The 144,179-nt window shown below is 39.9% G+C and overlaps 4 protein-coding genes and 1 long non-coding RNA gene across 11 annotated transcripts; 3 read left to right on the forward strand and 2 right to left on the reverse strand.

Moving 5' to 3' along the window:
• Positions 1-223: 223 nt before the first annotated feature.
• LOC129762724 (DNA polymerase eta) lies at positions 224-104,949 on the forward strand. 5 transcript variants are annotated; one of them, XR_008740702.1, is made up of 7 exons: positions 224-465; positions 528-631; positions 687-2,343; positions 2,420-2,950; positions 100,366-103,257; positions 103,639-104,148; positions 104,237-104,375. XR_008740702.1 is itself a non-coding variant. In XM_055761242.1 (6 exons), exons 1-6 carry the CDS (start codon positions 409-411, stop codon positions 104,702-104,704), a joined length of 2,754 nt encoding a protein of 917 aa, XP_055617217.1. In that variant the 5' UTR covers positions 403-408; the 3' UTR covers positions 104,705-104,949. The 5 variants fall into 5 exon arrangements, 4 of the variants coding, with proteins under 4 accessions (XP_055617215.1, XP_055617216.1, XP_055617214.1 ...); XM_055761242.1 differs by lacking the exons at positions 100,366-103,257; positions 103,639-104,148 and adding an exon at positions 104,497-104,949 and having other exon boundaries at positions 403-465; positions 104,237-104,433; XM_055761240.1 differs by lacking the exons at positions 100,366-103,257; positions 103,639-104,148; positions 104,237-104,375 and adding an exon at positions 67,519-67,557.
• LOC129762728 (uncharacterized) lies at positions 99,817-102,214 on the reverse strand. Of its 2 annotated transcripts, none has more exons than XM_055761245.1 (2): positions 102,117-102,214; positions 99,817-101,820 (listed from the first exon to the last, which is right to left on the reverse strand). In XM_055761245.1, the coding sequence occupies exon 2, from the start codon at positions 101,714-101,716 to the stop codon at positions 100,835-100,837; it is 882 nt and encodes a 293-aa protein (XP_055617220.1). In that variant the 5' UTR covers positions 101,717-101,820; positions 102,117-102,214; the 3' UTR covers positions 99,817-100,834. The 2 variants fall into 2 exon arrangements, with proteins under 2 accessions (XP_055617220.1, XP_055617221.1); XM_055761246.1 differs by lacking the exon at positions 102,117-102,214 and adding an exon at positions 101,997-102,102.
• Positions 104,950-105,455: 506 nt separating the features above from the next.
• On the forward strand, positions 105,456-107,937 carry LOC129762731 (uncharacterized). Of its 2 annotated transcripts, XR_008740704.1 has the most exons (5): positions 105,456-105,812; positions 105,881-105,947; positions 106,249-106,951; positions 107,063-107,237; positions 107,363-107,937. It is a non-coding gene; the product is annotated as an uncharacterized LOC129762731 (long non-coding RNA). The 2 variants fall into 2 exon arrangements; XR_008740703.1 differs by having other exon boundaries at positions 106,249-107,237.
• Positions 107,938-117,094: 9,157 nt separating this feature from the next.
• Positions 117,095-126,274, reverse strand: LOC129761146 (uncharacterized). Its single transcript, XM_055758854.1, has 2 exons — positions 126,074-126,274; positions 117,095-118,872 (listed from the first exon to the last, which is right to left on the reverse strand). The coding sequence occupies exon 2, from the start codon at positions 118,868-118,870 to the stop codon at positions 117,095-117,097; it is 1,776 nt and encodes a 591-aa protein (XP_055614829.1). The 5' UTR covers positions 118,871-118,872; positions 126,074-126,274.
• An 11,911-nt stretch (positions 126,275-138,185) lies between these two features.
• On the forward strand, positions 138,186-139,233 carry LOC129762730 (mpv17-like protein 2). The gene has a single exon (XM_055761249.1). It carries the CDS (start codon positions 138,302-138,304, stop codon positions 138,872-138,874), a length of 573 nt encoding a protein of 190 aa, XP_055617224.1. The 5' UTR covers positions 138,186-138,301; the 3' UTR covers positions 138,875-139,233.
• The last annotated feature ends 4,946 nt before the right edge of the window (positions 139,234-144,179 follow it).

The raw sequence follows: 144,179 nt of genomic DNA on the forward strand, positions 1-144,179 counted from the left end.
AAGTCTACTGTGTTTTGTTGGTAAACAAAGCACAATACGCCTGTGCCCAAGCTCACTCATGATCAGTCTGTCTCTTTCACGCTTCAAGCAAATAATTCCCCTTCTGCTTTCTTCCGTACTGTTTTCATATACCGCTCCCCTACCAACTTAGTGACGAAACGGCCTCACCTAGTACCATAGATCCATCTTGGGTTCTGCTTGACATACGTGTTTATTAGTACGGTCGAAAATGACTATAGATTGGTATTATTTACCAAAAAATTCGTTATATTTACTAAATATTTCTCTCAGTGTTTGTTTTGAAATTAGATTTGATGTTGCGCGCAATTTTTTCGGAAGATTTAAATTGTTAAGATTCCTGTTAACATTCAGTATCAAAGCTAGTTTTTATTGCTGAAAATCTCAGATATGTCGTCGAAACAATTCATAAATATCAAAAATAAATATGAGCGAATAATAGTTTTGGTAAATTGACGAATTATTAAACATGGAAAATAGTGGTTTAACGTATTTTTTCTTAATCTCAGGTGGACATGGACTGCTTCTATTGCCAAGTCGAAGAAAAAATGAATCCTGAGATCCGAGGCAAACCAATTGCCGTTGTGCAGTATAACCCATGGCAAGGAGGAGGGTAAATTAATGAAATGAATTCACTAGAAATTTGTTGTACTGTTATTTTACACCAGAATTATAGCTGTCAATTACCCTGCACGAGCCAAAGGCGTTACAAGACACATGCGAGGGGACGAAGCAAGACAACACTGTCCCGATATTATATTGCCTCAGGTACCTCAAGTTCGCGGGAAGGCAGACATCTCGAAGTATCGCGATGCTGGCAAGGAAGTGGCTGCTGTTTTGCAATCATTCACACCTCTTCTAGAGCGAGCCAGCGTGGACGAAGCGTACCTGGATATCACAGAGAGAGTACTTGTTAGACTTCGAGAGATGAATGAGGGCAAGTTTCAACTTCAGCCAGACAAACTTGCAAATACATTTGCTGTTGGATATAACAATGTACAGGAATTTGTGCAAAAAATATCTGGTGATCTCGAAGGAGAACGTGAATCCCAAAATCATGATTTTGATACTGAGGAAGACCATATGACGTACAAGAAAAGCGATATAAAATTACTCATTGGAGCTTCGATTGTTAACGAGATACGTGATGCAGTGAAGGATAAAACAGGATATGAATGTTCGGCTGGAATAGCTCACAACAAGATTCTGGCCAAACTGACCGCCGGATTTCATAAACCAAACAAACAAACCATCCTACCGCTCAAGAGTATTCCAGTGATGTATCAAAAGTTACAGATTAAAAAGGTGAAGGGGCTTGGAGGCAAGTTGGGTGAACAGGTCTGTGAGTTATTGAAGATTCAATTCATGTCTGAGCTGTGTAATTTTTCGGAGAAAATATTGCAAACCCATTTCGATGAACGAATGGGTTCCTGGATGTATCTAATAGCAAGAGGAATTGATCTTGAAGCAGTTACCCCTAAATTCAACTCTAAAAGTATTGGTTGTTGCAAACGATTTCCGGGCAAAAATGCTCTAAGTGGTTTTGCATCATTGAAGCATTGGCTACAAGAATTATCGATTGAGATACAAGAGCGATTGAAAAAAGATATAGAAGAAAACAATCGATCAGCGAAACAAATAACTGTGAGTTATACCCAACAAATTGGCGAAAATGAAGTAGCCAGTACCAGAAGTGTGCCACTTGTTTCCTATGAAGCAGACAAAATTGCCGCTGATGCATTAGAGGCCATCAAGCGAAATACTGCTGTATTTCTGAAAACTGGTACTTCCGGTGCCCTCAACAATCCAATTAAATTTTTGGGTTTAGCTGCCGGAAAATTCGAAGAACATTCTTCTAAGAACAACAGTTTGAAAGAAATGTTCTCCATTATTGCTAGCAAAGCATCAAAAATAGAAGCACGTTCCTATGAAATTGAGATGGATAGTAAGGATAGAAATAGTTTCTTTCAATCACACTCCACTAAATCCGAAACATGTGGACAATCTAATTATGATAACAGACTTCAAAATTACTTCAAAGTATCTTACTCGAAGGATAACGAGAACACTACAACAAGTTCAATGAATGAAGAAATTGAAGAAAAATGTTTAATGAATGAAGAAATAGCGTTGAAAAATGACAGTGCTGTTGAAGGTCAAAATGATAGAGATGCCCTTTCTAATCCAGACGTTTTTTTGAACTCAACTATGTCATTGGAAGATACCGCACAGGGAATAATTACAAATGCTCAAGCTATCGATGTTGCTGAGTTAAATGCTGATTTCCCAGATAGTGAATCAGACAATCAAACAGTGGATCAAAAGGTAATTTTTCTTATCTGTAGTGTTGAAAACTGCAAGCTGTAATATACGCCCCAAATTTGTTTTATATACCCCACAGCTGGATCGTACATATGATAACAATCATTCTACTAAAAACTACCGTGAAACGTATGTCGAATACTACCGTCATACAGCGACTCCGCAAGTACCCCAGAAACAGTGCCCAAATTGCAATAAAACCGTATCAGAAAGCGAATATCAGTGTCACCTCGATTTTCACTTGGCACTTGAAGTCAGCCAAAAGCAACGTGAAGATTATCGTAGCACTATAAAAAACAAGTTTAAATCACTTGTACCCAAACCAAAACCAAAAGAAGAAAAGCAAATTTCTCAGATAGATAAGTTCCTGACAACAACGCCAGTAGAGACACTAGACTCACAAACAAGTAGATGTCCAGAATGTGGCAAATCTGTACCGTCAGCACAAATGCATGAGCATAATGACTACCATATTGCTAGAAAGTTGCAAATTGAATTCAACCGAATTGAAATGAGCACGGCAAGTTCGAGTACTGCCAGTATAAAAACTGAAAATTCCACTAGAAATAAAAGGAAACGCCCAAGTGATGATAAAAACAAACCAGTCAAAGTGAGTAATTTGTCAACATACTTTACAAAACTGTGATTCGAATTGGAACACAAAGATAAATGCAATAAATTAAAACCACCAGATTTAACAATGAATGAATTTTTTTTATCGCGATAATGCGATTGTTGTACAGTAACATCTAGATTATATCACGGTCAAAAAATCGCCTGATATAATGGAAACGTAATATATTTGAAACAGATTTTTTTTTCTCCAATATGTATGATTTGAACATTATTATTAGTGCAACATGCAAAAATTATGAAAAAAAACCGTTATTACAATATCTATCACATGGACACGTAAAACATACACAAAGAAACGTGGTATAAATAATATTTAAAGATGAATTCTTGTGAACAAATGATACAACTAGGGGGTCTTTTTTTTTGCAGATTTATCTCACTTCTTAACTAGGCGAACCTAGCCAGAATTTTCACCTGCCCCCGGGCTTCTGAATGCCAAAGGGGGACTAGGCTCTGCGGAATGCACGTATCTGCATGCTCGTGCTGTTTCAGTCCTGACCGAGAAATTGTCGGACAATCGCGCAGGTGCTAAGGATGACCGACTTTTGGATGCCGGCCAATTCCTTCTCCATATTCAACACCTTTAGCGCTTCCAGAAGTGTCTTCGGGACAATTCCAGTTCCAGAGAGAACGACTGGAACAATTCTTGGGACCTCCCTTAGCCCCCACAGTTCCTTGAGCTCCACGGCCAATGGTCGGTACTTGCAGATTTTGCGACCGTGGGTCTCCTCCAGATTCTGGTTCAGTGGAATAGCGACATCGATGATGGTGACTTTGCGGTCGCTCTTGTCGTAAACCATTATATCTGGGCGGTTGTGGTGAATCGAGAGGTCGGTCAGAACAGTGCGATCCCAGTACAGCTTGAAACGGTCATTTTCCAGGACAGGTGCAGGCAAGTACCGGTAGTTTGGTACGTTGTCTTCCAGTAGAGCACATTGGAGCGCCAGTTGTCGATGAACAATACGGGCCACGTTGTTGTGGCGCTCGGTGTAGGCTGCGTTGGCCAAAACGGGACAGCCTCCCATAATGTGCTCTATGTTTTCACCTGGTTGATGGCACATCCGGCAAATGTCATCAACGTCTTGATGCCAGACGTACCGCCTGCAGTTTCTCGTCGGCATTATCCTGTCCTGGATGGCTATCATGTCGGTTTCTACTACGGAAGAGAGTTCACCACGCGTTAGCCACAGATTAGATGCGGCCTTGTCGACGTGTGGCCGGTCCAGTTGATGGGGGTGGGCACCATGCACTGCCTTCTGCTTCCAAGCTGCAATCTTCTCCACTGTCTGCAGATTGCAGTTGAGTTGGTACTCCGCTTGCGCCAAGTGCAGAGCGCTGTATCCTCTGTCGGCGGCGCAGACAGCCCGGTATAGCGCGTTTTGGTTGGCGCGTTCTGCGAAGTACTCGCGCAGTTGTCGTACCTGGGCAACACACAGTGCAGAAATGTCGACGATTCCAAGTCCCCCTTCTTTGCGTGGTAGTGAAACTCTCTCCAGTGCCGATTGAGGATGGTGCATTCCGGCCTCTTTGAATGCTTTCCTCATCCTCCTCTCAAGGTCCTCTAAGTCAGTTTTGCTCCATTTGACTACACCAAAACTGAAGGTCAGCAGGGGAACCGCGAATGTGTTGATCGCGCGTACCTTGTTCCCCGCGTTGAGGAAAGTCCTCAGGACACAGTTCACTCGACTCAAGAACTTGTCTCGCAGCTCCGTCTTGATGTCGGAGTGGCGAATCCCGGTGAGCTGTCGGAATCCAAGCTATTTATAGGATTCGCCACGCACCATGTCTCTTATAAACTCGCCGTCATAGACCTCGTAACTTCCGAATTCGGTAAGCTGCCCTTTCAGCAGATGGACACAGCGGCACTTGTCGAGGCCGAACTCCATGCAGATGTCCCTGCTTATGTCTTCGACAACCCGGATAGCTACACCTAGACGCTGACGTGAATCAGCGTAGACCTTGAGATCATCCATGTAGAAGGTATGGGTCACTTCTTCGTGGGCGCCGTCGCCATACCTTATTTTATAGCCATGACCGTTTCTATTGAGCGTCCTACTGAGGGGGTTCAGTGCCAGACAAAACCAAAGCGGGCTGAAAGAGTCGCCTTGGAATATCCCCCTCTTTATCTGCAGCGTTCTAGACTGCAACACATTTTCCCCATCACTGAGGTGCAGAGACGTACTCCACTGCCTCATCGTGTAGTATGATTTCCAAACCCCATTTCCAAATCTCATATTAAATCCCATATTTCATATTTCATATTCCATATATCATTCCATGAACCATTTTAAATCCATCTTCAAAACCCATCCACATAAGCAGTTTCATAATGTTTCTTAATGACTCATGCGCATATACTTCGATTTACGATTCCCATGAAAGCGCAACTGCATAATTTCGTTAATTGCCTTTCCCCCACACTCAGCCATAAAAACTAGCAACGCGCGCTAACGATATGAATGCATTCTTACATCATGTCGTGCGCAGCTAGAGGCAATAAACTAAAATCAAAACAAGACTATTCCTAGACAAGACTATAGAATTCTATTCCGTTGAAATACGCGATGAGGTTTCCCATGAAACCGATATGCGCGCTTACGAGCGCAGTAAGCATTTTTATTCTCGACCCCAATCCCATCGAACACTGCATTCGATTGATTGGCAATTTCTCTATGACTTGGTTTCTTCCAATGCATTCTTAAGGAACTATAAACAAAAACTATTATATATAGAGATACTTCGACTTAGAAGCGAGAGGCAGTAAAAGTTGAGTCGAGTATGATGAGTACAGTCAGTATGTTCGTGAAGTTCAAGTTAAACAGCAACTGTTAATAAAATGGTTAAAATAAAACTTATTAAATAGTTCTAATCCCCGCTTATTATTTGATGGCGACCGTGCAGCCTCACCAATAGGGTGAGAGAGTTATTGGTGTGATACGGTTCTACTGTTTTAGTGATTGTGGTGAAAAAACACCTGCAGGCAAAACTTGGACAAAAATGGAAAAATGACGCGTCGCGAATGGAAGACCGAAATCAACGTGTTTTAGCAGCGTGACTAGAAGCGTCACTGGTAGCAACAATGTGAAGACCGAAATCAAAGTGTAGAAAGAACAAAAGTGAAAAAAAAGGGACTGTTTCAGCCGAGAAAAAAAAAAGAGAAAATAACTGATCCCACTAGTGAAAGAATAAGTGTATGAACAACGACGAACAATAAAAAAAAAAAGAATTGATTTGCACTGAAATATTGTGTGTGCTTAAAAATGAACTGATTCCCACTGAAGTATGGTGTGTGCTTAAAATGAACTGATTTGCACTGAAGTATTATGTGTGCTTAAAAAAAAAAAAAAAAAAATGAACTAATTTGCACCGAAATATTGTGTGTGCTTAAAAATGAACTGATTTAAACTGATACGAGCTGGGGTATTGTGTGCGTTTAAAACGAAGCTTTCCTGAAATAAACTGAAGACGAAATTATGAAAAAACAAAAGCAGTATTCTAGTGTGAGCAGTGAAAGCAGAGTTCCGGCGTGCAATTAATGCAAACAACCGTCACCGACCAGGAAAATCAAGGTGGTTCGAGCAGCGTGAGTAGCAACCAGCGCGAGCAGCAGGTAGCGTCAGAAGCGGATTAAGCGACGGCGGCCCAAAGAAAAGTTTGCAAGTAAATTATTTAATTAGTTTTTTTGTTGTTGTAGATTATATACGAGGCAAGAGCAAAGAGCTCCCAAGAAAAAAAAAAACTTCTTATAATTACATAAAAATGATATGGAGAAGCTTTAATGAATTAAATACAAGTAAATTATATGCAAGTAAATGATTTTCGTCAATTAAATGACAGAAATAATTAAGGAATACAAATATTAATGAAACTGAATACGAACTGAATATGAATTTGAATACGAACCAAAATGGGATTATTTAGTTCTAAAAAGGTAACGAATACTGGAGATCCACAGGTCACAGTTTTAAATTACCTTGAGCAGCATTCTCAATTTCACAAAACTAACGAAGTCGTATTGTGTGTGATTTTAATCATTACACTATTGCTTGCGATTAATAAAATTTATAAAAAGTATAAAAATTGTACGCGGACAGAAGCTTTGAGAGCCGCACGAACTATCGCTGGTCTACAGGAGACAGCATAAAAACACTTATACATATATATATATTTTTTTTATTCAATAATTCAACTTCAATAATTAAACTAACTTCCAAGATGATGTTGGAAGATGAGCTAAAAGAATTCTTAGAATTCTTAGATGAAGTGGGAAAAGGAAAAGGTACGGGACCATTTGCACCGTTGCAACCAAGCGAAGTTTTCAACTCTTGGGAAGAATTATTAGCTAAAATTCGCGAATTGCCTGGAGATGATCCAATTACTTGGACAGACTATGAAACTGGCAAGAGGTTACATCAACAAACTGATAAATAGTTTGTACAAAATAAATCAACAAATTTGCTTTGATGGATCGACTTAGAGAAATCGAATTCCATTTAAAGAAAGAATTCCAAAACCTAAACAAAAATAAACTTAGACCTAGGACTTTACAAAATATTGAAACAAAAAGGCAGCAAATACAAGAAAACTTGGAGGAATATAGAATAGTTTTAAAAACATTTGAATTCAGAATCAATGCATCTAAGTGGAATGAAGAAGTAGAAACTTACGGAGCATTGAAGGTAATATACCAAAAGTGTATAAAATTACTTGATAATTCTCAGGTTATTCAAAGAGAATACGACAGTGAGCCGGAAACAAGCGAAAAACATCCTGGCTTACTGCAATATTTGAAACCAGACACTGAAGACTCATTGTTAAGAGTCAGAAGTGAAATAAATCTGGTCAAGAGAAAATTTAAACTCAAAGTAATAGCAAAAATTGTAGTTTGGTATCTGAGGGCACACTATAAAAACAAAATGGCTCTAGATATTAAAACAGCTGCTGAACTAGCAACTCTAATTCCCGCTTATGATGGAAATACTAGCGGAGTAAAATCATTTATTGACGCAGTTAATTTGGCAAAAACGATCGTACCAAATGAAAGTAAAGCTGCAGCCATTCAAATTATTTTGACAAGATTGAGTGGGAAAGCGAGAAATTTATTCTCCGTCACACCAACTGAATATGACGAAATCACAACTCGGATTAAGTCGAATTGTGAAGAAAAACTAAGTTCTGATTTAGCGTTAGCTAATCTGTCAAATCTAAAATTAAAATCTGTGAACGAGATCGAGAGTTTTACTAAACAACTCGATACTCTGACAGACAAACTAAAGGATACATATATCAGAGAAAAAATTCCTGATGATGTAGCAAAGAAGATGTCCCAAAAAGTGGCTATTCAAACCATTATCAAAGAAACATCATGCAAAGAGACTAAAATGATGTTAAGAATTGGTAAATTCGACAGTCTCCAAGAAGCTATCAATATCTTGGTAGAAAATGAGAAAGTCAACAACAAAGACACAAATGCAGTCATCCTGCATTCTATCAAAAATAATCGTCAACCGCACAACAACAATCAAATAAATTACAGATACGATAATCGTAATTTCACCAACAGAAACCCAATAAGAAATGACAGAATAAACCAAAGGTCATTTTATCAACCTCGATATCAACCGAGATACCCAAATAATGACAATAGAAATTTTAACCAACAGGTACAACAATTTCCAACTAACAGAAATTATAACCAAAATTTCAATAGAAGTACAAATAGTAATTTTAATAGAAACAACAACTCAGCCAGAACGTATCTAGCAAATCAGCAAGACATTCCTCAATTACAAAGACCAATAACTGACAATCAGTATTACCTGCAAAACCAACCGAACAATATTAATCAATTACTGGTACCAGAGACTCAGCCCGTACCAGTTAATAACAATATTACAAATAACCCTACCTATCCACCAACACAAGCAGGAACCTCGAATCCTAATTATTTTTTAGCCAGCCAGTAACAATTGAAAACAGATGTCGACTAACTGGACAATTGTTACGGCCTGGAATACCTATTTTGACAATCAATCTAAATGCTTCAAATTTCATCCAGGTCAGAGTGCACATGACTGGGGATACAATTTGCAATTTAATCATTGATACCGGTGCTGATATTTCGTTGTTTAAAGCACGTAATATCCTCTCGAATCATTATGTAAATACCAATAAGAAAATTAAATTAACAGGAATAACTGAAAATAGTATTAAAACCTTAGGAACAGTTAATACAAAACTATGTCTTAATAACAATATATTTTTAAATCATGAATTTCATTTAGTTACTGCCGACCTACCGATAGTGGCAGATGGTATTTTAGGTCGATATTTTTTGATAAACTATAAGTGTCTGATAGATTACGAATACTGGATACTTACATTTAATATAGGAAATGTACATATATCAATACCTATAGAAGATAATTTGAAAGAAGGCTTCATGATACCAGGGCGTAGTGAAGTCATCAGAAGAATACCATATTTAAATATTTCAGAGGACATGGTAGTCCATTCCGAAGAAATTTTTCCAGGTGTTTTCTGTGGTAACACAATAATCTCACCATGGAAACCCTACGTAAAATTTGTAAATACCAATAATGAACCTTTATACATTGCCTACTCCCAATTTAAACCTACTTTGTGTCATGCAAAGGATTATACTATACTGAGATTAAATAAAAACATACATGACACATATAGACGTACAGAAATTCATAAAAATTTAAATACTGAACAAATTCCCTTGTATGCTAGGGATAAATTCAAAAACTTAATTGATAATTATCAAGACATATTTTGTCTACCGGAAGAAGAGGTAACCCAAAATAATTTTTACTCACAAAATATTGTCCTTAATGACAATGTCCCTGTATATATTCCCAATTATAAAGCTATACATACCCAACATGAAGAAATAAATAGACAAGTGAATAAGATGTTAGAGAGTAATATAATTGAACCCTCAGTTTCATCATATAACTCTCCAATTCTTCTTGTACCCAAAAAATCCAATGATATAAATAAAAAATGGCGTTTAGTGGTTGATTTCAGACAGCTAAATAAAAAAATTTTAGCTGACAAATTCCCGCTACCAAGAATCGACGACATTTTAGACCAACTTGGAAGAGCGAAATATTTTACAACACTAGATCTCATGTCAGGATTTCATCAAATACCCCTAGACAAGGAATCTAGAAAATTTACAGCATTTTCAACACAAAACGGACATTATCAGTATACTAGATTACCATTCGGATTAAACATAAGCCCGAATAGTTTTCAACGCATGATGACTATCGCAATGGCAGGTTTAACTCCAGAATTAGCATTCATCTATATTGACGATATAATAGTTATAGGATGCTCAGTTAATCACCATCTTTCAAATTTAACTACAGTGTTTGAACGATTAAGATTCTATAATCTAAAACTTAATGCTCAAAAATGTAAATTTTTCAGTACAGAGGTTACTTTTCTGGGTCATAAAGTAACAGAACACGGCATGTTGCCAGACGACTCCAAATTTAGCGCTATCGCAAATTACCCAATACTAAAAAACTCCGATGAGGTAAGAAGATTTGTGGCATTCTGCAATTATTACAGAAAATTCGTACCAAATTTCGCAACATTAGCACATCCCCTTAACCAACTTCTTAAGAAGAACACGAACTTTATTTGGACATACAATTGTCAAATAGCTTTTGACACATTACGAAATTTACTAATGTCACCAAAGTTACTTCAGTATCCAGATTTTTCAAAAGAATTTATATTAACAACTGATGCTTCAGATATAGGATGCGGAGCAGTACTCTCACAAGAAACACGCAAAGGAAATTTACCAATAGCTTTTGCGAGCAAAACATTCACCCAGGGTGAAAAGAATAAACCAATTATTCTAAAAGAACTAACAGCGATACACTTGGCCGTTAACTATTTCAAACCTTATTTGTATGGTAAAAAGTTTATAGTTCGAACAGATCATAGACCATTGGTTTATCTGTTCGGAATAAAAAATCCTAACTCTAAGTTAACAAGAATACGTCTAGATTTAGAAGAATACGAGTTTACAATTGAGTACATAACAGGAAAGTCGAATGTAGGTCCTGATGCGTTGTCACGAATAGTAACAACAAGTGACGATTTAAAACAAATAAAAGTGCTGAAAGTTAATACGAGATCTATGACTCGAAAACCACATATTAACCCAAATAACGAGAATATGGAACAACAGCATGTATCTAGAGAAATTGATCACCTCTCTACATATATGACAAATAATCCATCTGAAACGAATAAACTACTTAAAATTGAAACCATTGTAGACAGAAACGAATTGAAATTTACAGTGAAAAAGAATAATAAAATTATTGCCCAGATTAATCAACAAGTGGTGAATGGAAGTTCTTCTAAAATTGGAAGAATTATTGACGAAAATGAATCAAAGTAAAATAGCGATATCAAGCAATGACGAAATATTTAAGAAAATATCTATGGAAAACTTTAAAAATATTGCAAATACACAAGTGTATTCTATACAAATTATTATATACAAACCACCAACCTTTGTAACTAAACTATCAGAAATTCAAAAAATATTATATAACTATCATAATACCCCTACAGGAGGACATATAGGTCAGCATAGATTATACCTTCAAATAAGAGAAAGGTATAAGTGGAATAATATGAAAAAATCAATCGCTGAATTTGTAAAAGCTTGTGAATCATGTAAACGAAATAAAGTAATAAAACACACTAAGGAAAAACAGATTGTAACTACTACTCCATCAGCTCCATTTGAAATTATATCTATAGATACAATAGGCCCCTTACCTAAAAGTAATAATAACAATAGATATGCGGTTAGCATTCAATGTGATTTAACAAAATATATTGTATTAATTTCAGTACCAACAAAAGAAGCGAATGTTATTGCTAAAGCACTTGTTAATGAATTCATACTTACCTATGGAACTTTTCTAGTATTACGTTCTGATCAGGGAACAGAATATAATAATGAAATTTTCGAACAAATATGTAAAATGTTGAAAATAAAACAAAAATTCAGTACTGCTTATCACCCTCAAACAATTGGCTCGTTAGAAAGAAATCATAGGTGTTTAAACGAATACCTAAGATCTTTTGTTAACGAACATCAATCTGATTGGGATGATTGGCTAAACTTTTATGCATTTAATTATAATACAACACCACATTCAGATCATGGATTCACTCCACATGAGTTGATATTTGGAAACAAAGCAAGGTTGTCTCAAGAAATTTTTGAATTCGGAGTAGAACCAGTATATAATTTTGAACAATACAATAAAGAATAAAAATTTAAATTGCAAAAATCAAATGAAATCACAAGGAATAAATTAATTGAGCAGAAGATAAAAAGAACTATTGCAGCAGAAAACAATGTCAATCCAATTCAATTGAAAATAAATGAATCAGTCTATTTAAAAATAGAAAACAGACGAAAATTAGATCCATTTTACGAAGGACCCTATTTAGTAGAAGAATTGTTAGATCCAAACTGTAAAATAAAAAACCCGAGAACAAATCATTCAATGATAGTTCACAAAAACAGACTAATCAAAATTCAACAAGATAATTCTCAACAACCTATCAAAAGTTAGTAAATAAGTTATTGAAACCGCAGACCATTGTTACAATATACCAACAGTTTTGGAAAATATAATTTTATAAACCTATATAAAGTCTATACAATATTTGTAACATTGAAAGAAGCCAAGGAATAATCAATCCATAATTTGAATACTAAGAATGATTTCATTTTATTACATCATTCTCCCGAAGAGGGATGGTGTAGTATGATTTCCAAACCCCATTTCCAAATCTCATATTAAATCCCATATTTCATATTTCATATTCCATATATCATTCCATGAACCATTTTAAATCCATCTCCAAAACCCATCCTCATAAGCAGTTTCATAATGTTTCTTAATGACTCATGCGCATATACTTCGATTTACGATTCCCATGAAACATTCTCCAAGCGCAACTGCATAATTTCGTTAATTGCCTTTCCCCCACACTCAGCCATAAAAACTAGCAACGCGCGCTAACGATATGAATGCATTCTTACATCATGTCGTGCGCAGCTAGAGGCAATAAACTAAAATCAAAACAAGACCTAATTCTATTCCGTTGAAATACGCGATGAGGTTTCCCATGAAACCGATATGCGCGCTTACGAGCGCAGTAAGCATTTTTATTCTCGACCCCAATCCCATCGAACACTGCATTCGATTGATTGGCAATTTCTCTATGACTTGGTTTCTTCCAATGCATTCTTAAGGAACTATAAACAAAAACTATTATATATAGAGATACTTCGACTTAGAAGCGAGAGGCAGTAAAAGTTGAGTCGAGTATGATGAGTACAGTCAGTATGTTCGTGAAGTTCAAGTTAAACAGCAACTGTTAATAAAATGGTTAAAATAAAACTTATTAAATAGTTCTAATCCCCGCTTATTATTTGAATCGCATGCTGCAGGAACCTAACGACGACGGGATCAATTTTGTAGAGCTCCAATACCCGGACGAGAAACGAGTGAGGTATGGAGTCATAAGCCTTCCTGTAATCGATGTAGGCCATACTTAGGTTCCGCTGGTTATATACCGCCTGGCCGACTATGGCTGCGTCGATGATGGCCTGGTCTTTGCAGCCATGCGTATCTTTCCTGCATCCTTTCTGCTCTTCTGCGATGATGTGATGCTGTTCGCAGTGAGCAGAAACTTTGGCGGTAATTATGCTGCTCAGTATTTTGTACAGACTCGATAGGCACGTTATCGGTCTGTACTTTGATGGGTTCAATGTGTTGCTGTCTTTCGGGAGGAGGAAGGTGACGCCACGGGTGGCGAATTCAGGAAGGTTGTGTGGGTCACGTAGCACCTTGTTGAAGCACTCAGCTATCTTTGGATGTGCGACGGTCAGCTTCTTGTGCCAAAAGTTCTGGACACCATCGGGGCCCGGTGCTGCCCAGTTCCTCAGGTACCGCGAGGCTTCGCGGACATCGTTCTCTCCGACGATGATAGCTGGCATCTCTCCAATTTCACCACAACTCTCCTCCTCCCGTCTTAACCACATTTGCCCGTCGCGATGTTCTACTGGGGTCACCCAAATACCAGCCCAGAAGTTCGTCACATCGCTAATATCTGGCAAACCTTCGCGGTAGTCGGGCTTCTCGTCGCTAATGTGGTCGTAGAACGCTTTTTCGTTATCTCTGAACATCCGATTTTGTTCCTGGCGCTTTGCAGAGTCAGAGTAACGTTTCAGCAGTTTAGTTAGGACGCTCAATTGCTGTACCAGTGTGTCGAGTTTTTCCGTGTCGAGTTTTTCCGTGAGCTCCCAGCTGGCGAAGTTCAGTAGGCCGCACGGTGCCCACGATCACAGCAACTTGGCGACATAATTTCGCCGATCTGCTGCCTCTTTTGTACGCCATCAGTCTTCCAATTGCGGCGCGCTTGTTTAGGATCCATTGCTCCAATCTCCTTCGCCATGGAGGCTCACGCCTTTCACGGAGATGTTGGAGCAGTCCACCTCTTGGCCTAATACGGTATCCTAAACTTTTGGCGGTCGCCACAGCAGCACAGTAAACTTTCTGTTGCAGCTCCTCCATGTTCTCAGCATCAACCAAGTGCAGCGGAAGAACGTGCTCGTTCATGAGCTTTACTGCGTTTGTCAGCCTGCGGGAATGCTGCAACTTCGGGATCCTGGGGCGCGACAAAGGGTCCGTGTCGCGGAACTGTGAGATCGCCTCGTCGTAATGGAAGACCAGATCGCGTAGTAGTTGTTGATCTGGCTGTGGATCTTCCGGCTCGGGGGGTTGTTGTACTGTGGCCTCCACTGGTGCTGATTCGCGTGCCCCACTCGCGAATGAATTGCTCAGCCGTACTGAACTTCGTCTCGACACATCGTTTGCTCTGCTTGTTCTGGAGCTTAGTTCTCTCTGCACCTGCTGCTTGATCTCGTCGACTTGCGTTTGGGAGAGCATATTGTTGCGTACAATCGCTCTACGCCTCGCGTTCATCGCGTTTTGGTCAAGCCTCCCGACGAACTCTGGATACGCTTCCTCGAACATTGCGAGTATTCGAGGGCGACCGCTCATGTCCGTCTCCAAAGCAGTGCAGATGTAATAGGCGCGGATCACGAATTCGTTCATTTCGTGTGTCCACATGATCCGTCGCCTAGTAGTACCCACAAGTGTGGACGACTGTCGTCTGACAGTCGCAACACGCCTCGTAGGCGCAGCGTTTCGTTGGTGATGTCGATGGCTGCTGTTTCCGTGTGGCAGTAGCTCTTCGGGTTGAACCCGGCTGGTGGCCCGCTCTTGCACATCGCCCTCCAGCCGCTGGCCGCTCGCTCTCACGCCCGTTCCAGGACCAGCTCCAGTTCGGGGACCCTCCTCGGGTGATCGCATTCGTAGTATTCGTCTTGACCTTAGCTCCATTGTCTGGGTGTATCTCCTTTGCCCGGGAGACAGCGGGTTGGCAAGGCCTCCATGACTCGGGAGGCCTTCCCCGGGAGAGATATAGCGCTCTGACTCGCTCGCACCCCCTCACTTAGCCACTTTCGACACCCGTTCTCGGAGCCAAGACCAGGTGTGTGTTTCCAGTTCACCCCCGATCTAAAAATGTCGTCATATGATCTTCGTGGAGGCGTGAGATAGGAACATTTGAGACCAACAGGCAGGCTCCTACCCTATTTTTTTTTTTTCCCAAAATATATTTTTTATTAAGGCACATGTGGCGTTAGCCTGACGGGGCGACTAAGTAAAAGTTTATCGATCGCTAGGAGGGATATGAAACGGGGACACAACGAAGGAAACATCATTAAACGTTGACATTGGCGTTTCTGAGGAACAGGTATAGTAAAGCAGAAGATCAGGATCCCGGCTACCTAAGATCCTATCCTACCCTATGTTGATCCCCATTTGAGAATTTTTTTTTATGTTAACGGTTTTTATTTCAATTTTAAACATCAGATACATTGTACAATTTGTTTACGTTTCACAATTTTTTTTCTCCTTTTCTTTATACCGCTACCTAATTCTATATGTTACAGGATGCCGTTTTCCCGCGGCCGTCTCGGGGTTAAAATGTTAATCGTTAGTTGGGAAGGGATCTTAGTCTACACTAACCTAACTTAATCTAAACTATACCGATTACCCGCGGTATTCTCGGGATTAACCTACAGCACACTGACATTTCCTCACTCACACAACCATACGCTCATCCAGTCATCCATTACAACACATTCACCCGATCACCAAACTCTTTTTTATTAAATATTCCTAAATTCCTTCTTTTATCGTATAACAGTTTCTGAAAATTTGCCACATTCCCTTCAGAAAAATTTCTGATGTTGTATTCGACAGCTACTGTTACTAACCACAAACAGGTTTTACTCTGGAAACTTTTAGAGTGTATATCTTTTGTTATTATTTCTCCAGGATCACTAATATTCACATTTGCATTCGATGTTTAACCGAATCTATCAGACCACATGTTGCACATAAATTATTATCAATTCCTCTAATATTGTGTTTAAACATTTTCTCTTTGGTTGGAACAATGTCATTGAACATTAAAAATAGAGCTTCTTTGGTATTCGAATCGATATATGATTTGTTCAAATTTCCCCACATCATCTCCCAAGGATTGTTTGGGAATTTTGTTTGAATATTTGGGACAGTATTTTTACTGCTACGAAGAAAGGAATATATCGATTTAGTTGATATCCCATCCTGCTCGGCCACTTCAAGAGAATTTGCAACCCATTCTAGTGCATTTCTTGTCACTGTTCGGTTCTTTTGAGCTAACATAAAATTATCTTTTCCTCTGTTTTGATGCGAAAGAATGTTTCTTATAAATAGTGCTTTTGTTTTGCTTTCTACATCTACCAAGGACAGACCACCTCGAGCAACATCTAAATATAGTTGATTCATTTCTACTTTATATAACCCCAGACCTTTGAAGATGAATTTACGGCAAATTATTTTAATTTCCGCAATGTGACAGTTATTTGGAGGATAGATTTGCGACAAATACCACAATTTCGAAAGAATCAGATTATTCAATATCCAAGCTTTCTGAAAAATGTTTAAGTTTCGTTTCTGATGAATCACAATAAGATATTTTATTGTTTGAATAATCTAAGAGTGGTTATGATCGACAGTATCTTTGAAACTATCATGTATGTCTATTCCTAGAATTTTCAAAGATAAGACCTCTTTGAGAACATGTGGACCTGAAAAACAGTTGTTTATTCTCATATATGCGGATTTTCTTGTATTCAACTTAATTCTAGCATATATGCTAAAATAGTTGATCAGCTCCAGGACCTTATCGAATTCGTGGTTGTTTCGAATAACTATGTTAATATCGTCTGCATAGGCAATAACCTTGACAAAGCTATTGTCTATGAGCACTCCTTGCACGTTGTCATATAGTATTCGAATCAGGGCTTCAATATAAAGTACGAATAAAGCCATGCTAAGGGGACAACCCTGTCGTACGGATGAGCTAACTGGAATATTGCTGGTCAAAAACCCGTTAAATAAAATTTTTGACGAAGAATATTTGTAAAGATTACGGATACACGTCACAAAAACTTGAGGTAAACCAAATCTTGCGAGTACCAGCCATAAAACATTATGATCAACTCGATCAAAAGCTTTATCTAAATCTAAGCTCACAAGAAGCATTTTGAACCTTTTTGACTGTTTTGCTTTGATTGTCAGATTTCTAAGTATTTTGATGTTAGAAACACAAGATTTCCCTGGTAAACAAGCTGCTTGGCCTGGTCCGATTAATTTAGGCAGCAAAGACTGAAGTCGGTTCATCAGAATTTTAGTGAAAAGCTTGTAATCGCAGTTCAACATACTAATTGGTCTTCTGTCAGATAACTCAAATGATTTTCCCTTTTTCGGTATTAAAGTAATAATACCTTCAACAAAACTAGGTGGAGGTGATGCACCCGACAGATACAAATTGAATAAATTGAGCAGGTCATATTTAATTTCTTCAAAAAACAAGGAATAAAATTCATACGTAAGTCCATCTGGACCTGGACTTTTTTTCCTGCTAGTTTGCTGTAGGACATGGGACAACTCATCTAACTCAATTGGTCTACACATCTCCAGATTTTCCTCCATGGTAATATGAGTGTTGATGAAACTCAAAACATTTTCTACGGCAGGATGAAAGGTATTATCATTTTTGAAAAGTTTTGAAAAATACTCCTCTCAAAATGGTTTGAGTTTACTGGGCTTTGATGTAATTTCTCCATCAACTGCAAGTTTCATTGTGTTTTTACCATAGTTATTAACAATCTTCTTTGATATATTTTTTTTTATCTTCGCTTATTTTTCGTCGGCCTATTTCCGCCACTTCAGTGCCAATCACCGACATCAGGGAGGCGACTCCACCTGTTCCTACCTATCAGACTCAACAACTCATGAGCCGGGCCAACTTCTTTTACTTCCCCTCCGAAGGAAGACGTAACCAGAGATTTTTCGCCTCAGAAAATTCCAACGACGCCAGCTGGGATTGAACCCAGGCCGATCGGATTGTGAGGCTGTTACGCTAACCACACAACCACTGGCGCCGTCATCTTCTTTGATATTTGAAAAAGACTAATTTTTTCATCATTCAATATTGAGTCACTTGATACTTTAAGTTTGAGATTGTTGGTACGATATTAATTAACCTTACCCTGATAAATGAAAGTTCCCCAGAGACATCCCTCCCATTCTTATGCTCTTCTGATATTTCCTTCAGACAGCCATACAGAAAACTTTTGGATGATTCTATCTGTCGGTTTATTTCAAAGGATTTTGCCTTAAAAAAGGATTTGACTTTTGGTTTGAAATGTTCATTCCACCACCTAGAAAAGTTTTCTAAATACACAGTTCTGTTTCTCAAATCGCGAATCACGGGTAAAAACTCATCGTAAATGGTCTCATCACATAGAGTCGAGGGATTTATCTTCCAGGACCCTCTCCCAATAGGTGTCACTTCTGAATTGGAATCAACTTTATATTTTAATAACAATGCGTGATGGTCAGAAAAACTCGTAGCATTGGATTCTATAGTATCAACACAATTAAGAAAATCTTCTTGTGCATATATTCTGTCCAGTCTCGACATGGAATCACCTCTATAAAAGGTATAAACAGTTTTTTTCATTCTAATCTTTGTCGATGTCAATGTCGACAAGATCAAGCTCATTTATCAATGTTTTCAATCCATAGCATATATTTTTCACCACCCCATTGGAATCACTCTTCAAAATAATGCAATTGAAATCTCCTAAAATTATGTTCGGTTGTTCAGTTGAGAGATGTGGTATTATTTCTTCTGAAAATAAAGCATCGCGTTCTTTACGATATTTCGAGCCAGAATGAGCATATATATTAATGAAGTTCAATCCTTCTATTGATACAGACAGTATTCTCCCACTAGGATGCATCAAAACATTAGAAAATTCAATTTTTTTTCGGATAAGAATTGCTGTTCCATTACATTCATCACTCGAATTGACAATGGAAAGATGGCTAGGCAGGAAAGCAAAGTTCTCAAATGCAACTTCTTGCAAAAAAACAAAATCAATGTCATTGTTCCAAACAAAGTCTTTCAATAAACCACGCTTAACGGCGGACGTAATTGCGTTGATATTAATGGTAGCTATTTTCCTTGAAAACATGTCTGTCTAATAAAATAGGAACAGCAAGAAAACTTACTATTTACTTTGTCTTCTTTGCTTCTTGCAGTTCACTATCTTCTCGACGGTGTGACCTTTCTGCTGACCTTCGGTCGCCAAATTTTTTGTTGTCCTGCTTCTTCTCCGTTGTGCTACGGTCGTCGTCGCTGCCCGATTTTACCTTCGCTCGCTTCAGCTTCGTTTGTCGATCCGTTTCGGAAATATTCTCGTTCATGTGTTCGTTCGATTCATCGGAAATTGTATTGACTGCTTTCTCATTGATGTCGTTTACGGCTATCTGCGTTGCTGTGATGGGTGTATTACGGGTGGTTGACGGGGTGGCCGGGATGGCCAACGTAGACGCTTGAGATGGTAGTGGTGAGTTTGACCTTGACGATGCTTTGTTACTGTCGGTCATTGCACCGCTTCCATTCTTTTGACCTAGCGGAGTCATTGTAAGCGAAAGGGGTTCGCTGTTATCAATGATCGGTTTTCTTCGTGACACTCCAGTGGGTTGATATCCATCAGCTTTCTCACTGTTTTTCGAGATGGCCGCCAGTTTTGGACATTTCGATTTTACATGACCTTCTTCCCTGCAGAAAAAGCATTTGTTTTTCAGCCCGTCGTAGAATATACGGGCTCGAAAATGACCGATGTAAATATGCGCTTGGATTTCTTTCGACACCTCCATGTGGACTCCTCTGATTCCCGTGAAAATGTTAACCTTCATCTCATTGGGGAACTTTTCTCGCACGTGTTGTCGGATTGTCCCATATTGTCCCAGTACGTACTGGATCTCACGATCATCAATCTCCGGAGGAAGATTAAAGATTCGCACGTACCTGAAGATCCGCGAAGCCTGGTCAATCGAAACTTGTGCCGTGGTTTTGTCCTCGTACCAGAACACGTAATGTTCTTCCGTTTCCGCCATGAACTCCGTAAATGTATTTTCGTCTACAAATTTAATGTAGAACTGGCCACCATTCTCATCCTTGTAGATGCTGTGGATGCTCGCTGCCGAAATTCGAAAATTATCCATTGAAAATCTCAACACTTCCAAATACGAAGGTGTCTTGCTTCCCGGTCCGAAATTAAGTTTCACCGTGTTCTTTCGCACGCTATTTGCCATTTTCACTCTTCCTTAGTAGAAAGATTCCGCTTAAAAAAATTATCACTATCGCAAAAAACAATAGCCACCGAAGGCTATTGTTTAAAGTTTAAAGATCGCACTTTGTTGGACACACTCTATAAATACGTCTGTATCGCGCGAGCTCACGTCCGCGAATGAACAAATGATACAACTAGGGGGTCTTCGTAGCCACATTGATTGCGCGTTCGCTTACTAAGTTCAAATCGTGAGTTCAAAACTCAAGGCCCTCAATTAACCGTCTTTGTGTGGTCATAGAGCAGGGATTGCCAAACGGTAGTCCGCGGTCTACCGGTCACCCGCGTAGGTATTCCAAGGCGCCCGCCAGCTGGTCTAGGATTGTGTCACCTCCAAACGCAGTGAATTAAATATCCCTCCATTTTTTGCCGTGATCATTTCATAAAGTGTTAATGCTTAATGAAGATTGCGAATACGAGTTTTAATGAATTATTGTTATTTTTATTTCAAAACTATGATTAGTAACGTAAATAATTTTGCAGATTTCTTTCAAGGAATATAGTCATGAATAGAACAACAGTGATGAATATTGGACACATATGTAATTCTAGTTGAACCGATCTTTGCTCGTTAGCTCTATTTTACTGTTATATATAGTCGAGTGAAAGTTATCGGCATAATTTTTTAGCTGTATGATTTGCTTGTTGCATTCCTGATATTTTCCTTTGGGAAACATTTCGGCAACGTTTCAAAACATGCAATTTGCAACATACCGTTCTGAATCATATTTCGGACGCTTAAGGCATATGATGCAGAAAATAGATCTAAACTTTATGCACAGGTTCGTTAGTTCGTTAGTTCGATATGCTTTTAAGCTTTCTACTTTGGTACCTATTTGATTGAAAACGTAAAAAACTCATCGAATAAAATGCTTTTCGAATCAAGCGAATAAGAATCAAACTTCGGACACCATTTATAAAAAAAATCAAATTTCGCACAGATTGAATTCAAATTTCGGACACTTTATTTTGTAATTTTTTGAACGAAAATTACATTACACTTGGTTATATTTTATAGTCAACTGCGAAACACTTACCAAGCAATCACAGTAACCTGATAACGATGATGAGAAATGATGAAACACGAGAGTAATTTAAATATTGGTGAAGGGGTAAATTCTACGTGCTCACGATAAGCAAACGTCAAACACAAACGAGAATGAGTGAATTTTGGATCTTGGATGGATTTTTTTCTTCATGTAATAATTCAAATGTAATTCTCAAATGAAGTGATAGTGAAACCAAGGGATTACTCTAAAGAAGCAATTGTGATATTAATTTTATAGTTATATAATCAGTGCATCAAGTATTTCAAGATATTAGAACAAAGTGTCCGAAATATGATGTTGTCCGAAATATGATTCATAACGGTATGACGTTCGAGAAAGAACTCGATTCTATCAATTTACAAAATTTGAAAATTTACTCGGGGTGATTGTTCTAGGGATCGAATTGACCGTTCGATTCGATTTACATAATAAGTACAAATATTTCCGATAGATAGTTCTTATTAATGAAACGGATAGCAGTTTGTCCGGATACCGGATACCAGACATCCAGTAAGCTTTGAGGTCAGATTGCCTAATATTCGGCTCTTTATTTGCAAATATGAAGCTGCAGAGCTAAAAATTGTTTACATTTTATAGAGCAATAAACGCAATCTTACAAAAAAAAAAAATGAACTGTGATTAAAGAAATATTGAACAGATTTATTTTTTCTGTTAAGTATTTTCTCTTAAAATTACGAAATTTTTGTGGATATATTGAAATAATTTTAATACTAGTCGAGTAACAGTAAGTACTACGAATTCAAATAAGCAAAGAACATCAATCAATTATTTTTATTCATGATTACAAAACCTGAAACTGTCTTCAGGGACGATAATCTGATAGAAGTACGAGGGTAGTCCGATAAGTACTAAGCCTACAAAAAAACAAAAAATTTGGAAAAGTGATGATTTATTTCTCAACATAGTCTCTTTTTAGCTCGATACACTTGACCCAGCGATGCTCCAACTTCTTATTCCATCTGAAAATACGTTTTCTCGAGGTCTGCAAAGTAGGCCTCCGTGGCGTCGTTGACCTCCTCATTCGACTGAAATTTCTGCCCGGCGAGTAACTTTTTAAAGTTTGGGAACAAAAAAAAAGTCGCACGGGACTAAATCTGGAGAATACGAAGGATGGGACAGCAGTTCCTAGTGCAATTTGACCAATTTGGCCGTGACGATGGCGGAATTTACACTTTTCTAATATCCGCGGACACGCCCGATTCCACACATGGTCAAAATAAAACAACGAGTCCAATTCGGCGGAAATTTTGGCAGTAGCCGTTTACGAGAATGTACTACACGATAAGTGTGTCGCATAGTTGCAAAACCGGCCAACTTCACAAGTTTGAGAAATTCGTTTTTTTCGTTTTTTTAAACCTTAGATACATTTTTCCAGTAGTGAGAAACAGCACCAATATCGTTCAATTCCCTATAAAAACATGCGTTTGAAAATCATGCAAATCATTGCAACTAGGCGACACAAGTAATCTCTCTTGCGATACTGACACCACCGGGTGATGAGGCTAAGTACTTATCGGACCGCCCTCGTACACTTACTTCACCACAAAGCAAAAAGGATGAAACTGAATTAAACCTTACACGTGAAGCTCATGGCACCTTTTGGAACAGTTTCAATGAAATGGCAAATGAAAATTATATTCAGTTTCCATTTAAAGCAAATCCATTACTAATGAAATCGCCTGTTATGTGAAAACATTTCGAATCGATCGCAATCACATTTCTTATGTTTGGTGGTCACCAAACTCTAACTGGTACCCCCAATTGACAAGGTTGAAAAATCGAAAGAATGTTCTCTGAAGCTGGCCTGGTGTACGAAGCAAAGCGTAATCGGCCGGTGTAAAAAAATATAATAAAAGTAATAGTGATAATAAATCAATGTTATGAATGAATATTAACTTAATTTAAAAAAAAGTATGTTTGATTTTGTGTTAATTAGATATTATTGATTTTTCTTCTAATATCTGTTATCCGGTTGGATAGTATGACCTAGAGATGGGTGAAACGATTCATTTCAGTGAAGGACTCAGATCCATGCGCTCAATGAAAAGAGCCGGCTCATTTGAGCGGCTCGATGGTTCTTTACAAGAAATGCTTCATTCAGATATGTAAAGAAGAAGTGCAGAGAATAGTAAAAATATTACTTTACTGAAGATTTTCTCTGATATATTTCCATCACAACAATCTTCTTTGCTTTTTTATTTATCAACATTATCTTTTCAATGTTATATGATGAAAGTCTACTACATCTTAAGCTGCAAACTTGTCCTGCTTTCGGAAAACCTCGCTCACATGGTACTGAAGTCGCCGTAAAACATAATATTTTCAAAAGAAAAAGTAGAGTAGCGGAGAGATAGATTTCCTTTCATTACACCAATGCAAGGGTCGTTTATTCTCAGCAAACGTGATTCCGCTAAATATTTATCTACAATAGATATTGCAGCAGCTTTTGGATCATGTGAGGATCGAAGATGCATCAAACTCCTCCCATACAGATGACCGCCCTTCATAACCAACGATTTATGATAGTCTCGTAGGCGTGTATTCTATTGATGTCATTTTTAGCGTCCTTATCAACGACTGGTGTGCATAGTAGGACTTTCTGTTATCCCCCAAAACCTTGCTGCTTGGAACGAGTATCTAGCAGTATTGGTTAGGCTACTAATTCATCTGACTCTAGATTTGCATTGGGCTCGCAGCAAACAGTCTTTGTGATTGTGGCGATGGCTACCACGACATCGAGCATGTTGTCTGGTCGTGTATCCGGTTCCATACTGCCCGCTCTCAGCTTTCCAGAGCATTGAGCGCACTAGGCAGACAATCGATTATCCCCGTCCGGGATATCTTAGGTAGCCGCGATCCTGATCTTCTGCTTCAGAAACGCCGATTTTTTTTTTATCCAAAATATATATTTTTATTAAGGCTCATGTGGCGTCAACCTGACGGGGCCAGGAGTTCAATATTTCGACAATGTTTGCCTTATAACTATGTTAGTAATATGTAACCGATTACTCGCGGTTGGCTCAAGGTTAGTATTACAAGTGTTTTCGTAATTGTGATGTTGCTGTCTCCAATGCTCTGTACCTGTGCCCGACACGGGATACTTCCTATTGGGAAAACGCCGGTGTCAACGTTTAATGATGTTTCCTCCGTTGTATCCGTATCATATCCCTCCTATCCGATCGATAAACTTCTCCTTAGTCGTGGCAATACATATACATACTCTTTACAGATACACAGGTCGAAGGTTGTGCAGGCCACTGAACATTCAACAAGAGCCAAAGGTTGTACCGCTCATGACAACTCTGCACGAGCTGAAGATTGTACCGCCCAGTGACTATTCTACCCTGGATTCCTCGAGTCAAGAGAGATGCACCACGATTGATATAAGGTACAGACTAGGGGGGCGTCGCTGATTAATGGTCAGTTGCACCCCAATAGGAAGTATCCCGTGTCGACCACACACACATAGTACTGGAGACTGCAATATCCCAATTATGAGAATCTTTGTAATACTAACTTCGAGCCAACCGCGAGTAATCGGTTACATACTACTAACATAGTTGTAAAACAAAAATTGTCAAAATATTGAACTCCCGGCCCCGTCAGGCTAACGCCATTTGTACCTTAATAAAATATATATTTTGAAAAAAAAAAGATTTTCAATCGAAATCAATTCATTACAGAGAACCGGCTCAAATGAGCGGCTCGTGAGCGCTCGCCCATCTCTAGTATGACCTATGATTTTCCTCTAATTAACCCCCGTATACTCGAGCATACGGTCTCACTGACCGAGAATCAATCATTTTGTTTTGAGAAGGCTGAATTAATTTTTTTTATTCTTTATTTGAGAGGTTTTCAGCCTCCTGGGCTGGTTCGCCTCTTTATCGACGGCATTGCCGCAAGGTTTCGTTGGGAACAGATTGCACATAAAATTATCACATAAAAATTGGACGTAAAAATTAAACACATATAAATCCTTTTGCGAGACATGACTTAACAAAGAACTTGTTGTTTGCTTGTTGGACCAGATGGCATGGATGTCCTCGGACCATGGCTTCAGGCCGTGGAGAGGAAGCCGTGCCGTTGAAGATGCCGACGTGTTCTTATTCCCCTTCATCGTGGAGGGGAAGGAACAAGGATCTTCTTGACTGATCCATTGTTCAGACGCTAGATCTTAAAAAATAGTTCGGCATCTTTTAGGTAGCAGACAAGCGCTGCTACTCTTGCTGGGTCGTCCTTCAAGATGTCTCTTACACTCCCGCTGATTCCATGCAGGTTTCGCAGATCATCGAATTTCGGGCAACCACACAAGAAGTGCTCGACGGAGTTGTGGATTTGGCAGAGGTCGCAGAGTAGATGGAAGGGTCCTCTATTGAATCCGTGTGAGACCGAGCAGTGACCGGTCCTCAATCTGGACAGGATTCGTTGTTCTCTCTTTCCTTTAACATCGTCAAACTTGACAATCGTGCCCTTGACTTTTCTGAGGAATTGCCCCCTCTCTGCAAACCACCTTTGCGGAAAGGTGCGGAAAAAGTTGGTGATCCACAACTTCACATCATCAAGCGGCACATCCCGAGTGAAGAACAGTCTGGTGTGACCGATTCCGGCAAATTGGTCGGCCGCTTCATTCCCTGCGATGCCGTTGTGTCCGGGGACCCACATGAGCACAGTGTCGGGCAATATGTTCTTCCTGATGGCCTATACCCATGGATGTTTGGACCTGGTCGCACCGATGGCATCAATGGCGCTTGCCGAATTGGAGACGACCAACAACGGCTTGTAAGATGAAGTTGTAGTTTCCTCGAAGATGCCGGCCACTTCGGCCGAGAAGACCTGGCAGATGTCCGCGAGTTTCTTGCTGGAAATCAAACTATTATTATTATCGCTTACCCCAAATCCAACTCCCGATGGTCCTTTTGAGCCGTCCGAGTATCTGATCTCGTGGAGACGGTATTTTTCTGCTATGATGGCCTTGAAATATTCTAGCAGAACGATCGAGCTCGCCCTGGCTCGAAAGTTGTCCTTAATACCGTTCTTGACGAGAACAGTTGGGAACCTCCAGTCGTTCGCACCAAACCAGGATTGTTTTGCCACTGGGGGGAGGTTGGCGTGCGCCACCCGCCGCAGGATCGTGTTGCTAAGGGCGGTCAGGTGGGTCTCCCCTCTACCGCTGGTTTTCGACAAGAAACTGGCAGTCCTGGCTACGATCGCCGAGTCTATGATCAGATCGAAAGGAGGTTCTCCAATTTCGGCGCAGACAGAGGCAGCTGGTGTTGATGGTAGGAGACCGGAGACAGTCCGTAGTGCTTTGTTGTAGGTCGGTGCCAGAGATTTTGGGAGCTTGTCTCCAGCCAAACACGTCAGTTCAAGGCCATAGGTGAGGCGGCTGCTGATGATGGCTTTGGCCACCCGTAGCCGAATATTTCTGTTGTTGCTCCGGTGCGGTTTGGAAATGGTTTTCAGAAGGTTCAACCGGGTGGCACAGCTCTTCTTAACTTCCTCGAAATGGCGGAGGAAGTTAAGTTTTTGGTCAACAAACACTCCAAGGATATTTAGCGTTTTTCGGCGGGGAATGTTGTTTTTGTATAGCTGGACCCTGGAGTTGGGACCCTGATGTCTATCGCTGCAAATCACCATATGGCCGCTCTTCTGCGCTGAATGTCTAAATCCTCTCTCGGCCGCCCACCGGCCGATGGCATTGGTAGCTGCCTGTATCCTGATGCGTGGAATCCTATGGGTGTCACCCACTGCCATCAGAAGAATGTCGTCCGCGTAGACAAACACGAAGACTCCCCCAGACAGGACCTGGAACAGGCTATTCATGGCGACGAGAAAGAGGGTGACGGCAAGAACAGAACCTTGAGGTACTCCTGTTTCCTCGTGGAAAGCTCGGGAACTGATGTTACCAATTTTGACCTCAAAGGTTCGGCGTGTGGCGAAGTTCTTGATGAAGTGCAGTAATTTCCCGTCAACGCCCCAATCTGCCAGAGTTTTCAGCACTAACGGGATCCATGTTCTGTTGTATGCCTTTTCTAGGTCCAGTGCTACCATCTCCATGTGCTGACGGTTCCTGTTGGCTTCGGCTATCACGTCTCCGAGGGTCACGAAGTAATTGTTGGTGCCCATACCCGGTCGGAAGGCGAACTGTCGATAGTCCAATTACGGTTAGAAAGGTGACCAGGGTCTATTCGCCATTCTTTCCAGGATCTTGGATGAACAGGAGGTTAAGGAAATCGGACGGTAGCCTTTCACGTTGTTGCTGCTTTGACCGACCTTAGGTATGGGTATTACTAGGGTGTGTCTCCAACCCTCGGGAAATTCGTGTGTATTCCACAGGTCGTTAAAGATGCTGAGAAGGGTGGACTGTCCGAGCTGAGACAACTATTTCAGCATCTTATAGCCGATACCGTCAGGGCCAGTTGACTCACCTTTTGCGGAACGTTGGGAAACAGAAAGTTCCTCGATGGTGAAGTTCCGGTTGAGAGGATTATTAGAACGACTCATAGGGACCACAAAGTTGCTGACTGAAGTGATACCCGCTCCCTGTCGACGGATGAAATCGGGCTCATATTCGGAGATCGAGGACAATCCCGCGAAATATTCGCCGAGCGTGTTCGAAGTATCTACCGGATCGCTGAAGGTTATACCATCCACTTGAAGAATGGGATTGTGTGGCCTTCTCTTCCCATTTAGTGCATTTACTCTGCGCCAAAGATCCGCAGAGGACTGGTTTTCGTTGATAGACTCCAGAAAATCAGTCCAACTGTCTAACTTCGCCTTCCGGATTAACCGCCTGTTAGCGCATAAACCGGGCTAACTGCGGTTGGAATGGTTCTGGCTAAGCACACTGTGGAAGTTAAAAACACAAGAGGTTATAGTCCAAATTTTCTCTTTATTTCACTAATTACGCATCACTTGGTAAGTCACTTCCACGTTGATGGTAAGGAAAAAACTGGCCAAGATGGATGATCTGTTCTGCGTTCCCTTTGCATTTGTCAGAAAGTTGGTGGGGTTTTTGTCCTGTCGGCTTCGCTCAGCTCGATCGGGTGCTGTTCGTTGTTATGTTGCTGCTACATTCATCTCGCTCTCGCACGTGACTAGGTGATGCGATGGAATGGAATGGAGAGCAATTGCTTCGGGTAGTGAATGGAAAACTTGTGTTGCTGACAAAATGGAGGATTTCAATTTATTTGTCCTGACATGTCAGAACACGTAAGCGCTCGCTACACGTGGCGCGAACATTCTCCCGGGGCGAAATGTGACTATTCCTTCGCTTCAATTATTCTTAACTGTTCGTTGTCTTGAATAGGAAGAGGAACCAATTTGCTTGTGGCACGACGATACACTCCAGAAGCAGTTTTTACATCTGCTACTCTAACTATTGTGTCGTTACCTGGGTGTACAGCTACGATTTTTCCAAGCTTCCATGTTTGGGCAGGTGTGTTGTCTTCAGCCATGATGACTATCATGTTCGGCTGTATGTTCGGACGTTTCTTTGACCATTTTACACGAGTTTGTAGCGTGGACAAATATTCCTTGGACCATCGTTTCCAAAACTGGTCCCGTAACAGGTTGAGATACTGCCAACGAGATAAACGATTTGATTGGACGTCTAAATAAGAAGGTCTTGGTACTGGTTCTAACGGTTTTCCTAGCTGAAGATGAGCTGGAGTTATCGGCAGCGGGTCATTTGGATCATCTGAATGTGCATATAATGGACGAGAATTCAGTATAGCTTCAATATGAGTTAGCACAGTGTAAAACTCTTCAAATGTTAAAACAGCGGTCTGAAGAGTTCGTTTCAGGTGATTTTTCACACTTTTTATTCCGACTTCCCATAGTCCGCCGAAATTCGGTGCTCTTGGCGGAATAAAACTCCATTCGATTTCCTTTGGATGAAGAAATTCGACAATTCTTGATTGCGTTGATTCGTCCTTGAGAAATGAATACAAGAGATGCAATTCACGAGCGGCTCCTGTGAAATTCGTTGCATTATCGGAAAAAATAGTTTTCACCAAACCTCTTCGATTTACGAAACGATCCAAGGAGGCTAAGAACGCATCAGTGCTCAGATCTGTCACCAGTTCTAGATGGATATTCTTTGTTGTAAGACATACGAATAGCGCGATGTAAGCCTTCACGTGTTTTGGCTTATGTTTCCCTTCCTTCACAGTGATTGGACCAGCGTAGTCAACACCAGTTAATTCAAAAGGCAAAGCTGGAACCACACGATTTTTCGGCAAACTGCCCATCAATTGCTGAACGCCTTTCGGATTTATTTTAAAACAGGATACACAGCTGCGGACGATCCCTTTAACTACTGACCTTGCCTTTGTCAACCAAAATTTCTGGCGAACCGTAGCTAGAAGTCCTGATGACCCGATGTGGAGATTTTCGATATGTAATGCGCGAAGTAGTGATTCGGTAACTGGATGACCATGCGGTAAAAGTAATTGATGCTTTGCATCATAAGGTAGAGTCGAGTTTTGAAGACGACCACCAACTCGTAACAATCCTTTTTCATCTATGATCGGACATAGTGAAGATAATTTGTTTGGTGTCTCGCCATTGATTATACTATTCACCTCAAATGAAAATTCGATTCCTTGAATCACCTTCACGATGCATTCCAAGGACTGTCTCATTTCGGAAACCATAACAAACGGGGTTTTGATTCTTTCCGATGGTTTTGATCGTAAATTTCGAATAAAACGTTGAACATAAGCGATGACTCTTTGTAATTTCCGGAAATTGCTGAATTTTTCAAACACTGGTAAATATTGAGTGGAGATAGATGTAACAACTATAACATGTTCTTTAATTCCAGGAAGACCTTCATCAGGAATGTCAGGCACTGCTTCAACATCATAGTTCCTAAGGTGCAAGAAGTCTGGTCCTTCCCACCACAATTGATTCTTCTTTAGATCAACAGGATACTGACCTCGCGAAACAATATCAGCTGGGTTGAATTCAGTGCGAACGTATCTCCATTCGCAATTATTTGATGAGCGATTAATTTCGATAACTCTGTTGCGTTGGAAAACCTCTAATTTATGAGTCGACTTCTTCAGCCAGCACAACACAATTTGACTATCTGACCACAGATAGATATCGTCAATGGATAATTTCATTGCGGCAGAAACCTCTACCAATCGAGCCAGAAGTAATGCAGCACATAATTCTTTCCTGGGAATAGTCATCTCGGTTATCGGAGCAATTTTCGATTTGCTGCACAGTAAATTAACTGTTATGGATCCATCCTTCTTAAAACATCGCAGGTAGATACACGCCCCATATGCCTTATTGGAAGCATCGGCAAATCCATGTATTTCTATACGAGTGGAGTTTGGCTCAACCACGCATCTAGGCATGCGCAGTTCAGCAATCTCAGGCAATGAGTCTCTAAAGATAATCCATTCTCGGAGCAAGTCAGAATCCAACGTGTCGTCCCAATCAATTTTGGAGATCCAAATACGCTGCATCAGTATTTTAGCAAGTACCAGTACAGGAGAAACCAGTCCTAAAGGATCAAACAATCTAGCGATTTCTGAGAAAACATACCTCTTAGTGACAAGTTTGTCAAGTACGGCATCACGGACTTCAAATCGGAAGCTATCAGGAATTGGATCCCACAATATTCCAAGCGTTTTTACTGATCCGTACACAGAAGGTTCCTCGAATGTAGTGCAGATTTCTCGATCTTCCATTGGAACATTTTTCAAAACTTCAGGTGAATTGGAGCACCACTTGCGCAAAGGAAAACCACCTTTCGCCAACAGTTTCTGCAGTTCTCCTTGTAAACGGACTGCTTCTTCGATAGTTTCAGCTCCAGATAACACGTCATCAACATAAAAGTCGTTTATCACTATCTCGGAAGCGAATGGAAAAGCATCTATCTCACATTGTGCCAATTGCTTCAAAGATCGAGTCGCCAAGTATGCAGCTGATGCGGTCCCATAAGTAACGGTAGTGAGCTCTAATACCTTTAATGGTTCTGAAGGAGATTTTCGCCAGAATATGCGTTGAAAGCGAGATTGATTTTCATCGATGTTAATTTGTCGATACATTTTGCTGATGTCAGCGATAAATGCATAACGATGTTTTCGGAATCTCAGTATTATAGAAAAAATATCACTCTGTACCGTGGGGCCTTCCTTCAGTACATCGTTTAAAGAATATTGAGATGACTTTGCTGTTCCATCAAACACAACTCGCAGCTTAGTTGTTGTACTAGAAGGTTTAAGAACAGCATGATGAGGAAGATAATAGGCTTGAGTATTCGGTGGATCCTTCATTTCATCGATTTCCTTGCAATGACCAAGATTGAGATATTCATCAATGAAACGGCAGTACTGATGCTTAATTTTCGGTTGGCGAATAAGTCTTTTTTCTAGTAACATAAACCTCCTTAAGGCTAGAGCTCGGTTGCTGCTCAGATCACTTACGGTCTCTCTAAATGGAAGCTGCACAATGAATCTCCCGGTTTCATCACGACGGTGCGTTCGCTGGAAGTGCTCTTCAACTTCTTCCTTTTCGGTTGTGCATAATGGGTTGAATCCGACATCCTCTATCTCCCAGAAACGTTGAATGCTTTGCACAAGATCTTCAGTTGTTGCCACATTCGAATGTATTCCATGTTGTTGTTGCTCGTAGGTACCTGTGACCACCCATCCAAATACAGTCTCTTGTAGTAATGGTAGGTCATCGCGAAGACGAAGTTTGCCCTGCATTAATATATCGAAGAAGAGTTCAGCTCCGATTAATAAATCTATTCTATCAGGAGTATGAAAGCTTGGATCAGCTAGTTGTAATCCAGATGGAATGCGCCAGTTGGTAACATTGATCTTTGTAGATGGCACCGATCCAGTCACGCGAGTTGCAATAAGACATTCCATTTCTGTATTGAAGTTGCTGTAATTAGATTTAACTATCACGCACGTCCTTTTGTTAATGACCGTTTTAGATCCCCCAATACCAACAACAGGAATATTAGTAGGATACACAGTTAGATCCAGAGTTCTCGCTACAGATTCGGTCAAGAAATTGACCTGCGAACCAGAATCCAATAGAGCTCTATACGCATGCGGGTTGCCATATCTGTCGATAATGTTTACAGTAGCCGTCAAAAGTAAAACTTGCTTTGTCACCTTCGAGATACTGGAACAGGAAGTATTCACTGAGTTTTCGAGAAACTGTGATCGCGGTTCTGATGATACGTCATTATATTCATTATATGAGATTGATTGCTCGGCACTGCACACAGTTAGGTTCGGAGAAATGGGCTGGTCCAGGTGAAGTAAGGTATGGTGTTTTTTAGAACATTTGCTGCACGTTCGTTCGGATGGACATGTATTAACGCGATGGCCTTTGCGCAGGCAATTGTAGCAAGCATTTGTCGATTTTACTTTTGCACTCCTCTCATGGATGCTCATATTTCTAAACACTGGGCATATATGGTTGAGATGCCTTTCAGAGCAAAAATCACATACGACTTCAAATGACGATGTAATTGCATTAGACGATCTTATGTTCGATAATTTTGTTAATTTCTGCTGCATTGGCTTACCAATGGACACGACAGATGTTGCTTCACATCTTTCCAATATTAAATGATGGTTCTGTAAGAAATCAATGGTATTTTTATAGGTAGGCAGATCCTCTTTGGTTAATGTTTTCTCCCAGCTTTCACGCGTATCTCTATCAAGAGCGGAGGTCAGAATATTAACAACAAGAAGTTCTGAGACACCGAGAAGTTCCTGACCCATGAAGCGCAGACCTTCGACATGACGTGTACATTGGTCGATGAGATCTCGCAATTCCTTGGATGATTTCCTCGTCATCTGTTTCAGATTTTTGATACCCTGGATGTGTGTATCTATTATAAGACGTTTATTATCGAACCTATTTTCTAGAATGCGCCACGCATGCTCATAATTATTATCTCTGATGGTGGACGCATCGATGACACCACTGGCATCACCAATCAGAGCCTTTTCCAGGTGGTACAGCTTTATAGCGTTAGAGTCTGTGGAGGTGCTCATAAGGTCCTGAAACATAGCCTTGAATTTAGGCCAATTTCGGTATTGGCCATCAAATGTTGGCAAGGGCACACGGAGTGCTTGTTGATGAACTATGATTGGAGATTGATTCCTACCTGCTGGATTGCTATGGGCACCACCTGCATCTGTGACATGAACTTGCAGTAGTTCCTCGATAGTGGTTGACACTGAATTGTAGCGGTTTTCAAAATCACTGTAGATTTCCTCTTGAAATTGAATTGCTTCATCGGGAATAATCGCCATCACCTCGCTGTGGAAACCGTTGAACTCCGAGTATGCCGCATCAATATTTTTAGTGAACGTTTTCAACTGCGCCATACTGACTTGATTCCTTGCAGCTATAAGCGCATTCTGCACACGAACAATCTTTTGATTCACTTGCTCACGTTGCCGAAATACAGACGCCAATTGCTTTTGGCTGCCAGAATCGATAGCAAGCTCCCATTCAGCAAAACCTTTAAAACTTGCAGATTCATCTGCGCGCTGTGTACCTGACGGAACTATTTTAGAGCCTTCAGCACTGGTGGTTTTAACAGGGCTATGTTGTGTCGTCATTTTTCTCGAATATCTATAGTCCTCACGTTAATAAACCACAACTGTTCTTTTTCGCAAAAAACTCACGTTGTCTAAGCCACGAGAGACGCTTACTGGTATGATGCTTATCACAAATTCACAAAAAACTGATTGCAGAAGGATATCGATCAATTGCTACGCAATGTTCTTTCGACACCTTTGTTTCCAAATGAAGGGATTTATCGACGTTTGGCAGTTTCACGCAGAAACACTACCACAAGATATTTCCACATAAGTTGATCAATTGCTACTCAATGTTTTTTCAACTTATTCACTTCACTTGAAACGCTTGTTCATGAAATTTATTTCAATTCCACAGGATAGCAGAACCCAATCCGGTTCGAAGGACCAAATGTTAGCGCATAAACCGGGCTAACTGCGGTTGGAATGGTTCTGGCTAAGCACACTGTGGAAGTTAAAAACACAAGAGGTTATAGTCCAAATTTTCTCTTTATTTCACTAATTACGCATCACTTGGTAAGTCACTTCCACGTTGATGGTAAGGAAAAAACTGGCCAAGATGGATGATCTGTTCTGCGTTCCCTTTGCATTTGTCAGAAAGTTGGTGGGGTTTTTGTCCTGTCGGCTTCGCTCGGCTCGATCGGGTGCTGTTCGTTGTTATGTTGCTGCTACATTCATCTCGCTCTCGCACGTGACTAGGTGATGCGATGGAATGGAATGGAGAGCAATTGCTTCGGGTAGTGAATGGAAAACTTGTGTTGCTGACAAAATGGAGGATTTCAATTTATTTGTCCTGACATGTCAGAACACGTAAGCGCTCGCTACACGTGGCGCGAACACCGCCGTACTCTGATGTGTTGCGCTCGATACCTGTTCATGGCAGCTTCCTTCATTGGATCTCCTACTGGTAGTCGTTTGGCCGTACGCAGAAACTTTCTCCGCTTCTTGACCTCCCACTTTATGTCCTCGGACCACCAATGCAGCGCTTTTTTCCCCGGAGTGGTTTTCGTTCTTGGGATGTTGGCTTCGGCTGCCTCCATAATGGTTTTGTTGAAAGTGGCAATGGTGGTTGGGTTGTCTCTAGATATCAAGAAGTCGGAGGATGTTTGAAAGGCTGTCCAGTCAGCTCTTTCGAAGATCCATCTTGGTCTGCGAGTAGTGAGCGGCGGCGGGCCGTTAAAGCTGATGGTTATCGGGTGATGATCGCTGCCATGAAGGTCGTCGGCTTTGTTCCACCCTAACCTATCCACCAAGTTGAGACTAGCTGCTGAAATATCAATGGCTGTGTTGCTCGTACCTCTACGGAAAGTGTCAGTGCCGTCATTTAAGACCGAGAGCTCCATCACCTCCAAGAGGTCGGCGATGATATTCCCTCTGACGTCTGGTGTTTGCATTCCCCAGTTGCGGTGATGAGCATTGAAGTCCCCCAAGATGATTTTTGGGTCCTCCAAGCCTGCTACCGCTTCAAGCAGCTTCCGTCGTAGTTCCGGTATTACGCCACACGGCAGGTATATACAAATGATGGTCACCGGAATCGGGGCCTCGATTCGGACTGCTATTATTGGCAGGTCAGTGGATATTTGTTTTCGCAAATGGGGAATGTTTCTCCGGACACCCAAAGCAACGGAGTGTTGCAAAACAGAGCCCCGCTTAGTGTACCAGTGGAATCTACCCCCGACAATTTTCTGTATGTTTGTTGTGGAAATTCGATTTATCTCTTGGAGTGCGATGACGGACGGACATAGCTCTCGGTCAAGAATCTCCAGTTCTCCCAAGTTGTTGTGCAGTCCATTGATGTTCCATTGCAGAGCGAGGTTGGTGGATGTGTTGGTGGACATACTTTCCTGGTGGTGGGCGGTGTGGTGAGGTATCAGAGGTGTAGTGGTACTGAATGTGACGATTCCCGATGGAACTCCACCGACGATAACAGGTTGGGCAGCCATTCCATTCGGAAGCAGCCGAGGAAAGGTGGTGAGGTTCGTTGGGGAGCTGGAACTCCCGGCCATAGCTTGCGTGAGATCTCCTCGGCTACGTCTCCATGCATCATAGATATTGGCATCGGACCTCGCTTCGGCTGGCATAGGCGAAACAGGCCTGTCATGAGTTTCCAGTGGAGTGGTTGTGGCGGCCGGCTTAGCCCTGGCGGCGAGACGAGCGGATCTTCGGCGGATTGGGACATTAACTGTGGATGGTGTTGTGTCGGCAGCTGGAAGGATCGCAGTGGCAACGATACGCGGTGTTGTCGAACAAGACAGCGGTGCGCGGCGACTGGGAGTAGAACTCTCAGGCAAGGGGCAAATTGAAACGCATATAGCGCGAGTAACTTGGCGCGATATAGCGCCTGTTTTTGTAGCTAATGAAAACAGATAGAACGGCGCAAATTGGCCAGATGACGCGAGATGGTGGAGCGCTCGTCAGACACGACTCGCGCGACGCTGTGGCTGAACCACAGTTTTCGTGCTGGTCATGCCGGTTGTGGTAGTTGTGTTTTTTTTCCCCCAAAATATATATTTTATTAAGGCACATGTGGCGTTAGCCTGATGGGGCCGGGAGTCCAATATTTTGACAATTTTTGTCTTACAACTATGTTAGTAATATGTAACCGATTACTCGCGGTTGGCTCGAGGTTAGTATTACAAGTGTTCTCATAATTGGTATGTTGCAGTCTTCGATGCTCTGTACGTGTGCCCGACACGGGATACTTCCTATTGGGATGCAACTGACCATTAATCAGCAACGCCCCCCTAGTCTGTACCTCATATCTAGCGTGGTGCGTCTTTCTCGACTCGAGGAATCCAGGATAGAATGGCCACTAGCCGGCGCAATCATCAGTTCGTGTAGAGTTGTCATGAGCGGTACAACCTTTGGCTCTTGTTGAATGATCAGTGGACTGCACAACCTTCGGCCCGTGTATCTGTAAAGAGTGTGTGTATGTATTGCCGCGACTAAGTAAAAGTTTATCGATCGGATAGGAGGGATATGAAACGGGGACACAACGAAGGAAACATCATTAAACGTTGACATCGGCGTTTCTGAGGAACAGGTATAGATGAAGCAGAAGATCAGGATCCCGGCTACCTAAGATATCCCGGACGGGGATATCCGATTGTCTGCCTTGTGCTCTCAGTGCTCTAGAGAGCTGAGAGCGAGCAGCATGGAACCGGATACACGACCAGACAATATGCTCGATGTCGTGGTAGCCATCGCCACAATCACAAAGATTGTTTGCTGCGAGCCCAATGCGATAGAGATGCGCGTTTAGGTTGTAGTGATTGGACATAAGCCGAGATATCACGCGAACGAAATCACGACCTACATTCAATCCCTTGAACCATGCACTCGTCGAGACCTTAGGGATAATCGTGTGTAACCAACGACCGAACTCATCACCACTCCACATGCGCTGCCAACTTACGAGCGTATACTGACGAGGAATGTGGAAAAATTCATTATAAGCAATTTGCCTTTCAAAAAGTGTGCCTTCTAAAGCGCCCACCTTAGCTAGCGAGTCCGCTTTCTCATTCCCCGGAATCGAGCAATGAGAGGGATCTCATGCTAAGGTAATCTTGAATAATTTTTCGACCAAAACACTCAATAGTTGTCTTATTCTTGTTAGGAAATAAGATGAGCGTTTATCAACTTTCATTGAGCGGATTGCCTCTATTGAGCTGAGACTGTCTGAAAAAATAAAATAGTGGTCGATGGGCAATGTTTCAATGATCCCTAATGCGTAATATATCGCACCCAGTTCAGCGACATACAAGGATCTTTGAGTTTGAAAGAGGCATGAATGAATGAACCGTCAGTAAAGAACATTTTATCAGATCCAGCTTTCCCATATTCTGCCGAAAATATCGGCGGAATAGAATCGGAGCGTAGGTGATCTGGGATTCCATGGATTTTTTGTCGCATGGACAGATCAAAAATGACAGAGGAATTGCAAAAGTATGGGAAGCAAACTTGGTTGGAGATGCCTGGTGAAGGGTGCACGTCGTGGGTAAGGTACTCATGGTATAAAGACATAAAACTTGACTGAGGAATCAGTTGGAGTAGATTTTCGAAGTTATCAATCACCAATGGATTCATGATCTTGCAACGGATGAGAAATCTGTAGGATAATTCTGTGAACCGAAGAGTAAGCGGGGGTACTCCTGCCAAAACTTCGAGACTCATCGTATGTGTCAAATGCAAACACCCCATGGCTATACGCAAGCAACGATATTGTATTCTCTCCAGCTTGAGAATATGAATCCTGGCAGCTGATCGGAAGCAAAAACTGCCATATTCTAACACTGATAATATCGTTGTTTTGTACAACTGAATGAGGTCTCCTGGATGGGCACCCCACCATGTTCCGGTAATTGTTTGGAGAAAATTGATTCTTTGCTGGCATTTCTGTTTCAAATACGCAATGTGTCTCCCCCAGGTACACTTAGAATCAAAATGTACACCCAGGTAATTGAAAAACATAGAGTGTTGGATCGTTTTGCCGGATAGGTGAAGCTGGAATTGGGCGGGTTCGTGCTTCCTAGAAAAAACGACCATTTCAGTTTTCTCCGTAGAGAATTCGATACCCAGCTTGAGGGCCCACGTGAACAGATTGTTCAGGGTATCTTGCAACGACTTTTGCAGAACGACGGGATTAGTACCCGTGATGGAAATAACTCCATCGTCTGCAAGTTGTCTCAGCGTGCAGTCTCTAGTTAGACAATCTTCCATATCATTGACGTAAAAACTGTACAAGAGGGGGCTTAGGCAAGAGCCTTGTGGTAGGCCCATAAAACTGTAACGAGAAGATTTCGAGCTGCCATGAGAGAAAATCATGTGCTTTTCTGACAGTAAATTGTACAGGAAATGGTTGAGAATTGGTGAAAGTCCACGATTATGAAGCTTCTCTGAGAGAATTTCCATGGAAACTGAATCAAATGCCCCTTTGATATCGAGAAAAACGGAAGCCATTTGTTCTTTGCGAACAAATGCGATTTGGATTTCAGAAGATAGCAGCGCGAGACAATCATTTGTCCCTTTACCTCGGCGGAAGCCAAACTGCGTATTTGACAGCAAATTGTTCGTTTCGACCCACTTGTCCAAACGAAGTAGAATCATTTTCTCTAACAATTTACGAATACAGGATAACATTGCAATCGGTCTATACGAGTTGTGATCGCAAGCCGGCTTGTTGGGTTTCCGTATGGCTATCACTCTCACTTGTCTCCAGTCATGCGGGACAATATTGAGCTCCAGAAACTTGTTGAACAAGTTCACCAAACGCTGTTTTGCCAAGTCGGGAAGATTCTTCAACAAGTTGAATTTAATCTTGTCCGACCCCGGAGCTGAATTGTTGCATGAGAGAAGGGCAATTGAAAATTCCACCATCGAAAAATTCTTATAATCGCTTTGAAGTGGAATGTCGCGTACGACGTTTTGTGCAGGAACGGTGTCGGGGCAAACCTTCCTTGCAAAGTTAAAAATCCAACGGTCAGAGTATTCCTCACTTTCGTTTGTATGGTTCCAGCCACGCATTTTCCTAGCCGTATTCCAAAGAGTGCTCATAGCGGTCTCCCTTGACAAACCATTGACGAACTTCCGCCAATATCCACGCTTTTTTGCTTTAATCAAACCTTTTAGTTTGGCTTCTAGAGCTTGGTACTTTAGAAACCATTCCACTAATCCAGTTTTCCTGAATTTTTTGAAGGCAGATGATTTTTCAAGGTAGACCTTTGAACATTCCTTGTCCCACCAAAGTGATGGAGGACGACGTCGGAAAGTGGTAGCCGGTACACGTTTCTTTTGAGCTTGAAGTGCGCTTTCGTAAATCAAACTCGATATAAAATTATACTCTTCGAGTGGAGGAAGTTCATGCATTGAAACAATTGCTTCAGATATGATGGAAAAGTAGTAATTTTCCTTTTCCTGATGGCACCCTGCGATGTACCAGAACTTCCCGCGTTGGGAGCGTCAGCGACAGGCTCTTCGTTCTGCAGGAGGGAGTAAGGATAGTCCTGCGTCGTTGGCACGGAATTCTTAAGCATTTCTGCATAAGTCCGTTTTGAAAATTCCTTTAAGGAACGCTTGATTTTTTCCCCTCTTTGTATGTACACCGGGCATTGAGAAAGATCATGGGTGGCCCGGTCGCAATGAAGACACTTGCGCTCTTTTGCGCAAGAAGTCCCATCATGACTCTCTCCACAATCTGCGCAACGCTTTTTGTTGCAACAGTAGACGGCCGTGTGACCAAGTTGCTTGTAGTTGTTGCAACTCATTACCCGGGGTACAAACAATCGAACAGGTAATCGTAGCGCATCTTTCGAAACGAAGTTTGGAAGGGCGGAGCCCTCAAAGGTTACTCGAAAAGAATTTGTCGAACTGAGAACTCTCTTATTATTTATAATAGATACGGATTTCAGTTGGTCGCATGCAAGAATCTTCACAGTTTTAAGCGAAGAGTTCTTGAAGCGACCGACTCTATCCTTGAGTATATCATTTCGGGTCAAACCCTTTTCGGTGATTACGCCGTCGATTTCTACGTTACGACAGGGCACGTATACGCGATACTCAATCGCAAAGAGATCGCAACGGGTTATATCATTTGCTTGGGTCCGGCTGGAGACGACAACTCGTAATTTGTCTGGCCCCATCCGAGTAATCTCGGTAACATCTGAAAAGTTTTTTGTCAGCTCTTTAGATATGCGAATAACATTGAGGGGTTTGGATTTTCGCCTAAAGTACACAATGAATGGGCCTTTGGAGCCCTCGGGGTATACTTTTTGACGAAAATCCAGTTTTTCTTCATCCTCCTCATCATCAGAAATTACGTTTTCTATTTCCTTTCTTCTTCCAATTTCTCCTTCCGGTTCTTCAGGGGGTTCCGTATCAGAGATATACGTTGGCGTCGTTGCGGGATCCTCCCCGCCTTCAGCCATAGTAATAAATTTCGTCAACTGTTCGATATGAACAGAATTTATTGGTAATAAAAAAAATTAAAAAATAAATATAATAAGATAAACTTCTATTTTAGTTACAGTAGAAAATTATAGTTATTCAAACTAATTTTTATTAAATTAAATTCAAAAATGAAAAAAGTTCCAACAAATGTTCAAGTGCAATATATATGAAGATGGTCACCCTAATGCCAACGCTTGATGATTACGTAAACACCAAGCGAAACAATGGTATTTGTTATGCACAGAAAGTGGAAGAAATGATAGAAAGGAGAAAAAAAAGAAATAAACTTCTACTTGCCGCTGCGGTGTGACGTATGTGATCTGTTGAATGGATCCTCAGTGTCTCGATCGTACACCACTTATTTGGTTGAGATTCACCACGCTTGCAAGCGCGCCGGATGAAAAAAAAAACACAGTAGAATCGATGTGAAAAAAACACCTCTTTCGGATCGACTGAAGAATGCGTCCAATAAGCTTGCAAGTGAGCGTTTTTTGTTCAAGATGTTGTTGTGTTGGTGAACAATCATATAGCGCCGTGGGTTTGACACTGTATGGCTGTACTGGTCCGGTGATTGCGTTAGTAAATAAATATATCGCGCAACTCTGTGTTAATCAGTCATTGTATGCGAGTGACATGTTATTTACACCAAACTGCGACTCAATATGCGCTCTACCACGCTACGTTTGTGGCACGTATGAGTCGTGTTGGTAGTCTCGCGTTCGCTTACGAGCGCTATACGCTTCTCAATTTGCGCCTAGCCTTAACCAGCGTTCGTTCACTTGACCCGACGACGGGAAAAAACGGTTCGGCGTCACTGCAATCCTCTGCGCTTTGTGATTTGGCGGTGGATACTTCGGTGATAATTGCACAGGGTAGCGGAAGTTGCACAATGTCGGCAGAAGAAACTCCAGTGAGATCGATCGGGGAACGAGTGATTCCACCCTTGTGCGTCCCGAGATCTGATGCAGTTCCCACGCAGTCCTTCGGGGAATAGACGTTACCGCCCTTGTGCGTCCCGATTTCTGGTGCTGGTCCCACGTGGTCCTTCGGGGAACAGGTGTTGCCACCCTTGTGCGTCCCGAGTTCAGGTACAATTCCCACGTAGTTCGTCGGGGAATAGGTGTTGCCACCCTTGTGCGTCCCGAAAGCTGGATCGTAAAATACTGCATCTCCCTGGCGCCGGGGGTAGACCGTCAGTACCGGTGGGGGTATAACGTCCGCACTGACGGGGCCTCGACTACCTGGGAATATCGCTGGGTTTCGTTCTTCATCGACGTTGGTTTGTTTCTTCGTCCACAGGCTACAGAGGCTGACCAGCAGTTCCGGTGGGGGTGTAACGTCCGCACTGCTGGGGCCCTGCATACCTGGGGCTCTGCTGCTTCGGTCAGCGACAGTTCGCGGCGAGGGATGCCGGAGGTTGTCCGTCGATTCCGGTGGGGCTGTAGCGTCCGCATCTACGGGGCCCCGACTATCCCTACCGGAGAGCTGATTGGTGGAGTAGTGGTTGGCGACAGGTGAGGTAAGAGTTGGACGAAACACTATTTGGGCTGACGGTCCTTACCGCTAGTCAGCGGTGGGTATGGAGAGTCTGATCGCTGATTAGATCGAGGGTTATATGGAGGCAAGGCGGGTTGCTTGCCTACTGTTGACGATCTCTGACGGATGTCCTTCGGTGGTTGTGTAAGCGGGGATTCAGGTTTTCTTTTATTCGAGGACGTTGCATTTGTAGTTCGATCTCCAGACTGGGCGGTAAGAAGTACTGGTGTTGACGGAGATGGCGTTTGGAAGGCGCCCTCGATTTTCTTAACACAGCTCTCAATAGGTTTACGAATGAGGAAAGGTGCGGGGGGAGGTCCTTATCTTTACCGTCATCCCAACACCAGTAATGCGCAGTACAATAAGCTCACCGTGTTCACCATCCGGATCCATATGTTCTGGTAACGTTGCTCCCGAATAACTGCCTTGAATATTGCGGTAGTTCCCACCGCCTTTATGGCCCCACACCGTGGGTGACATCCGCCATGGCGGCGGCCCAGCGGATACTCAATCACTGCCAAACACCACTAAAATGTTTTTTGTTATCACGCACTACGGGGGAGGCCCAGCCCTTACCCGACAACCGGTATGTCCACAAACAGCACGAAAATTATTTGTTTTGTACAATTAAAAAGTGTTACAAATTATACACCAAACAGGATAACACAAACGATATGTCCAAAAACTTGTGTACGGCGCTGTAACCGCACCAGCGCTAGCTACTCAACAAACGTAAACAATTGTTCACAATACTACTGGTACACACGATATTCGCGGCGGATAAACAGGCGGTACGGACACAAACTAACGACGGTAAAACTCACTTCCACGGCCTGCGTGATGCCCCGTGAAATTTACACGTACAATTATATATAATGTTAGACAAAATAAACATAAACAACGATTATTCGCAGCGGGAGAAAAAACTATGTCTACTCGCTTGCGATATAACAATGGCTGAGGCTGAATTAAATGACTATTGGATGAAACTGAAGAAAAAATATTTTCTGGAGTTTTTTCATTCAATTATATTATTCTTTACCTTAAATAAATACCAGTAACGCCTAAAAATACACAATATCAAAATTACAGAGACAAGCACCGTGCTCGAGTATACGGATTATGATTTTGTGCGCTAATACGGGATAGTTAAAACTTAGTTTTATCGTCCAGTGATATAAACATAGTTTTTATTCTGAAATATTTTATTTCGTGTCTGCACCTCATTTTTAGTTCATTCTCGCGTTATCCGCGATTTTCGATTTTCGAACTTGCCAGACCATTTCGCGGATAATCTGAGTTCTACTGTACTAACAAGTCTATCTATCTATAACAAGTCTAAGTCTATATCAAGGCGCCTAGAAGTATATCCTAAGGTGGGCCAACTTGCTAAAATTACTCTTCAGCCATCTTGGAAGTCTACTGTGTTTTGTTTGTAAACAAAACACAATACGCTAGTGCCGACACCACAGTGGTTTCGCACGGAAACTAGCGCCTGACTGCCGGCGACACCACAGTGGTTACGTGCGCATAGTATCTCAGTGGTCGGCGACAGCACTTTAGTATCGTTTGCATTCTGTTGGGGTTTTGTTTAGGCAACAATAACTTACACACGCTATCAAGTTTTATGTTTTCATAAGTAGGGGGATGGGGAAAAATGGACATATTAAGAAGAACTTTAATTAATTATATCTTTCGAAACTCATGTTTTTCCAAACTTAAATGCCGTTTCTTGCATTTCAATATGAAATGCAAAAAATTTTTCGAATTTTTCGAATTAATCGGCCGAATATTTTTCAATGTTTTTACTAAAATTAAAACAGACCGAAAAGTAGAACATTTTATCGATGATTACCCGCATGGACATATAGTGGAGGAAATATGGACAGGTTTGTAATATTTACGTATGTATATCTTCGCAAATACATGAAACAGGGGAACAGGGTTAAGAACTTATGAAAATTGACGATAAGATTAGTAAAACTTAACAATTTCTAATTTCCCGATAATTTCAAGAGCAGGCGGCGACAAGCCAAGTAATCCGAGTTAGCGCTGCCGGCGCCAAGCGCATATCTTTTTACGAACCGTGCGGACGTCAAAGTGTTAATTAAGAGCAATTCCACGCCAAATCTGCCAGGCGTTAACCCGATTTTAATAAATTTTAACTTACTTATTATTACTATCCTCGACATGGTACTTATAATGGAAAAAATCATAATTTTCAATGTCATATGTCAATGTCATTTCAATTACGAATGATTTTATAAAAGGGAGTATTTAAAATCATTGATCTTTCTTACAAAAAATCTTAATTCATAATCCAGATGTCTGAATAAAACATGATTTTTTACAAAGTTGTTGGAAAATCAATGAACTTTTTAAGAATAACACTGTTAAAAACTTAAATTATTACTTAAATAATTATAAACTTAAATAATTACTTAAAAATTAAATTTAAAATTAAAAACTTTTATATCTCAAAGCACCCGCCCATATTTTTTCTGTATATTTTATTGGAAAATACTTCTAATCTAACAAAGTATTGTATTGCTGTATTGGTGGTCCGAGGACATCAAAGGGGAGGTTCCAACTAATGCAGGTGTCTTTTTGAAACCTCAGGTATACAACAGCAGCGAAGCCGGTTTCACCGCATCGGCGAATGTATGTAGTTGGATGTCATCGTGCTCGTCTGTAGAAGTTTTTGTTCGATAGCAGCGAGGGATCTGAAGCGTCGTTATTCCGTGGAGAGACGCACACCACGCAGACCACTTTTCGAAATGCGAGTCGTTGATCGAATGATCCCAGCCGATTGACGAGCGCCATATCTTTTGGAGAAGCGTCTTGAGGATCATCAGAAAATGTCCGATAAGCCCTAGCGGGTCAAAACCATCATAAGAGTCCGCAAGACATCTCGTTTTGTAGGTCGACGGCCACCAGACAACAGCAGCACATCTATACGATCAGAAATTTTAAACGTAATGTTATCTGTAGAAGTGTCCCACCACATCCGAGGATTTTCTCAACTGAACCACTTAGCCTTTTTAGTACTGCGGGGAACTCGTCTGGCGCCTTCCCGCAGATGCACTTGAATTGAATTTGAGTTTTCCTCACCTCTCTCGTTAGCTTTATTGCTTCTTTATTGCATATCGTCGACGTAATGGCGTTCCACGATTACTTCAACAGCTGTAGGATAGTTCTGTTCGCAGTACTGGCGAGCAACAGGCTCCAAACGTCATGACTTGTATGACGTGGGTGTTCGGATTGATTCCACTTTTAATATAGAAGAATAACTGGTACGGTTGATCTTCTTCTTCTTGAATGGCGTTAACGTTCTCTGTGGAACTTTTGCCGTCTCAACGAATGCATTAACTAGCGTCATTTATTAATACTTAGTTGAGATTTTTTAAGCCAAATAACACGCCTTCAATGTATTCCGAGGGGCAAGCTCTAGAATACGCGTGACCACAGTGCAAGTCGAAGGAAATTTCTCTGACGAAAAATCCTCCGGCCAGAACGGGAATCTAACCCGAACACCCGGCATGATAATGTGAGACGCTAACCACTCGGCCACGGGTGCACTTGGTACGGTTGATCCTTTTTCCGAATTGATACCTGCTGATACATCTCCCGGATATCTCCGGATACTGCAATACGGTATTCGCAAAACTGTATCTGTACAGATAACAGCGACGTTCAAAGATCCGGGCCCTTCAATAGCACGGAATTCAGAGAAACTCCGTGAGTTGTGGCTGCATACCACGCGAGCCTTATTTTTCCGGATTTGTTTGGATTTACCACTGGAAACATCGGGAGATACCAGATATTAGGGTAGGCTTGAACCTCTTCACCGGTTAGCTTGCGTATGTAACCCTTCTCGATGTGGTCTTCGATCTTCGCGTTCACTGTTTCTGATCCAAACATTGCCACCTCTTCAGCGCCATCTCTTTGTTGTTTGGCAGACGCACATTGTCGTACTTAAACAGTAGTCCCGTTTCATACCTTCCATCTGGAAATATTGTTAGGGATTCCAGAAGCATCAGGGCACGCTGGTCATCCTGAGACTGTAAGGGTCTTTCGGGCTTAGTAATTCCAATGCTCTCTAACGAAAAAAAGCTTTTAACTGTTTTATTGAGAACCTCATCGTTGTATTGGTTGGATTGACAGATCTGCAAGGAGTGGTAGTTAACGGAATGTTCAGCAGCGTATTCTGACACACAGCTTCCATAGACGGTCAACTCAAGACGCGTTTTGACGCCTATCGGTTCTTGTGGTTGTCCTTCCCCTTCACTGTACACTTCAGTGGATGTCCGAGATTGAGGTTAACAAGACCTATCATTATACGAGGACAGGCGTTCTCGTACGAATGAATGGGAAGCCTGACAAGATGTTGGTACTGCTTCTGAATCGCAGAATAGAGTAGGGTTTGCGGTCTTATTTGTAGACTCTGTACGGTATGTACGGAACAAAGTTCGTACTTTTTTGCCTGACTGAAGCAATTTGAAATTTGCTGACTTACAATCTGTGACGACTTTTCTAAACGCTGCGTCTCCTGTCCATTTCAGACATAGATTTCTTGGGACTTTTCAGACCTAACTCTTCGGCCAACCTTTGATCCATTAACGAGAGTTCCGAATCATCATCGATAAACGCGAAGGCTTGTACTGTTTTCGAGGGTTCATAGAGACGAACTGGTAGTATTCGAAACAAAGATTTCGATTGAGCTTGGTGAATATTACAGCTCTGCTGAGATGTCCCTTCTGATAGCATAGCAGTGATGCTCCATTTGACGAACTATTGTTTTGTTGTTTCCCATTGTGGAGAAAAGGGTGGTGTAAATAAGTACAACCACTTATTCCGCATTGCTTCTGTTGCCTGCATGATCCGTTGTGCTTCCGTAAGCACTTTCGACAGAGTTTACACACTCGCACTGCTGCCCATCTCGAGTCATAACTGAACTCGGCTAATCGTTTGCACTTTGGAACGCTCTGGCACCCGCCCCTACATATGGGACAATGCTTTTCTTGGGGGGTCTTCGTAAACTAATTGGTTGCGTGTCCGCTACTAAGCGAACGATCATGAGCTCATAACTCATGGCCCCTCAACTGAACATCTTAGTGTGTTATTCTAGCTACTATGTCCACGCAACAATCATCATGTGTCGGTAATCCCAGTCCCTTACCGCTCACATTTTCGGTCTGCGGCACCGGTAATTGGCACTATTAATAACGCAACAAAGGAAACCTCATATCAACAGTCCCACTGTGAACAGCCTAACTGTGAACATTCAAACAATAGCAATATTCTTACGCCGAAAACGTGTGTTGTGCATCGATAGAATAGGAATTCTTTTGCGCCTAAACGGCTACTGTGTTATAGATAAAACAAATGTTTATCGATAGATAGCGATACTCTTACGCCTCAAAATGGTAACAGTGTAATATACAACAAAAGTTATCTTAAGATAAAAAATGTACTCGAATGAATTCGGCTCTGTTACAGCTGAATTGCTAAATGAGCCTAATAAAATAAACTATTGGGATAAAAAAAAAATGCTTCTCAAACCCACTGAAAGAAGTTGGTTTTACTTTCGATGGTGACATGTACGATCTGTTATTTCCCGACCCGGTTTCTGAATGTATATTCAAAAATCCATCCTTCTTAACCCTCTACCGCCCAAATTTTTATTGATTTAAAAAATTATAAGAGGTTGTGTCCAAGATACGACCGCATTGTTGACGTAGAACTACGCTGTTATTTTATATAAGTCGCTTGTTTGTACCTTCGGATATTATTCTATAATGCTGTGAAATTTTAGAAACAACTGCTTAGTAGAATAATCTCTGGAATGGTTTTTTCATTGTAGAATCAGTTGACGATAATTGATTGATGATTCATTCTTGCTCTCGCAAAACAATACACTAGCTGATCACAATTTATTTCATGTCAATGCATTGAAAATTTACCTCGAACGCTATTCCGGTGGCCTTTTTTGCAATTGACATAGACTCGGCTACAATCGATTATATACATGTTGCACCAGTACCATTATTCCACATCTCATAACTACATAAATATATCGTTGGCACCGCATGGAAACAACAACAATGATAACACTTGCAAGTGTCAAATATCATGCTACATGTTATTTAGTATTGCCTCAAAGGAATTGTACCTCTAGGCATCGTTCGAACAACGTAAACCAAGCGCCAAACAAGCGTTCGCCATAGCATGCATACAGAGCCATACATTGGTGGCTTGAAACTACTAGGAATATAACCACTTCTCATCATTTTGCGCTATTCTCAAAAGAAACACTTTTGTTAATATTACTAGCCTCGAAAAAAGTTGCATTACTTTCTCATGCTTGAGAGAAGCGCAGCTGTCACCCTTAGTGGAGGAAGTTTTGCTACTGGCAAGCGAAACCTAATCACATATAAAATTCCAGAACGACATTTACTTTCTTAGTGACTAAACAAGCGAGATGAACTATTTTTGTTAATATCAACAACCTCGAAAACAGTAGTACTGCTTCATTATGATCAATATTAGCTCAAATGCAATCCTAGTTGAAGACAGTTTTGCGACTGGCACGCGAGCCCAAATGACTTATAACATTTCAGTAAGACATTCAAGATTCTTGATATTCCCCAAATAATTTTTTGGCGCACAACGCCTGCTTCGCCATAACGTCAGTTCAATGCGTTGATGCATTCTCAAAGACACCAACGAAACCCTTATGATGACGGAAAACAAACAATGTTAACTGCTTGGAAAAAGACTGAATTATGCCACACAGCTTGTACTCTGCTGTAACACCCATCGATGCGAATTCGCTGATGAGTTTGTCAAGAGCGACCGCCTTCACACCAGCAGGGGGAGCTTGATTTTGATTGCTGCCTGGGTAACGGTGTTTACATTTTCGACCGACGCGCCGAAATCACCTACTTCGCTGTTGTTTGATGCGGTGTCACACTCGCGAAGGCTCGGTTCAGTGCGAGCGCTTTTTACTGCACCAACATCGCGTGCATCATTAGATGACGCTTGCCTCGAAATGTTATTGCCCCTGGCAATGCGTTCGTTTTTTGCAGGGCTCGAGCCTGCCTTCCACTTCTTCTTACTCATCACACACTACGCGAAGCGTCCAATTTATGACGCGGAAAGAAAAACACACGATACGAATAATGCGTAAAACGAACAGAAAAACCAAACGACGATATCCAAGTTGGATTACCACTGGTGGGGTCCAATCTTAGATCGAAGCGCAGCGAAAGCAAAGTGAACTGGATTGCTCAACAGTCCGATGCCGAATGAAAGTTTGCCTCAGCGAGATCCACTGTTTATACTCTAGGCATTCCCCTCCATTCTTCTACTTTTCCTTTGTTCACGGAGACTTTAAATCCTATGATTTCCCCTTCGTTGGTCGTCGATAAGTTGCTCGTTCTTGACAGATCTGTTCGGGAAAGCACACAAATGGACAGAACAAATGTGTGGGAAAATGGAATCGCTTAAAGTTTTCATGAATTTTCACCATTTACAAACCAAGGGATTCTTATGTATAGAATATTAAACGAATCTTAGAGAATTTCCGATTCGTTTAGTATGTAAATCGCCAAAATCCGTTCGCGGCAACAAAAGTTATTAACGTTAACTTTATTTCATAAAAACGTGACCTGTTTTCTGATTTGGCACCCTTCATGAAAGACGTAGTTCTACGTCAAAAAACCTACTCCACTTTTATCACGAATTTCAGACTTTCAACATAAAATACGCCTAGCGAAAAGCTGCCAGCATAAACAATGTGTATGTGTGATAGATGAAAATATTCTAAAGTCGTTCTAGTGGGGGTGAACATTGAAAATAATGTCTGAATAATATGAAAAGAGAATCCGCGAAGCCCGTCTAAAGGCGGGCTTGGGCTGTAGAGGGTTAATGGAACGAGGCGACGAGATTAGTTTCCCAATAAAACTTATCATTATAATATCAAATTATCTTCAGATGAAATTTTTATATGAGATTATTATATCACATGAAGAAAACAAAGTTTTACACTCACATTGAATACCAGTTTGATACGTAGAAGTTAATTTTCATTAATGATTTTTTTATTTAAAAAGTGCTCATTCTGCCTGAAAACTCATTATTATCTTCGACACTTCACTAACTCGTAAAACGTAGTTCAATGGCGTGCCGTTTATTTCGTTTCCACCGCGCTTGCATCCTCTGCTGTTGAATACAGCCACGAGCTGAAGTCGAGCAAATTTGGATTGCGCTTATCCCTAGAGTGTTTGGCCCAATCAAGATTCAACGTCGAAGGTAACCGTTCCACCAGTTCGTATCGTAAAGAAGCATTATAGACGAAATCGTGCACTTCACATGCTTGGATTGTTGCGACCAAGTTCTCTACGGTGAGCGCGAAGTAGAAGACCGTCTCTAGCCTATCGATGTTAGGCGATGGTAACGATCGGACCTTTTTACAATTGCTTGTACAATCGCCTGACTGCTTCTAGAGCTCTCCCTTTGAGGCACTTTCGAAGCCGCAACCTATTTTCTTTGTTGGAGAACCCGCATATCTGAGTGGAGTTGCTGAAGTTCGAGAAGAAGAGAGGCCAATCCTCTGGGTTGCCACTGAATTCCGGAAGATCTTTCGAAACCGCTTGTCGTGCGGCTAGCTGACTCCTGTTTAGAATACATACACGGGTTAACACGATGAATAAAAGAAACTTCTGAAGACACTGGATGTTGTTGTGGATTTCTGGGTTGCACGGTGCCTTGTTCAAAATTCGGAGCAGTATGCTCTGCAGGCCCAGCCAGTTGCCTTGGCAAAGGTTCTTCCATCTCCTCAGGCTCTAAACCGGAGTCAACTTGTTTATCGCAACGTTCAGTATCGGCCATCCATTCCTCGATTTGAGATATTTTCTCCGTCTAGTTGACACTTATCTTCCGTACTCAAGAAGCACGTCGTATTTCTTCATCAGGTATTTCTGTTCAAGTTTTTTCTCTTCTTCGATTTTCAGCAAGTGCAGCTTCCTTCTTCTCCTTGCCTCACTTTGTGTACTCATTACAACGCTCTTCGCCGTCTGCGACTGAGCAGGCAATGTTTGATTCTGAGTAGGTACGGAGGGAGCCGTACGTTGTTGATTACTCACAGTGGGACAGTCGGCGCAACTCCAGCTCACATTTTGAACGTCCTGCGTTACCTTCACGCACCGAAAACGGAACCACCCAATGGCCGATGATGGCAACAGCAATGGCCGAACAGCAATTTTGACATTGCGGTCCACCTATAGTACAACGCCTTGGTCTGACTCCGGAATAACCGCTGCACTTGCGGCGCCACTAGATTTACCGGTTTGCTTTTCTCCAGCTATACGCTTCTCAGGGGCTGTTCCAGTCCCGGCCTGATCGATACTAACTACTATTATCTGGCCGCTAGTAGAGGGAACAGCAACGGTATTTGTTGAACAGGATGTAGCGTTCGTCGCGGCTCTGTGACTTGCTGATTGTTCATCATGACCGTTTTACTCGCCTTTTTCGCGGTTTCGGCTTTGGAATGCTTCGACGACATCTTTCGGCTCGGTTAAAATAATTTATAAAATGTTGGAACAATAGTCGCGGTCGTCGCCAGAATTAACCGAATTCGTGAACTTTATTACTGAGAGTATATCGTGTTATAAATTCCTACGGGAATGATAGATACAATAAGTATTTAAATATATCATCTCGAATCTAATTCAATTACTTTTAGTAATTCAATAATAAAGTCAATATTTCTAATTTGTCCTATATTGTAAATGAAAACGAAGCAAACATTCTCTTTAGTATCTAGTATATAGTACATCTTAGTAGTCCATACTTGGCTCCTGAATTGTTTTTTTTTTCATTCCAAACCCAACTGTCATCGAATAAAGACGTTCTCCAAACTAAACTTATAAAAGGTTATGGGCTCCACGGCGAATACTGTGTGCGGAATTCCGCAATTCAACGGCGGACCGGATTTTCAGCACTGGAGCTTTAGAATGAAGATACATCTGGATTCGGTCGGCGTTTTGAAGAATTTGACGGAGAATGCACCGGAAGCGGAAGCGAAGAAAAAGAAGTTCGATGAGTCGGATCGTAAGGCCAAGGCTCTAATCGTAAGTTTTCTGGCCAACGAGTGCTTGGAAGTAGTCAGGGAGAAGTCGACTGCCAAGGCAATGTGGACGGCACTTGAAGCTAAGTTTGCAACCAAATCGATCGGATCTCAATACCTGATAAGGAAGCAGCTCAATCGGCTGAAGCTGAAAGAAGGCGAACCGATGAGACCGCATCTGATGGTATTCGACGACTTGATACGGCAAATGAAGACGGCTGGCGCGAAGGTTGATGATGTTGACCTGATGGTGCTGCTGTTCCAGACATTACCTGATTCGTACGACCCTCTGGTAACCGCCCTAGAAAATGTTCCTGAACAGGATCTCAAGATCGAAGTTGTGAAGCAACGTCTGTTAGCTGAAGACTCGAAGCGTCGGGAACGAAATGAGGAATGTGGCGAAGCGAAAGGTGCGGTTTTCTCCGGTGATAAAACGAAGAAGACTTCAAGTTTCAAGGAAAGTGCCATAAATGTGGCAAACGCGGTCATCTGAAGAAAGACTGTAAGCAGAAATCTGGTGGTGAAGCTAATTCGGCTGAAACGCAGAGGAAAGCAGTAAGTTTCATGGTGAACCGGGACTACGCGCAGCAGAAGAACAAAAAACTCGTGTTCAATCTCGACTCCGGGTCCAGCGACCACCTGGTAATGACAGCAAGGTGTTCCGGATCGTTCAGAAGCTGAAACAGCCGATTGTGATCAATGTGGCAAAAGATGGTCAATCATTACTTGCAAAGACCGTTGGAGAGATCTATGGGAACAGCAATAAACTGTATCCGCTCCATATGAAGGATGTGCTGTATATTCCGGAGCTACGCGACAATTTAATGTCAGTGAAGAAGCTAGTGATGGCTGGAGTACAGGTAATCTTTGTCGGAAAAGAAGCAGTGTTGAAGAGAGACGGCGAAACCATCGCTACTGCCCATCTGAGAGGCGGACTCTACGAACTGGAGATAAATCTGGAGAAATCGTCAGCAAACTTGTGCAAGAAGGAAACGGATAAGTTATGGCATCGACGGCTCGGGCATTTAAGTGAGGACGGCATGAAAAAGATGGTAAGCAACGATCTGATGACGGGGGCTGAGTTTCGTGGTACCAAGCTGAGTTTCTGTGACGCCTGTGTACAAGGGAAACAATGCCGTGACCCGTTTAGTGGAACTCGTGACCGAGCATCCAGACCCTTGGAAAGGATTCACTCGGACGTGTGTGGTCCTATCGATCCTCCTGGATGGGATGGATCAAGATACTTCGTAAGCTTAATTGACGATCATACCCACTTTGCCGTGCTGTATCTGATGCGGAAGGATTCCGAAGTCTTCAACAAGTTCCAGGAGTATGAGGCGATGGCTACAGCGAAATTTGGCTTGAAGATATCGACCTTAACTGTGGACCAGGGACGTGAGTATGGCTCTAATGCTCAGAAAGATTTCTATCGTAGAAAGGGCATACAAATCGAACCGACGGTGGCTTATACGCCACAGCAAAATGGTGTCTCGGAACGGTTCAACCGAACTGTAGTTGAAAAAGTGCGCACCATGCTGATCGACGCAAGCGTTCCCAAGGAGCTGTGGTCAGAAGCTGTCCTGACTGTTGTCTATTTGATTAACCGAAGTCCGACAGCAGCTCTCCCCAAAGACGTAACACCGGCTGAATCCTGGTATGGAACCAAGCCGTGCGTGAAGAAACTCCGGATTTTTGGGTGCAAAACCTTCGCTTGGATTCCTGGCCAGCAACGAGGAAGCTAGATGCGAGAAGCAAAGGAACAGTCCTGGTAGGCTATGCTCCAAATGGCTTTCGTTTGTGGAATCGTAAGGGTAGAAGGATTATTATTGCTCGTGATGTGAAATGCGATGAAGATTGCTTTCCGTATAAAAAATGCTCCTACAAGAAGGACTCGCCGCTGGTAGTATACTTCCCTGACGAGCAAGAGGGGGAAATCACCCACTACTCCGATGATGAAAACCACAGCGACAACAAGCCCGACATTGATGAACATGACGAGACTGACGACGAATTTGAAGACACTGCAGACACCGGGGCGCTCCCTTCGCAATCAGAATAGCACGAATCCATGGATGAGGGTCAACCGTTGCTGAGGCGCAGCGAACGGGATCGCAGACTCCCCGGTAAGTTTCTCAATTTCTTTTCGACGTACAGTGCAACTTCTGCTGGTTCAAACATTAGAGATGTTCCAAGCTGCTACGATGAAATCGATGGTAGAGATGATCGTGACCAGTAGCTACAGCCTATGCAAGAAGAGTTGGATTCATTGAAGGCGAATCGAGTCTGGAAACTGCAATCTTGTCCCCAGGGTATCAAGCCAATCCAATAGAAATGGGTGTTTCGTGTGAAGGAGGATGAAAACGGCGAGAAGGTTCGTTACAAGGCACGACTTGTGGTGAAAGGTTACCTGCAGCGTCCGGGCATCGATTATGAAGAAACCTACGCACCCGTGGCAAAGCTGACTATGATTCGCACTGTTATGGCAGTAGGCGTTCATCACCGATTCCTGTTTCACCAGATGGACGTTAAGATTGCGTTCCTTCACGGTGATTTGAAGGAAGAAATCTTGGACTAAACGATTGAGAGGGGGTGAAAACGAAGCAAACGTTCTCTTTAGTATCTAGTATATAGTACATCTTAGTAGTCCATACTTGGCTCCTGAATTGTTCTTTTTTTTTCATTCCAAACCCAACTGTCATCGAATAAAGACGTTCTCCAAACTAAACTTATAAAAGTGTTCACCTGGCAACACTGTGAAGTTAATCCAAAGGCAACTACTAAGCTGTAAAATTCAACGAATTTCCATGGAAAAAGGCAACATAAAATCCATCATCACACATCAAGCTTGAGGTATAGGCAAAATCTGATAGCATGCGTGTTATATCAGACATTTGTGCATGATTAAATATAAAAATCAGTCAAAAAGTACGGTCTCTGAGCGATCTGGTTGAATCAGTTAGTACGTTCAGGCGTTACGGTTCCTATGAATAGGATGAAATATTTCACTCTATTTGATCAACAAGTGTTGTTATTGATACCGAGGTTTTGTTTGGCACATCATATTGTCTACCTATCCAAGTGATCTGTGAGGTTCGGTGATAACAAACAAGACATGTCTGAAGAGATGGTGTATTGTATTAAATGCGATAAAGAGGAGAAAGACCCGAAAAAAGTTATCGAGTGCACATATTGCCACAAATCCGTTCACTTCAAGTGCAATAACGTTAAAGGGAATGCCGTCCGAAAGCTACGAGAGCAACCCTATTATTGTTCTTTGGAATGCTGTGAATTCTACCAGCGGATAACTGCTAATGTTAATGCAGAATCACAGGTACTCAACGATCTACGGCAAGTTTTGACGGAGGTGCGAGAAACCAGAAGCGAGATGCAGTTGTTCAAGCAAACGATAGGTGAAGTTGAAAAATTCCAGAATTTCCTGTCGGAGAAGTTTGACACTCTGCTATCCGAACAGAAGGCTTTGAAGGTGGATTATAACCTGCTGAAAACCAACGTTCAATCGATATCAATGGAGCAAAAATCATTGAGGGAGCGTGTCGTCCACCTAGAAGGAGAACTTGATCGGGTTAATCGAGCTGCGATCGCCAAAAATGCAATCATACTGGGGATTCCATCGAAAAGTGGCGAAAATATAACAGACATAGTTCGGTCATTCGCTGCTAAACTTGGTTGCCATTTACCAGATGATGCAATTGTGGAAACTCGTCGATTAATAACGAAAAACTCTAATGCAATTGATGGCAAAGCAGCTCCAATTAGAGTATGTTTCAAGGATGATAAGATCAAGGAGGATCTGTTTGCAAAAAAGAAAATTCGTGGGCAGTTGCTCTCTTCTGACATGAATGAATCATTCTCTAACCCTGTAAGGAGAATAGTTTTGAGGGATGAGCTAACTTCGTTTGGAATGAAACTGTTGACTGAAGTCCGCGAACAAAAGGAACTTGTAGAGTGGAAGTTTATTTGGCCTGGTCGTTATGGAGCGGTTCTTGCAAAGCGTACTGAGAATTCGAAAGTTGCAGTTATACTAAATCGAGCTGACCTTGAAATGTTGGAGAAGAATGGATCGAAGAGACAACGGAACTCATCAGGGAATTTGAATAGTCCTTCCTCGCCTGCGGGACCATCTCCAAAACGCTAGTGTTAGGAGTGGAATTTCGAATCGCCGTATACAAATTTTATTATTAAATATGTATTGTAATAAGAGCTATATTTGTATTGAAGATTGGATTAAAAATAAACATACTTATAATACAAATTCCTCATTTAGGATACTCCAGTTCAACATACGAGGGATCAATGAGCTGACTAAATTTGACAGCTTGAAAGAAATACTGCATAGATATGAAAATCGTATTGATGTTATCGTGTTGGGTTAAAGCTGACCGAACGAACCTGTACCAAATCGATGGATATAGAGGATTATTCTCTTGCCGAGACAGCTCTAACGGTGGACTAGCTGTGTTTGTGCACAATGAGCTAGATGTTGATGTGTGTAGAAATGTAACGATAGATGGATTTCATCACATACATTGTCGATTGAAATCACAGGGAAAGGCAACTAATTTGCATGCGGTCTATAGACCTCCTTCTTTTGATGCCAGGAAATTTTTGTATGAAATAGATAATATGGTCTCGGAATCAAACAGCGGCGATAGAAGTATTTTAGTCGGCGATATGAACATCCCAACAAACATCACCTCTAATAACATAGTGTGTGAATATATGCGAATGTTAGAAACATACAATATACGGATAACTAACACGATTGTAACGAGGCCTATCAGTAACAATATATTAGATCATGTAGCTTGCTCAGACACTTTAACTGAATCTGTTGTAAATGAAACTGTATTCACTGAGCTAAGCGATCATTGCCTGATTTGCACATCATTCAATATGACATGCCATACCTCAATAAAATTTCTGACGAAACGAATCGTTAACCATTCTCGCTTGGATGACCGATTTAGACAAACCATAGCAAATCTTCCACCCAATTCATCTGCTAACGAAAAACTAACATATGTAATAAATGGATACAAAGCGAATTTAGAAGAATGCACAGTCTCAGCTAAAGCCAAACTCAAAGGTTTCTGCCCCTGGATGTCGCTTGATTTATGAAGGTTGATCAAAGTGAAGGATAATGCTCTTAAACGTAAACGTAGAAATCCGGACGACGTACATGCATCAGAGATACTAAGACACGTTTCGAAGATGCTACAAGAAAGGAAAGTGAAAGCCAAGCGCGAATATTACGAACGGATATTGAGTGGTAATAATCAGAAAATGGTATGGAATCTCATTAACGACGTGACACGAAATAAGGACAATCACAATAAATTGATCACGTTACGTGACGGCACGCAAATAATAACGGATCCGAGTTACATTTGTACTAAGTTCAATGAATTCTTCTGCGATGTTGGACCTAGCCTTGCTTCCACGATCAATACTAATAGGAACATTAATCGATTTGAAACCATGCAACCACTACAGTCTTCGATGTTTCTAAGACCTACCTCTCTTAATGAGGTAATCGTTATTTTTTATTTAGTACATCATCTTCGACTACGTCGCACAGACTGACTTAAAACTAACTATACTAAATCTCTAATCCTAGCACTGAACACGTTTCTTGTCAACAGAAAATCAAATTCATTACAAACAACATTAAAGGAACGCAAACAAAAATCAAAACTACTGTTGTAACCGAAGTTTGTTCTGTGGTAAGGAATTGCTAATAATGGAGAGTTTCGAAAACGACGAGGCGGAATATTCAATGGAATCTGTTCCAAGAGCTTAGGACAGTCAACATGACCCATTAAAACATCAAAAACAAACAGCCTTTGTGACTTAGTTCGCCTCGATGAAAGTGTTTCCAAATCGATCAACTTACAACGATCAGCATAACAGGACTTGTGTGAAGTTAGCGGATAAAAGTTCAGCGCATAAAAGTTTTTGTTGCATGCAAGTTTCTCTTCAACGTCTTGTTGGATTTAAAGAATAATGAATTATTAAAATTGAAATAAAATGAGTGTTTATTAGGTAACTTCCTTCGAAATCATGCTCATTTGTTAGAGAAATAATACATTCATCTTTGAACATGTATCATTTTCTTCTAGATCGTGTCAGATAAAAATTATAGAGAGAAACGTGAGCATGAGTCTATATAGGAAAATATACCATATATTAAAAATCAAAAAAAGTTGTTCGAAACATAAAAATACGCTTATCTGGGGATAGTCTCATTCGATAGAGAATTGTTTCACCTATCTTCAGCCAGAATTTCAATTTTTTTTTATCGGGTCTAAAAAAAGTTATAGACTGAAAAGTGAACATGGGTAATGAATTTATATATGAAAAACAAGCCAATTTTTGAAAATCATAAAAAGGTGTTCGAAACACAAAAATACGCTTATCTGGGCATAAGCTTATTTGATAGAGAATTTTTTCGCCTATGTTCAGCCCGAATTTCAATTTTTTTTATCGGGTCTAAAAAAAGTTATAGACTGAAACATGAACACGGGTAATGAATTTATATAAGAAAAACAAACCAAATTTTGAAATTCAAAAAAAGGTGCTCGAAACATAAAAATTCGCATATCCGGGGATAGGCTTATTCGATAGAGAATTCGGCCGTTCTACGCATAGTTGTCCCATTTTCCAAACACAGCAACTAAGGAAAACGCAATCAAAGTTTTCTCGCATATTTGTCTCCCAAAATCTTTAAGCATTTCAATTCAGCAATACACCAGGTTTTTTATAAGCACTATACTATTGTTTAATGAAATGTGATGAGATCCCATCACTGAATCAATTAAGCTTGATCACGGGTTTACAAATTCATGGCGGGACTGTTATGCCTGAAGTATCAACATGGGACAATTGAACTTGATGTTGTTTTTTGATATACTGGGAACAAACAATAATTTTTTTTGTGTTTTTTCGAAAAATTATGCATAGAAACATCGTTTTATGAAGAAATGAGTGATCTGCGACACCTTCGCAGAATAGGAAAATCATTGTTATCAGGCATTCGCGAACAAGGTGTACACGTGTTCTGTTAAACTTTTTCTTATTTTCTTGAGAATTAGTTCGTTCTTCCAAAGCAGAAAAGAGTGCATTAGGCCTGCTGGAGGTGTGACATGAAATTCTTGTTCTTGAACCGACTTATTCGATATGGATCTACAAAAAATACATGGTGGGACAGTTATGGATAGAATATCAACATGGGACAATTGAACTCGATGTTGTTTTCTTTTAAGTTGGGAATAAACTATATGTTTTTTTGTGTTTTTCAGTAAAATTATGCATAAAAACAATGTTTTATGAAGAAAAGTGAGAATCGTCAAAAAGTAACATGGGACAACTATGCGTAGAACGGCAGAATTGTTTCACCAATCTTCAGTCAGAATTTCAATTTTTTTATCGGGACTAAAAAAGTTATAGATTGAAAAGTGAACATGGGTAATGAATTTATATATGAAAAACAAGCCAAATTTAGAAAATCAAAAAAAGTTGTTCGAAACATAAAAATGCGCTTATTTGGAAAAATGCCTAAGAAAAACAAGCCAAATTTTGAAAATCAAAAAAAGTTGTTCGAAACATAAAAATACGGTTATTTGGAAGAATGTTTATTCGATAGAGAATTGTTTCACCTATCTTCAGCCAGAATTTCAATTTTTTTATCGGGTCTAAAAAAGTTATAGATTGAAAAGTGAACATGGGTAATGAATTTATATATGAAAAACAAGCCAAATTTAGAAAATCAAAAAAAGTTGTTCGAAACATAAAAATGCGCTTATTTGGAAAAATGCCTAATCGATAGAAAATCGTTTCACCTATACTCAACCATAATTTCAAATTTTTTCAATCGGGTCTAAAGAAAGTTATTGACTGGAACATGGACTTGTGTGATGGGTTTGTTTGAGAAAAACATACCAAATTTTGAAAATCAAAAAAAAATTGTTCGAAACATAAAAATGCGCTTATTTGGAAGAATGTTTATTCGCTAGAGAATTGTTTCACCTATCTTCAGCCAGAATTTCAATTTTTTTAATCGGGTCTAGAGAAAGTTATTGACTGAAACGTGAACTTGTGTGATGGGTTTGTATGAGAAAAACATACCAAATTTTGGAAATCGAAAAAAGTTGTTCGAAACATAAAAATGCGCTTATTTGGAAGAATGTTTATTCGATAGAGAATTGTTTCACTTATCTTCAGCCAGAATTTCAATTTTTTTTATCGGGTCTAGAGAAAGTTATTGACTGAAACGTGAACTTGTGTGATGGGTTTGTATGAGAAAAACATACCAAATTTTGAAAATCGAAAAAAGTTGTTCGAAACATGAAAATGCGCTTATTTGGAAGAATGTTTATTCGACAGAGAATTGTTTCACTTATCTTCAGCCAGAATTTCAATTTTTTTAATCGGGTCTAGAGAAAGTTATTGACTGAAACGTGAACTTGTGTGATGGGTTTGTATGAGAAAAACATACCAAATTTTGAAAATCAAAAAAAGTTGTTCGAAACATGAAAATGCGCTTATTTGGAAGAATGTTTATTCGATAGAGAATTGTTTCACCTATCTTCAGCCAGAATTTCAATTTTTTTAATCGGGTCTAAAGAAAGTTATTGACTGAAACGTGAACTTGTGTGATGGGTTTGTATGAGAAAAACATACCAAATTTTGGAAATCGAAAAAAGTTGTTCGAAACATAAAAATGCGCTTATTTGGAAGAATGTTCATTCGATAGAGAATTATTTCACCTATCTTCAGCCAGAATTTCAATTTTTTTAATCGGGTCTAAAGAAAGTTATTGACTGAAACGTGAACTTGTGTGATGGGTTTGTATGAGAAAAACATACCAAATTTTGAAAATCGAAAAAAGTTGTTCGAAACATAAAAATGCGCTTATTTGGAAGAATGTTTATTCGATAGAGAATTGTTTCACCTATCTTCAGCTAGAATTTCAATTTTTTTAATCGGGTCTAAAGAAAGTTATTGACTGAAACGTGAACTTGTGTGATGGGTTTGTATGAGAAAAACATACCAAATTTTGGAAATCGAAAAAAGTTGTTCGAAACATAAAAATGCGCTTATTTGGAAGAATGTTCATTCGATAGAGAATTATTTCACCTATCTTCAGCCAGAATTTCAATTTTTTTTATCGGGTCTAAAGAATGTTATTGACTGAAACGTGAACTTGTGTGATGGGTTTGTATGAGAAAAACATACCAAATTTTGAAAATCGAAAAAAGTTGTTCGAAACATAAAAATGCGCTTATTTGGAAGAATGTTTATTCGATAGAGAATTGTTTCACCTATCTTCAGCTAGAATTTCAATTTTTTTAATCGGGTCTAAAGAAAGTTATTGACTGAAACGTGAACTTGTGTGATGGGTTTGTATGAGAAAAACATACCAAATTTTGAAAATCGAAAAAAGTTGTTCGAAACATAAAAATGCGCTTATTTGGAAGAATGTTTATTCGATAGAGAGTTGTTTCACCTATCTTCAGCCAGAATTTCAATTTTTTTATCGGGTCTAAAAAAGGTTATACACTGGAACGTGAACATGGGTAATGTATTTATATAAGAAAAAAAGCCAAGTTTTGAATATCAAAAAAAAATTGTTCGAAACATGAAAATACGCTCATCTGGGGATAGTATAATGTCTACTGAAATTTGAAAAGCTCCCCCCACTTCAATCAATCAAGCTTGAATATAAGTATAAAACAACATGGGACAATTGTGTTTGGTGTTGTTTTTTTAAAAGCTGGTGACAAACAATAACTTATTTGGTGTTTTTCCAGAAGATTAGGCATAAAAACATCGTTTTATGAAGAAAGGTGAAAATTGTCGAAAAGTAACATGAGACAACTATGCGTAGAACGGAAGAATAGTTCATTGCAATTTTCAACACACGTTAAACGAAGCCAAATAGACTGTAACGAACGTAGCTCACGACACCTTTTGGGATTGTTCCAACAAAGTGGCAAAAGAAAATAATAAAGGGTGTGTCACATCAAATTGCATCACGGAAAAAACGGGGTCACCTTCGTGCCAAAGAAAATGAACCCGCCCAACGCGCCGGAGCTTCGCCCAATAGAGAAATATTGGGCGATTATGAAGCAGGCCCTCCGGAAGAACCCAAAAGTTGTCAAATCGGAGGCGGACTTCAAGAGAAAATGGATTTCTGTTCAAAAAAAACTACAACCTGACGTTGTACAGAACCTTATGGACGAGGTAAGGAGGAAGGTGCGAGCATACGGGCTTGGGCTCGAAGTATGAATAAAAGAAAATGCCAAAAGTTGTTTAATAGTTTTTTTTTTACTGTCTAAAATTTTCAAAAGGATCGGTCTACTGGGCGAATTTCTACAGCGTTTTTTCTGTGATGCAATTTGATGTGACACACCCTTTAAATGTCTGCAAGGGTCAAATGACCCGTTGCGGTAGTTAGGGCAGATTACATATGATTCTCAGTAAAAAAAATAACAAGAGAGGAGTAAACACTGAAAAATACATTCGATGTATATTTTAGGAAAAGTAGTGTAGACAAATGATGTTGTGACATTGTAATTTGCAAGAAAATTTTTACTAAATGTTTAAATGGGTCATTTGACCCCTCGTGGTAGGTTTAGTGTTAAAATACATCAAAATAAGATGGTAATCAGATCGGTGAATTAAAACAATACTCTAATTTATTTATTTTTCATCCATTTTTAACTTCTTTGATTTCAAAACTTTAGATTTGTGTATGAATTATTGTTGAATTTTCCAGGTATCATATAAACCTAATCCTCTTCCTTTCACGGGCTTGGAACCGTCAGCTTATAAAGCTGGCGAAGTTGAATCCAACTAATGCTTATAAAAAAATATATACCAAAAACCCACTTCTAGCATAAAAAAAGTTATATTTGAATATAAAATATTTGTTAATTTTGTCTGAAATTGTACTTGATTCCAACACACATTATGCAAGAAAAATATGTGGAATCTTTAAGTAAATGTTTATCCCTGATGCAGTCTACATGTCACCACCTATTGCATTTTTTGCAGTTTACTCGATTTACTGATCCCGAAAACGATGTGTCATTTTCGGTTACTCCGCAGCCCGGACACATTTGTTCAACATTATTGGAATTAAAAATAATGTTTTTCAAAATTCTCATCCTCTCATATTAAGGATGGAATGAAGCGCTCAGAAGACATTGGTTGGTGAGATACATCTCAATATTATGGAGAACATGAACTCCACAGTTTACTCCATCTGGTTGATAATGGCATTTCATAGCTACTGGCGTAAAATTATTTAAAATATTGAGAAAATTTGAAATTTTACTATTCCTGGCGTGTGTCTTAAGATTCGTTTTGATTAACTCATACATTTGATCTGAACTATACATATGCTTAGAATCTATGAAAATAAATATATTTTTTTTTAATCAATGAGGGCCAAAGTGAAATGAGCCTTGAATAACATAGGTAAAATTGAAAAATCAGCAATACAAATGTTCGAACAAATATTCTCTAAAATATTAGGATCGACCAACGAAAGCTCAAATAACATGGGAGTTTGGTCACAAAATATTCTGTAGGCATTGGGAGCAATGGAACATATAATATTCTCTATGTAAAAGTCTACCAGAAAGTTGGTTAAACAAGTGTTCCATCCACATTCAAAAAGTGTCTTGAGATCACCATACTGTAAGGTAGATTCTCTGTACATTAATTTTATGCCATCGCATTCTTCGGTTCTCGGAGCAGTATAATAATCTACATCCTTCAGCAAACCGTTCGGCATAAATCTCCCAAATTCTTTGGAGACAGATTCTTCCATTCTACAAACTGACGAATTTAGTTTAACATCATTCAGATTTGATTCGTTATCGAAATTGTCAGGCTTCAAAGCTTGGACGCCTTCTACAACAATATTTAGCTTTCCGTCATTATTTTCACATTTTTCCCACCATCGAGAAATGGATTCCAATGAATCTAATTTCTTATCACAAAAAGGAAACTTCCGTCTGCTCTTGCCTTTCTTAAATTAATCCTTTTCTCTGTACAATGCTGAAACACGTATTGTGCTTAGAGGGGTTTGGACTGTTGAAGCTAGAGTAACGAATAATTCAGAATTTTCCAATTTTCTTTTTCGGGAATTTTTATTCAAAAATGGTGTGGATGTTGCATCAGGTCGTTCAAAATTCTCAATTTTCGTATTTCGCGTATTTGGCACTCGCAATTTTAAAGATTGTATTTACATTTTTTCATGAATATGTAAAATATAATCATCGATTCTTACCCGATCTTGATTGCCAATAAAGGTGCCTTTTTTAATATCACATTTTATGTCCTTGTGATATTCTTCAATGGTCCCATTATTAGATTGATTGAATTTTTGCCTTAATTCAACGTTCTGTGTTTCTGGGTAACCTTATAAGTTAAAAGAGGGGTCCAGAAAGGTAAATATGTAATGTATTTTTTCAAAAATGTGTTGATGAAGGTATAAATTGAGTTTGCTTCTGATGCAACTATCCCAAAATCACCCAACTCTTCATTCACCACAGCTTTGAAATCAATCAATCCTCGTTGGTAAAAAGGACTTGACTGATAAATTGTTTTGAAATCATCATAATTTTCTGTGCCAAAAACGTTACTTACAGTGCAAGATTCTGTATCACTTGGGAATTATTCATCTGCTTTCAAGAAACTTAAATAGTTTGTCAAACGTTCATAAGAATCTAATTTAACATTTGTCTTTTTAGTCAATAAATATCTGATAAATAACTTTAAAATATCGTAAACCGTGTCGGCGTATCTTATATTGAACAAAGACGCAAACACAATTTTACAAAATTTATTATCGGGATGATATTTCTCTGGTATGAATTTGTCTACATCCCTGTAAAACATTTTCGTCAAATGAGAGCTGCACAGCTTGAGAACAACAAAATCTAATTTTTTATTCACATTTTTATCTAGAACCCACGCTTCACAAACTTTGAGATACTGCACTATGGACATTGCATTAAAAGATGACATAAGTGCATTTATCTCAGCTGAAAAATCTGTTGTAACAGTTCGAAGAATAGACGAGAGTCTTTTTTTCGTGTTGTTGACTATAAAATTTGCTATCAAACGCAAATTAGTCTCAATATTCCCGGTGTAGTGATTTTCAGTAAAAAAAATTGGCGATAGGAAATGGTTTTAATTTGTCACGAGGACAAATTTGAACGCGTGCAATTAAACTGTACAGAAGCATACTACTACCGGATATAGAATACCATTGGACACCAGTCGCATCTAGATGAAAGTCAAGTGGACCGGATTCAACTGAAATATTAATAAAAATGTCAAGCTGTGCTTTCGTCATTAGAAGAATATTAACAGGTTTGTATTGCAAACTCATGATTGAACTCTCAGGGTTCCTCGACAACTCTCCAAGCGCAGAGAAGACATCCTTATCTTCTCGTAGCTTATATCTAGCCTCAGAAGCAATTTTTCTGGCTGTATCATCAGAAATACAACCTCGAAGGTTTCTATCCAAATCAAACGAAATTTGGTTCTCATGAAGAATATCTACTTGGTTTGTGATGAAATCACGAGTGGTGGTTTTCAGAATTTCCTGTTGTAACAAAATTCTTTATTTTCCCCGAATTGTGAGGCCAATGGAGTTGGGTGCTCTTCAAGACTGTCGAATTTAATTCGCTCTTTATATCCAGTCTTGAATCTAATCAACCTGTTTTCCCCAACTAACAAACATTGTAATTGCTCTCGTTTCCAAACGAGATCTTTTCCAGAATCCCAGAAATCTTTCTTTCTAAATTATATAGACCTATTGTCCCTTTGCGGTAAATTAGTAGGGTTAATATCATCTACATTACCAAGAGATATTTGTGCAACGAATGAATTTGAAGCATCGTTTACATCAAGGTCATTCAAAGTATGTACACTGTTCTGAAATTCTTCAAAGTTTGACACTTCGTCCTGTGTATTAGTGCGGTTACTTTCGCCACAACTTAAAACAACTTCCTGTTGTGACAATGTACAATCCATTTCACAACTTTCGAAGTTAACATCAATGACGCCGTTTGCTTCTGTGTTATCAAATTTATTATTTTCAATTGAAGCAAAAGTTTGTATTGGATCCGAAAAATGTGCGTCATAACAAATCGAATCTACATCATTAAATAATAATGATGGGCCTCCTCTAATAGTTGAGAGGGAAAATGATGCCTTGTCAACTGAGGGTACATTGTCGCATGAAGGCAATTTCGAATGATGATTTATAACATCATTTTCCATATCCACGTTAATGACAGAAGACTTTCTAATTTTTTTTATTAGGGTCAGAATCTTCAAGCGATTTGATGCTGTATTTTTAATCCCTAATACCGCAAACGCCTCAGGATCTCGCGTATATTCTCGATCCATCCATCTGGGTCCGTACTTGGTTGCAGAATAATCCCTCAAACGAGTTTCATCAGCACTTCTTTGGTTGGACCACTTCTTCGGTTGCGCCATTATAACTGAAAAGAAATCTGCGAAGAACTGAAGACAAAATATCGTTGAGTAAAAAGATAAACGATATACTAGAGATTTATAATTTCGGCATGTGCTTTAAAAATTTATTTTTTTGAAAAACAGTTATAATGCTATTCAACGCCAAGTTCTAAAAAACATTATTAAAAAATTTAACCAAATATTAAAAATTTATATTTATCAATATGAAACTGAAATTCACTTATTATGAATATAATTAAAAGTCTTTTTTTTCGTTTATTTTTACACCTACATAAGTTTAAAGGAATTTAACTGTATTGTTATTAGTATATACATAAAACATTTACATTGTTTCTTAATTCTAGTGGTTATAAGGTCGGCTCGAGTTTAGCAGTAACAAATTTTCTCCAGGAAAAGGATGGCATATAAAGAGATTGTAACAATGTTGATGATCACACTCAATTCCTAAATCTATTCTTATATCCGTTACGTGATTATATCTATTATATATCTATATCTATTCATGCAGTCACCTATTTTTTTGGTGTTTGTGGATTTAGTGCTTAGGTACTACGATCTGCTGATATCATTGATTTTTTTTATAAACTATAAAAATTCAAAATGGATTTTAATATAAAAGGTTTATAGGTTCAAGCACCCGAAAGACGCCCACAGCTATTCCATGCCAAACCGATTTAGTGGTTCTTAGATTTTCGTGAAAATTTGTAGTTTTTTTTCTTATTGCGAAATTTTAGACTAGTTTTTTTAATTTTTTCATTTGCGTGCCCATTTTCATTTTAGGGTGGTCTCAAAAATCAATTTTTAATACCGTAACGCTTCGGAATCCGGATAACTTTTTAATCCGGACTGTTCGGACCCTATTCTACGCACTTTGAACATCTTTGTAGCACGTTTATTCCCCCGTTGGGAAATTCGTAAAAAATTATCAAGCAAAAACTCGCGATATGAAATAGAATAATTGATGTTCGAAAATGAGATGAGAAGTGACCGACTGATCTGGCGTTTTAATGTGTACTGAGAGAGAGTAGTGACCGGTTGATCTGGCATAAATAGTCCTCTAAGGTCCCGTGTAGCAAACAAAAATGAGTACAACTGAGAATTTATGCTACACGGGGGTACTCGGATGGAGCGTATCGAGCTACCTAACATGGACACCATTATAGAGCTATTCCACACCAAATCATCCAGACAAAACAGCATATTTTGATCCGGCCCTCTCCGAATTTATTGAAGCTTGGTACTTATGATATATGAAATATGACAGATATATGAAAGATATGAAACCTACCCAAAATAACAATCTTCATTATCGTATGACCAATTGAAATTACGATTGATATTTTTAAAGCGTATATTAAATTCATTGATCTTTTTTTTTCAAAATATCTGAAGCGCCCCTAATCATCAAACATTCTGTAAAAGTGCTTGGAAGTTACATTTCTTACATTTTTATATTTTCTGAAGCGCGAGCTAATTTCAAGCCCGCGAGTACATCCACCTCGTCGATCTCATATTACAGTTTTGTTCGTCAGCCAGTGTCGCTGACCAGGTTTAATTATTTTTACTGACACTAACTTCAGTACCGCGAATAAAAAAAAATAAGCTCGGGTTTCTATGTGGCTCGTGGCCGGCCAGTTTATAAACAAATTAATGTTTACGATTGTATATAGCCAATTCGATTGCAATTGGTTAATTTTTTCCCCTCTCTGAAAGCAACTCCAAGCACCTCCCGTAGGAATCTGAATTTAGAATGAGCTTGTAGGATTAAGTATGTATAGTGTTAGGTTAATTTTATATTTAGTTGATATAAAATAAAGAGTCGGGAGTTAGACGTTAACAGGATCGGTCGTGTTTTAGTTGTACGGAAAAATGAAAATCCAGTTGCTCACTAGGCAACGGTACATATCATAACACGAAATTCAGATGTCTGATTAAAATGTGATGTTTGTTAAGTTGTTGGAAAATCAAAGAACTATTTTGAAAAATATTACTCAAAAATTGAATTTATTATTAAAAACTTTTATATTTCATAATATATATTTTTATAGGAAATGGAAGGGTTTTAACAAAAAGCCAGGCTGGGTAAGAAAGTAAAAATTGCTCCCAAACCAAATCACTAGCTCTATGGTAAATATTGTATAGGGCATCAAATAAGAAATTTTGACTATTTTACTAGATATTTGTGACTGTTTTCAGAATTTTATCAGCGTTGTGCGGTACAAAAAAAAATATTTATATTTAGATTTTTCTTTACAAATTTGAGACCCGGTACTGGTTTGATTTATTTTTAAATATGTTCATATGTGTTTTTTTTTATATTTGTGATTTTTTTTCAGAAAATTTAAAGAACTGCGTTACGCATTTGTGTTTTCGTAAAAGAGCTCCAAACCTTATTACCAGCGCTTTGGAAAATATTGTATAGGGTACCAAATTAGTAACTTGTGTAATTTTTCTGAATTCCTATATGGTATGCTTCAAATCAAAGTGATTGTTTTTTTTATGTCATTCTCAATAGGTTGGAAACGAAAATATGGGTAAAAAAACTCAAAGTGCAACTTACTATTTACTGACCTATCTACATTGATCGATTCTCTTCATTGACTTTCTCTTTCGATAACTACGGCCTTTCCGACAGATTCGGCAGAGTTTTATAAAAGAGGTTTCCTTTTACTCTCTTGATCTTTGAACACATCAGGAAATGCTTTTATCACCGAGTCATTAACTAAAAAGAATGTCAATGAAGGGATCGATTGAGTGTGTTTCTACGCTTTTTTTGATTTGTTTGATTTTTTTCAGAATTTTAACAGTGTTGCGTGATACAAAAAATATATATTAACAAAATTTTGATTTTTCTAAGCTATTGAGACTCAGTACTGGTTCAATTTATTTTTAAATATGCTTTTATGTTTTGTTTCAGAAATATTCAATAATTTAAAAACAAAATCTTTTTTTCTATTTCCCTAAAATCTATAATTGTATTGTATTTATGTGTTCGTGGAAAGTGCCCCCTAACCTTGTATTATATAGTTATATAGTTCATTATGGAAGTTATAGTGAAAAATGTAGTTTTCCCTTTTTTTCACGCCTGGAACTTATTTTTTTCACACTTGGAAATGAAAATTCAAGAAAATACTCAAATAAAGTAAATCCTAATTTTCACCGTCAGCAATTTTTTTTCTATGAAATCGATGATTAATAAAATCGTGGATTTAAATTCATGCGACTAAACATGTCAACATCTGAGCTATTTACAGAATTATCCAATTTCGGATAAAAAAATCGGAATGCCAAAAAAATTAATTTTCGATGGTAATTTTATCATAGTATGATTCACTATGAGTTCTTTTTTTTATACTTTCTTTTCCAAGCTATTGTAAATGTCGTGAAAAAAAGAAAAAAAAACTACGGTTTTAGCCGAAGCCAAAGCTCATTATAAAGGGTGTGTCACATCAAATTGCATCACGGAAAAAACGCTGTAGAAATTCTCCCAGTAGACCGATCCTTTTGAAAATTTTAGACAGTAAAATAAAAACTATTAAACATCTTTTGGCATTTTCTTTTTATTCATACTTCGAGCCCAAGCCCGTATGCTCGCACCTTCCTCTTTACCCCGTCCATAAGGTTCTGTACAACGTCAGGTTGTAGTTTTTTTTGAACAGAAATCCATTTTCTCTTGAAGTCCGCCTCCGATTTGACAGCTTTTGGGTTCTTCCGGAGGGCCTGCTTCATAATCGCCCAATATTTCTCTATTGGGCGAAGCTCCGGCGCGTTGGGCGGGTTCATTTTCTTTGGCACGAAGGGCACCCCGTTGGCTTCGTACCACTCCAACACGTCCTTTGAATAATGGCACGAAGCGAGATCCGGCCAGAAGATGATCGGGCCCTTGTGCTGCTTCAATAGTGGTAGTAAGCGCTTCTGTAGGCACTCCTTAAGGTAAACCTGCCCGATTACCGTGCCGGTCATCACGAAGGGGGCGCTCCGCTTTCCGCGAGAGCAGATCGCTTGCCACACCATGTACTTTTTGGCAAACTTGGATAGTTTCTGCTTGCAAATCTCTTCCGGAACGCTGAATTTGTCCTCTGCGGAGAAGAACAACAGGCCCGGCAGCTGACGAAAGTCCGCTTTGACATAGATTTCGTCGTCCATTACCAGGCAATGCGGCTTCGTCAGCATTTCGGTGTACAGCTTCCGGGCTCGCGTCTTCCCCACCATGTTTTGCCTTTCGTCGCGGTTAGGAGCCTTCTGAACCTTGTATGTACGCAGGCTCTCCCGCTGCTTGGTCCGCTGGACGAATGAACTTGACAAATTCAGCTTATTGGCGACATCCCGGAGCGAACTTCTCGGATCACGTCTAAACTGCTTAACTACGCGCTTGTGATCTTTTTCACTGACGGAGCATCCATTTTTGCCGTTTTTCACCTTCCGGTCGATGGTTAGGTTCTCGAAGTATCGTTTTAGTACTCTGTTGACCGTGGATTGGACGATTCCCAGCATCTTACCGATGTCCCGATGTGACAACTCCGGATTCTCGAAATGAGTGCACAGGATTAATTCACGACGCTCTTTTTCGTTCGACGACATTTTTCCAAATTTACGAAAAATTGACAGTGAAGCATGGCCAACGTGATCTATACACTTTTATCTGATTATAAGCGAAAGCTGAAGATATAATTCCTAAAAATTAAATTTCTACAGCGTTTTTTCCGTGATGCAATTTGATGTGACACACCCTTTAAGATTCAGAAAAAACATATAATTATCTAACTCCCAACAATACTTTCCATAGCGCTGGTGATAAGGTTTGGAGCTCCTTTCACGAATACACGATTACAATATTGTAATATATTTTAGGAAAATAAAAAAAAGAAAATTACAAAAAAATCAGCAATAAAAGAATTAGATATTTTCGTACCTTGCATTCTAAAAAAGATCACCAATATCAAAAAAACATACATATTTAAATAGAAATTAAACCGGTACTAAGTCTCAAAATTTATAAAAAAAATCTTAAAAATTATGAAAAAAATATAATTTTATTAATATACATTTTTTGGATCATATCTAGAAAAGGCACACATTTAAATTTTTTATTAATTTTTAATTTTTTTCAATTTTTTTATTACTGAATCTCTAAAACTCCCAAACAAAATTTCAATGTTTCAAAGTAAGGAAACTCTTCCTGTTTATATACTTTTTAAAAAAGAGTTTTATTAAATTCCTAACCTACTTATTCCCTAGCCGACGTCCAGTGTGAGAAAAGAGAGCGAGCCACATGTCTGTGGCCTTTTTATTATTTCATTCTGCTGGGTATGCATATCGCATACCGCTGACGATGGATGTGCCGCGTGGCGTGGTATACCGGCTGGATTTCCTAACGGCTCCCCTTTTAGTCGAAAGTCGTCCTCGGCTTTCCTCAATTAACTTGCTGCGGTATGAACTTAACCCTCGGTTTCTTCTGAATGATTCCCGGAATAAAGCGCAGGAGAAAACGACTGCAACAGAAACCACCGCTTATAAAATGTGTAGTAGGCTATAAATATTGTGGCGCGGTATTGTATTTCAAAACAAGAATTAACCGGGCAAACGTATCGCCCCAGGCAAACGTAACGCCCCGGGCAGACGTATACCGTCCGACGCTCGCTAGAGCTCGGTCGGACATTGCTAAAGGATCGTATCCTATGTTTCAAACTAACCGGGCAATCAGTGGATCCCAGGTTTGCGTGCGAGACACCGCCGCTTCCGACGGCGGGTCGGCGGTGGACTCGGATTGCGTCATCTTGGCGGCATGGGCCGCCTCGATTCCTTATCCTCGCCAAATGGGGACTTCGTCCCCATTACATTGTCCTCAGAATAAATTTCGAAAAACGAGAACAAGAGAATAAATTTATAATAGAAATGTGAGGCACATGATGTTTTTCCCGCGCCAAATATTTCTAGCCTACTACACTTTTTCTAAGCGGTTGTTTCTGTTGCAGTTGTTTACTGTGGCGATTTATTCCGGTCACCCTTCTGAATATATTCATCTACAATGTCCTCCATACTACCCGTTGGCGTGTCTCCCTTGATAACGATTTTGGTTCTATTGCATGGTGGAAGTATGTTTTTGATGACCAAGGTGAAAATGATTCCAAGGATGATTAGAGTTGTAACGGAGAATGAACCAAAGGATATCCACTTGAAGGTGCGCAAACTTCCGTGTATGTTTGTCGTCGTCAAGTTGAGCTTGTGCAGGTGTTCTCGATGATTTAGATGAAGTTTCTGTAAGTAGTCTAGAGGCATACGATTGATGATTTCAGTGGCGTTTACCTTTAACCCGGTGGTTGGAATAAAAGACGTTGCAGGTCCTTCAGCGTCGAGATTTGTATACTCCTCTCCATTTAGGTGGATAGTACATCCGGAGAACTGAATTAAGAAAGATCCCTGCAAGTCTTTCGTGTGTTTAAAACAGCTTGAAGACATAGTCATGTTTGCATCATTTACAACGATATTGGCGTCGTTGATTTTCTTTACAAAATTTTGACCATACGTTTTCTCAACCATACATTGGGCAGAACTTCCACTCATTAGTTGTTGAATGCATGCTCCTGCTACTTCTAACTGCGAATCTTGGCAAATGTAAAGTCCTCTGGTTTTAGGACATAAATTTTGCATATGGTAAGATTTGGGTCCTTTTAGATAGTAGTTTGAAGATAGATGAACACGTGTACCATTGGTTATGACTGGTTCGATGTAGTGTAGCTCATAAATGACATCCTTAATTCTTGGAACTTTTAAGGTGTAGATAATTGAATGTGAGGTTCGAAGAACATAAGCGCTGGCGATATCCAGAATAGTGCCGAAGGAATCTAGTTCGAAATTGTTGCTGGTGAGAAACTGTTGTGCTGCGAAGATTTCTTCTGGGCTGATGAGGCGGCTGCTTGGTATATTAAACCTAGCTAAAGTTATAGCCTCCTCTACTATCTCTAAATTCTTGATGAGCTCATCTAAATTAAATAAAAGATTAACTGATTCAAATCCATCCATTGTTTCATTATATGACTTGTAATAGTCGGTAGCTAGCAAAGAGATAGTTTTTGTTAAGTTATTGATTCTTTCTTCAAATTGCTTGTTAATTGCTGTTTGCTTATTATTTTGTTCAATTAGTGTATTGGTAGTGGTATTAATGATTTTCAAATCTTCGGCATCCGGGCTGCCTGATATATATTTCCAGGCTTTTCCTAGGGTTTCCCATCGTCTGAATCGTCTAATATTTGGCGTTTTCAGTTTTTCAAAAGTTATTAACAATTTTTCTTGTTTAGATTTTATAAGTGGGCTCAGGATGTGTCTATGTGTTATCTTTTCATTTGCAATTACAATCAGTTTTTCAATAATGGATTCAATAGAACTTACATTTACACGGTGGATAATTCTAACATAGTTATGGCTTATTCTCGCAGGTCCTAATGACACAACAGCTAGAGGGTTTTGATTTAAATCGTGTATGCGGACATCGCAGTGTCCGCCCTGGAGTAGTAGACATAGTCTGGAAGGAAGATCATATAAATGAGGGGTTTAGATAGGAGATCTTTTGATGCTTTTCTTGTGAATTTTGATGTTTGTGTCGTCGGTCACTGTCTTGTCCGTTTCAGTTTTGATGTTTATGAGTCGATATCTGTGTCCGTGAGGCGTTGGATGTGCTTTACATTTTACTAGTGCTTGTCTATTTACCAGTTTCTTGAAATCGTCCTTTGATATTATGGGTAATTTAGAATTGTGATTGTTTGCGTCTAGGGATATATTGTCTCTAGCGGTCTGAAGTGTTTTGTTTTTCGAAAGGTTGATTTCGTCAATGTTAAGGGACGATGAATTTCCAAATATTATTTCTCTAGGTGTGAGTTTTGTCGTCGTATGCTTTGTCTCGTTATACAGGGTCGTTACCAAGACTAGGCCCTGATAAAGTGAAAGATTTTCTATTTTGTCTCTATTCGCCATAGACATTTCGAGCAATGTGTTGTGGAAACGTTCCACAATTCCGTTGCCATTACTGCAACTCGCGAAATGAAGAGATATACCAAGTTTGTATAAGAATTTGTTAAATTTTGCATTTCTAAAACTTGTGGCTTGGTCACAAGTGATCATTTTTGGTAGGCCGAAACTTTTAAAGTATTCAGTCAGAGTCTCCATTAACTCATCGGCAGTTTCATTTTGAATCTTGTAAATTTGCGCGAACTTTGAGAACGCGTCAACGAGGGTTAAAAATTTTTCACCCTCTTTGACATAAACGTCTATGAAGACATTTTCAAACGGTCTTTCATAAATTCTTCTACCAATCGGGATTTTGAACGGTTTTCGTTCATATTTGGCAAATTTGCAAGATTCACAGTTTTGTACAAATACCTTGACCTTAGATAACATCCCTGGGAAGTATACAGATTTCTGTAGCTCACTGTATGTGAGTTTCCATCCTCTGTGGTTAAAATTATGACATCGTTTGATGAATTCCTGTTGGTCCGCTGATGACATCAAATCTGGAAGTTTGAGATTGGAGAAGTTAATTTTTAAGGTCTTGCTAAATGTGTTATTAATTATCCTTCGACACGACAAAGAAATGTCGAGTGGCGCAAAGATACCGTTATTCGTTGTTGGATCCAGATAATCCTTCAAAATCCTTGTTAGGTCTCCATCTGAATATCCATTTCTATGAAAAATGTGTCTTACTTGACCTGGAAAAGTATTATATATTATATGTGGGCTCTTAGACTTATCCTTAGTAATTTTTAATATAAGCTGGTTCTTGTATTTGTTGATAATTTCTGGACCATATACTTCGTGATTTTCAAAGCATTCGCTTTCCAACGTTTGAAGATTGAGTTCCATGCGGGGAATCCTGGAAAGCCCATCCGCGACTACGTTTTGCTTTTCTTTCTTGTAAATGATTCGAAAGTCGAACTGTTCCAGATAAAGCCGTTGTCGGGTCACTCTGCCAGTGGCGTCTGTCAATTTTAGCTCTTTTGTTAATGGTTCATGGTCCGTGTATATAGTAAATCGTCGACCATAGAGATACGGCCTAAACGTTTTCGCGGCAAAATATATCGCTAAAAGCTCCTTTGAAGTGGCTGAGTAATTCTCTTCAGCCTTTGAAAGAGTTCGAGAGAGATATGCAATAGGTCTCTCTTTACCATCAACCAGTTGCGATAACACTGCCCCAATTGCTACGTTAGAGGCATCCGTAGTCACAATAAAAGCTTCGTCAAAGTTTGGATAGTGTAATAGCAAATCCTTAGTCATTATATCCTTTAACTGTTTAAAGGCTGTTTCGAAATCATGAGTTACATCAAACGTTTTACTTTTTCCGCGTAATTTCGAAGTCATTGGTTTTGCAATGGATGCAAATTTTGGTATGAATCGGCGGTAGTAAGATACGGTTCCCAAAAACGATCTCAGCTCCTTCAATGTCCTTGGGATTGGCCAATTTTTGATCGCCTCTACTTTCTTTGGGTTTGGTTTAACTCCTTGAACAGTAACGAGGTGCCCAAGAAATTCAACCTCTTTGCGAAGAAACTCCGACTTATTGCACTGTACCTTTAAATTGGCTTCTTTCAGAGTTTGCAAAACTTTAGTGATATCTTGCAGATGATTCTCCAAGGAAGGGGAAAAGATAATGATGTCGTCCATATAGACGAAACATCTGATACCCAGGTGTTTCCTCAATATAGAGTCCATCAACCTTTGAAAAGTAGCGGGCGCATTCTTCAACCCGAACGGCATGCGAATGAATTCGTATTTGCCATGATCTACATTAAAGGCAGTCTTGGGAATGTGAGCTGGTTCCACTTCAATTTGATGGAAGCCGCTTGCTAAGTCTAACACGGAAAAATATTGAGCTTTTCCTAATCTGTCAAGGATCTCGCTGATTTCCGGTATAGGGTATCGGTCAGCGGGTGTGACTTCGTTTAGCTTGCGATAGTCAACCACAATCCTATATTTCTTTTTGCCTGAATTGTCGTCTTTTTTGGGTACGACCCAAATCGGAGATGTCCACTGTGATGAGGACTCTTGAATAATCCCGTTGTCTAACATCTTCTGAATCTGTTCAGAAACAATTTCTCGAAGGTGGTATGGGTACTTGTATGTACGCTGATGGATGGGTTTTTCATTAGTCGTGTTTATAGAATGTTTTACCTCATGAGTGAAAGTTAACCTTTCGCTTTCATTGAAAAATATGTCTTTGAATGGCTTCAGGGTTTTAACCAGTAGGCGGATTTCTTCTTTGTTTAAATGATCGGCAGGAAATTTTAGTTTACCTGTACTGCATTTGTCTTCCAACAAGTAAGGATCATTATCGAATGGTTTTAAGTTGTGATTTCTTTTCTTTCCATTTGCAGACAGAAATACTGTTGCCCTGTTATCCTCGGCTACATATAAGCCAGGATTTACAGTGACATTTGAGTTGATATCTGTTTCATGCTCAATTAAAAATGTGCCATTCGATGTAGTACAAATCTCACCAAGTTTTTCACGACACTCGTGGAAATTTATGTTTGAAGGATAGTACTTTGTGAAAGAGTACTCTCTGTTACCAATTTTTAAAAAATGATGTGTTGTATCAATGATTGCGTTCATGCGCGCTAAATTTTCGTAGCCTATAAGGCCATCGAAAAATGGATGAAATTTAAACACGTGGTATGGCAATTTTTCACTGAAGGATTCTGCAAACAAATTAGCATGTACAACGCTATCTATTACAAATTTACCATTTTTGTTTGTTACAACCGCAGGATTAGATACCTTGCTAGCGGTTTTGACATGTTCCGGATTTATATACGACTTATTGGCCCCTGTGTCGACCAGAAAGTTTAAATAACCTTTCGAAGTCGTAAAACGAATGTATGGTATAAAATTCAAGTGACCACTGGCGCTTTGCGCTCCATTTGATTCATTATTATTATGCTCAACCCGCGCTCTGTATTGCTGATATGGTTTCTTATGTTGTTGTTGTTGTTGTTGTTGTTGTTGTTGTTGTTGTTGTTGTTGTTGTTGCTGTTGCGGTGGGGGTTTATTAAAATTTAATTTACTTTGGTGTGCTTGATTTCCGAATGCTTTTGGTTTTACCGTCCCCTTTGCGCGTGTCTCGGCGTTAGCATTAAGCATAACTGCTGAGTGTGCTTCATCGAGTGTAGAAGGTTTAGAATTTCTAATAATGGACGCAAGTGGCTCCCCTATATTGTCCAAATATTTTGAGACTGTTATCATCTCGATAATTTCGTTTGGTGAAAGCGGGTTCATTTGAAGATTAGCCTTCAACTTAGTATTGATTTCTTTAACCTCGTTAAAGAATCTCGAATTGTTTTTGTCACCTTTACGGATATGGAATAAAAGTGAAAGGTTAGTAGTAAAATCTCTTTGGTCACCGAAGTTTTCGACCAAAATTTTCTTAATCCCCTGTAAAGTACTGGGATTCCCGTTGGCACATAGAATGGTGCGTGCCTCACCTTTAATTTTGTTTCTTATTGCTCTGAGATAGAACATGTTTAATGTGTCAGGAGCACCCTTTCGTCCCTTCACTTTAAAGGTATCGTATAATTCGTCAACTTCTTCCAACCACGAGTTTAATTCTCGTTTGTTGCCCGTGAACTCGGACAAATTTTTGATGGGATCTGGCAGGCGATAAAGATCGTCATTCTGCCCCCCGGCGAGCATTGTTTTAAGCTCCTCAACCGTGTTACGGAGCTGCTCAATTTCACTGCACTTTTCGTCTGGGATTGTTTCGGTAGTTAAGTATAATTAAATGTGTGTACTTACACGATTATTTCCAGCATTCGATATGCTGATATGTAGGCCCCGAGGAGGCGGGCAATAGTTGTCGTTCTGCTAGGGGCGATGTCCAAGCGATGCTCCAGAATGATTATTCGGTGCTGCTGCTGGTGATCACTACTAAGCTTTCACTGTCACTTTGTCACTTTTTTTCTAAAACCTCCTGATGGGTATCCTACCGGCTGCGCCAGTAAGGAAACTCTTCCTGTTTATATACTTTTTAAAAAAGAGTTTTATTAAATTCCTAACCTACTTATTCCCTAGCCGACGTCCAGTGTGAGAAAAGAGAGCGAGCCACATGGCTGTGGCCTTTTTATTATTTCATTCTGCTGGGTATGCATATCGCATACCGCTGACGATGGATGTGCCGCGTGGCGTGGTATACCGGCTGGATTTCCTAACGCAAGATTATTCTTAGTACTTAAATTTTTGATAAAAAATTTTCCAGTAACAATTTCCAGTCAGTTACACTTTCAGCTTTGTTGATTTTTTTATTTCGAAGCTATTAAGCCTCATTCTGTATTACGAAGGATTTCCATTCCGTTCGAAACCATTATTTCGTTAGAGTTATAATGTCGCATTCCCTATTTCAAACGTTTTGCCCATTCAATGTTCGAAGAGAAACAGATCGAACGAAATGCAAAAACAATTCGAACGAACAGAATGGAATTTTATCAAGTCGTTCGAAATATTCCGAATCGATCGAAATACAAACATCGAGAATGGCGTGCAAAAAATAAAAAGCACGTTTTTTACCATAGGGGTTCAAAAAAATAGTCAAAATTTCTTATTTGGTACCCTATACAATGTTTTCCATAGAGCTCAAGATTTGGTTTGGAGAACTTTTTACTTCCTTACCTGTAAGCCCTTTATAACAAACTTACTTATCAGTTACTATTCAAATAAGCTCAATTTGTAATGAAGAGATTTTTATTATTTTTTTCAAAACCTCGATCAATCGAGAAAGAAAAAAGTTCGGTTTTTATTATACAAAAAGCTAAAAAAGTCTAACTTCAGACGCTTTTTTTAAATAAATAAAAAAATTCAAAGAATTATTTTTTTTTTCTATAACAACAATTTGACCTTAACCCCTTCCCGTATTATTTAATACATCACACATCGAGTGATTTCACTACTCTGCTGAGCGTTCTAGCGCCCTATATTATGCAAGTACACCACGAGTGAGACTCGATGTTATACGGGAAAGGATTAATATTTAACTTTTTGTGGCCACAACAGCAAGGAACTATACTAACCTTATACTTTATTCAACAATGCATCATTTTACTCTTTTTCTAAATGAATACTAATTTCTAGTGAACCTGTTTACAAATCAAAACGATGCTCTTATAAATAATACATAACACAGTATAAACAAAAGATGTCAGCTTAATGAAAAACTTCATGTAATGCGACACTGTGTAGATGGATACAGCATTTTTACTCGTATGTATGTTCAAATAGAACGGTAAAAGGCGGAATATGCTAAACTGATTGTTTTTGTGATACAGGCGAAAACGAGAGCTGTAGTTTGAGGATTGTTTCGGAAGATATCATAAAAAGGTGAATTATAGCATTATTATATGAAAACAACACATTCAAACACATTGTTTAGTAAACACTTACCTGAAGTTGACAAAAAAAAGGAATCTTGTTCATCTTTCATAGTCACACAAGTTATACAGCCATTCCATGCCAATCCGATATAGTGGTTCTCAGATTTCCGTCAAATGTGGTAATTTTGTTATTTATCGACAAATATTAGACCCGTACTTTTTTAATTTTTTTTATTAGGGTGTCCATTTACATTTTAGGGTGGTCCGAAAAATCAAGTTCTCGCCCTTTTTCCAAAAATGACTGTTTTTAAATACTTAAAACTTTTGAATTACTGAGTCGATTTGGACGACCAATATATCAAATTGAAGCAAGTCTTCTTTGAAAAAATACTACTTTTCCCCGAAAAAAATGTCATTGGTTCCGTAATTATTGATTGTAATTATTTTTCGTAGTTTACATTGTTTCGGGGGCACCATATGTTTTAATATTTTTTTCTTGAAAGCTTAAGTTTTTTTCACATAACATATCCGAATATAAGAAAGGTGTTTTTTTTCGTTTTTGAGTCATGATTTTTCAAAGACAACATGTTTCCAGTTTTCGTTCAATATTTCTATGCGACTAGACTATGCGAATAGAATCCAATTTTACGCAAGTGTGATATTTTTTTTAAAGAAGACCATTATTGGCTTCAAATTGATATATCTATCATTTGAATCGGCCCTGTAGTTCAAGTAATGCCGAAATTTAATACGACCACAAAGGGTAAATAAGGAAGTTGTTTTTAATCAATCAAAAATGTTTTTTAGAAAAGAAAAAAATCTATGAATGAAATAAAAGCTGAATCGTTATGCTTATTGGAAAAGGTATTGATTTGATTACAAAAATATTTTTATTTATAATTTTTTTTCTTGTTTCTGATATTTTTTCAATTACATTTACAAACAAATAGCAAAGATATGTAACTCTAGAGTTCTGAAACAAGTAACTGTAGCTTTAAAATTATGAATCATTCATCTCTAGGTGTTCATTCATAACGATGTAACAGCTTTTCAAAAGACACAAGAAATTCTATTTTTTTTTCAAATAATGTCAACTAATAATGAATAAATCTTCCAGTTTATTTAATTTTAGAAGATTTACTTGAAGAATATGATTCATACCATAAAAAACAATATTTTATCGCATAAAAGTTCTGAGGAGGGTAGAAATAAATAATACATCCGAGATTTCCGGAATTTGAATAATGAAACATTTTTAATTAATAACTCAAATAGTTTATATTTGAAGTTGGACACTGGATATGTTGCGGCAATTTATTTAAAAAAACTAACTCTCTAATCTATTAACTAAAATTATTCATAAAAAGAATATTTTGTACACCAAAAATTAGAAAATAATTCCAATGAAAAGTAATCGAACAGAGAATCTATAGTAATTGAGTAAAATCCACATCCGAAAAGAATTTTTTTTCCTCGATCAATAATTCTTTGAATGGCACTAACGTCCTCAAAAGGATTTTTTGCCGCCTTAACGTAAATATATCAACTAGCGTCATTTTTATCAATACTTATGCCATGAATGTACTCCGAGTGGCATGCTCTAGAATACGCGTGACTACATTGCAAATCGGAAGAAATTTCATTGACGAAAGATCCCCCGGCCAGAGCGGGAATCGAACCCAAATCCCCCGCATGATAATGATGAAAGATAGACCACTCGGTCACAGGTGCACATGATACTTCAATAATACTTTGTATAGTTAGGTAATTATGTAGAAATGCATTATTGTAATGATGAATCACATAACATTACTAAGGCCAAACTCTTGAAATTCGTAAAATATTCTTCAGATTTTTTTTTATGTTTTGTGAAGAAATTCCATAAATTATGATTCTTACTTACTTATTACTGCATATAATTGGAGGAAAAACACACTATTTTATAATAATATTCATATAACCACCGAAACTTTATTTTGAAAAAATTATCACGTCTTACCTCAAGCAAAGCAATTAGCAAAGCGAAGCAAACATATCGGCAAAGGAATAATCTGAAACGCACAGTGAGTTAATACGGATTAATTGACAAACATGTATGAATTATCGAAAATACAAAAGAATTGTAAATATTATTTGATAGCTACAGCTGTTTTGTTTATATATGACCCGATAAAAAAAATTGAAATTCTGGCTGAAGATAGGTGAAACAATTCTCTATCGAATGAACACTCTTCCAAATAAGCGCATTTTCGTGTTAACAACAACTTTTTTCGATTTTCAAAATTTGGTATGTTTTTCTCATACAAACCCATCACACAAGTTCACGTTTCAGTCAATAACTTTCTTTAGACCCGATAAAAAAATTGAAATTCTGGCTGAAGATAGGTGAAACAATTCTCTATCGAATAAACATTCTTCCAAATAAGCGCATTTTCATGTTTCGAACAACTTTTTTCGATTTTCAAAATTTGGTATGTTTTTCTCATACAAACCCATCACACAAGTTCACGTTTCAGTCGATAACTTTCTTTAGACCCGATAAAAAAATTGATATTCTGACTGAAGATAGGTGAAACAATTCTCTATCGAATAAACATTCTTCCAAATAAGCACATTTTCATGTTTCCAACAACTTTTTTCGATTTTCAAAATTTGGTATGTTTTTCTCATACAAACCCATCACACAAGTTCACGTTTCAGTCAATAACTTTCTTTAGACCCGATAAAAAAATTGAAATTCTGGCTGAAGATAGGTGAAACAATTCTCTATCGAATAAACGTTCTTCCAAATAAGCGCATTTTCATGTTTCGAACAACTTTTTTCGATTTTCAAAATTTGGTATGTTTTTCTCATACAAACCCATCACACAAGTTCACGTTTCAGTCAATAACTTTCTTTAGACCCGATAAAAAAAAATTGAAACAATTCTCTATCGAATAAACGTTCTTCCAAATAAGCGCATTTTCATGTTTCGAACAACTTTTTTCGATTTTCAAAATTTGGTATGTTTTTCTCATACAAACCCATCACACAAGTTCACGTTTCAGTCAATAACTTTCTTTAGACCCGATTAAAAAAATTGAAATTCTAGCTGAAGATAGGTGAAACAATTCTCTATCGAATAAATATTCTTCCAAATAAGCGCATTTTTATGTTTCGAACAACTTTTTTCGATTTTCAAAATTTGGTATGTTTTTCTCATACAAACCCATCACACAAGTTCACGTTTCAGTCAATAACTTTCTTTAGACCCGATTAAAAAAATTGAAATTCTGGCTGAAGATAGGTGAAACAATTCTCTATCGAATAAACATTCTTCCAAATAAGCGCATTTTCATGTTTCGAACAACTTTTCTCGATTTTCAAAATTTGGTATGTTTTTCTCATACAAACCCATCACACAAGTTCACGTTTCAGTCGATAACTTTCTTTAGACCCGATTAAAAAAAATTGAAATTCTAGCTGAAAATAGGTGAAACAATTCTCTATCGAATAAACATTCTTCCAAATAAGCGCATTTTTATGTTTCGAACAACTTTTTTCGATTTTCAAAATTTGGTATGTTTTTCTCATACAAACCCATCACACAAGTTCACGTTTCAGTCAATAACTTTTTTTAGACCCGATAAAAAAAATTGAAATTCTGGCTGAAGATAAGTGAAACAATTCTCTATCGAATAAACATTCTTCCAAATAAGTGCATTTTTATGTTTCGAACAACTTTTTTCGATTTTCAAAATTTGGTATGTTTTTCTCATACAAACCCATCACACAAGTTCACGTTTCAGTCAATAACTTTCTGTAGACCCGATAAAAAAAATTGAAATTCTGGCTGAAGATAGGTGAAACAATTCTCTATCGAATCAACACTCTTCCAAATAAGCGCATTTTCATGTTTCGAACAACTTTATTCGATTTTCAAAATTTGGTATGTTTTTCTCATACAAACCCATCACACAAGTTCACGTTTCAGTCAATAACTTTCTTTAGACCCGATAAAAAAAATTGAAATTCTGGCTGAAGATAGGTGAAACAATTCTCTATCGAATGAACACTCTTCCAAATAAGCGCATTTTCATGTTTCGAACAACTTTATTCGATTTTCAAAATTTGGTATGTTTTTCTCATACAAACCCATCACACAAGTACACGTTTCAGTCAATAACTTTCTTTAGACCCGATAAAAAAAATTGAAATTCTGGCTGAAGATAGGTGAAACAATTCTCTATCGAATGAACACTCTTCCAAATAAGCGCATTTTCATGTTTCGAAAAACTTTTTTCGATTTTCAAAATTTGGTATGTTTTTCTCATACAAACCCATCACACAAGTTCACGTTTCAGTCAATAACTTTCTTTAGACCCGATACAAAAAATTGAAATTCTGGCTGAAGATAGGTGAAACAATTCTCTATCGAATGAACACTCTTCCAAATAAGCGCATTTTCATGTTTCGAACAACTTTTTTCGATTTTCAAAATTTGGTATGTTTTTCTCATACAAACCCATCACACAAGTTCACGTTTCAGTCAATAACTTTCTTTAGACCCGATAAAAAAATTGAAATTCTGGCTGAAGATAGGTGAAACAATTCTCTATCGAATAAACATTCTTCCAAATAAGCGCATTTTTATGTTTCGAACAACTTTTTTCGATTTCCAAAATTTGGTATGTTTTTCTCATACAAACCCATCACACAAGTTCACGTTTCAGTCAATAACTTTCTTTAGACCCGATTAAAAAAATTGAAATTCTGGCTGAAGATAGGTGAAACAATTTTCTATCGAATAAACATTCTTCCAAATAAGCGCATTTTCATGTTTCGAACAACTTTATTCGATTTTCAAAGTTTGGTATGTTTTTCTCATACAAACCCATCACACAAGTTTTTTCGATTTCCAAAATTTGGTATGTTTTTATCATACGAACCCATCACACAAGTTCACGTTTCAGTCAATAACTTTCTTTAGACCCGATAAAAAAAAATTGAAATTCTGGCTGAAGATAGGTGAAACAATTCTCTATCGAATAAACATTCTTCCAAATAAGCGCATTTTTATGTTTCGAACAACTTTTTTCGATTTCCAAAATTTGGTATGTTTTTCTCATACAAACCCATCACACAAGTTCACGTTTCAGTCAATAACTTTCTTTAGACCCGATTAAAAAAATTGAAATTCTGGCTGAAGATAGGTGAAACAATTCTCTATCGAATAAACATTCTTCCAAATAAGCGCATTTTCATGTTTCGAACAACATTTTTTGATTTTCAAAATTTGGTATGTTTCTCTCATACAAACCCATCACACAAGTTCACGTTTCAGTCAATAACTTTCTCTAGACCCGATTAAAAAAATTGAAATTCTGGCTGAAGATAAGTGAAACAATTCTCTATCGAATAAACATTCTTCCAAATAAGCGCATTTTCATGTTTCGAACAACTTTTTTCGATTTTCAAAATTTGGTATGTTTTTCTCATACAAACCCATCACACAAGTTCACGTTTCAGTCAATAACTTTCTTTAGACCCGATAAAAAAAATTGAAATTCTGGCTGAAGATAGGTGAAACAATTCTCTAGCGAATAAACATTCTTCCAAATAAGCGCATTTTTATGTTTCGAACAACTTTTTTCGATTTCCAAAATTTGGTATGTTTTTCTCATACAAACCCATCACACAAGTTCACGTTTCAGTCAATAACTTTCTCTAGACCCGATAAAAAAAATTGAAATTCTGGCTGAAGATAAGTGAAACAATTCTCTATCGAATAAACATTCTTCCAAATAAGCGCATTTTCATGTTTCGAACAACTTTTTTCGATTTTCAAAATTTGGTATGTTTTTCTCATACAAACCCATCACACAAGTTCACGTTTCAGTCAATAACTTTCTTTAGACCCGATAAAAAAAATTGAAATTCTGGCTGAAGATAGGTGAAACAATTCTCTAGCGAATAAACATTCTTCCAAATAAGCGCATTTTTATGTTTCGAACAACTTTTTTTGATTTTCAAAATTTGGTATGTTTTTCTCAAACAAACCCATCACACAAGTCCATGTTCCAGTCAATAACTTTCTTTAGACCCGATTGAAAAAATTTGAAATTCTGGCTGAAGATAGGTGAAACAATTCTCTATCGAATAAACATTCTTCCATATAACCGTATTTTTATGTTTCAAACAACTTTTTTTGATTTTCAAAATTTGGCTTGTTTTTCTTATATAAATTCATTACCCATGTTCACTTTTCAGTCTATTACTTTTTTTAGTCCCGATAAAAAAATTGAAATTCTGACTGAAGATTGGTGAAACAATTCTGCCGTTCTACGCATAGTTGTCCCATGTTACTTTTTGACGATTCTCACTTTTCTTCATAAAACATTGTTTTTATGCATAATTTTACTGAAAAACACAAAAAAACATATAGTTTATTCCCAACTTAAAAGAAAACAACATCGAGTTCAATTGTCCCATGTTGATATTCTATCCATAACTGTCCCTCCATGTATTTTTTGTAGATCCATATCGAATAAGTCGGTTCAAGAACAAGAATTTCATGTCACACCTCCAGCAGGCCTAATGCACTCTTTTCTGCTTTGGAAGAACGAACTAATTCTCAAGAAAATAAGAAAAAGTTTAACAGAACACGTGTACACCTTGTTCGCGAATGCCTGATAACAATGATTTTCCTATTCTGCGAAGGTGTCGCAGATCACTCATTTCTTCATAAAACGATTTTTTTTTTTTTAATTCGTTTATTTTTACAGGCTCAGTTACTTAAGTTTAAAGGAGCCGAATTCTTAAATATAATTTTAAAACTATATATATAAACAATTTTCTTACATCTATGGTTAGTAAGGTGGAAAACCGATTACTCGCGGTGTACTCGAGTTTAGGAGGGTGACATATTTTTAGGAGAAGGATGGGATATAAGGAAATTGTAACAATGTTGATGAACACTCAATTTATAAATCTATTCGTATATCTATAGTGTATTTACATTTCAACTTATTCTACTATTTATAGCAAGGGAACGAATTACCCGCAAAGGAAGGAAAGGAGGGTATAAGGATGTAGGGGCAATCACACACGAAGATCTATAGCTTTAAGGAAAACATATATATGGGACATGTAATCAAGGTCTAACCGAGCCAACACATCTCTCACCGGCACATTGGGCTGTCTTCCTCGGGCCCGAAGGGAGTTTTTTAAATTCGATCTGGCGACCAGATACACCTCGCACGACCAAACAATGTGCTCGATGTCGTGATAACCTTGGCCACAAACGCAGAGATTGCTGCTGGCAAGATTGAAACGGAAGAGTAGTGCATCTAACGAACAGTGATTGGACATGAGTCGGGAGAAGGTGCGAATAAAGTCCCGACTCAAGTCCAGACTTTTGAACCACGGTTTGAGGCTAACCTTAGGGATAATCGAGTGAAACCACCGGCCCAATTCATCTTCATTCCACTTGCGTTGCCAGTTAGCGATGGTATTTTTGCGGACAAAAGAATAAAATTCATTGAAGGCGATTTGACGCTGATAAATATCGCCTTCAATTTCACCTACCTTTGCTAATGAGTCAGCCCTCTCATTACCCGGAATGGAGCAATGTGAAGGGACCCAGATAAAGGTAATGACATAACAGCGTCTGGATAAAGCACTCAAAATTTCTCGTATTCTCTCAAGGAAGTACGGCGAGTGCTTTTCCGGCCTCACTGAACGGATAGCTTCGACAGAGCTAAGACTATCCGTTACAATGTAATAGTGTTCAACAGGTCGTGAGGCGACGCTGTCCAGCGCCCAATGAATTGCTGCCAATTCAGCAATATACACTGAGCAAGGATTCTGAAGACTGTGTGAGGTGCTAAAAAATTCGTTGAACACTCCAAATCCTGTGGACTCGTTTATAGTGGACCCATCAGTAAAGTACATATTATCGCAATTGATACCCCCATACTTTTCATCGAAGATCGTTGGAGCGATCCTCGATCGTTGGTAATCTGAATATCCATGGATATCTTGCTTCATGGACAGATCAAAATGCACAGAGGAATTGATGTAGTCAGGGAAACAAACACGGTTGGGAATATACGAAGAAGGATCAACCTGCATGGAGATGAATTCATGATATGAACTCATGAATCCGGAGTGAAAATTTAGCTCGATCAGCCGCTCAAAATTTCCGATCACCAATGGGTTCATGACCTTACACCGGATGAAGAACCGAAGAGATAATAAATTGAAGCGATCTTTTAGTGGGAGTAGGCCTGCCAAAACCTCGAGACTCATGGTATGCGTTGAGGGCATACATCCCATCGCGATACGGAGACAAAGATACTGAATTCGCTCGAGTTTAATGAGGTGTGTTTTGGCAGCTGATTGAAAACAGAAACTGCCATACTCCATCACTGAGAGAATAGTTGTTCGATACAACATTATAAGATCTTCTGGGTGGGCTCCCCACCAGGTGCCGGTAATTGTACGGAGAAAGTTTATTCTTTGTTGGCATTTTTTACTCAGATACCTAATATGGGCCCCCCAAGTACATTTGGAGTCGAACCAGACCCCAAGATACTTGAATGACATAGCATGAGTGATCGGTTTACCCAAAAGTTGAAGCTTTGGTTTTGCTGGTCTATGCTTCCTAGAAAAAACCACCATCTCTGTTTTCTCCGTGGAGAATTCGATCCCTAGCCCAATGGCCCAGGTTGAAAAATTGTTCAAAGTATCTTGTAAGGGTCCTTGCAGGTCGGATTCGTTTGATCCTACGACAGACACCACTCCATCATCTACAAGTTGTCTTAGGCTGCAATTTTGTGTAAGGCAATTGTCGATGTCGCTTACATAGAAGTTGTACAAAAGGGGGCTTAAACATGAGCCCTGGGGGAGGCCCATGTAAGAGACCCGACTTACTGCCGAATCTCCGTGAGAAAAGTTCAAATGTTTCTCACAAAGCAAGTTATATAACATATTATTCAATAGAGGCGGCAGACCCCGAGAGTGTAATTTGTCCGACAAAACCTCTATTGAAACAGAATCGAAGGCCCCCTTTATGTCCAAGAATACTGAAGCCATTTGTTTTTTTTTTGGCGTAAGCCATTTGAATTTCTGAAGAAAGCAACGCAAGACAATCATTCGTCCCCTTGCCCCTGCGGAACCCATATTGTGTATCTGAGAGTAGGCCATTCGTTTCAACCCATCGATCAAGGCGAAACAAGATCATTTTCTCCAACAATTTCCGTATACAAGACAGCATTGCTATTGGGCGGTACGAATTGAAGTCGGACGCGGGTTTTCCGGGTTTTTGAATAGCTATAACTCGTACTTGTCTCCAATCATCTGGAACAATATTATTCTCCAGAAACCGATTGAATAAATTCAACAAGCGATGTTTCGCCACATCAGGGAGGTTTTTCAGCAAGTTGAACTTAATTATATCCGATCTTGGAGCAGAATTGTTACATGAGAGCAGAGCAAGAGAGAATTCTACCATCGAAAACTCGGAATCAAGATCGCACCTACCTTGTGGTATATCTCGAACAATTTTTTGCACAGGAGCGGAATCAGGACAAACCTTCCGTGCAAAATTAAAAATCCATCGATGTGAATATTCTTCGCTTTCATTCGTTGAAGAGCGATTTCTCATGTTTCGAGCCACTTTCCATAATTTTTTCATTGACGTTTCTCGTGACAAACCTTCCACGAAATTTCGCCAATAAGCACGTTTTTTCCCTTTGATTAAGTTTTTAAATTGATCTTCAAGGGCTAAATACGTTTGAAAATTTTCAGGGGTTCCACGTTTCCGAAAAGCTTTAAATGCATTCGATTTTTCTACATAAAGCTTGGAACATTGGCTATCCCACCATAGATTGGGAGGCCTTCGACGAATAGTGGAACCTGGGATGGGTTTCGTTTGAGCGCGAACCGCGCTGTCATAGATCAAACGAGAAAGGAAGTTATACTCCTCCAATGGAGGTAAACCATCTCTGGAATTGATGGCTAGAGCAATCGCGTCCGCATATTTTTTCCAATCAATGTGTCTTGTGAGGTCATATGCCATGTTTATAGATTCAGAAGAATTCAACCCAATGGTGATGGAAATTTTGATTGGCAAGTGATCACTACCGTTGGGGTTCTGGATTACATTCCACTTGCAATCTAACGATAGTGAATTCGAGCAAAGCGAGAGGTCAAGAGCACTTGGGTTAGCAGGAGGTTTAGGTACACGTGTTGTTTCCCCAGTGTTCAAAACGGTCATATTGAAGCTGTTACAAAGGTCATATATCAACAATGAACGATTGTCGTCGTACTGTTCCCCCCAGGCAGTTCCGTGAGAGTTGAAGTCTCCCAAGATCAATCGTGGCTCAGGAAGGAGTGAGCACATGTAATCAAGTTGTTTGCGGCTAACCGCAGCTCTCGGAGGCCAATACAAGCTGACAATACAGAGGTCTTTGCCTCTGATGTTTGCATGACAAGCAACAGCTTCGATCCCTCCAATAGGTGGAAGGTCAATTCTAAAAAATGAGTGGCACTTATTGATCCCCAAAAGCACCCCTCCGTATCTATCATCACGGTCCAAGCGTATAATATTAAAATCGTGGAAAGAGATATCATCTCGCGAAGAAAGCCAAGTTTCGGACAGAGCAAAAACATCACAATTGTAGTTATGAATTAAAATTTTGAATGTATCCAATTTAGGGATAAGACTACGACAATTCCACTGTAAAACAGTGATATCTCCGACCTCTCTATTTGAATTAGACATCAAGAGAGATAATCATTGCAAGGAGGGGCCATGTTTGCATCAATTGTTGCAAAATTGTCTTTAATACTGGAAGCATTGAGATGACAAGGGTTCTGATGGAGTCAGAAACATTAAAACACTTGAAGATTTGGTCCAAAAGGTCAGACAACTTTATAAATCCCGATTGGGAAGTTGAACTGGACGGAATAACAGGGACAGTTTTTGATGTCCCCTCGAGTGCTGGGCCATTCGAAGGTGAATTATTCCCACGGAAACCAGGAGGAACCTGATTTTGCTTGTCCGCTGCACTCGATTTTTTAGGCATGCTAACAGGGGGTATCACCGGAGGGGCTTGTCCTTGAACTTTGGGAGTGGTCACATTTTTGCGCCGGGGATTCCCTTGGAAAATGAACGGTGTGCCCCCGTTAGCTGTGTCCGCTTCTATTTCGTCAACGGGCAACGTGGCGAAGACATATTGTGTGTTGATTGGTTGTTGTTGTTGGGCCAGTGGAGAAGCGCCCTTTAAAATATCCGCAAAAGTGCGTTTCGAGCGTTCCTTCAAAGTGCGCTTCTGTTTCTCCCAGCGACTCTTGTAATTTTCACAAACTGAGAGCTCGTGTGGGGATCCCCTGCAATATGGACATTTATGCTCAGTCGCACTGCAGGATTTCCCCTCATGTTGCTCTCCGCAAGTGGCACAGCGCTCCTTGTTGGCACAATAATCCGAAGTGTGACCGACTGACTTGCATTTGTTGCAAGTCATGGGCTTTGGCACGAAGAGTCGCACAGGTAGTCTCAATTTGTCCACCATAACGTAGTCAGGGAGGGCGGCACCAGCAAAGGTGACTCGAAACGAGTCGGACGGCGTAAATTTAGTTTGGTCCCCATCATGGGAAAGTTTCCCGAGTTGGCGACAGTCCAAGATTTTCACTTCCATTGAGGGGAGCTTCTTGAACTTTCCTTTTCCTTCTGCTTTTATTTGTTCGCTCGTCAGACCCGTTTCAGTTATCACCCCCTCAATTTCTACGTTATGAGAGGGTATAAATGTTCGACATTCGAGAGTGAAATGTTGATCAGCAACAATCTCGTTTGCGTGTTTCCGTTCATTCACGACAACTCGCAATTTGTTCGGTCTAACCCTGCGAATTTCAGATACAGAAGTGTATCTGGCCAGATCTTTCATGATCTGAATCACGTTAAGGTTTTTTCCTTTCGGTTTTGGCCGGAGGAAAACAACCCAAGGGCCAGTTCCAGGTGCATCTTCTGGATAAACTCTGACACGTGGAGCGGAGACAACAGAGGGGGAAGACGAGGACGAGGACGAGGACGAGGATGAGGATGAGGACGAGGACGAGGATTGGGTTGGATCGGAAGCATCAGAAGGGGGAAGCGAAATCGATGATGGGAGAGGGGGAGTGGAAGTAACAGTGGGTTGACAAGGGAGGCTTGCAATTTTCTTAGAGGGGGGCTTGGTAGGATGAGCGGATTCGTCCCCAGAAGAATTATCTTCCTTATGAGGGACTCGTTTATGTTTTTTCCCAGATCTTATATGAGATTCATTATCGGAGATCTCCATCTCTGGAGATCCTCCACTATTCTCCATTTTACAAAAATTTCTGTATTATTTCTAAATTATTATTGATTTTAACAATAATCTTTAAAAAAATAGCAAAAAAAAATTATGATAATAATATCAAACAATGAACAAATGAATTGAATAATAATATTAATAATAAATATGTGTACCTTAATATATAAGTTGTTCCAATAATGCGCTCTACTGCCCTAATCAGGGAGAGACAGAGGCTACGCGCTACGGAGACAACACAATAGCGCAAGAATAGCTTACGCAGCCACGTGATGATGAATCCCGTTTGCGACAGTCACGCGATGGCGATCCCGTTATGCCGAATCAGTTCAACAGCCGCAATCCGGCTCGCTGCAAGAGCGCTGCTTCCTTTGTTCCACTTCACAAAAGGTCAGGTCGAAAGCGGACAGCAATGACCTTCACTCGTACCAATAGCACAATAGCAAAAGTGGCAACGCACAATACCGACACTGAACTTTACTCGTCAAGAGTTGGATAGCGAATGATCATAAAACGATGTTTCTATGCATAATTTTTCGAAAAAACACAAAAAAAAAATTGTTTGTTCCCAGTATATCAAAAAACAACATCAAGTTCAATTGTCCCATGTTGATACTTCAGGCATAACAGTCCCGCCATGAATTTGTAAACCCGTGATCAAGCTTAATTGATTCAGTGATGGGATCTCATCACATTTCATTAAACAATAGTATAGTGCTTATAAAAAACCTGGTGTATTGCTAAATTGAAATGCTTAAAGATTTTGGGAGACAAATATGCGAGAAAACTTTGATTGCGTTTTCCTTAGTTGCTGTGTTTGGAAAATGGGACAACTATGCGTAGAACGGCCGAATTCTCTATCGAATAAGCCTATCCCCGGATATGCGAATTTTTATGTTTCGAGCACCTTATTTTGATTTTCAAAATTTGGTTTGTTTTTCTTATATAAATTCATTACCCGTGTTCATGTTTCATTCTATAACTTTTTTTAGACCCGATAAAAAAAATTGAAATTCGGGCTGAACATAGGTGAAACAATTCTCTATCAAATAAGCTTATGCCCAGATAAGCGTATTTTTGTGTTTCGAACACCTTTTTATGATTTTCAAAAATTGGCTTGTTTTTCATATATAAATTCATTACCCATGTTCACTTTTCAGTCTATAACTTTTTTTAGACCAGATAAAAAAAATTGAAATTCTGGCTGAATATAGGTGAAACAATTCTCTATTGAATGAGACTATCCCCAGATAAGCGTATTTTTATGTTTCGAACAACTTTTTTTGATTTTTAATATATGGTATTCTTCTTCTTCAATGGCACTAACGTTCCTAGAGGAACTTCGCCGTCTCAACGTAGTATTACTTGCGTCATTTTTATTAGTACTTAGTTGAGATTTCTATGCCAAATAACACGCCTTGCAATGCATTCTGAGTGGCAAGCTCTAGTATACGCGTGATCACAGTGCAAGTCGGAGGAAATTTCTTTGACGAAAAATTCCCCCGACCAGAACGGGAATCGAACCCGAACACCCGGCATGTTAGTTATGACGCTAACCACTCGGCCACGGGAGCACAATATGTATGGTATATTTTCCTATATACCATACATATTGTTTCTCTCGTTTCTCGTCACGTTTCTCTCTATAACTTTTATCTGACACGACCTAGAAGAAAATGATACATGTTCAAAGATGAATGTATTATTTCTCTAACAAATGAGCATGATTTCGAAGGAAGTTATCTAATAAACAATCATTTTATTTCAATTTAAATAATTCATTATTCTTTAAATCCAACAAGACGTTGAAGAGAAACTTGCATGCAACAAAAACTTTTATGCGCTGAACTTTGATCCGCTAACTTCACACAAGTCATAACAGGGTAGATTGACCGGATCGTTCCACGGGAGAGAGCGCAAAGCGAAACGCACGAATTTTCTTTGAATTTTCTCAATCGCAAACAGAGTCTTGCTAAGTAACTTGGTAAGGACACCAAACCGGGGAAGCATATTCCAAAATACTTCGCACAAGCGAACAAAATAGCGTCTTGAGGCAATAAACATCAGTAAATTCAGATGTATGACGCAGGATGAAACCAAGCACTGTATACGCCTTAGCTGTTATAATGTTGATGTGTTCATGAAATCTTAGCTTCGAATCAATAGTAACACCGAGACCGCATATTGAATTGATACGCTCTAAGGCAACTGATTCCATGTTGTATTGATGGACTAAAACGTTACTACAACGGGAGAAGGATATCACTTTGCATTTTTTGCAGTTAACTCGCATTCCGTTGTCGCCACACCAGACAAGCAAACGATTTATGTCGTTTTGCAGAGCAGCACAGTCATCTGGTGAAACTATGACACGAAATAGTTTTAAGTCATCGGCAAACGAAAGATTGGATGAGGAGAGTAACAGGCAAAGATCATTGATGAAGATAATAAAAATAAGAGGGCCGAGAACACTGCCTTGGGGTACGCCAGAAGGAATGTCGAAAGTTCTGGAACGCACAGAATTCACCATAACGTATGCGTTACGATTTGACAGGTACGAATAGAGCCATTCCGTTATCCACGAGGGAAATCCAGTGTGACCCATTTTATCAACGATCAGCTTATGCGGTACTGTGTCAAAAGCCTTCGCAAAATCTATATAAATTGAATCAACCTGCTGCTTCGATTCCAATTCAAGTGACAACGCTGATACATAGCACATTAAGTTCGATGTTGTTGAACGGTGTTTCACAAATCCGTGCTGACTACTGGAGATGATGGGAGTCGCAACTCGGTAGAGAACTGTGTGAACAAGCTTCTCCAAAACCTTGCTGAGAGTACAGAGTAGATCAACCAATCACCAATTGGATTCTAAGAAAGCATCTGGACCAGACTCTATGCCAGTGTCATTCATCAAAAAACATCATGAGTTTTACTCGTCACTGCTGGTAGACGTATTTAATGAAATTATCTATACTGGCCAATTCCCGGGCTGCCTTAAAATTGCTCGTGTAGTGCCCATCTATAAGTCAGGTGATCCGAAGAACATGAATAATTACAGACCTATATCCACATTATCTATAATGGATAAAATACTAGAAAAACTTATTGTGTTCAGGATTGTGGAATTCATCACTCATAATCGTATATTATACAACCATCAATTTGGGTTTAGGCAAGGTTCTAGTACGTTGACTGCGTGTAATGAACTAGTTGAAGAGATTTATGAGGCTTTAGATAATAAAAAACATGTTGGAGCCTTATTCATCGATTTAAAAAAGGCTTTCGATACGGTGGATCATCAGCTACTTATTAAGAAGATGGAAGCATATGGTATGAGAGGTAATGTCGGGAATTTATTGGAAAGCTATCTTACAAACCGTTGTCAATTTGTAACAATTGGAGATTGCTGTAGCACGTTACGACACATCTCAACTGGAGTACCGCAAGGAAGCAATTTGGGCCCTATATTATTTTTGCTCTTCATTAACGACCTAGCAAAACTAAAGCTTCATGGTAAATTGCGACTCTGCTGATGACACCGCTGTCTTTTATCCCGGTACAGATACTGGAACTATCCGTAATCATATCAAAGAAGACCTGGAAACATTGTTGGAGTTCTTCAACGAAAATGTATTGTCCCTAAATCTAATGAAAACGAAGTACATGATGATACACAGTCCTAGGAGAAATATTCCTGATCATACTCCGATCACGATTCATGGCCATGATTTGGAAGAAGTTTCTCAGTACGAGTTCTTAGGACTAACCTTAGATTACACTATGCGATGGACTGCACATATCAATTCTTTGAAAAGGAAAGTTGGCTCCTTGTGCGGTTTGTTACGGAAAATTTCACCGTTTATGCCACAATTATGCCTAAAAAACATGTATTTTGGATTAGTTCATTCCCGACTGCAGTATCTCGTGGCAAACTGGGGTTCTGCTAGCAAATCAAATCTGCGAGAGTTGCAAGTTCTACAAAACCGATGCTTAAAAGTTGTTCTGCGGAAACCGTTCTTGTATCCCACCGCTAACTTGTACTCAAACATAAATGATTCACTGCTTCCAATAAAAGCACTTCATGAATTGCAAATCTTGGAACAAATGCAAAAAAATCATCAGTGACTCTTCATTACATCATAATACAGTTTTACGAGTTTTTTGACACGAGTAACCAGACGAGCCGGAAATTTTGCTGTAATGAGATCAAACACGGAACTAGGGAAGAAAAGGTTTACCTATCTAGGAACCAAGCTGTACAACAACCTTACGGAACAGATAAAAAGTATTCGCCGTATTAAAACTTTCAAAGCCGTCGTTCGTACCAAGCTGAAACAGAACGTTCTGAGATATATTTGACGCTCCTGGTCTTGTAAACTTCAATGGTTGTATTTTAAGGCATTCGACATCGTTTTCTCGATGTGAAATGCTTTTGTTCTACTCGAGTAATTCTTCCCGTGAACAACAATCTGTAATGTAGTATCCTGACGCAGCGATCAAGCGGGAAACTTAACGGTCACTGGAGCAGCATCCCGACACCAAGCGGAAAATAGATTTTGTAAGGTAAAATACTGGTATATGTCTGGCCGAAGCCAGTGATACTGCGCGCCTAATGTAGCCTAAACAGTTCTAGAACTCCCTCGATCATGCCTCGTCCACGCAATGTATATAATCCGTCAAAAACATCAGTTCTGCCGGAGCATTTTTTCACGCGGACAACGAACACGATTGAAGACTTCCATCCTTGACCATGCCTCTTCTGTGCCGCTGCCACCGCCCAACCTGCAACTAGGTCATCTGCTGATGCATCTTCGTGATACAATCCCGTCCTCTATACGCCATGGACATCTGTCGGTTGTACTGCTTCCTGGCGCGAAGGCCAAGCGGAACTCCCATTTTTGCCAGGAAACACCTCAACTGCAATCACTTCCTGCTTATGAAAACCGCACATCCGTAGCTGTCAACCGATACGCCAAGTCATCCTCCTTCATTATCATCTTTTGACCGACCATAGTCTCATAGTTTGTCATTTTAAACATAAATATTGGAAACAGTTGAATTTGTGTTATGAATTAGTTTTTGAATTAACTATAAAATAGGATAGTGTGCTTCTTTTAAAGAGATTTGTTCTCACTGGAAGCGTATAATTTGTTGTAATCTATCTTAAATAAAGTGCTATTGAAAATAAAAAAAAATGTATATATTAGGCTGTCAAAAAAGTCCTGCGGTATTTTTTTTAAATTTTCATTTGTTCATAAAATTAGTTACAATCATCTGTTTTAAGTCAAATATGCGCCGTTTTGTTCGATGACTTGTTCCCAACGAGATGCCAACTTCATAATACCCATGTTATAGAAGCTCGCTTCCTTATTGACAAAAAAAAACTCGGATAGCCAATTTTCACAGACCTCTTTTGTGGCTAACTTCTGACTACCTAGCTCGTTCGCCATGGACAAAAACAGGTGGTAGTCACTTGGTGCAAGGTCCGGACTATACGGCGGATGCAAAAGAACCTCCCATCTGAGCTCCCGGAGCTTCTGGCGCGTCACCAAAGAAGTGTGTGGCCTGGCGTTGTCCTGATGGAAGACAATGCGGCCTCTGTTTATCAAAGATGACCTCTTCTTCATGAGTGCTACCTTCAAGCGGTCCAGTTGTTGGCAGTACAGGTCCGAATTGAGCGTTTGGCCATAGGGAAGCAGCTCATAATAGATTATTCCTTGACAATCTCACCAAACACACAGCAGAATCTTCCTGGCCGTTAATGAGGGCTTGGCCACCGTCTGAGCCGCTTCAGCGGGCTTCGACCACGACCGTTTGCGCTTTACGTTGTCGTAAGTGACCCACTTTTCATCGCCAGTCACCATCCGCTTCAGAAACGGGTCGATTTTGTTGCGATTCAGCAGCGATTCACATGCGTCGATACGGTCAAAGATGTTTTTTTGCGTCAACGTGTGTGGCACCCATACATCGAGCTTCTTTGTGAATCCAACCTTCTTCAAATGGTTAATAACGGTTTGATGACTTATCCCCAGCTCTTGGCCGATGCTACGGCTGCTACTATGCCGGTCTTTCTCGGCTAATTCAGCGTTTTTGTCGCAATTTTCGACGACAGGCCTTCCGGAGCGTGGCGCATCTTCGACAACCTCTACACCAGAACGAAAACGTTGAAACCATCGTTGTGCGGTGGAAATGGAAACTGTATCGGGTCCATAAACTGCACAAATTTTATTGGCAGCTTGAGATGCATTTTTGCCTTTGTCATAGTAGTCGGAGGCGATCTGGCGTAGCGGTAACATCCATACCTCTCACGCTAAAGGTCACGAGTTCAATTCTCACTCCCGACATTCTTCCGAAATGGAAGGTAAAAGTGACGAACCAGCCAAATGTGTTGAAAGTCACTATAATACAGAAATAAAAAAAAAAATTGTCATAGTAGTACTGTAAAATATGTCGGATTTTCTCTTTATTTTGCTCCATATTTGCGACACTATAACTCACGAACGACTTAACCAAACAAAACACTGTCAATGACTATATTATAGCGCGTACCTTTCCAACAAGCTATAGTATGACTCGATACAATGAATACAACTAGAACTACGCGCTTACAACGACACCTCGTGGAAATACCGCAGGACTTTTTCGACAGCCTAATATATGACGAATTGTAGAATAGATTCAATGTTCGATTCTAACCGATATGGTAAATTGTAGGTTTAGCATAGTTTAATAAGCAGTAGATGTAGATAATTTCTTCTTAGTTTCTAGTTGTAGCTGTAATCTATCATTAAGGAGAAATCTTTTAAGATAAATTCATTGAAAACTCAACCTATTTGTTACCTTTTATCCTAGTCTTTATAAAAAATAATTTTAGATAATTTAGGTAAATAAGCACTAGCACTAGTTATTAGAAATTATTATCAAATACAGGATCGTATGGCTTAATGATTTTTGCAAGTAATCTTTTCTTTTGTGTTCGTCGCAGATAAAAAAATGCTGATCATCGTACCCTGACAGATCACGATCGTTACGTGATGGTCAAGCAGACTGAACGATCGACGAACGACGAACGATCAGTAAGCAGTTACATTGCTACTGTGTACTGTACGAGGGGATCGCCGAATCGACGAATCGACGGGCGTATTAACAAAGCGGCTTCCACAATAAAGGGAGATATTTTGCTATCTCACGTCATTCGCCGCACGAAATAAAGGTGAATGTTTCAGGTTTAAATTGGCATGAACGATATAAACCGATTTCAATAGTAGGTTCACATCAAGAATTATATATTGAGAACGAATACAATTTTTTCGGAAATTCAGTTTGTTGAAACATATATTTTCCTTCCAAAGAATGTATTATTATTATGTGACGAAAATAAAAATACTCGTACATTTGAACGGTTTCTTAAAATACTCTCACCTCAATGCCCTGTGGCATACATAGGGGATAAATCAACCGACAAACATTTTTTTCACCATGTTGCTGTACTTTATGTCTTCCTGTTGCTTAGCTATTTTTATTCGCTGATATAACGCCATGCAATCCTTGTTTGTGGTATAATCGATTCGTTCTAGTGTGCTAATTGCCTCTTTGTAAAGCTTGATGTGGAATTGCGCCGAAGCTTTACGATATATAGCTTTGTCCAACGGTTTTTCTACTTTTTCAAGATATCCAAGAACATGAAGCACCTCATCATATCTACATTGCCTAATAAGGCAAGCGGAAATATTTAGATAGAGAACTTCAAGGAGAGATTGCATTTCACGAGTTGTGTCATGTTTCTTTTCTAGAGGTTCAAGATCTTCCAACGGAGAACAAGCCAGTAAGCACTTAGACGCAAGATTGAAGTAGCGGTGTGCGAACAGTGTATATTCGGGAAACATCTTAACCCCATTTTCTTTGTATTGTTTAGCAAGAGTCAACATCTGTTCTGGAGATTTATCGTGGTAATATCCATGGTCCTCTATCCTCAGTAAGTTTAGTATAAAGCTGATTTCGCAATTTTTGCAAGAGATAACGCATTTGCTAGTTTCATTGGTTAGCATTTGTATCAAAAATAACTCAATATAGCAATCAACTGGTGTAATACCAGTACCAATTTCAATCCATTGTTCTACAATTTCCTCTCTTGGTTTCAGTATATTTGATTTTCTTCCACTCAAGCCACTTATATTCGTTATCGTTATTAGACAACGTGACAGATACGATGGCTTCGTCATTGACATAAAACGGAAACTTATACGTTCTTTTCGCAGTCCTTTAGTTACATCTGTCCATACACCAGGAACTAACTCGTTTTCTGATAGGAGCGCTGTTCCCTCTTCAGTTTCCATATTGTGACGTTATCACCGTATGTCTCTCCACGAGATCCAGTTTCAGTACAGGATTGATCGTTGCATTAATTTTGGTACATGTCCAAGGCTAATATGATTGAATGCTGGAATCAAAATTAGAAATTATTGAAAACATCAGAAATTAAACCAAAACAATTATGAGTGATAGTCATGTTTCCAAACGATCGGTAGGAGTCTTCAAGTTTGCAAAACATTCTCATCCGGAAATGTTGCTTGGGCATGAAAACTGTTTTGCATAGTTTGTTAAACTTTTAGTTACACTGCTATCACTATATAACCGCCTAATGGATTTTCTCATCTATTTCGAATTCAAACATTGTTTCGGTAGACATCGTAAACGATAAATCAATTTATACAATTTATATCTGAATATTTTTACCTTCTGGTTTCTTACATCTACATATATCTGACACACTGACTCATATCGCTTGTTTATATTGAAAATTGAGCATGGTTGAACTGACGCATGTAGTCTTATAGCGAATTCGTTTTTGTTCAGTTTCAACCAAGGCGCTTATATCAATGTATAACAGGTGAAGCAACATCATCACTTCAATAAGGAGGGGATTACGGTTTGTGGAGCGGGGGTTGTTTGTTTTGTTATTGCTAGGATACGCTACTTTTGCATTTTCACATGCGAGAGTAGTGGAAATGAGAATGAAAATCTACAAAATCACCCCTTCTTTTTCATAAAATTCGCGAAAGCGGAACATAGTAGGCATCGTTCGAATAAGCGTCGTAGCAGTTTGTAGACAGCCGCCGGCAGCGATCTGATGCCGTTTGTAAACAATACCGAAAGCAATTTCAATATGGTTGAAAGTGCATTTCATATGATTGTTTCACCTGGTATATATAGAGGCACCTTGGTTTCAACCAAGGCGCTTATATGAATGTATAACAGGTGAAGCAACATCATCACTTCAATAAGAAGGGGATTACGTTTTGTGGAGCGGGGGTTGTTTGTTTTGTTATTGCTAGGGTACGCCATTTTTGCATTTTCACATGCGAGAGTAGTGGATGAACTGGATGAGAATGAAATTCTACAAAATCATCCCTTCTTTTTCACATAAATTCGCGAAAGCCGAACATAGTAGGAATCATTCGAATAAGCGTCGTAACCGTTTGTAGAGAGCCGCCGGCAGCTGTTTGTAAATAATACCGACAGCAATTCCAATATGGTTGAAAGTGCATTTCATAAGATTGTTTCACCTGGTATATATATGCGCCTTGGTTTCAACCAGGGGTATGACTAAAAGAAACTTTACACCCAGAAGACAGATTACTAAAATAAGCTACCAAATCTTTGGTAAGCCAAACATTAGTAGAATGTACAATTTATCTGTAAATATTACCGACCGTTAGTAAAATGAATGTCAGATGCAATACACATGCCTACCAACGGTACAATTGGTACATTTTACTGTGCATTATTGGTAACTAAGACAATTGTCATCCCTGGCAACCGCGAAAAACTATCTATCATTATTCCAATTTTCGCCGTGCTGATAACAACTATAAAGGTAAGTTATTTTGAATCGTTATTATTTGGCTTATTATTTCATTTCGTTGCCGTACTGAAGTGTAAATATCTACGGTCCGCAGGGCCAAACGGTACGAAGCCAGCTCACGCCATTGCTTGAGAATCAATCGACACGGATATCGACTAGCTTACGAAACACTTCTTACCTCGTCAAGAGTCTGCGGAGAAAGATGACCGCCAGCGCTGACGTACCCACATCCGCTGTGCCGTAGTGTCAAACTTGACGTCTGTCGTACCACCATTGCATGACAGTGTTACCAGTAGTTCAAATGTGAGAGAAATGAATCTATTATTGTTAAGCCCAGCATGCACCTTACATGAAGGTTTTTACATATGGTTCACCTAATTGCGCCGAGCGCAGAGAAACCGATTCACAGTGGTGGTACTTTGCAACCCACCAGTGGAGGTGGAGGTATCGTGCTGGGAATAACTGGCGAAGATGGTGATAACTCGGCCGATAAACACCTGCATGATTTGGTGGACCATTATTTTTCTAAACTGGTTAAATGTGATAAGTGTCAGCAATACTTGCAGTGGCTAATACATCAGGGAACGCTATGCTTGAACCGTGCGCAGCGGAAACTGGCAGCCGGGTGATAACGTTGACCAGCCGTAGCCAGCAGGTCTTTGGGCTTGGTCTTTGCTAGCGCCGCAGATTGTTATAATACTTTGCAACGAGCTCAAACAGAAAGCGATGTTTAACGTGAACCTGGATCTGTATAAGATGTATCGGACGACGTCACCGAAACACGACGAGGTTAACAAACATTGATCTGAGCAGATACTCACCGTAATGTGTAGCCACGGTGCTAAAGAAGTTCTTATGGGGGCTGCTAGATCCGATCATTCCGGTCATAACCGTTCGTTCGTCGTTCGTCGTTCGTCGTAAGCCTCAAGTAGGATATCCGATACTTGTTTTATATAACTTTTTTTTTTTGTAACTATCCACGTAATTACAGGAATTGCCAGTGATGCATAGCAATCCGATTGCATACCCAGGATCTGCCAATTTACCACAACATGACGCTCAAGTATATCATGATACATCTAATGCGAATATGCCAAATGCATACCAGCGGGAATTGAGAGAGGAACCGACAATACTGATACAAGTGTGGTGCCATATTCTAATGCACCCTTCTAGGGAGAAAATTTTGTAAGTATGCCTGCCAGCCTTGTCTGACTGTTCCATGTTAATGCGTTTGTTTATTTTTTCCAGTCAAATCGTGTATAACACGGAAAACCACTTGCGAATAATGGAACTGTTACTCTATAAGCTGGACTGGAACAAAAAACTACCAGAATTTCTGTCTGCTCCTGCGGTACCACAACGGAAAATCTCCCGATGTACGGCTGTGTTACAACAGCAGCATCAGCAGCAGCAACAACAAATACCCGGTTCATCCACTGTTTTATCAGCAGCATAGGCCTGCGATAACATCCCCGGCATCTGTGACACAAGTGTCCTTGGTTAGGGTGTATAATGATGCCGGTAGCAATAGTAGTAACAGAATAGTGGCTGCCGAAAGTCGGGGGACAGCGTTGATACCAGCAGTTGATGATGCAAACATACCAGCTGACCTGACGGATCAAATCGACCGATTCCTTCCTCGAGTTCCAAATTTATTTATATAGAAATAATTATTTACAATTTTTATTGATGACAATAAATTTAAAAAAAATATTGGTTTTCATTAGAATTGAAAAGAAAATATTACGATTCTATACCCGATCAAAATACCATTGAGCCGACGTTGGACTGACAAATGACCCCGTGTTGAACAAATTACATATATGTTCATAGTATATGTTAAACCAACGTTGAACCAACCGCTTATAGTGGGTCATACTGGCCGATTTGACATTTGTTTACCATTGTTATTGTGTAATATATACGAATAATTCGTATTGCAAAAATTTACTAATCATTGGTAATATTTACCAAAAAATTCGTTATATATACCAATTTTTTGGGTCAGTGTAGTAAATGCAACTACCAAATCTTTAGTAGTCGAAACATTTGTAAAATGTACACATTTTTTGTAAATATTACCGAAACTTTGTTAAACTGATGTCAGATGCAATGTAAATCCTTACCAATGATCCGAACATTTTACTTCATAGCATGTGTAACCTTGAGTATTTTCATTTCTGGCAACTGTGTGTGTGCAACTGCCATTTCTCTAATGGAAGCGAAGCAATTTGGAGGTAAACATTCGGTTTTTATTATGGGCCCTATTATAGAAATCGAGGCGATAAGAATTTTGCTCGTTAGCTCTGTTTTACTATTATAGAAATCGAGGAATTCGATAGCACCGAGCGAGTGATAGCTATCGTTGCAAGTGTCAGAACTTTTCGAGTTGTTTGGTTCGCTTGTTGCATACCTTCAGAGAATTATTTTGTTTTGGTATGCATCCCTGATATTTTCCTTTGGGAAACATTTCAGAAACGCTTCAATATATGCAATTTGCAACACATGTTCGTTTGTTTTGATCAGCATTTGTTTTATTGTGCTGCCAGAATAGTGTATACAAGGTAAGTGTTAAGTCCAGCGTTATTTATATTAATCATGTTATAATTTACAATGCAAAATTTACTTCCAGCGCATATTTCAGTGGCTGAAAATGAGTGGCGGAAGAAAAAAAACCAATGCATCTTGGTTGGTAGAAAGTAAGTATTTCTTTTACGATACACATAACTTTCATAAGTAAATTTTATCATACTCTTTGAATTTCTTTCAACCGAATTTCCTAACTAAAAATTGCTTACCTCTAGTAGCATACATTAGTACGTTATTGTTGGCAGCAATTTTATTTTTTTTGCTATACTATGCCAAACTACACCACTTTCACTACAATAGATCAATCTAATGGTCGCAGTGATCGCATTGCTCCTATAGAAGATTCCAAACTTTCTATAACATATGCTAAAGCTATCCTGCAAAACAATAATCATTTTATTTAAATTACAGGTTTGGATTGACATGAGGGGAAACGTAAAGAAAACACTAGCACACAACAAGCGAGAATTTAGAGCAACAGATGGTGGCCCCAATACAATAAAGCTATTGACGCCGCTACAACAAGGAATCGACGCTAAAAGAGAATTACATGTTGCATTTCATGAATAACAAAAATTGTTTTGCTAAAAAAAGTGAAATTCGTGCGTGACTCTTTTCGGAATTCCATAGATTGCAGTCATGAAAATACATGAATAAGTTCATTTTCTAATAATTATATTTTTTGTAAAGCAAATTGTTTCACGCTGTCGTTTTTATTACACATGCATGCGAGCCTTACGCCTGTTAAGCTTTATTCTTTGAGAGAATATCAATTTACTCTAAAACATAACCATATTAACACTTTTGGAAATACATTTTCATAGCAGATGCCTCAAAGAAAGATTTGGCATCCTTTCTATAGTGCTTCGTGAAACATTTCGAACTTGTTTCAAAATATTTCATCACAACCGCTGACATTCGAGCTTGCTAACGAATCGAGCAGTTTTCCTCGATTTCTATAATTCCAGATTTTACTCGGTGTGATAGTGATAGTGATTGTATCGAATCCTCGATTCGATTTCTATAATAGGGCCCTATGATTCATTTTACCTAAATATTTTCCTTTTTCAGCCTGAAACCGTAGAAATCCATAGCAAAAGTTTCACACGACTAAGTAAGCGTTTAGATAAACTAAATATCAGAGGCCAAAAACGGCGGATGTCGCCGTGCACAATTGATTGATGATCCGATTATTGTTTGATTTTTCCCCTTATTCTATTATAAGCAGATCGCAACCAACAGCAGCAATGGATCGCCTCCGCTCGAACTTGGAGCGTCACATCAAGCAGTAACATCTTTAATTTTGGTCGTATTGTCAGCACGGAGGAAATCATTAGAAGCGCGATTGAAACATTCGATCGGCAATCAAGTAATCCGCCAAAGGAAGGAAGTAGACAAAGGTAAAGATCCATTGGTGAAGGCGGTAAATAGTGGCAATAATGAAGACGATTTGGTGCCGGTTTTGTAGTTAGATATGTGAAAGATGTACGGAATATTTTTAATAACAAGGGTTTTCTTCCGGCAGATTTGATGTTCCGCTGTCACAAGATTAAAGCGACAAGCAGCTGCTGCTAACTTCCGGCTCGGCATGTGGCTGAGAGGAGAATTTCTTATTAAATTTAAAGAACAAGTACTAACAATTTTGATTTACAATTATCAATCCGCATGTGACTAAACTGAGAGATTTTTTCACTATGCAGCTTCCATTGCGATTTCCAGTAAAAATAGGTAAATGCTCAATTAATTTTTAAAATATTTAGCACTGTGTTACGCAATTCGTTCTATTTTGTTGCATGTGTTAAACGTTCTAACGCTGTTGCATGTGTTAAACGCGTTTATCATATTTGGCAACGTATTCGAATAAGAGACACCCGTGACCAGTGTGAGCCACATCAAAGAAAGCGAAGAGCGTACGACATGCTTTATCGAGAGTTACTGTTTTGATGTCCCGTTCGAGTAAGTACGACGTGGTGCCGATATCCAGCGTCAAATCATCTTCGAAGATGAGAACGAGTTGATGCAAAAGCACGCTTTTAAGTACTGTGATACCCAACTCGCTCGCTAAAAGCCTGCACGAGCAGCTTTACAATATTTTATAAAAATGAGAATAGAATAAGAATATTAATAAGAATAAAAATACTTGAAATATAAATTTTATTACTCAATTATATTGAACCAATGGAGGGCCAACAAATCAGCCATTACTAAAGCCGAAATTGAGCCGACAATGGACTTACAAACCGTAGTTTTGTTTGACATTTGTGTCTACCAATTTTTTTTTCGTAGGATGTACCAATGATTAGTAGGGTAGAAAATGACTAGCGAATTGATAATATTTACCAAAAAATTGGTCATATATACTAAATTTTCCTCTCAGTTTATCAATTACTGTTGTTTACAACTAGGTCCGGTTATATAGTCGAATAGTGGCTAATTTTAAACTCCATGTTAAAGGTAGGTTTAGAGTTCCCGTGAACGTGAACGCGGACAAACACTTTTTTGTTAACAATTCATCAGTCCATATATAAAACGAGAGGAAAACATCTTAAAACGATAGCAATGAAAATTTTCTAGTTGAAAAACATGTTAAAACATAATGTATATTGATAAAAGTGGATTAATTCAATATTTCACAACGATTCTGAATTTCCACCGTGGAATCGAGATGTTGGTGAACTCACCATAGTTCACCGACTTCGGTGAACGTGAACGTGAAAACAGTGGTGAATATAGACGTCAAAATATTTCCCCGTTCATGTTCACGTTCGAATGTCCCAAGGCATTCTGAAAATTATTTCGCCGTGAACTGTAAAAGGATATGTTTAGAAATTTTCGAGTTTTCAATGAAAATTTTGATATAGATGCAATTTCATTCAATCGGATCTCTGCGCGAGTTGAAAAACTTCGTTGCTTCGAGTTGATTCGTGAACAACTGCATACTTTATCCAAATAACTTTATTGAAGATCGGTGTTTATTTACTTCACGTTTACTGCCGAACTTGTAATATGAACGTGAACGTGAACAAAATCATTCTATTCATCACGATTTTTTGAGTTGTTTGATCGCAATGTAGTTCACCGTGAAATGATCGTACTATTTCACCACCTGTTCAAGTTCACGTTTACGGGAACTCTAAACCGGCCTTTAAACGTGAACACCTCCATGTGAAACCGAAATATGAAAATCGCTCATGCAGTTAGAAATAAAGCATACTATCTCCGTGATTTCAACGATTTCAATCCTCGCAAATGATATGTTGGTAAACAAATGACGCCCTATTGATTTTGATTTTGGGTAGCCTATATTCAATTGATGTCTAACCCCTGAAAATAGCGCACACACACTGCACGCTATTTTCTACGTGTAAACAAGACGGGTCTATGGTACAAGGTGAGGCCGTTTCGTCACTAAGTTGGTTAGGGGAGCGGTATATGAAAACAGTACGGAAGAAAGCAGAAGGGGATTTTTTTCCTTGAAGTGTGAAAGAGACAGACTGATCACGAGCGAGCTTGGGCACAAGCGTATTGTGTTTTGTTTACAAACAAAACACAGTAGACTTCCAAGATGGCTGAAGAGTCTTGGATATACTTCTACGCGCCTTGCGTGTAAGTAGTTTTCGTGTACGCTACAAAAAAATCTAGCTCACCTGTAACGTTTGTCAAACCACGGTGAACTCAAAAATCGATGTATGCAAAAGCGCATGGGACAGAGAGAAAGAGAGAGAGAGAGAGGGAGCTGCCGGCCTAGAATAGCACTTCGAGTCTACGTCCCTGTCCCTGTCGTAGAAGGCGACTAATCGGGTGACAACGCGAGTAAGGGCGCGGTAAAGCCTATGGAGAATGCACGGGGGAAATACCGTGTACAGGAGCAACGAGAGGAGTGCCGAGCACATCAGGATCGAAGCCAGTAAGATCCTGATTACGACATACTGGTATGACATGGAAAACGGTCAAGACACGAAAACGGATAACATGCGATGCTAAAAGCCGACAGTCGTGCTATTCTGTTCCCTGAGTAAGGAAGGGTGACACCTACCTGAAATGGCGTGTGGGTTAATAGTACGGTTACCCCCGTCCCGGTAACAACTTGGCAAGTCTTCAGGTACGTTCGATGCTCGTCTAGGCCTTGGCACTAGGTACTAGGCATCAGATGTCACATTCCTGACTTGCGCTGATCCGGCTCTGAACACGGTCCCAATGAAGGACCGTGTCAACCCCTGCATGGCCTCACTGCTTGCATAGATAACCATGGGATCACAAAAAGGCGACTATGTACAACGAGCGGAGATAGCGGCCCGAAGTTGGGACCCAACCAAAATGGAGGCAACCTACAAAACCAACGAAGAACGAAGAGAGAGTATGATGGATACGGGTGACCAAGCCAACGCGTTCATTCGTAGTAAAAAGCTTCTGCGATCGCCAATACTCAAACAAGTGGAAACACCAGGCCCTAGCGGCAGTAATGGAGGAATACCTGAGACCCAGCAAAGTCGGGGGATCAATCCCCTGTTCCTGCCAAAGTCCAGCGGTAGTTTAACCCAGGAAGGAGGGCTGACTGGAGATAGCATCCTGAGCACGATCATGTTGAGGGTCAAAGAACTCGACACATTCGTGCAGGACAAACCCAACGTGCATAAGGAGATCAAGACCAGGATGTCGGGTATAAGATCTCTCTTGGGACGAGCTTTGAAGGAACACGATGGACTCGTCGAAAGGACGAAAACCGCCGAGAAGGCACTCGCAGAAGCGTTGCAAAGAGCTGCAGCTGGATAGGTGACGCCAAAGATTCGTCGAAACCGTTCGGAAAAAAGAAAAAAGGATTCACCAGCAGAAGAAGAAATGCTCAAAAAACGCAAGGACGATCACGACAACGATGATCAAGACGATAGTGCCGCCCAGGGCGACAGCGAAGAGCTGGGTGACAGCGATGACCAGATCAGCACCGATAGCAAGAGAAACGACTGGAGCACGGTTACGAAAAGAAACAAGAAAAAACAAAGGAACGAAGAAAAAGAGAGGGAGAGAAAAGTGAAAATAGTGGAACAAAATAAGAAAGAGAATGAAAAGTGGCAGGGGCCAAAAGACAAGAAGCCTAATCCTCGGCGGGCGAGAGACAAAGGCGATGCACTCCTCGTCGAAGCGAAGGGCAACGTATCATACGTTGATCTCTTTAAAAAAATGCGAGAGGACCCTGGCCTCAAGAAACTGGAGGAGAGCGTGGTGAAGTCCAGGCGCACCCGGAACGGCGAAATGCTGTTCGAGCTGAAGGGAGACCCAGAAATCAGGAGCTCAGCATTCAAGGATCTTGTGGAAAGGGTTCTCGGCGATGGAGCGAACGTAAGGGCCTTATCCTCCGAGGCATCGATAGAATGCAGGAACCTCAGTCTGTTCACCACCGAGATAGACCTACGTCAGAAGTTAGAGGAGGAAAACATCCTGGGCAAAGTTCCGATGAAAATCCGACTACGAAAGGCGTATCGCGGGACGCAGACCGCAACGATTCGTCTCTCAACGGACGCAGCGAACAAGTTGCTGAAGTTAGAGAGTATAAACGTCTGCTGGGCTGTGGGTCGTTTTAGAATCATTCCGCCTATTCCCAAGCAACTGGAGCGATGTTTCAAGTGTTTAAACTTCGGCCACCTGGCGAAAGGCTGCTTGGGGCCAGATAGATCCAAACTGTGCAGGAAATGCGGAATAGAGGGACACTTTGCCAGCGACTGCAAGGGAAAACCAAGGTGTATGCTCTGCGAAAAAGAGGACAGTAATGACCATATGACGGGAGGCTTTAATTGCCCTGTGTACAAACAGGCGAGGGCAAGCCAACAGTGATGGAGATAACCCAAATTAATCTCAACCATTGTGACATCGCACAGCAACTGTTGTGGCAGTCAACAACAGAAACAAAATGTGATGTCGCAATTATCGCGGAGCCGTATCGCGTTCCCCCCGGTAACGGCAATTGGGTGACGGATAAAGTGCGAATGGCCGCCATCCAGGTCATGGGCCGATATCCCATTCAGGAGGTAGTCTCGAGATCTCGCGAAGGTTTCGTGATCACAAAGATCAACGGAATTTATATCTGCAGTTGCTACGCACCTCCCAGATGGACGATGGACCAGTTCCACTATATGCTGGATGTCCTCACCGAGGAGCTCGCCGAACGAAAACCAGTCGTTATAGGAGGGGATTTCAATGCTTGGGCAGTAGAGTGGGGAAGCAGATGCACCAATGCGAGAGGGACTAGTTTACTAGAAGCTCTAGCCAAGTTGGATGTTACCCTGTGCAACGAGGGCACCACTAGTACCTTCCGCCGAGAGGGTCGAGAGTCCATCATCGACTTGACTTTCTGCAGTCAGTCGTTAATGATGAAAATGAGGTGGAGGGTATGTGAAGGATACACCCACAGTGATCATCAAGCCATCCGTTATACCATTATTGGCCAACGAAACTCCGTGGCAGTACGGATAAATAGGACATGCCCGCGCAGGTGGAAGACAAAAACCTTTGACAAGGACCTTTTCATCGAAGCACTACGCGTGGAAAGCGACGTCTTGAACATGAACGCGGATGAACTGACGGAAACGCTAACAACAGCATGTGATATAACAATGCCAAGAAAAAGGGAACCCAGGTATAAGCGACCTCCAGCCTATTGGTGGAGCGAGGCACTTGGCGTGCTTCGGGCCAACTGCCTTAGCGCCAGAAGACGTTTCCAACGGTCAAGCATAGACACCAGAGAAGAGCGGAGAGTGGAATTCAGAGAGGCTAGATCCACTCTTAAACGGGCGATTAAGCGGAGCAAATCTAATTGCTTCAAGGAGTTATGTCGGGACGTGGACGTCAATCCATGGGGCAATGCTTACCGAATGGTGATGGCGAAGCTCAGGGGCCCAACGACACCTTCCGAAATGTGTCCCGAAAAATTAAAAATTATCGTGGAAGGGTTATTTCCGCAGCACGACCCAACGACCTGGCCACCCACGCCATATGGAGAGGATGAGGATAGCATCGAGAGGATGAGGATAGCATCCCCAACGTAGCTTTGAAAGCGGCAGTCCTAGCATTCCCTGATATGTTCAGGGCAGCCATGCAGAAGTGTCTAGACGAATGCTACTTTCCGGATCGATGGAAGGTACAACAGCTAGTACTACTGCCCAAGCCAGGAAAGACGCCGGGTGGTCCAGCATCGTATAGACCCATATGCCTGTTGGACACTCTTGGGAAACTTTTGGAGAGAATCATCCTTAATAGGCTGACGGAATGCACGGAGGGAGTTCGTGGACTGTCCGATAATCAATTCGGATTTCGGAAAGGGAGATCCACGGTAGATGCCATTCGCATAGTGGTCGAAAGAGCCAACAGAGCATCCAAACAGAAGCTCAGAGGAAATCGATACTGCGCAGTGATAACGATCGACGTTAAGAACGCGTTCAATAGTGCCAGCTGGGAGGCCATCGCGACTGCGCTCCACACGATGAAAGTCCCAGACTACCTGTGTAGAATACTGAGAAGCTACTTCGAGAACCGTGTGCTGGTGTACGAGACAAACACGGGCCAGGCGCAGATTAAAACTACGGCGGGAGTTCCGCAGGGCTCTATCCTGGGCCCATCGCTCTGGAACAGTATGTACGATGGTGTACTAAAACTGAATCTGCCCAGAGGTGTGGAGATCATTGGCTTCGCGGATGACATCGTTATTCTCGCGACAGGGGAATCTTTGGAACGGGTCGAAATGCTCGCGACCGAGTCGATAGACATGATCGGAAGGTGGATGCAAAGTGTGAAACTGCAGATAGCCCACCACAAGACGGAAATGCTGATTGTCAGCAACCGCAGGGCGGTGCAACGTGCAGAAATCACAATTGGAGAGCACTCGATAACCTCGAAGCGAGACCTAAAATACCTGGGGGTGCAGATCGACGATCGACTGAACTTCAACAGTCACGTCGACTACGCTTGTAAAAAAGCAATGAAGGCAATCAATGCACTGACACGAATCATGCCCAACAACTTTGGCCCAAGCAGCAGCAAGAGGCACCTCTTGGCTAGTGTCTCCTCATCGACACTACGTTACGGTGGTCCAGCCTGGATCGCGGCGTTAGAAACTCAGCGGAACACGAAGAGGCTGAATAGTACGTACCGGCTCATGGCGATGCGAGTCGCGAGTCGCGAGTGCGTACAGAACCGTGTCAACAGAAGCGGTCTACGTCATAGCCAGGTTGGTCCCCATAGACATCATCTTGGCGGAGGACAGCGAGTGCTATAGGAGGAGGGGAACCAGAGGAATCCGGAAGCTAATGAGGGCGGAGTCGATGGCTAGGTGGCAGCAAGAGTGGAGTGCGACGCAAAACGGCAGGTGGACGCACAGGCTCATACCGACACTAATGGGCTGGGTGAACAGGAAACACGGAGAGGTAAATTTCCATCTAACGCAGTTTTTGTCATGGCTGCTTCAGGCAGTATCTGCACCGGTTCGGACACGCAAGATCGCCTCTTTGTCCGGAGTGTGGAAATGAGGAGGAAACACCGGAACACATCGTATTCGAATGTCCCAGATTCACCACAGTGCGCGAGGGGCTGCCTATCCTTCATGCTGGGAACATCGTGGAGGAAATGTGTCGTGACGAGGGCACCTGGAACGCAGTAAACAGTGCAATCGTACATATCATGTCCGAGCTACAGCGGAAGTGGAGGACCGACCAGCATGCGGATAACGCCTGACCATAAGAGATGAACAATCGAGACGGCTGTAGTACCGGATAGTCCCCCCCCCCCGAGAGCCGCCGTGACGGAGTGCGCGTCATGTTGGAGGGCACTACCTAATCGGCGCTCCGCTGGGAAGAGAAATCCTGCGAGGGTGACTGTGGCGGGGCGCGCGTCAAGTTGGAGGGCGCTTCCTAATCGGTGCACGTCTCGACAGGTAACCGGATACTGCCACGGAGAAGAGCAAAAATGCCTGCCTGGCACCGCCTGATCGTGGCCTGGATGGAGAAACACTGCGAACGTTTCGAAGGAGCGAGCATCAAGGATGAAACCATGATCAAAATGGTGCATACCCCACGAGAGTAGCTGTGACGGAGTGCGCGTCATGTTGGAGGGCACTACCTAATCGGCGCTCCGCTGGGAAGAGAAATCCTGCGAGGGTGACTGTGACGGGGCGCGCGTCAAGTTGGAGGGCGCTTCCTAATCGGTGCACGTCTCGACAGGTAATCGGATACTGCCGCGAATGACTGAAAAATGCCTGCCTGACAACGCCTGATCGTGGCCTGGATGGAAGAACACCGCGAACGCTCGAAGGAGCGAGCATCAAGGATGAAACCATGATCAAAATGGTGCATACCCCACGAGAGTAGCTGTGACGGAGTGCGCGTCATGTTGGAGGGCACTACCTAATCGGCGCTCCGCTGGGAGAGAAATCCTGCGAGGGTGACTGTGACGGGGCGCGCGTCAAGTTGGAGGGCGCTTCCTAATCGGTGCACGTCTCGACAGGTAACCGGATACTGCCGCGGAGAACAGCAAAAATGCCTGCCTGGCAACGCCTGATCGTGGCCTGGATGGAGAAACACCGCGAAGGATGAAGCCATGATCAAAATGGTGTATACCCCACGAGAGTAGCTGTGACGGAGTGCGCGTCATGTAGGAGGGCACTACCTAATCGGCACTCCGCTGGGAAGAGAAATCCTGCGAGGGTGATTGTGACGGGGCGCGCGTCAAGTTGGAGGGCGCTTCCTAATCGTATTACGGGGTTTCGGATCAGAACGAACTGCACTGTCTTAGGTTTTGTAAGCGACTGACACATAGTTTATTTTTTCCTTTCTTGCTAGTTCACAAATCCTTATTATCTATCTACTCCGTTTTCCTGCCTATTCGTTTTTTATCTTATAGCTAGGATGCCGAGGACGCCGATCATAAAACAACCCTCGTCATGCTTATGGATTTCGTCACCCATGTGGCCATATCCTAAAATAAACATGACGAGGCGATAACGATCGTTCGTACCACAACATCACTATCCCCTACGGAAAAGAGAATGTATGCTTGGAAAATAGTGGTGCACAATATTATGTTTATCTTTTGCTGTTTTCTTACGATTAATAAATTCATTCGTTCATTTACTCCTTGACTTTATCTGGATTTTTTTTTCTTGTTTTCGATCATAGATTCGGCATCTCGCAATTTTTCGTTATTCGTGTTATCTGCACTTCTTGTTATTCATGATAATAGTCAACTGCATTGATAGCTGTTGTTGTTGTTGTTGTTGTGCTGGCTATTCGCTCAATTTGTACAGCAAATCGTTGTTCCATTGATCCTGTCTAGCTCTGTATATTCGTACCTCTTAAATGCATCATCGTTGTTAATTACTCTGTTTTACGAAGAAATCATCTACTGTGAACTTCCTGGTTCAGATCTTCCATGCACCTTGTGTTCTGTCCAAGTATCAACGTTCGTTTCCATTTCTTATATGGATTGGACATTTTTCAATGATTCGAGCATATTATATTTGAGCTCGTCGTTTGCATGGATAGCATGTTAGTTTCTTTGTTGCAGCAGTTTTCTGTTATTATTTGATCCATGTCTTAATGGTTTATGTAATGATGATGTTGATGATGAATTAACCATAAAGGAAGCGTTTGTGTGCTTTGGTGGCTTGGAGTCAGATCCAGCATTTAACTTCACGTACAACATCAACCCTCACTCGTGGTGTATCGATGTGAAATGGATACATAGCTTCAGACGTATGATGTTCGTGGGACTGCTTTGATCGATACGATACAAAAATTAGCAGCAGAATAGAGGAAACGACTCGATGTTCTCGTGTTTGGGCCGTGTTGTTGGCAATCAAATCGCACGGCAAGGGGTTAATAACCAATTCAGGTTGATGTTAGCGTAGCAAATTCTAGCGTACTGATGCGAATCACATTCGACAGATGCTTGTCGACCTCAAATCGTTGTGGAAACAAGAGCAACAACATAAACTGCTGAACTGTTGTCAGGAAACTAGTAATTTCCGAATTCACTGCTGGTGATAACAATGAAAGCCAATTGATAACATACGGCACAAAACAGACTTCGTCGTCTTTCCACCCCCTTTGGTCCATGGTCCTCGTATTCCTCTCGCCTTGGGGTTGTCCTTGATAGATCGCCTCTCGGAGTAAACAATTAATTTACTTACATCATTTATTTATTTATTTATTTTTAAAGTATATATATATATATATATATATATATATATATATAGTATTTTGTAAATAATCGTTTACAGTATTATTGGAGAATTTCTGAAAGGAACAAGCTCCATATTTTTCTTATTATCTGCTTCATCTAAGTTTTCTTGTTTTATTTTTGTTACTTTACAACACATGAAATATATTTTTACGAATATATAAGAAATCATTCCGAGCAAAATAATTCCAAAACCTATTTTGATAATTTGATATTCAGTGTTTCTACTTTCAATTTTGTCTAGAATAATTTTTTCATCCTCTAATTGCTGGATATGTTTACCTATATTAGCCAATTTATTGTTTTCGTATGAATGAATTACAGTACTTTTGACAACAGGTATTTTAAAATCTGAAGAATTCAACACTCTCGTAAAATTAAAATCAATCTCGGTGAAATTTAGCATCCCTGGGGTTAAATATACATGATCTGTAATTAATTTGCAATCCGCATTGATTGTTATCATGGCAGTGTTTGCCAGTTTCATTGGTTGATTTTTGTCTTTACAAATTAAATGTGCTATCTCCAAAGACGGAGCTACAATCACCCAAGTATTTAACATATATAATTTAATGAAAAGTGATCCCTCAAGCTGCAACTCTGTTTTTTTACATAGTTTTTCAGATTCTCTCGATTGTTTCAAGAGTGATAATTCACAGGATGGCTTACTATTCATACTAAATAAATGCGGACACAATATAATATCTTTCAAATGTTTACAAAAATCCAATGTCCTACTAGGAAGACTTGTGTATTTCTTCATTTCGTTATCAGTTACTAAAATTTCTTGTTCAAATTTGAAAACTGTGAATTTATTATCGATTAGTCGAACAGGAATAGCAGTCAATTTAAATGTATGGAAAATTGTATCATGTACCGTTGGGATGTGGGCGACAAAAATAAGAAATTCTTTGTATCTATATCTAGATTCCGTTGACATGCGATAATATTCAAAAATATTAGAGGAATCTAAACGAAGTGGGAATCTGGAACCTTTTGGTAATACAGCAGATATTTTCATTAACTTTTCAATCAAAACATCTGACGGAATCAAAAATGGATGAAGATTTTTTCGTTCGCTAACAAGTAAATTGGTAATTTGATTAATTTTCCCTTGAATTGTTGTACACAGTAAATTTGTCAATGAGAAACATTCTCGAAAACCTAATTCGCTATACATTCTTAAAATTTGGTTGTCTGTATTATGATGATAATTCGTAACATATGTTGAAAAATCCTTAAACTTTTCTTGAAATTTATCGAACATTTCTATACTAGGAATAGTTGTTTTATTAATAATCTCAAACAATGAATTTAATACCATAGTTTGTTTTCGTACTGTACTGACCAACATATCTTCATTTTTCTTTACACGTTTGAAATTTTCTTCGTAATATTGTCCATCATCTTCATCCAAAGTACCAATTAAAGTCTTCGCTACTTTCCCAAGTTTACCTAACAGAGGTACACTTCTCTTGTTTCTTTCTTTTTCCTTGAACAAAAACTCGAAACCCATCATTTCCTCTTGACGATGCCGTATACTTGCCATTTCAAATTCGCAATGCGTTTGTAGCTTCAAAACTTTGAGCTTCAGACATGCTTCTCCTGAGACGTTGATCATTTTATCCAGGATGGACAAATCTATCTTGATCTCCGTTAGATTTACGTATGTCGTGATTTCAACAGCTTGCTTGGTGTAAAGAACCTTTGGTATTCTTTCCATGGCGAATCCAGAATTATCCAAAGCCGTCAGCTCATATTCCAGTCCTAAAACTATTGGTAGTAATATTATGAGACCAAACATGGTCATCGCTGAAATGGTAGATGGATATACAGGATTTGCTAAAATGTAAAAGAAAACAGGATTAACTTCATAATTTAAACAATCTATTTCTATGAACTCTTTGTTCCTTTCCTTTAATTAATATTGTTGCCGTTTCGGCAGAATTAATGTTTATAACTTCATAAGGACCTTTCCTAAGTGGCTGTAATTTCTGACCTATGCCTGTAGCAACATTTTCCAAAAATACACTGTCACCTACGTTCAAAACGATTGGATTTGATTTTCTATCGTAATAAATTTTTGAAATCTCTTTATTCTTTAGCAAATTTTTTCGAGCACTGCTTTGAGTCTGTTGGAGTGTGTGCTTCAAATTCAAAATATAATCATCATAATTATACAAAATATCGGGTTCCTTGTATAAATTTTGTGGAAGTGTACATAATTGACCGAAAACTAATTCATATGGAGTAAATTTTGTACTTGAATGTGTTGTTGTATTATATGCAAAACAACCAAACGGAATTAACAAATCCCAATCTTTAACATTATGTTCAATTTCTGCCCTTAAAATTCTTTGAAAGTACGATGGCAGCGTTCCAACGCTCCATTGGATTCTGGATGATATGCACTAATATTAATTTTTTTTAATACGAAACATTTTACACAAGTTCTTAAATAACTTTCCCATAAAATTAGAGCCGTTATCAGTTACCAAAGATTTTGGCGTACCAAACACACATATATACTTTTCACTAAATACCTTTGCAATTGTTTCCGCTTCTTGATCTGGGATTGGAATAGCACATACGAATTTGCTCAGATCATCCTGCATTGTGAGAATATACTTGTTACCTTGTTCTGTAACTGGCATTGGTCCTACAACATCCATGTATAATTTCTGAAAAGTTCTTTCAGATGTTGTAGTTATTGCCATCGGCATACGAGTTTTTTTCTTGATTTTACTGCGAGCACATTCAGTACAATCTTTGATAGATTGCTTAATATCTTGCTTCATGCTCCGCCATCTATATTGATATTGAATTCTTTTTAACATTCTGTTTACACCTATATGGGCGCCAACTAAAGATTTATGATAATCATGAAGAACCTTTTGTATTTCTTCATCCTTTGTTAACCATTGCAAGATGTATTATAACAGTAATTGGGCGATTTGCAAAAATATATTTTACCATTAATTTCGATAGTAAAGAAGAATGATTAATTGAATTCGTTGAGACGTTTGCGATCGCACACTTTTAAAAATGATTTTTCAAACAAAACGATTGGATTTCCATTAGAATTTTGAAAATTTCACTCATCAACAACTGATAAGATTTTCTTATTAAAATATATATATTGGAGTTTTTGATAGTGAATTTAAAATTCGCACATGAATCAAAGCATTACGATCAAAATATACTTTCAAAATATTATTAGAAGTTCAATCGATTCCAATGTATCAAATACTTGTGATCTCAATGAGTTAATATCATAGTTATTTTTGAATTTGATGAAATTCTCGTAGTTCTTTTCGCGCAGTAAATTATAAAGGTCTGATTCATTTTGTAACGGTGATTGATTTAGATTATCTAAACGATCTTCAAACCCTTTGCTGATTTCTAACTGTTCTGTTATATCACTACGTTTATGTTCATTAGGCTGTGATTCAGGCCTATTCTCATAACAGTTGTTTTGCTCTGTTTCTTTCATTAATACTAATACAAAACGCGTACCTTGAAAAACGAATTTCAACTGATTTATTATCAACGAATGGTTTAAAACATTTTGCTTATTAATTTTGATACAAATGTTTAATTTTTTGAGTTTCAAACATACTTCTACGATATCTTCAAATTTCTTAAAAAGTTTTTCCGGGTGATTTTGAAAATTTTTATCTACTGTGACATTGATAAAGTTATTAATAATCATATCTTTCACATTTAGATTCTTCAAAGCATTTTTAACTTGATCAATCTGAATAACTAGAAAATCTTCGGGAACATCTGTTACTTCTGTAATAATTTTGTTAAGGTCTCTGGATTGCTTTTCGAACTCCAAATATTTGTTCTTTACCGAACTTCGTGTTGTTACATTAATAGTGGCAGATATATCCTGTAATATGTTTACTTTTGAGTTGTTAGAAATATGTATCCCTGCATCTATCCGATACAATACCATTTCTGGCATGCTTTCTTTGGAAACCTCAGGATATGGAATCCTGCTTAGACAATCAGCTACTTCATTTGTTTTCCCAGCTTTATAGCAGATTTCATAGTCATATTCCATGAGCTCAAGCCTCCACCTCATTAACCTGGAACATGGATCCTTGAGGTTAAAAAGATATCCCAACGGTTTGTGGTTGGTTCTAATGAAAAAAATTCGTCCTAAAACATGAGTTCTAAACTTTCTCACGCCAAAAATTATTGCTAGTAGCTCTTTTTCAATCGTTGAGTATTTGATTTCAGCATTACTTAATGGTACACTTACAAAAGCTATAGGTAAATCCAAATCTTCCCCTTGTGACAATACCGCACCTAGTGCATATTTTGAAGCATCTGTCGTGATTAAAGGGTGTGTCACATCAAATTGCATCACGGAAAAAACGCTGTAGAAATTTAATTTTTAGGAATTATATCTTCAGCTTTCGCTTATAATCAGATAAGAGTGTATATATCACGTTGGCCATGCTTCACTGTCAATTTTTCGTAAATTTGGAAAAATGTCGTCGAACGAAAAAGAGCGTCGTGAATTAATCTTGTACACTCATTTCGAGAATCCGGAGTTGTCACATCGGGACATCGGTAAGATGCTGGGAATCGTCCAATCCACGGTCAGCAGAGTACTAAAACGATACTTCGAGAACCTAACCATCGACCGGAAGGTGAAGAACGGCAAAAATGGATGCTCCGTCAGTGAAAAAGATCACAAGCGCGTAGTTAAGCAGTGTAGACGTGATCCGAGAAGTTCGGTCCGGGATGTCGCCAATAAGCTGAATTTGTCAAGTTCATTCGTCCAGCGGACCACGCAGCGGGAGGGCCTGCGTACATACAAGGTTTAGAAGGCTCCTAACCGTGACGAAAGGCAAAACATGGTGGGGAAGACGCGAGCCCGGAAGCTGTACACCGAAATGCTGACGAAGCCGCATTGCCTGGTAATGGACAACGAAACCTACGTCAAAGCGGACTTTCGTCAGCTGCCGGGCCTGTTGTTCTTCTCCGCAGAGGACAAATTCAGCGTTCCGGAGGAGATTCGCAAGCAGAAACTATCCAAGTTTGCCAAAAAGTACATGGTATGGCAAGCGAAGCGGGGCGGGAAGCGGGGCGCCCCCTTCGTGATGACCGGCACGGTAAACGGGCAGGTTTACCTGAAGGAGTGCCTACAGAAGCGCTTACTACCACTATTGAAGCAGCACGAGGGCCCGACCATCTTCTGGCCGGATCTCGCTTCGTGCCACTATTCAAAGGACGTGTTGGAGTGGTACGAAGCCAACGGGGTCACCTTCGTGCCAAAGGAAATGAACCCGCCCAACGCGCCGGAGCTTCGCCCAATAGAGAAATATTGAGCGATTATGAAGCAGGCCCTCCGAAAGAACCCAAAAGTTGTCAAATCGGAGGCGGACTTCAAGAGACAATGGATTTCTGTTAAAAAAAAACTACAACCTGACGTTGTACAGAACCTTATGGACGGGGTAAAGAGGAAGGTGCGAGCATACGGGCTTGGGCTCGAAGTATGAATAAAAAGAAAATGCCAAAAGTTGTTTAATAGTTTTTATTTTACTGTCTAAAATTTTCAAAAGGATCGGTCTACTGGGCGAATTTCTACAGCGTTTTTTCCGTGATGCAATTTGATGTGACACACCCTTTATAAACGGTTTTTTGTAATCAGGATATTGCAAAATTGGTGGTTTTATTAATTTTGTTTTTAAAATATTGAATGCATCTAAACATTTTGAATCCCATGTAAATTTCACATCCTTTTTCTGCAATTTGTATAACGGTAAAGATATTTTAGCGAAGTTTGGAACAAACTGACGGTAATAATTTGCCATTCCCAGAAATGATTTGAGTTCAACAATATTTTTAGGTATTGGAAATTCAGAAATAGATTTGATATTATTAGCGTTTGATAGAAATCCAGTAGCTGAAATAGTATGTCCTAAATAGTTTAGTTCTTTTCTTAGAAAATGGCATTTGTTTGGTTGTAATTTTAGTTTAAATTTTCGTAAAGTTTTAAACACGTTCTTTAATTTGTTATTGTGTTCTTCTAAAGATGATCCATAAACGATTATATCATAAATAAAACAATGTATTCCTTGAAGTCCAGTGAAAATGGTGTTCATGAGTCGCATAAATGTGCTAGGTGCATTCATCAATCCAAAAGGCATTCGAACATATTGATATTTACCATAAGATGTACTGAAACTGGTTTTTTCTTTATCATCTTCGTTCATTAAAATTTGATGATAACCCGATGCCATATCTAAAGTCGAGAAATGTTCAGAATTTCCTAATTACTCAATTATATCAATAATATTTGGTAATGGATATGTGTCTGGAATAGTTTTTTCATTAATTTTTCTGAAGTCCACTACCACTTACTAACAACGGACTGTTATATGGGCTTGTACTGGGTTCAATAATACCATCTTTCAACATTCGTTCAACTTGTTCATTAACTTCTTCGCGATATACTTGCGGTAATCGATATTGTTTCACATTTATCGGTTCTTTGGACGTCATATTAATCTCATGCTTTATTACATCTGTGTGACTTAACTTGTCACCTTCTACAAAAAAAATATCTTCATATTCACTCAGTAGCTTCTTTATAGATTTTTTTTCCTCGATATTTAAATCATCACCCAATTTTATTTCTTCTTTTAATTTTTCTCTTCTCAATGAAATGTCTGCATCAAATTTTAATATATTGTATGATTCAATTGGTTCACATTCATATTTTATATCGCTCAAATTCACGTCATGTTCATTCGTATTCATAATAGACACTGTAATCAAATTATTTTTCACTTCAGTAAATGTGCTACTTATATAAACGCCTGGTATCACTTGATTGGAAAAAATAATATATCCATTTCCTTCTTTTAAGTTATTTGCTTCAATTTTACAAATTTTTTCACAACGAGCTGGTATCATTATATTTTTATATTCACTGTTCTTTTCAATTTTAACAGGAATCACTTCACCTGCAGGAATGAAGGATTCACTGTCATTTGTATTTTTGGCTATACTCGGTTCCAAGACAACAGAAAACTTTTCCGGATAAGTGTCTGCTGGATGAACCATTTCGTATTGCGAATTACAGTAATGTTTTTCCTTAGTTTGACTATTGGTGTTCATTTCTAATAATGGCCATTTATTAGGAATGTCGCCACAATCAAACTTGTTAAAATTATCTGAATTCGAACATTTATTCAAAGCATTTCTTTCGTCGTTATTCATTTCATCTTCATTTGCATCCTTGTTTAAATTTTTTATCGCTCATTGCATACAAAATTTTCGCCGTTATATTGAAAAAATCAAAAATTATTATGCAAGTCAATAACGCATTTTAAAGCATTCAACATATCAATACCAATAATTCCATCAACATCTGGTAAACTCATATTATGATTGACGACATGAAATTTAAATTCAATATTTTTATTAGAAGAACAATTTAAAATATCTTTTACTGTGCCTGATGTTTGTAATTTTGTAATTTTTGTAATACCAAATAGACATATTTTTTCAAAAGTGTTAATTTTTTAGGGTCTTGTATCGCATTAATTTTCAATAAACTTACATTGGCTCCTGTATCAACTAATAATTTTAATGGTTTTTTATTCAATGAACTATCAAAATCAATATATTTTGGAGCACTTTTATTCATATTAATGGTGTATAAATTCACATATTTCTCCTGACTATGCATGTTCCTTTTATCAATGGCACAGAAGGAATCATTGATTAATGATCGTTTTTTTGTTGCTTAAATATCAAAAATTCTTTATATTCTTCTTCACTAATTGAATTTGAAGGTGTAATATTCGGCTCCTGCCTATTTGAAAAGGTAGAATTATTATGATTTGATGATCCACTAGTAATGGCATGTATATGCCTTATTGGATTTCCGTTGTTTCGATGATTTTGATAATTTGACGTTTGATTCATAAAATTATTATTGAACCTGTTGTTCGGAAATCGATTATTAAAGAAATGATTTTGGTTTTGACTTTGCCTATAATTATTAGTAAAATTCTGTGGGTTTTGTCTTCGAAAATTATTGCTATTTTGAAAATTATCTCTAATTGATAATTTTGACGATTGTTTATAAAATGTGGTACATTCCTGTCCCGTCCAAATTGGGGATTAAAATTCTGGAATTGATTCCGATAACGGTAATCTTGTTGCCTCGTATCAAACCTTGAAGCCATATTGCCGCTCATTTCTCTTCGAGCTATCGAATCAACTGTTTCAAACTGATTAGCTGGTTTGAAAGATCCTAAACCTTTATAAATTAAAATGTTTTTGGCTTCTTCGAGCGTTTGTGGTGATCCCAACGCTAATTGTCCATGAGGCGAGCAATAATTTCTAATCTTTTCAATAGCATTGGACTCAGCAAATTTAAAAAGTACTGCTGAGTCAGTTCCACAAATTAATTTAATTTCCTTAATTTTCAGTAGTAATCGGTCAGCGAAGTCTGATAAACATTCGCCTTGATTGATGGCAAAACTCGACAATTCTGTCAGCATAATATGAACGCGCGTTGGGTTAGTTTTAAATTTTTCCTGTAAAACAGGTTTTAGCTCGCCCCAAGATTTAATCTCGATGCCCATTAATTTTTCTCGAACTGAGTCGGACAATTTGCAATGAATAATTGTCGCAACAAAAATTAGTTCATCAGCGGGGGTTGCAATGTTCTCACTAGTATGCAATGCGTCTAAAATGCATATAAAAGAACTAAGTGACGCAGTTGTGCCGTTGAAAATTTGCACATAATCCAACTTTAGTATTTCAGACATTCTAACGTTTTTAATATCCGTTTTCACTAATGCCTTATATGACTGATTTGAGCTATTCAATTGCTCAAAGTGCAGAACTTTTGGAGAAACGATGTTTCTGAATTTATTTAACGGAGTGAAACTAAAATTCATCCGTTACAAATATGAGTTCAACGTCTAGAGGCAATGGAAAAAATTGAAAATTTAAAAAAAAAATTTTTACTCACGACCTTTTTGAGTGCGGTGATAATTTGCGTGATGAGTCCTAGGGTTATTTCTTGTGGCACCGATGATCCGACGTACTGTTGCTTAATTTGTTGTTCTAATTAAAACACACTATTTTAACAATATTGTCCGTTTTTCACTTTTTTTTTCTTCACTGAAAACTTATCGCGACGAATTTTTGACCCCACTTCTGACACCAAATATTACGGGGTTTCGGATCAGAACGAACTGCACTGTCTTAGGTTTTGTAAGCGACTGAAGCCGGGTTCAGACGGTGCGAGCAAGCATACGAGTCGGTCTAGTCAGTTACTGCAGTGCAGCTACTCACACCGTGTGAACACATCATGCCAGTTATTGTCATGTGTGATCCGGCGTGCGAGCTACTTCAAAGTTTTTTGAATTTACTCGCACTCGCATGCTTCAAAACGTCAAAAACAGAATTTAGCGTTCGAATCAGGGATGCCAAATGTAAAGAAATGTCTCTATTTTTAAGATATTTGAAAATATGCGAAGATATTTATAGACTTGAAAATTATTGGAAAAACAAATAAAACCCTCATAGTTTCTTAACGAAATCATTGTTATTCTGTTTTGCACGCTGGCGGGGCACGCTTTCTTTTTGAGATAGTTTTCTGGAGAATGTCTAATATAGAATCATTATCAGGCACAATTTTCATTCAAAATTCACTCACAACTTGCGAAAAAAAGTAAGGTTCTAAGAAACAGAATACATATTCGATTTAAAAAAGTACATTTTCATTCATTATTTTAATTTTTGACGCGTGTGAATAAAATTTTAAAAAGTCTTCTAGACTATCATTTAAAGCATCACATACTTCCGGAATTATCTTAGCTATGGATGCTTTCGAGATTCTAAAAAATATCGACAACAATCTGAACAATATTCCAGAAGAAAGGCATATCAATGTCATTTATATTATCACTCTTGCAGGTACAGCATCCTTCATGAGTGTATCTTGGCGTTGTATTTGTGGAGCAATTAAATTCAACAGTTTTTCCACTTGTTCAGGTGTTATTCTCAACACTGCTCTGTAATCTCTATAAAATTGTGTAATGATACATTCAACTGAAAACCTAAGATGAAAACTACCAATAAAGAAGTCGATTTCGGACCAATCATTTGACAAATTCGGACCTGATTGCTGTTTCTGACTATTTGATGGACATTTGAAAAATCGCCTGGCATCCCAGGTAAACCCGTGCCGTAGTATCTAGTTTCTCGCCAGCAGCTCACACTATGTGAACGGACAAGGCGAGTCAACCAATTGTCAAGCGAGTCCACCGGGTCAGTAGCTGCTCATTGTCAAGTCAGCTACTAGCAACGTATAAATGGGCCTTGACACATAGTTTATTTTTTTCCTTTCTTGCTAGTTCACAAATCCTTATTATCTATCTACTCCGTTATCCTGCCTATTCGTTTTTTATCTTATCGCTAGGATGCCGAGGACGCTGATCATAAAACAACCCTCGTCATGCTTATGGATTTCGTCACCCATGTGGCCATATCCTAAAATAAACATGACGAGGCGATAACGATCGTTCGTACCACAACAATCGGTGCACGTCTCGACAGGTGAGAAATCCCGCGAGGGTGACTGTGACGGGTTGCGCGTCACGTTGGAGGGCAATTCCTAATCGGTACACGTCTCGACGGGTAAATGGATGCCTGCGAAGAGGACATAAGCGCAGTGGAATGAATAGCGAATAGAGAGAAAAAATGTTGAGAAAAAGGGAAGGACAACGCTCGTCAGCGTTGAAAACTCGAAGAGTGCACGAGCACAGCCGCCCCCTGAAGTAGTCGCCTAGATGTGGTCCCAGGGGGAATAAGGCAACGAGTAGAGGGCTTGGTTTTTGTGGGTGCGATCCCCACTCGACGTCTGGGTTAACCCTTCCCAGATAAGGCTGGTAGAGCGTTCCTCACCTCTATAAAAAAAAAGAGAGAGAGAGAGAGGAACGGTGCGCGAGGGGCTGCCTACCCTTCATGCTGGGAACATCGTGGAGGAAATGTGTCGTGACGAGGGCACCTGGAACGCAGTAAACAGTGCAATCGTACATATCATGTCCGAGCTACAGCGGAAGTGGAGGACCGACCAGCATGCGGATAACACCTGACCATAAGAGATGAACAATCGAGACGGCTGTAGTACCGGAAAGTCCCCCCCCCCCCGAGAGCCGCCGTGACGGAGTGCGCGTGATGTTGGAGGGCACTACCTAATCGGCGCTCCGCTGGGAAGAGAAATCCTGCGAAGGTGACTGTGACGGGGCGCGCGTCAAGTTGGAGGGCGCTTCCTAATCGGTGCACGTCTCGACAGGTAACCGGATACTGCCACGGAGAAGAGCAAAAATGCCTGCCTGGCAACGCCTGATCGTGGCCTGGATGGAGAAACACTGCGAACGTTTCGAAGGAGCGAGCATCAAGGATGAAACCATGATCAAAATGGTGCATACCCCACGAGAGTAGCTGTGACGGAATGCGCGTCATGTTGGAGGGCACTACATAATCGGCGCTCCGCTGGGAAGAGAAATCCTGCGAGGGTGACTGTGACGGGGCGCGCGTCAAGTTGGAGGGCGCTTCCTAATCGGTGCACGTCTCGACAGATAATCGGATACTGCCGCGAATGACTGAAAAATGCCTGCCTGACAACGCCTGATCGTGGCCTGGATGGAAGAACACCGCGAACGTTCGAAGGAGCGAGCATCAAGGATGAAACCATGATCAAAATGGTGCATACCCCACGAGAGTAGCTGTGACGGAGTGCGCGTCATGTTGGAGGGCACTACCTAATCGGCGCTCCGCTGGGAGAGAAATCCTGCGAGGGTGACTGTGACGGGGCGCGCGTCAAGTTGAAGGGCGCTTCCTAATCGGTGCACGTCTCGACAGGTAACCGGATACTGCCGCGGAGAACAGCAAAAATGCCTGCCTGGCAACGCCTGATCGTGGCCTGGATGGAGAAACACCGCGAAGGATGAAGCCATGATCAAAATGGTGTATACCCCACGAGAGTAGCTGTGACGGAGTGCGCGTCATGTAGGAGGGCACTACCTAATCGGCACCCCGCTGGGAAGAGAAATCCTGCGAGGGTGATTGTGACGGGGCGCGCGTCAAGTTGGAGGGCGCTTCCTAATCGGTGCACCGCTGGGAAGAGAAATCCTGCGAGGGTGACTGTGACGGGTTGCGCGTCAAGTTGGAGGGCAATTCCTAATCGGTACACGTCTCGACGGGTAAATGGATGCCTGCGAAGAGGACATAACCGCAGTGGAATGAATAGCGAATAGAGAGAAAAAATGTTGAGAAAAAGGGAAGGACAACGCTCGTCAAGGTTGAAAACTCGAAGAGTGCATGAGCACAGCCGCCCCCTGAAGTAGTCGCCTAGATGTGGTCCCAGGGGGAATAAGGCAACGAGTAGAGGGCTTGGTTTTTGTGGGTGCGATCCCCACTCGACGTCTGGGTTAACCCTTCCCAGATAAGGCTGGTAGAGCGTTCCTCACCTCTATAAAAAAAAAGAGAGAGAGAGAGAGAGAGGAACGAATTCGTTTTGGGGGAAGTCACTTCAAAATGCAATGAGGACAATTTGACTGGGAAGAATGGAATGATATAGTCGAGTCGGTAGAGGGAGATAGCGGTTCAGTCATTTTGGCGGAGAAACTGCGTGAAGAGCCAAAAGTCATTTACCGACTGACAATGGATATTGACGAATTTACGTTGGATTTACAACCAGTTGGGCAGCGAGTAAAATGAGGATGTTTTGTTTTTTTGGTATGAAATTCGTTCAAATTTTCTGGAAAAATCAGAATTTATCTTCAAATTTCCCGGTTTCATGTATCCTTTCCATGCTGAAAAGGTTGGAAAATCATCATTTTACAATGTGCTATGTGTATTACGAGGGATGGCTTGTTATAAGTATTGTAACTTTAATTTAATTTAGTTTTCAACTAAGTAAACGATGAATAGGGTATTTTGCGCTAAAAATACTGCAAATTCTTCTCGTATCGGTCCCTACATAATCAATGATATCAGCCAATTTGATATTATGCATTATCAAACATACAATTTTCGTAGATTATCTAAAACTTTGGTCAAATCGCGTGTGTTGGAACCATCGTAAATATACAAAACTCCAACTTTCTTACCATATACTGACGACATTCAATGGCTGAAATGAATCTAAATTGAAATACAATGAATAGTCACCACCGAATCTTGCTTTTCAGTGCGTAAAATAAACAAACACCTTCACTTTTGTGGTTCTGAGCTCTAATGTAGATGTCACATGAGCTGATTCAGCTTTGCTTAAATTCGTTAATAGTTAGTCGGTTAGTTAGCCGACTATCCTCAGTTGACCATGGCCGAGGACATAGTAAATTCGATGCAGCGCGGGTGCGGGCGCGGGGTCGAAAGCTCTTTTGTTTACGACTGTGGAAATCAAATGCAAACCGCCCGGACCTGACAGAGTAAACGCGATGCGAACGCGATTTCAATGCGCCGAAACTGTGTGTGGAGAGTTTTGCCGCGAGTGAACGCAAGTGGTGGTTGCCAGATGATTTTCATAAATATCTTCACAATCGAACTCATCGAATGGAAATAATGAGTTGTTAAATTATTATTTTCGTTTTGTTCGATGAATTGTATAACTTTATTCTAATTTACATAATGTATATAATGAAGACGTTACGTTAAGGGCTTTCCATTTACCATGTTCACAGATAAAAACGATCTCACAATTTAACTGTTTACAAAATGAAGACATGTTATCATATCTGGCATCCTTGTGCTGGGTTGTTTACATGTGGAATGGAGTGGAATGAAACATCAAAAAACGCGCGATCTGAAGCGATCAGTATGTCATAGCAAGCGATGAGCTCCAATTCATCGTTCCGCATCGCATCGCACCGCACCGCACCGCACCTGCTGGTTTTGCTTTTGTATTATTGGAATCGTAATCCAATTCGGATTCTGATTTTGAAGAGTATACCCGAGTAGTCGGCATTATGCTGCGTGTGCTTTCATTGGGAGGCGAAAATAATTATGGATATTCAGGTGGAATAAACTTGCTTTCAAAATTAAAATTATGAATGACAATTTACTTTAACGTATCGAATATTCATTATATGTAATGAAATAAGAGTTTTTTTTCCGATACCGCAGAAACATGAACGAAAACTGTGTCTAATGATGATTTTATATTATAATAGTAATTATTTGTGGAACAAGCAGGAAATGCATCGATAAATGGTTAAGTGAGTGTCAGAACTACATGTGTTAGGTAATCAAACAATATGAAGCAAAAATTTTCATTCACACTTTTATATTTTTACACTGCACTTGGCCCCATCTGATCTGATGGAGAATAAAGGCCCATTTATACGTTGTTAGTAGCTGACTTGACAGTGAGCAGCTACTGGACCGGTGAACTCGCTTGACAATTGGTTGACTCGCCTTGTCCGTTAACACAGTGTGAGCTGCTGTCGAGAAACTAGATACTACAGCATTGGCTTACCAGGGATGCCAGATGATTTTTCAAATGTCCACAAAATAGTCAGAAAGAGCAATCAAGTTCGAATTTGACAGATGATTGATCCGAAATCGACTTCTCTATTGGCAGTTTTCGTCTCAGGTTTCCAGTTGCATTTATCATTACACAATTTTATCGCGAAATACACGCTGACCTTGTATAAAAATACTTTGTGCTGAATTTCTTCGAACTGAAGGTACTATCCGAAAAACAGAAAGGCAAAAGGATTTGGGCCAGGAATTGAATGCAAGGAAAAGAAGCCTCCAATATTGGAGGAACTCTACGACAGCGTTGCCAATGTTCCAGTTTAAACTGGATTCTTCCAGTTTTTTTTCCTTGATCCAGTCAAACAGTTAAACCCTAAAATCTTCCAGTTTTTAAAATATTATCCAGTTTTATCCAGTGTTTTTATATGTGCACTTCATTATTATTAATTTTATGTATAAATATAAAAAAGTTATGTATAAATATAAAATAAATTCACAATGCATAAATATCATCCCTCCTATTCCTTGACCAATTTTTCTTACATTTTTCGTTCGATCGATTTGAGGTGTATTTACCTTAGATCGACCTTTCTTTTCTTCCACACTCTCAGTGTTATTTTTCTCCCGCTTGCTCTTACGAATTCAATACGGTGTGGTGCCTACCCAAGCAGCAAGGGAAACCTGAAGTTTTTCTTCTAAAACCAATATTTCCGGTGACATTTTCCGTTATCAATCGCACGTACTCTGAATCGAACTTCAATTGCGACTGTGGAGAGGTATCTCTTTCTTTACGTAATAGCGATGGATAACAACTATCACAACCGTCCTCCCTACGGGCTTCGGATCATCTGCTCTGGTTCTAAATAGTTTCAAGTTCTTTTTCGGACATGTTACTATAGAGATCCACCATTCGCAGGCAATGTTCCTTCTATTCTACATTCTTAGTGAGTGTGAAAAAGATAGCAACGAAGATTGTCAAAATAAACACTACAAAAATACCAAAATTCGAGTTAGAAGGAAAATAACAACGGATTGAGGTTAGGTTTGATGGAGTGATCTACAACCAGAAAACGTGTGAACCTCATACATCACAATTAATCAAGTTTTCAAGTCTTATCCGTATTTTTTAGAGGTTCTAGAAGGAAAGATCCTCAAATGTTGTTTCACAGTAATGTTCGAGTGGTGGGAATCGTTAATTTGATCAGCTTGAATGGTTAATTTGAATTGAGGGTTTTTTTTATAGAACTACATATAAATTCTTCACGAAGCTTCGAAGGAAATTGTACTTCTCAAGCATTGGAATAGGTAAAAAAAATCTTTTAGATAAATCAAAGTCGAACTTCTTAAAGTAAAAAGATTTTACAGAATCCAGTTTTCTTCCAGTTTTTTTTAAGAGCCAGTATTTCAGTTTTTTGAAAAATATTATTGGCAACCCTGCTCTACGATGATGATCCTCTAGAGTACAGAGCAGTGTTGGGAAAGAACGCTTGAAAAAGTGGAAACACTGTTGGATTTTATTGGTCCAAAAATACAACGCCAAGATACACTCGTGAGGAATGCTATACCTGCAAGAGTGAAATTAAAAAATGACATTGATGTGCCTCTCTTTTGGAATATCGTTCAGATTGTTGTCGATATTTTTTAGAATCTCGAAAGCATTCATAGCTAAGATAATTCTGGAAGTATATGATGCTATAAATGGCAGTCTAAAAGATTTTTTTTTAATTTTATTTATTTCGCCTTGCCAGCAGCTTCGTGTATCAATTTGTGAAATGGAAATGATAGTAGATTTTCAGGTGAAAGAAATTCGCGTCAAAAATTAAAATAATGAGTGAAAATGTACTTTTTTGAATCGAATATGTATTCTGTTTCTTAGAACAATACTTTTTTTGCAAGTTGTGAGTGAATTTTGAATGAAAATTGTGCCTGATAATGATTCTTTATTAGAGATTCTCAAGCAAACTATCTCAAAAAGGAAGCGTGCTCAGCCAGCGTGCAAAACAAAATAACAACGATTTCGTTTAGAAACTGTGATGGTTTTGTTTGTTTTTCCAATAATTTTAAAGTCTACAAATATCTTCGCATATTTATAAATATCTTAAAAATAAAGACATTTCTTCACATTTGGCATCCCTGATTCGAATGCTAAATCCAGTTTTTGACGTTTTGAGGGATGCGAGTGCGAGTAAATTCAAAAAACTTTGAAGTAGCTCGCACGCCGGATCACACATGACACTAACTGGCATGATGTGTTCACACGGTGTGAGTAGCTGCACTGCAGTAACTGACTAGTCCGACTCGTATGCTTACTCGCACCGTCTGAACCCGGCTTAATTTACCTCCCAAGCACTAATATCACCACCAGATGTCGAAACTGTACATTTGTCGTCGCAAATATAAACGAACCAAACTATATAACGCACATCAACAAACCACCGCATTCTTGAAACTGAAAACGTTTTTTTTTAATACAGAGTCAGTTTGGCACTGGCTCAGTTTTAAAAACGAATACGCTATTGGCGATCTAACGTACAAATCTACACCTAGGCGGCGCTGCGGTGAAAGTGATGAAAGTTTTAAATTTTGCCATGTGAGCTTATGGAAGGTTTGTAGTTCTTTCCCCAAATTACAATGTTATAATCATAGAAGAATATTTGATTGCGATGAGTTTGTAAGAAATTTAATTCTGCGCAATTTTATATATAACATGTTAATTATAATTAATTAATTACCTCTTTCAGTAGTGAAAACTATTAAAATGTTGACAATGGTTGAATTAAAGAAGGAAATTCGAGCATAGTCAAACACAAGTAAAAAAATGCACGATTCCTACATGTGAGAACTACCTTGGAAAGCCCGGAAGTAAAATATACGTGATTTGTTATTTGAGTTTTAGGTTACATTAGCATCATTTTCTTAGTTCAAAAACAAAATCCAGATGTCCCACCGATCGTTTACGTTTTGCGTTAGATCGCCAACGCTTTTCTTCGGCATGTTTTTTATCAATTAAAAACAGATCTTTTCGTTGTGTTCCCACTGAATATGTGTATAATGCGACAGTGTGCAGTGGATATTTGTGAAATTATGTCGAAAAAGATGAATATAAGTGATATTTTTGTTTGTCATTTTCACTCTCTCACATTCATAGAAACAAACAAATTTTCGTTATTTTCGCGATGATATGATAATGTTTTGAAGGCTCTCAGTACCGATGTATGCGATTTGAGAAAAATGATTTACAATTTAGCAACATTTCATTGAAAATTCTGCTATTTTCGAGGACTAAGAATACGACTGTTGTCTGGAGATTTTTGCTCCTCAAATGATGTAAATAAGTCATAATACAATAATCATATATTAAAAAACAATCAGTTACAAGATTTTATGAGCATGTTAGATCATGACATCATCAAATTGTGAATTATTGAAATATTTTTTCGTTTCTTCCATATACATTCCATATTGAATGCAAATAATGACGACACAATATTTTGTTTACCAATCCAAATATACCCTGCATACTGCTCCACCTCATATGTATGTCATTGAAGCTGTACCGAGATGGAAAATTAAAGGTGAGAATTTTTTTAAATCTGTAACGTCACAGATTTTGTTTATGTATGTTACTTTTCTTATAATAGTCCACTACATAGGAAAAGTTTTGTTATTAAAAGTAAAAATAAGCAAATGAAATGAACGAACTAGTTTTTTGACGTAGAACTACGTCTTTCATTAAGGGTGTCAAATCAGAAAACAGGTCACGTTTTTATGAAATAAAGTTAACGTTAATAACTAATAACTAAAGGAATCAGAAATTCCATAAGATTTGTTTAATGTGCCAAACATTAGAATCCCTTGGTTTGTAAATGGTTAAAATTCATGAAAACTTTAAGCGTTTCCATTTTACCATACATTTGTTCTATCCATTTGTGTGATTTCCCGAACAGAGGTGTCAATAACGAGCAACTTATCGACGACCAACGGAGGGGAAATCGTAGGATTCAAAGTCTCCGTGAGCAAAGGAAAAGTAGAAGAATTAAGCGGAATACTTGCCTAGAGTATAAACAGTGGATCTCGCCGAGACAAACTTTCATTCGGCATCGGACTGTTGAGCAATCCAGTTCACTTTGCTTTCGCTGCGCTTCGATCTAAGATTGGACCCCACCAGTGGTAATCCAACTTGGATATCGTCGTTTGGTTTTTCTGTTTTTCGCGTTATTCGTATCGTGTATTTTTTTCCGCATAATAAATTGGACGCTTCGCGTAGTGTGTGATGAGTAAGAAGAAGAGGAATGCAGGCTCGAGCCCTGCAAAAAACGAACGCATTGCCAAGGGCAATAAAATTCCGAGGCAAGCGTCATCTAATGATGCACGCAATGTTGGTGCAGTGAAAAGCGCTCGCACTGAACCGAGCCCTCGCGAGTGGGACACCGCATCGAATAACAGCGGAGTAGGCGATTTCGGCGCGTCGGTCGAAAATGTAAACGCCGTTACCCAAGCAGCAACCAAAATCAAGCTCCCCCCGCTGGTGGTGAAGGCGGTCGCTCTTGACAAACTCATCAGCGAATTCGCGTTGATGAGTGTTACAACAGAATACAAGCTGTGTGGCATAATTCAGTCTTTTTTCCAAGCAGTTAACATAGTTTGTTTTCCGTCATCATAAGGACTTCATTGGTGCCTTTGAGAATGCATCAATGCATAAAACTGACGTTATGGCGAAGCAAGCGTTAAGGTTGTGCGCCAAAAAGTTATTTGGGGAATACCAAGCATCTTGAATGTCTTACTGGAATGTTGTAAGTTATTTGGGTTCGCGTGCCAGTCGCAAAACAGCCTTCAACTAGGATTGCATTTGCGCTAATATTGACCATAATGAAGCATTGCCACTGCTACTACTCGAAAAAGTTGTTATTAACAAAAAGAGTTCATTTCACTTGTTTAGTCACCAAGGAAGTGAATGACGTTCTATAATTTTGCATGTGATTAGGTTTCGCTTGCCAGTAGCAAAACTTCCTCCACTAAGGGTGACAGCTGCGCTTCTCTCGAGCATGAGAAAGTAATGCAACTTTTTTCGATGCCAGTAATATTAACAGAAGCGTTTCTTTTGAGAATAGCGTAAAATGATGAGAAGTATTTATATTCCTAGTAGTTTCAAGCCACCAATGAATGGCTCTGTATGCATGCTATGGCCAACGCTTGTTTGGCGCTTGGTTTACGTTGTACGAACGATGCCTAGAAGTGCGATTCCTTTGAGGCAATACTAAATAACATGTAGCATGATATTTGATACTTGCAAGTGTTGTCATTGTTGTTGTTTCCATGCGGTGCCAAAGATATATTGATGTAATTATGAGATGTGGAATAATGGTGCTCGAGTCTATTTCAATTGCGAAAAAGGCCACCGGAATAGCGTTCGAGGTATGAAATATATTGCGACATACGATCAGCTAGTATATTGTTTTGCGAGGGCATGAATGAATCATCAATCAATTATCGTCATCATTTAATTAATCAAAATTCATTTCAGAGATTATTCTACTAAGCAGTTGTTTCTAAAATTTCACAACATTATATAATAATATCCGAAGGTATGAACAAGCGACTTATATAAAATAACAGTGTAGTTCTACGTCAACAATGCGGGCGTATGTTGGACATAACCTCCTATAATTTTTTTTCCTAAATCAATGCTAGCGTTCAAAATCATAAGGGCCCGACATTTTAACAGAAACTGAAATTTCAGTATTTTTGAAGTGTTCTAAGCTTAATTTTAATTCAATTTTACTTCTCGCCACGTCGACCAAAAACATAAACGAACAAAGTCAGAGTCACACAATCTCTTGTTCCTTTGACGGATATACATTTGACAGTGCATGGGAAAAAAATGCAAGTTTTTTTTCATGTAAAATGAACTTGAGAAATAAATATAATTGACTTAATTAGATTTAATTAGATTGAGACGAAAAGTTTTCCGATTGCGTCTTAGTTTTAGACGACTAATGTTTTCAGCACCCTAATTGTGAAAAAAAGTAATTACAATTGCTGACAAAAGTGCTGAAGTTGCTCTAGAATCCAAACATAGAAGACATTAGAATACTATTTCTGAAATCAAAGAAAAAAATTGACATTTTAATTCGTGATATGTTCTGTTTTTTTCATAAAAATATGATTTGGAAATCTGTAATTAGCTTCTGTATATCTTCTTTCAACGTTATTCGTTTACAAATTCAATTTTGTGCCATTTGAGTAACTGACTGGTATGCCTGGGTTGTGTACTTCCTATTATCGTGGCTACTAACATAATCAAAGCTCAACGCAACCAAAACCCGTGTATCTTCCCACCTTCTATTCTTCATCTCGCAGCTGTACTACCGTTGTTCATCGTTTTTTGCGTTATTTTTATAATACAGGTGCGATAATTTCACTGTTTTCAATTTGAAAATGATTAAGTAAACTGCTATTCCATCATTTAGAAACATATTTTTGAGAATTTATATGGATTCAATCGATGGTTTATTACAATTTTTTGCTTTTTTTCTTTACCTACCACTACTTGAACAAAACAGGGAGGAGACTACCTTCTATTCTACGTACTTTGCACTTGTGGAACTGCTAAACTCAGTTAAAATATCCTACTTTTGTTTATTTCATATTTTGATCAGTTGTTTGCCTGTGAAACTTTGATATATACGATCGAACTATTTTCCCGACGCAAATGAGAAAACTTGTACACCAACTTCAAGCGTTAACCAGGAAAGCGTTCAGTAAGAAATACCTTCTACTCACAAACGTGGGAATCTCCGTCAGTTTATCAGGAGTTGGTGATATAATGGAGCAGCATTACGAAATCTATACCAACAATTTGAATTGCTGGGACCGACAGCGAACTCGGCACATGTCTATCTCGGGAATGACGGTCGGAATCTTTTGCCATAATTGGTATAATTTAATGGATCGTGCTTTCCCTGGCCGAACGTTGCAAATCGTGTTGAAAAAGGTTCTAATTGATCAAACGATTGCTTCTCCCGTAGTTATTTTCATATTTTTTGCAACATTAGCGATATTACGAAAAGCTACATGGAAAGAAACTGTTTTGGAAATGGAGGAAAAGTTCATTAGGCTTTATACTGCGGAATGGATAGTCTGGCCTCCCGCGCAAATAGTAAATTTTTATTTGTTGCCTAATAAATATCGCGTATTGTATGACAATACTATCTCGCTCGGATACGATGTTTATACCAGCTATGTGATAAACGAGAAAACTAACGATGGAATAAATATCAGCTGACGCAATTTTGTCGGAGCATTAATTTAGAGAACAAAATTATGCCAGAATCGTGAAAAAAATCAATGTATTCAGAGCAGTTGGAATCAGGCACAGATTAGACCAAAGAATAAAAATGTAAAAACCAATAGAAATATAGAATCTAGTACAAATTGATACACAGTTTATTCGTATGTTGTCGTTTTCACTACTAGAATATTGCCTGCTGAATATTATACACATCTAGGTTTGTTTAGGTCAATTTGATTAGACGTCAAACTGTTTTCGAAGGAACTACAACTGCTAAAATACATTGAAATTAATTAGGATTTCAAATTGTTGTACAAAATGTGATTAAAGTTAGCAAATATCATATAATCAAATGTGTGTTTTAATTACTTTTCAAATAGCGAATAGTTACTGTCCACTGAAGCAAAAAACTTCAAGTAAGGATGCATCTTTTTAGAACACAACTTGAAAGGCTTAGCTAAAAAAAGGAAGTGGGTTATATCTGTGGTATAACCACAAGGTTGACGTAGGACTTGAGAAGATTCGGAAAGTGTTAGCGCAGAGTAAAAACACGTTTACCTCGTTTGACGTTTTTTTTTTCCCTTGTTGGGTGTGAACCACTGCGTCCATTAGTTTGAACTATTGTGGTATGCCCCATTTTTTGTACTACGCTTCAAGCTTATCTACTGCTTATTGATGAAGAAGTAGACTGAAAGCTATAGCGAGATAGGTGCCAATCAGGAATAATCTGTTTGATAAAATTTATAGTCCTGATCGGCGACACAGACCAAACTTCCTTGGGCTCCAGAATAGCCTTATCAAGGTGTTGAAGTCTGCGTCTTGTTAGTGCTCCGCATTTGCAGAGCAAATGTTCCGAGGTTTCGCTTCCGGCATTACAAAAGCGACAAATATCATCTTGCACTAAACCTATGTTTTTGAGATGGTATTTACTCGGACAGTGTCCTGTTATAAGACCAGTGAATGTGCTGAAGTCTTTCTTATTAAGACTCAGCAATTGTTGAGTAATTTTAATACTCGGCGTGATAAATTTTTTTGACTGGTTGAGTTGTACAGCCATCCAGTTGGCCATTACCTCCCGGTCTTCCCATTTCTTCAGCTCACTCTTCAACACACATTCAGAAATTCCACAGAATGGTTCTGGACCAGTGAAGGGTGAGCTTGAGCCGCGTCTTGCGAGTTCATCTGCTTGTTCATTTCCCTCTATACCGCAAGTTGTCGTAAAAGGCAAATGCATTCCCAGACAATTTTTGAATAGCACTTGAAAGCATTGAGGGCTTTAAGTGCTGCTTGACTGTCTTTTTTTTTTTTTTTTTTTTTTTTTTAAGAGGTGAGGAACGCTCTACCAGCCTTACCTGGGAAGGGTTAACCCAGACGTCGAGTGGGGATCGCACCCACAAAAACCAAGCCCTCTACTCGTTGCCTTATTCCCCCTGGGACCACATCTAGGCGACTACTTCAGGGGGCGGCTGTGCTCATGCACTTCTCGAGTTTTCAACGCTAACTAGCGTTGTCCTTCCCTTTTTCTCAATATTTTGTTCTTTCCATTCGTTATTAATTCCACTGCGCTGATGTCCTCTTCGCAGGCATTTTGAATTTACCCGTCGAGACGTGAACCGATTAGGAATTGCCCTCCTACTTGACGCGCAACCCGTCACAGCCACCCTCGCGGGGTTTCTCACCTGTCGAGACGTGAACCGATTAGGAAGCGCCCTCCAACTTGACGCGCGCCCCGTCACAGTCACCCTCGCAGGATTTCTCTTCCCAACGGAGCGCCGATTAGGCAGTGCCCTCCAACCTGACGCGCACTCCGTCACAGCTACTCTCGTGAGGTATTCACCATTTTGATCGTGGCTTCATCCTTGATGCTCGTTCCTTCGAAATGTTCGCGGTGTTCCTCCATCCAGGCCACGATCAGGCGTTGTCAGGTAGGCCTTTTGCTGTTCTCCGCGGCAGTATCCGTTTACCTGTCGAGACGTGCACCGATTAGGAAGCGCCCTCCAACTTGACGCGCGCCCCGTCACAGTCACCCTCGCAGGATTTCTCTTCCCAGCGGAGAGCCGATTAGGTGGTGCCCTCCAACACAACGCGCACCCCGTCACAGCTACTCTCGTGAGGTACCATCTCTTGCAACAGCCGTCGCCGTTGTTCACCTTTCACCGTCGGACGTTGTCAGCACTTTGGTCAGCCCTCCACCTTCGCTGCAGCTCCGACATGATTTGTGTGATTGCACTGCTCACGGCATTCCAGATCATCTCGTCGCGACACATCTCCTCCACAATATTCTCGACATGAAGTGCAGGCAGCCCCTCGCGCCTTTCGGTGAACCTGGGACAGACAAAAACGACGTGCTCCGGTGTTTCCTCCATATCTCCACACTCCGGACAGAGGGGTGAAACTGCGTGCCCGAACCGGTGTAGATATTGCCTGAAACAGCCATGCCCAGACAGAAACTGCGTCAAGTAAAAGTTAACTTCACCGTGTTTCCTGTTCAACCAGGTCGAAAGTACCGGTATCAGCCTGTACGTCCATCTACCATTTTCTGCCGTATCCCATTCATACTGCCATTTGTCCAACGACTCCGCTCTCATCAATTTCCGGATACCTCTGCTTTCCCGTCGCTTGTAGCACTCGCTATCTTCCGCCAGAGTGATGCAGATGGGAATCATTCCGGCGATTACACACACAGCTTCTGTCGAAATGGTCCTATAAGCACTTACGACTCGCATGGCCATGAGTCGGAATGTGCTGTTCAGCTTCCTCCGATTTCGGTGGGTTTCCAGAGCCGCCAACCAGGCAGGGCCACCATACCTCAGTATCGACGAAGATACACTTGCCAAGAGACGCCTCTTGCTGCTGCTTGGGCCAAAGCTATTTGGCATGATCCTCGCCACCACGTTGATGGCCTTTGACGCCTTCCCACATGCATAGTCGACGTGCTGGTTGAAGTTCAGCCGGTCGTCGATCATGACTCCGAGGTACTTCACCGCCCGCTTCGAAACGATGGTATGTCCTCCGACCGATACCTCTGCCCGCAGCACTGCCTTACAATTGCTCACTAACAGCACCTCGGTTTTGTGATGTGCCATCTGGAGCTTTACGCTGTCCATCCAACTACCGATCATGTCTACAGCCTCAGTCGCCAACATTTCCACCTCCTGAAGCGTCTCGCCGATTACCGTTGTTACGATGTCGTCCGCGAAGCCCACGATCTCCACACCTCTGGGTAGCTTCAGCCTTAGAACACCGTCGTACATCGTGTTCCAAAGCGTAGGACCTAGGATGGAGCCTTGTGGAACTCCCGCCGAGATATTCTTCACTATCTGTCCCCTGTCTGTGTTGTATACCAGGATCCGATTCTGGAAATAACTCCTCAGTATCCTGTACAGGTAGCTAGGGACCTTCAATCTGTGTAGCGCCTCGGCGATGGCCTCCCAGCTGGCACTATTGAAGGCGTTCTTCACGTCAATCAAAATCACCGCGCAGTAACGGTCGCCTCTTCGTTTTTGTTTAAGCGAGACCTGAGCTTTTTCGATAACTGTCCGAATAGCGTCCACTGTCGACTTTCCTTTCCGGAACCCGAACTGCATTTTCGACAATCCGTGGTCATCCTCCGTGCATTTCACCAGTCTGTTGAGAATAACCCTTTCCAAGAGCTTTCCCAAAGTATCCAACAAACAAATAGGCCTATACGACGCTGGATCTCCAGGTGGCTTTCCTGGTTTCGGGAGCAGCACCAACTTTTGTATCTTCCATTCCGCAGGGAAGAGACCGTCATCCAGGCATTTCTGCAGCACCACCCTGAACATGTCGGGGAAAGCAAGGATCGCCGATTTCAGGGCCACATTGGGGATTCCGTCGGGGCCGGGTGCTTTTTTCAACTTTAGACCTTTTGCCACCGCGATGAGTTCTTCGTTGGTGACTTGTGCGTTCTCTGCTTCGTCCTCACCGTACAGTGTGGGTGGCCACGTCGGTGGGTCGTGCTGCGGAAAGAGTCCATTCACAATGACCTCGAGTTTTTCCGGACATAATTCCATGGGAGTCGTTGAACTACGGAATTTCGCCATCACGATTCGATATGCTTCACCCCAAGGATTTGCGTCGACGTCTCGACACAGCTCCCTATAGCAGTTCGATTTGCTCCTACGTATCTCTCGTTTCAAGGCGGCTCTGGTCGCTCGGAAAGACGCGCGGTGCTCCTCTCTCTCTACATCGGTTCGTGCCCTCTGGACTCTTCTTCTGGCTCGTAGACAGTTAGCGCGGAGGATGCTGAGTGTCTCGTTCCACCAGTAGGCTGGACGTCGTTCATTCGTCGGGTTCAGTCTTCTCGGCATCGCTGTATCGCATGCCCTCACCAATGTTCCTGTCAGCCCGTCGGCGCTCAGATTAAGAGTTCTGCTGTCTATGCGTAGTGCTTCGACGAAAAGCTCCTTGTCAAAAACCTTTGTCCTCCACTTCCGCTCAAAGGTTTTTGTATTCCGTACCGCTGCGGGATTCCGTTGGCCGACACTATACAGGATTGCCTGGTGATCGCTGTGTGTGTATCCCTCCGACACTCTCCACTTCGTATTAGCCGCCAGTGATGGACTGCAGAAAGTTACATCGATGATGGATTCGCGGCCGTCCCTTCGAAAGGTGCTGCTAGTGCCTTCGTTCAGAAGTGTGACGTCTAGTTTTGCGAAGGCTTCTAGTAGGCTGTACCCCCTGGCGTTGGTGCATCTGCTTCCCCACTCCTCAGCCCAGGCGTTGAAGTCTCCTCCGATGATGACTGGTTTGCGGCCGCTGACCTTATCCGTGAGTACGTCCAACATCTCGTGAAACTGCTCCGCTGACCATCTTGGGGGTGCATAGCAACTACACATGAAGATTCCGTTGATTTTGACGATCACGAAACCTTCCTGTGAGCTTTCCACCACTTCTTGGATGGGGTACCTTCCCATCACTAGTATTGCAGCCATCCCTGCTTTATCCACCACCCATTTTCCGTTATCGCGAGGAACTCGGTACGGTTCTGCGATCATTGCAACGTCGCATTTAGTTTCAGTTGTTGACTGCCACAACAATTGCTGTGCTATGTCGCAATGATTGAGGTTGAGCTGGGTAACCTCCATTACTGCGAACCCGCAATCGCCTTTTTGTACGCCGGACATTTGAAGCTACCTGTGACGTGGTCGTTTCCGTCCTCCTCCTTGCACAACATGCACCTCGGTTGCTTGGTGCAGTCTCTAGCAACGTGACCTTCCGTCCCGCACTTCCTGCACAATTTCGATCTGTCAGGACCACCGCAGTTTTTCGCCTGGTG

The sequence above is a fragment of the Toxorhynchites rutilus genome, chromosome 1, assembly GCF_029784135.1.
Source record: "Toxorhynchites rutilus septentrionalis strain SRP chromosome 1, ASM2978413v1, whole genome shotgun sequence".
Taxonomy (NCBI): domain Eukaryota; kingdom Metazoa; phylum Arthropoda; class Insecta; order Diptera; family Culicidae; genus Toxorhynchites; species Toxorhynchites rutilus.

Bases quoted from the DNA above. Each gene is read 5' to 3' on its own strand.
- LOC129762724 (XM_055761242.1), top strand. From the start codon at position 409: ATGTCGTCGAAACAATTCATAAATATCAAAAATAAATATGAGCGAATA. The intron at 2,344-2,419 runs GTAATTTTTCTT...TATACCCCACAG, and splicing joins ATCAAACAGTGGATCAAAAG to CTGGATCGTACATATGATAA. The intron at 2,951-104,236 runs GTGAGTAATTTG...ACGTAATTACAG, and splicing joins ATAAAAACAAACCAGTCAAA to GAATTGCCAGTGATGCATAG.
- LOC129762728 (XM_055761245.1), bottom strand. From the start codon at position 101,716: ATGGAAACTGAAGAGGGAACAGCGCTCCTATCAGAAAACGAGTTAGTT.
- LOC129761146 (XM_055758854.1), bottom strand. From the start codon at position 118,870: ATGACCATGTTTGGTCTCATAATATTACTACCAATAGTTTTAGGACTG.
- LOC129762730 (XM_055761249.1), top strand. From the start codon at position 138,302: ATGAGAAAACTTGTACACCAACTTCAAGCGTTAACCAGGAAAGCGTTC.